General features: G+C 41.6%; 2 protein-coding genes and 1 long non-coding RNA gene across 10 annotated transcripts in view; all 3 read left to right on the forward strand.

Annotated features, from left to right (window-relative positions):
• The first annotated feature begins 702 nt into the window (after positions 1–702).
• LOC124619881 lies at positions 703–39,230 on the forward strand. Its single transcript, XR_006980156.1, has 3 exons — positions 703–1,313; positions 24,500–24,815; positions 39,168–39,230. It is a non-coding gene; the product is annotated as an uncharacterized LOC124619881 (long non-coding RNA).
• Positions 39,231–39,239: 9 nt separating this feature from the next.
• Positions 39,240–107,004, forward strand: LOC124619882. Of its 6 annotated transcripts, XR_006980157.1 has the most exons (7): positions 39,240–39,369; positions 52,113–52,432; positions 61,692–61,877; positions 67,296–67,475; positions 71,588–71,827; positions 89,884–90,017; positions 91,156–91,290. XR_006980157.1 is itself a non-coding variant. In XM_047146509.1 (6 exons), the coding sequence occupies exons 1-6, from the start codon at positions 39,268–39,270 to the stop codon at positions 106,437–106,439; spliced, it is 1,035 nt and encodes a 344-aa protein (XP_047002465.1). In that variant the 5' UTR covers positions 39,240–39,267; the 3' UTR covers positions 106,440–107,004. The 6 variants fall into 6 exon arrangements, 5 of the variants coding, with proteins under 5 accessions (XP_047002465.1, XP_047002462.1, XP_047002464.1 ...); XM_047146509.1 differs by lacking the exons at positions 89,884–90,017; positions 91,156–91,290 and adding an exon at positions 106,433–107,004; XM_047146506.1 differs by lacking the exon at positions 89,884–90,017 and having other exon boundaries at positions 91,156–91,723.
• An 18,287-nt stretch (positions 107,005–125,291) lies between these two features.
• The window catches only part of LOC124619269, a 250,941-nt gene continuing 232,053 nt past the window's right edge, over positions 125,292–144,179 (forward strand). For all 3 annotated transcript variants that reach the window (XM_047145537.1, XM_047145538.1, XM_047145539.1), the window contains exon 1: positions 125,292–125,399. In XM_047145537.1, the coding sequence (XP_047001493.1) occupies positions 125,385–125,399 (15 nt within the window). In that variant the 5' untranslated portion in view covers positions 125,292–125,384. The remainder of the gene's footprint in view (positions 125,400–144,179) is intronic.

Here is a 144,179-nt window from a genome sequence, read left to right on the forward strand (position 1 = left end):
ACTGTGTGCCGGACCGAGACTCGAACTCGGGACCTTTGCCTTTCGCGGGCAAGTGCTTGGGTAGTTCAGTTGGTAGAGCGCTTGCCCGCGGAAGGCAAAGGTCCCGCGTTGGAGTCTCGCTCCGGCACACAGTTTTAATCTGCCAGGAAGTTTCAACTACTTACGACTTTCATTCATCTGACGTAATACAGGTACGTTAAATCTTTAGCGTTATGCACTTCCGATACAAAACAAATGCTATACACTATTTTTGTTTTGTTTACGTTACTTTTATTGCAATATGTCTAGTAAACGAACTTTAAAGGAGATAAATGCAAGTAACGAATAATTTTTACAGTCACTGTATCAAATTTTCCTGTGCTGTACGTAGTAGGCTACTATGAGTATATTATAGCTGTAAAGAAAGGCATTTCACGAATGATTTCGCCATATTGTCTTGTGCTTTTGATTCGGTGAGTTTGTACTCCACTACTGGCCATTCAAAAGTTCCGCCCGGAGTTTGGCAGAAAAATGGCCGCCGTATCGTCCGGTTGGCCACTCTCTCCCTGTACAGGCTCTCTAGCAACAGGTGGCAGCTAGCGCCATCTCGTAGCGATGACGTCACCCGATCACTCGCCGCATGCCGCGCGCCCTGCTGCCGGCCGGTGGAACTATATGGGCAGGCACATTCCGCGCACGTGATTCGAGTTGCATTGCATTGCTGCGCAGAAGCACGCAGTGCCAATCCACGCGAAGCTTCTTGCGTTCATGAAATGCATAAAACGCGGCAGAATTAGTCCTTTATATGTCACTACACACTGTAGCGTCCTGGGAAAAAGGTTCGGATAAGCACGTGTTGTGTTGTGTGATAAGTATCCCTCTAGCATGAATGTAAATTGTCACTGTTTATTCACTAGAGCGTTAACAGTTCACACGACTGAAGCTTGTCATACTGTTTTAAAATCGTTCCCGGTTTGAATAACCACAACAAAAGTGTCTCAACAGTGTTTCTTATTTAGTGCGTTTATACGCTTATTTTTAAGCATGCATTTATTAAACGTCTCTGCTAACACATTTTATTCATCGCACCGTAAAGTCTCATCGTGTGTGATTGCATTGTTTATGTGTTGTCGATAACACATCGTCCCAGCACTGTGTCTTTAGCGAAATTAGTGACAGTTTGTGCCTGAAAAGTAGCATGTCACTATGGTGCACTACACTATATTGCTTTCTGTGCGTGTGTGAATGTTTTATCACTCATTGGATTAGGCCACAAGAAGAGGCTGAAGACGTTGGTTCCTCTCCCGTCGGCTGCTACACATCGTCAACAAACGGTGAGTTGGACCTAGCCATTGTTTATAATCTCTTTCTCCTAATTATATGTAAACACTTCGAAGTCCACATTTCGCACTCTCTTGAGTGTCCTATGTTCTGTTGATAGTCCACTTATCCTTGTGGCTCTATTTGCGACACATGTAAACAGTCGCTTTTGCAAATTTACAATTGAGTCCCTGCTACCTGAATACCAGAAAGCGACGTACTAAATACCTAACTATTTACATAATACATAAATATTAAACTTGTTTACATTGAAACCATGCCTGCATAGAAATATGATGCTGCTATATACTACAGCAGTCTGGTTTAACATTCCTACTGAGTGGCTCATATGTGCAAGATTACTGTCAACACACATGAGACCACGACCGTTCCATGTTGCACAGTACATGTGAAATTCCTAGTCGCAACAAAGGGAAAACGACCGCAGAGAACAAAGCACGAGAGATCCCCCCCCCCCCTCCAAAAAAAAAAGAGAAAGCCAAAACCCCGAAATTCGTGGTCGCGAAATTAAACCTTCCTCAAAAACCATGTGTGTCAAGCCTGTGTCTCGCCAAGCATAATCGGTTCATCTCATGGTCTTATAAAACTGTGCTTACAACCAGGCATATAAATGAGTCTTAATACTACTTTACTACAGTGTTATCTGTGTCATAAATTGTGTTCACATAAAAATGCATATAGATATATACAATAAACAAACATCAGTAAAAATGTAAATGCATAGATGCTTACTAACTTTGAGTCAAAACCTTACAGATATTATTTACATAGATCTGTGGATGTTATTATTTCTGTAGCACATTTCTGGTGGGAAATATGAGAACATGGTATTCATGGACGAAAATTGTCAATAAGAAGTTTCCTAATCAAACATTCTTTAAATGACTCAGTCAGAGGTTCTTCAGAATCAGAATGTTTATTATCCCGTAACATACAAAGTCAAATCACAGATCTGATGTACTGGGGACTCGTCAACATTACATTTACATTACAATTACAATTTGTATATACAGTATTACTAAAACAATATATCAACACTCCAGTTTACATGAATTACAAAGTAATATATAACAACAGTGTTTGCATAGTGGACATATTTTTACAATCATTTATTTGACACAAAACTGCTAAGCTTAATTTACAGGTGATGTTTCCTTGCTCAGACTTCCACATCATCGTTCATAAATTCTTCTACAGAGTAATAAAATTTTTTCCGCTAATAACTTGTGCAGCTTTGATTTAAATTGCTCTAGCTCCATGCTATTTATTTGTTTCTTTTTTAGCATGTTGTAGATTTTCATGCCTATTATTGTGGGGTTTGTGCATATGACTTTAACCTGTGAGTAGGAAGCATTGTCTTATTCCTAGTGCTGTATTGATGCTTAATATTGTTGTCTACGAATAACATACGGTTACTGTATACAAAAATAATCAGTTCAGAGATGTGCAAACAGAGGGCACTTAATACCACTAGATTTCTTAACAGTGGGCGACAAGATTTTTTTGGTCTTGCATTACACATATTTCTAACAATTGATTTTTGTAATTTTAATATTCTAATGATTTTGCTTGTATTACCCCAAAAGATAATGCCATACCTTATAACAGCTTCAAAATAGCTGTGATAAACTACTTTTCTTATCTCCATGCTAGTTGAATATGACAAAATCTTCATAGCAAAGGTCAGGCTGTTTATCTTATTTGCTTTCTATATATGAAGACCAGGATAAATTTTGATTCCTAAAAATTTAACACAATCTGATTCTTTCAGTACTTGGTTACTGCAGGTAATATGAATTTCATTTATCTTAGAGTTTATAGTTTTGAACTGTAGTAAATGTTTTTTTCCAATATGCGATTTTAACACATTTAGTCAGAACCAGTTTTCTACACTGTCTAATAGATTTGTGGCTGTTGAGGGAATTTGTTGTGAGTGATTGGTTTTGATGAGGGCAGCCGTATCATCAGTGAATAAAACTGAGTGTGAATTTATGTTTAGTGGCAAGTCATTTATGTACAGTAAGAATAAAATTGGAACCAAAAGTCAGCCTTGTGGAACACCTTGTGAAATAATCATCCATTCAGAGAAGAAATTTCCCTTGCTTGATGATATAACTACTCTGTGTTTCTTCTTTGTGAGGTATAACCTGAACCACTCTAAAACATGACCTCCAGTTCCGTATTTTTCCATTTTATACAGGAGCCATTGATGGTTTACACAATCAAATGCTTTTATGAGGTCACAGAACAATCCTGCAACTTTGCTAGACTTGTCTAAGGCAGAACAAATTTTTTTCACAGACTCATAATAATAATAATAGTATTTATTCAACATCGAATAATCAGATACAATCCGTAGAAATCATACAGTGTCAGGACATCATACAGATTATTTTCTGAATACGTCAGTTTATAAATTACAAACTAAAGATTTGTTTGTATTAACAAATTTTATGTTTTGATGCATTTTACATTTGGTAGTATACAATCACAATATTACAAATATTGTTGTTATCAACATTATATTAGTTGTAGGTTAGTTAAAACTATGAGCTTGACATACTTATGAAGCAATTTTCATACAGGTATAATACTTGTCTAGGGAATGAAAAGGGTTTTCAATTAGAATTCTTTTTAGCTGATCTTTTGTTAGTGGGAAGGGTTGTGAGACTTTTTGGTTGGGCATTGGATAGCTTCAGCCCAGCATGAAGTACATTTTTTTCATATAAAGCTGTTCTGTGGCTATTTACATGGTATCTGAACTTTAGCCTTGAATCGTACTGGTGCAGGTCACAGTTGAAATTTGGATTTATTGTTTCCACAAGCAGTATAACTTTCAATATGTATACACCTATAATGGTAAGCACACCTAACTTTGGGAACAGATTCCGACACGATTCTCGAGGTTTGGCACCACAAATAATTCTGATAGCTTTATTCTGTAGTATTAATAATGTGCTTAGGTTGGCTTGAGTTGTTGCACCCCATATTTCTACAGCATGGTTTAAATTTGATGAGAATAGGGCATGATAGGCAGTTTTTAGTACACACATGCCGTTACAATATTTGCTAATCATATTTATAGGAAACACATTCTTCGACAGCTTACATGCTAAGGAATCGATATGCATGTCCCGTTTGAGGCTGTCCTGGATTGTAATTCCGAAGAACTTTGTCCATTTTTCCTTATTTACAATATCATTTTCTATGTATAATTTCATGTCAAATTCTATTTGTTTCCGTATGTTAAATTCCATCATTGCAGTCTTTGAAGCACTTACACCTGCCTAATATCGTGTGGGGCCCCCGCGAGGACGCAGAAGTGCCGCGGCACGACGTGGGATGCACTCGACTAACTGGAGGGAGTGGACACCACGAACCGTGCACGGCTGTCCATGAATCCGTAGGAGTGCGACGAGATGGATTCTCTTCTGACAGCACGTTGCCAGACATCCCGGATATGCTCAATAATGTTCATGTCTGGGGAGTTTGGTGGGCGGCGGTAGTGTTTAAACTCAGAAGAGTGTTCCTGGAGCCACTCTGTAGCAATTCTGGACGTGTGGGGTGTCGCATTGACCCGCTGGAATTGCCCACGTCCATGGATGCAGGTGATCAGACAGGATGCTTACGTACTTGTCACCTGCGAGAACTGTATCTAGGCGTATCAGGGATCCCATATCACTCCAAGAGCTACACGCCCCTCACCACTACAGAGTCTCCAGCAGCTTGAACAGTCCCCTGCTGGCGTGCAGGGTCGTTGGATTCATGAGGTTGTTTCCATACCCGTACACATCTGTCCGATCGATACAATTTGAAAAGAGACTCGTCCCAGCAGGCAACACGTTTCCGGTCATCAACAGTCCAATGTCGGCGTTGAGGGGCCCAGGCGACGCATAAAGCTTTGTGTCGTGCAGTCATCGAGGGTACACGAGTGGGACTTCTGCTCCGAAAGCGCATATCGATGATGTTTCGTCGAACGGTTCGCACGCTGCCACTTGTTCGTGGCCCAGCACTGAAACCTGCAGCAATTTTCGGAAGGGTCGCACTTATGTCAGGTTGGGCGATTCTCTTCAGTCGTCGTTGGTCCCGTTCTTGTAGGATCTTTTTCTGGCCACAGCGATGTCGGGAGACCTGATGTTTTGCCGGATACCTGATATTCACGGTATACTCGTGAAATGGTCGTAAGGGAAGATCCCCACTTCATCGCTACGTCGGAGATCCTGTGTCCCATCTCTCATGCGGGGACTATAATTCCACGTTCAAACTCACGTAAATCTCGATAACCTGCCATTGTAGCAGCAGTAAACGATCCAACAGCTGCGCCAGACAGTCGTTGTCTTCCATAGGCGTTGCCGACCGCAGCGCCGTATTCTGGTTGTCTGTGTGTCCCTTTGAATGCGCACGCCTGTGTCAGTTTGTTTGCCGCTTCGGTGTATGTCAGGCCCGTAGTATGGGATCGGTACCACGACGCCTCTGTCCTCGGAGACGACCGCTGCACTGCCGTTTGCTATTAAAAAGACGCCGAATGCATGTCACGAAAAAGGACTTTGGCGGGTAACGTAACTCTGTCTTCAGTTATTAAAATTACCAATCAAAATTTGCGAATATGAGATGAAGGGAAGGACGTCATGCCAGAAAAGTTAAAAACGCTGTAACTTTGTGGCACCACTTTACTTCTCTCACAACCAATTAGCGTCAGAAGCAACCACCACCTTATACGCATGTATTACGAAAATTTGCACGGCATGTGTCACGAGAGACGCCCGGGGGCGCCGCCGTCGTACCCCCCCCTCCCCTCCCCCCCTTCACGGACACCACCCGAGTTTAAGTTGCACGAACAACGTGGCCATCTGATCAACCGACCCGGATCAGGAGAGCCACCGCAGCACATTTCAGTTACCACTGTCTATACTTTTACAAATAAATTCGTAATACTTTGTCAGCATGAACAGGAAGGAATCACGATTCACACTCGTAGCAGTGCAAGTTCAAAAACATAACAAAGTAACTTCTTTTTACATGTAAACTAAGAAAAAAATATTGAATTTAATTGATGAAAGGAGACAATATAAAAATGCAGTAAATGAAGCAGGCAAAAGGGAATACAAACGTCTCAGAAATGAGATCCAAAGGAAGTGCAAAATGGTTAAGCAGGGATGGCTAGAGCACAAATGTAGAGGCTTATTTCACTAGCGGTAAGATAGATACTGCCTACAGGAAAATTAAACAGACCTTTGGAGAAAAGAGAACCACTTGTACAAATATCAAGAGCTCATATGACCCAGTTCTAAACAAAGAAGGGAAAGCAGAAAGGTGGAAGGGGTATATAGAGGGTCTATACAAGGTTGATGTACTTGAGGACAATATTATGGAAATAGAAGAGGATGTAGATGAAGATGAAATAGGAGATACGATACTGCATGAAGAGTTTGACAGAGCACTGAAAGACCCGAGTCGAAACAAGGCCGTGGGAGTAGACAGCATTCCATTAGAACTACTAGCGGCCTTGGGACAGACAGTCCTGACAAAACTCTACCATCTGGTGAGCAACATGTATGAGACCAGCGAAATACCCTCAGGCTTCAAGAAGAATATAATAATTCCAATCCCAAAGAAAGCAGGTGTTGACAGATGTCAAAATTACAGAACTATGAGTTTAATAAGTCACAGCTGCAAAATACTAACGCGAATTCTTTACAGACCTCGGCGAAGATGAGTTTGGATTCCGCAGAAATGTTGGAACACGTGAGGCAATACTGACCCCACGACTTATCTTAGATATTTCGCTGCGCCAAGTCACAACCAGACTGTTGTATTCCAACTGTACGTAGACCTCTGGCTACACGCTACAGATCAGTCTGTCACCAAAGCCAGATTTTTGCTGCCGATTCAAGCTGTGATCATATGCCCCGGCTTAACAATAGTACAGGAAATCGCGAGATGCCATAGGACGTGCTACTGGGTATTTGAGGTACCGGTGTGTACAGCAATGTAGACGACCACCTCTCCAAGGTCTCGCTGTATGGTGGTACAACACGCAATGTGTGTTCTTCATGAGCAGTAAAAAGGGCGGAAATGCTGTTTATGTTGATCTCTGTTCCAATTTTCTGTACAGGTCCAAAACTCTCGGTACTTAGGTGATGCAAAACTGTTTTTGATGCGTATATTTCGCCGTGTTCGGTGAAGCTTGGCATGTTTGTCAAGCTTAGATCGTGCTTAACGTGTGTGCGGAAAATTTGACAAGATGGCGGACGTTGGTTGTGTCGATGATACGCAGCGCATGTTTAGTGAAAATTGCTTTATTACGATTTATCACACTGTATTGTGAGTTTCCACAACTGTGGAATATACGATCGAGGACAAAAACAAAATAGCACTGACAATTATCAAAATGATAGAGGTATCACATCTTTCCCAGCCATATACTAGGTAGCAAGGGTTTATGAACAAAACCGATGTTTTACGTATAACATACAAGAGTGAGTGCCATGACATAAAATAAATCGAAGTCCTTCGGTTCTTCCGCGTCAGAGGACAAAGTAGAAGAGAATAATTTTGCGCGTACAATACTTGGCGCTTTTTTTTTCTTTTTTTCAGTGTGAGGACGAAGTTACTAACGGGTCACTGTCGTTTACGGCTTTTCGTGTGTGTGTATTTCTCTCTCATTTTTAACCATTCCCTGTACCAGGGTCTCGTTCTTTAAACATTGTTCCAGAGTCCTGTTACAAATACTGTATCTGCACTTTCAGCCATTCCCGCAAGTGCCAAAATGCAGAATACACAAAAAAGCGTCTGCTTCAAAACTAAGGTTAAATTGACAAACTTTCTTGGCACGTGTATAGGCTTGTTTGACACGTGCGTGGCTAGATAAGAGCGAATGTGACGCACGAATTTCCTCTTTTACGCTGCGCGTAACGCGTTTTTGAGAGTTTTATTGCCCATTCGAAGAAAGCTGATTTCGTCATCGGGTTCTGATAATAATAGGCCCGTTTAGCTGATTTTGATGTGTAAATCTCTCATTTTAAGCCATTTCCTGGACCAGTGACATTCTTCTTCTTTCTTTCTTTCTCCTTCTTCTTCTTCTTCTTCTTCTTTTTCTTCAAACATAGCACCAACGTCAATACCAGGATGGCTTTGTCTGCATTTATCGCTATTCTCATTACTGTCAAAATGGCAGAATTTTATACGAGGGCTGTTCAAAAATTAAGGTGACTTTTCAAATTGCGCGGACAACGTACATCCGGTTATCGATCTTTTTGTTTTGTTATGTTGGTACACACGTCCCGAACATACGTTCACAGTTTCAAGTTTGTTTTTGACAGATAGAAAGGTTAGACGTGTTTTAGTGTGCTCGACTATTTCCGATTATTACAAAAAATGGAGCAGAGAATTTGTATAATCAATTTTTTTATGAAAAATGGAATCAAGTGGTCTAAAAAACTTCAGATGTTGACAGTGGCATACGGTGAGTCTGCTCTAAGTGAAAAAAAAAGTTTACAAGTGGTACAAGCTTTTCCAAGATGGCCGAGATGCCACTGACGAACCTCGCTCTGGCCACCTCAGCACATCAACAACAGATGATAACGTCGAAGCTGTGAAGAAAATTGTTTTGGAAGATAGTCGAATTACCGTAAGACAAGCTGCTGAGGATGTTGGCATATCGGTCGGCTCGTGTCATGCAGTTGTTTTTTGGATATTTTGGGCATGAGACAAGTGTTAACGAAGTTTGTTTCGAAACTTCTCAATTTTGTTCAGAAAAACCGTCGTTTGAGCATCGTTCAGGAGCTCTTGACTTGCGATAATGATGATCCTGATTTGCTGAAATGGGTCGTACCTGGTGACGAAACATGGGTTTACTGTTGTGACGTCGAAACCAAAGCCAAGTCGTCCCAATGGAAAAGCATCCAGGAGAGGCAAGGCCGAACAAAGCACGCCAAATCCGGTCAAATGTCAAAGTTCTGCTGCTCACTGTTTTTTTTTTTCCAATCACAGTGGCGTAGTGCATCGTGAATTTTTGCCTCAAGGTCGCACGGTCAATGGGTATTACCTTGACGTCCGGAACTGACGAAAAACAATTCACCGCTTTTGCACCACGATAGTGCACCTGTTCATTCATCGTTGCTTCTGGGAGATTTTTTGGCCAAAAACAACACGACAGTCATTCCTCAGCCACGATATTCACCGGATTTGGTTCCCTGCGACCTTTTTCCTGTTCCCAAAACTGAAGAGACCTATAAAAGGACGAAGATTTTCAACGATTGAGGAAATAAAAATTGCACTGCTGGAAGTACTCAAGGCTGTACCACAAAGTTCTTATGAGAAGTGCTTCGAGGATTGGAAGAAGCGCTGCCACAAGTGTATTGTATCAAAGGGGATTACTCTGAAGGGGACAGCATGAATACTGATGAATAAATAAGTGTTTTTTCATAAAAATATAACGTCGCCTTACTTTTTGAACACACCTCGTCTGTCGGTATCGCACTTTCAGGCACTGTAGCTCAACAAACCTAGAAAAACAGGACTATCTTGGATAGATCTATAACGCACTGTAGCACCGAAACCGCATATTTGCGTGATAAGCATGTATAAATACGAAATCCACCAAATACAGCACTACCTATCTGGTCTATGCGGGACTATAACTTCGGAAAATGTGAAAGTGAGATTGCGCTGTACGGTGTGCTTTTGTTCTACAGTCTGGGCAGAGGACACGTCATAGCTTCAACCAATCAGAACATAGAATGAGAGTACATTACACGTTATGTAATCAGCCAATCATATCATCTCATTCTCAACGCGCGTACACACAATCGACGAAAAAAATTGTTAAAACTGAAACACAAATAAAGTGGATAGTCCAGTGTACTGTACAAAACGTACAGTACCTAGCAAAATGCTGCTGTAACATACCTGTAATGTCGAGGAAACTGAAGGCGTCGGTTTCCCCAAAAAGGCAGTGAGTTGTAGTCGCGACTTGTGCTTGCAACATTCTTCAAAAGACTTCCTGTTTCTTAATTCCGCTGGAAGGGTAAATTGTACCCGCTTCAACAAAAAAGTGATGTAATATTTATTTTTGGTTATGTACTCGACAGAACATACCCTCAGCTAGGTAACCCTGGAAATATTTGGTCTCTCTGTCGTTTTGTGGAATGGCACCTCTGGAGTCCCACTTCATTCTCTCCACGTTCTGTGTGTGGACGGAACGCTCTTACGTATCTGTAAGGTTCAGACTATGGTTCACTCTGACCTGCTGAAAACCTACAGTGCCGACTAGAGTGTTGTATTAACTGAAGCAGTCACTAACGATCGTCGTTCCAGAGAGGATCTTTCCTTTTATTATTCTGAACCACTCTTACTTCATCAGAAATTCAGTGGGCTCAAGGAAGCGTTTTTTAGCTCGGCCCTCCCTGAATTCCACCGACAGTTTCCTGAGATTTGACGGCCATTGGTGAGTCCTTTTTCGAAATTTCGCTGCGCCAAGTCACAACCAGACTGTTGTATTCCAACTGTACGTAGACCTCTGGCTACACGCTACAGATCAGTCTGTCACCAAAGCCAGATTTTTGCTGCCGATTCAAGCTGTGATCATATGCCCCGGCTTAACAATAGTACAGGAAATCGCGAGAAATTCGGAAAATACAGCCAAAAAGAGCTTAATCGCGCCCCTGCAAATCGCGACCTATTCGTAGAACAGCCAAGTACGTGTAACAACAAAAAATACAAAAGTCACAGCTTCACTGCCAGTAATGTAACCCAAGATCACTGAACCCTCCTAGAATTGACGATTGCAGTTGGCACCAACGTGGTTCCCGTCAACACTCTTAGCAGTATGATCGTCAGTATACGGTGTAAAACAGGACATTTTGTATGTAGCAAACCGATGGAGACCTTATAATTGTAATTAATTAGTGCGTAAACTATAAATTATGAGTTCCTTCGAATAAAATAAGAATAGTAAAATTTAAGATGGTTAGTAGTAATGTCCGTCGAGCAGTCTAAGGCGCTACAGTCATGGACTGTTCGGCTGGTCCCGGCGGAGGTCCGAGTCCTCCCTCGGGCATGGGTGTGTGTGTGTTTGTCCTTAGGATAATTTAGGTTAAGCAGTGTGTAAGCTTAGGGACTGATGACCTTAGCAGTTAAGCCCCATAAGATTTCACACACATTTGAACGTTTTAGTAATGTCAGTGTCATGTGTCCCACCCACCCCCCCCCCCTCGTCACCGTCCCCCTTTAATGTTCTAGGATTAAGTTCTGTTATTATGTCCAAGCCGTGACACACCCTCGGGAATCGCGAAATCAAAATCATTATACAGGGTGCGTCAAAAAACTGTATACACACTTTGAAGCGTCATAGAAAATTTATTTCCCGGCCTACAATGTTAAATTTCTGAAAACTTAAAGTCCAATTGGAAAAATAAATGTACTTTTGCAAATGTGATTAATGTTCAAACTAGTGGCCTTCAGCATCAATACATTTCTGAGTACGAGTCACCACTGACTCTGTACATTGTACCAAAGTGTCCAAAGAGATTTCTGCGCACACCGCTTGAATCTCATTCCAAAGTGTGTCCAGGTTACTTGGTTTACGTTTGTACACCTCATCTTTTACTGTGTCCCGTAAGAAGGAATCCAGCGGCGTGAGGTGTGGAGAGCGTGCAGGAAACTGGATTGGTCCCCTGCGTCCTATCCACTGGCCTGGCACATCGTGATCCAGGTATGCTCGTACGTCCCTATGATAGTGCGGCGGGGCGCCATCTTGTTGGAAATAAAACTCATCATTACCGTATAATGCACGAATGGCAGGGAACATGGAGTCAGCAAGCATTGTTAGGTACGTTTCTCCAGTAACAGTACCTTCAAAGTGGAAAGGCCCAATGAGTCCCCTTGCAGACAAACCACACCACACATTTACACCAGGCAAATTCACAGCCTTTTCAACTGTAATGTGAGGATTATCTTCAGCCCAGTACACACAACTGTGGCTATTGACAGCTCCATTGAGTTTGTATTGGACTTCATCCGACCAAATTATGCTACCCATAAATCCCGGTTCACGTCTCACCATCTCCTGAACCCATCACAAAATTCTAACCTTCTATCTGGATCGTCGTCACTTAGCTGTTGCAGCAGCCTCGGAATGTACACACGAAACTTGCCTTTCTTCAGAATGCGTTGCACATTACCAGCACTTACATTACTCTCACGTGCCGCTTGCCTCGAAGATTTTTGAGGTGAACGCTGAAACAGTTGCGAGACCGCAGTTGTGGGGAATCATCACTTGTAGCTGTACGAGGTCGCCCTGATCGACCTTTATGCACATCACACACTGTTCCACGAATTTCGAATTTCTCTTGTAGACGTGTAATTGTTAACCTTGGAGGTGGTTCTGTACCATAGTCACTTCTCCACTGTCTTCGAACCGCAGCTACATTCTCAAACTTCCAGTACCACTTAATTATCTGCTTCCGCGCTTCGAAGCTCAAACGCACGTCCGCCATGTTGCAGGTAGTTCCTTGCCACTGCTGCCACCTGTTGAAGAAACATAACATTACTTTCTCAAATATATTAAACCTTGTAGAACGGGAAATAAATTCACTATAACAGTTCAAAGTGTGTATACATTTTGTTGACGCACCCTGTATATTCGGGATGGGAAAGATTTCTACATACAAGAGTAGCAATGTGATTGCTTCATTGGTGACCGTTTCACATGTCGTCTTATACATTTTTTTGACGCACCCTGTATATTCGGGATGAAAAAGATTTCTACATACAAGAGTAGCAATGTGATTGCTTCGTTGGTGACCGTTTAACATGTCTTCTTACGTCCCAGGCTAATCACATGACGGAAAAAAGCGGAACCAAAATTATATAAGAAGCCACAGCTCTAGTTATTTCTGTAGCTGCTGTATGTGTATTAATTTGTGTGTGCGGGCGAGACGAAACAGTCACTTTGCCATTGCCTGGTCGGTTCACGTCTTCTGTGCTCGCTGTAATTGGCCAACTGGATCACGTGTCCTGTGCTCAGATTGCGTCAACAAAGCCAGGCAATCTAGACGCCACGCTTTGCGATGCTGTTGTGCCGTACTGATGGATTTACTTGCTCATCGCGCAAATGTGCGGTTTCAGCGCTGCAGCGCATTGAAGGCCAATCCGAGAGACGTCATTGTCTTTTCGGCGTGTTGTGCTACAATGCCTCAAAATCCGATACGGGCTTGCTTGGCAAATCCGTAGTCAGATAACGATTTTGTCAAACACATTTGATCGTTTGCGGGGGCCTTAGCCGCGACATTCTGGTCTTGCACTCGACTGAAAAAACCGACCGAAAGAAAAAATCGACGGGTAAAATATTCAAATGTGTGTGAAATCTTATGGGACTCAACTGCTAAGGTCATCAGTCCCCAAGCTTACACACTACTTAAGCTACATTATCCTAAGGACAAACACACACACACCCATGCCCGAGGGAGGACCCGAATCTCCACCGGGACCAGCTGCACAGTCCATGACTGCAGCGCCTTCGACCGATCGGCTAATCCAGCGCGGCCGACTGGCAAAGTGGTGGTTAAAACCAGTAGATTGTCCCATCACGAATTCCATAATGTTTGAAGTGAAGTGCGGTGTCATACCTTACGTAAATGGTGCCTAGGGTGTTTTGTTTGTATGTTTCAATTCTAGTTGTTGTTTATAATATGTTGTCACCGATATTTCCTGGCAGATCTAAACTGTGGATCAAGTCGTGACTGCAACCTGGGACCTCCACTTTCTTCGAGCAGGTGTTGTGCTTGCTGAGCTATCCGAGCGTGACTCGCGACTTGCCTTCACAGCTTCAGTTCCGATAGTAGCTCTTTACCTGTGTACCTCGTGTTGTTCATTTCGTGTGGGTGGTGGCTCAGATTAGTACGTTTGCTGTGGTAGAGTCACCAAAGTATCCCCAATAGCTGACAGCGCTGTTGGCAGCTTTCAGTTGTAGAGTGCCAACAGGTGCAGGTGAGACAATAATCGACTACAGAGGTGTGGCGTCGTTGGCGGGGAGAGGTAGCCTATAGGGAACGCGTTAAGTGACTGCTCGAAGTACCGGGTGATCAAAAAGTCGGTATAAATTTGAAACTTAATCAACCACGGAATAATGTAGATAGAGAGGTAAAAATTGACACACATGCTTGGAATGACATGGGGTTTCATTAGAACAAAAAAAAAACGAAGTTCACAAAATGTCCGACAGATGGCGCTGGACAGCGAAACGTCAGTGACTGCGCATGACAATCGTGTATAAAAGGAGCTGTAATGAGAGTCTGAGAATCAGATGCGCCAGCAGTAGCAGCGTGTTGCCGTTACCTGAAAAGGCGCTTTTAGTGAAGCTGTATTATCAGAACGGGGAATGTGCTAGTTCAGCGTTACGATCCTATCGCCATAGGAAGGGGATTCGAACGGGCACCTGTTACCTGGCGAAGCGGAGGGCATTTGCGGTGTGGGCGTTTCAAAAGATGCCGGAAGATGACGATTGGTTGAGTTACTAAAATGTAGACTTTCACGGCCGGAAATATCATGTCCAGTATAATTATTCGTTTAGAGGAGACGCAAGTACTAGCGGCCACAAGCGGGTATTACGAAAGGCTCTACAGGGAGGCAATCGAAATCGCTAAACACCCAAATAATTTCAACCGAAAGGAGGAGGGCGTGAAATTAAACGGTATATGGATGCCGGTGTTGAGGAAGATGTGTACCACCCGTCCACTACTGGGTGATGGCAACGGCGACGGACAGCGGCCAATTGCACTGACGTTTCCAAAACACGTGACGTCACGCCGCGGCGCGGGAGCGCGCGGACACTGAATTTAGCGGCAGTCAGTAGCGAGCCAGCGGGTGTGTTGGACCTTCCATCGAGCTATGGACCAAAAATGGTTCAGATGGCTCTGAGCACTGTGGGACTTAACATCTGTGGTCATCAGTCCCCTAGAACTTAGAACTACTTAAACCTAACTAACCTAAGGACATCACACACATCCAAGCCCGAGGCAGGATTCGAACCTGCGACCGTAGCGGTCACGGGGTTCCAGACTGAAGCGCCTAGAACCGCACGGCCACACCGGCCGGCCAGCTACGGACCCCCTTGAAGATGTCTCCCGCAGTCGGAGACGAAACGTTGGGAATCGACACAGAATTCATCAACCGACCACGGCATAACATCCCGGATAATTATAATGGACATGATTGGTTGAGTAACGTGTTGTGGACCGACGAAGCTCATTTCACGCTCCGAGGGTCTGTCAATGCCCACAACTGCAGAATTTGGGCTACCGAAAATCCTAGAACTGTCGTGGAAACTCCACTGCACGACGAGAAAGTCACGGTATGGGTTGGATTTACCACATCTAACATTATCGGGCCTTTTTTCTTCGAGGATATGCGTGATTCTGGTTTTGAAACTGCTACCGTGACGGGTGAGAGGTACGCCGATATGTTACAGAATCGCAACATCCCCAGCCTGGCTGATAAACACCTGAAGAACGTACGATGTTTATACAGGATGGCGCTCCACCCCATATTGCTAGACGCGTGAAAGATCTCTTGCGCGCGTGGTTTGGTGATGATCGTGTGCTCAGCCGCCACTTTCGTCATGCTTGGCCTCCCAGGTCCCCAGACCTCAGTCCGTGCGATTATTGGCTTTGGGGTTACCCGAAGTCGCAAGTGTGTCGTGGTCGACCGACATCTCTAGGGATGCTGAAAGACAACATCTGACGCCAATGCCTCACCATAAATCCAGACATGCTTTACAGTGCTGTTCACAACTTTATTGCCGGCCGAAGTGGCCGTGCGGTTAAAGGCGCTGCAGTCTGGAACCGCAAGACCGCTACGGTCGCAGGTTCGAATCCTGCCTCGGGCATGGATGTTTGTGATGTCCTTAGGTTAGTTAGGTTTAACTAGTTCTAAGTTCTAGGGGACTAATGACCTCAGCAGTTGAGTCCCATAGTGCTCAGAGCCATTTTTTGAACAACTTTATTCCTCGACTACAGCTATTGTTGAGGAATGATGGTGAACATATTGACCATTTCCTATAAAGAACATTATCTTTGCTTTGTCTTATTTTGTTATGCTAATTATTGCTATTCTGATCAGATGAAGCGCCATCTGTCGGAAATTTTTTGAACTTTTGTATTTTTTTGGTTCTAATAAAACCCCATGGCATTCCAAGCATGTGTGTCAATTTGTACCTCCCTATCTACATTATTCCGTGATTTATTCAGTTTCAAATTTATTATAGACTTTTTGATCACCCGGTAGATGCGCGAAGCAGCTGAGGCGAGCTCTTAGCAGCTGTAGAGCCAAAACATTATGACCACCTGCTTTGTCTGTCTGTGGAATGCAGTACATCACTGATTCTGCGTGCCAGGGTCCGACAGCTTATTGGTAGGTTTGTGGCTGTAGATGTTCATGCACAGGTCACGTGATTCGCACAAATAATGGGCTGCAGATTTGTGCCGGCCGAAGTGGCCGTGCGGTTAAAGGCGCTGCAGTCTGGAACCGCAAGACCGCTACGGTCGCAGGTTCGAATCCTGCCTCGGGCATGGATGTTTGTGATGTCTTTAGGTTAGTTAGGTTTAACTAGTTCTAAGTTCTAGGGGACTAATGACCTCAGCAGTTGAGTCCCATAGTGCTCAGAGCCATTTTTTTGCAGATTTGTGTGCGCGGTGGTGGTGCCTAATAGTGACAAAAACACGTAGGATTTCCATCACGCGAATTTGGTCAGCGAGACATTAATGTGAGCTATAATGCTCCTCAAATTCCTGTTCCACGGTTCTGGCTCCGAGATGCGGACAACTATACTGCAGAAAGATAACACCGCCATTGGGGAAGACATCTAGCGTGAAGGGATGCAGGTGGTTTGCATTTGTCAGAGTGCCTTTGATTACTGCCACAGGTGCTGAGCAAATGCGGGAGAATGTCTCCCAGAGCATAACGCTGGTCCTACCAGCCCGCGTCCGTGGTGCGCTGCACATTCTGAGCCGCCGTTCACCTCGATGGCGGCATTTGTGGACATGACCGTTGTTTACCAAAAATGTGATTCACCCGAAGAGCTGACACGTTTCATCGATCGTCAGTCGAACCCCGACGGTCCCGCGGCCACTGCACATGTGCACTACTGACCATTAAAATAGCTACACCACGAAGATGACGTGCTACAGACGCGAAATTTAACCGACAGGAAGAAGATGCTGTGATATGCAAATGATGAGCTTTGCAGAGCATTCACACAAGGTTGGCGCCGGTGGCGACACCTACAACGAGCTGGCATGAAGAAAGTTTCCAACCAATTTCTCATACACAAACAGCAGTTGACCGGCGTTGCCTGGTGAAACGTTGTTGTGATGCCTCGAGTAAGGAGGAGAAATGCGTACCATCACGTTTCCGACTTTGATAAAGGTCGGATTGTAGCCTATCGCGATTGTGGTTTATCGTATCACGACATTGCTGCTCGCATTGGTCGAGATCCGATCACTGTTAGCAGAATAAGGAATCGGTGGGTTCAGGAGGGTAATACAGAACGCCGTGATAGATCCCAACGGCCTCGTATCACTAGCAGTCGAGATGACAGGCATCTTATCCGCATGGCTGTAACGGATCATGCAGCCACGTCTCGATCCCTGAGTCAACAGTTGGGGAAGTTTGGAAGACAACAACCATATGCACGAACAGTTCCACGACGTTTGCAGCAGGATGGACTATCAGCTCGGAGACCGTGGCTGCAGTTACCCTTGACGTTGCATCACAGACAGGAGCGCCTGCGATGGTGTACTCGACGACGAACCTGGGTGCACGAATGGCAAAACGTCATTTTTTCGGATGGATCCAGGTTCTGTTTACAGCATCATGATGGTCGCATCCGTGTTTGGCGACATTGCGGTGAACGCACATTGGAAGCGTGTATTCGTCATCGCCATACTGGTGTATCACCCGGCGTGATGGTATGGGGTGCCATTGGTTACACGTCTCGGTCACCTCTTGTTCGGATTGACGGCACTTTGAACAGTGGGCGTTACATTTCAGATGTGTTACGACCCGTGGCTCTACCCTCCATTCGATCCCTGCGAAACCCTACATTTCAGCAGGATAATGCACGACCGAATGTAGCAGGTCCTGTATGGGCCTTTCTGGATACAAAAAATGTTCAACTGCTGCCCTGGCCTGCACATTCTCCAGATCTCTCACCTATTGAAAACGTGTGGTCAATGGTGGCCGAGCAAGTGGCTCATCACAATATGCCAGTCACTACTCTTAATGAACTGAACTGTATCGTGTTGAAGCTGCATGGGCACCTGTACCTGTACACGCTATTCCAGCTGTGTTTCACTCAATGCCCAGGCGTATCAAGGTCGTTATTACGGCCAGAAGTGGTTCTTCTGGGTATTGATTTCTCAGGATCTATGCACCGAAATTGCGTGAAAATGTAATCACATCTCAGTTCTAGTATAATATATTTGTCCAATGAATACCAGTTTATCATATGTATTTCTTCTTGGTGTAGCAATTTTAATGGCCAGAAGTGTAATTGACAATGTTGTCGGGTTAAAGTGCGAACACGTACGGATGGTCTGCTGCGTAACATCGTGATCGATAATGCACGATGAAACACTCGTGTGTGCACCGACATTGTGCTCGTTTGGCCGAGACGCCACAGCTCACCACCTATCCTGCCCACGTTCTCTGATGAGTAGTGGATGTCCAACCGTTTAGTGCCTAGTGCTAGTTTCACTGTCCTTCTACCTCTTTCTGTAGATGCTCGAGACAGTGGCGTGTAAACATTTGATCAGCTTATCCATTTTCGAGATACTCTTTCACAGGCACTGCGTAGTAGTAATCTACCCTTTATCAGAGTCACTTATCTGAATGGCTTTCCCCATTTGCAACCCGTATCTTCTCTACGTGTCTGCCCCACTTGTATACTTTTGTTACCACATCGTATGCCCACAACGCCACCAGGCAGCAACGGATGTCGCGGTGGTCAGTGGTCGTAATCGTTTGACTCGTAAGTGTTGTAGGAACAGTGGAGGTGACAATCCGTTGGCAGCAATGATCTCATGGACGGGGTTGCCGTGACGAACTGTGCTGTAATGTAGCGGAGGTCTGGGTTATGTCGGAAGCCGATTGTTCGTCCGAGTTAGCGAACCTGTCGAATGTCTCGCCAGAAAATTCTGTTTCTGTTAAGTAATATAATAATAATAATAATATCACATCACAGCCAAGGCAGATTAAGCGTGGAATATATCAAGCAAACGCATTAAGTCCTTTCTGGTTCTGCCTTGCTCTGAACCCACTATCCAACATGCTAAATAATACAAATTATGGATATAATATTACTAGAACATACCAACACAAAATCATACATTTGCTATACATGGATGATCTAAAACTACTGGCAGCAACAAATCAACAACTCAACCAATTACTAAAGATAACAGAAGTATTCAGCAATGATATAAATATGGCTTTCGGAACAGATAAATGTAAGAAAAATAGCATAGTCAAAGGAAAACACACTAAACAAGAAGATTACTTATTGGATAACCACAGTGACTGCATAGAAGTGAGGGAAAAAACAGATGCCTATAAATATCTAAGATACAGGCAAAAAATAGGAATAGATAATACAAATATTAAAGAAGAACTAAAAGAAAAATATAGACAAAGACTAACAAAAATACTGAAAACAGAATTGACAGCAAGAAACAAGACAAAAGCTATAAATACTTATGCTATACCAATATCTACCTACTCATTTGCAGTAGTGAAATGGAGTAACACAGACCTAGAAGCACTCAATACACTTACACGATCACAATGCCACAAATATAGAATACATCACATACATTCAGCAACAGAAAGATTCACATTAAGCAGAACGAAAGGAGGAAGGGGATTTATCGACATAATAAACCTACATTATGGACAGGTAGACAATTTAAGAAAATTCTTTATAGAACGAGCAGAAACTAGAAACATACACAAAGCAATCACTCATATAAATACATCAGCTACACCTTTGCAATTTCATAACCACTTCTACAATCCTTTAGATCACATAACATCAACAGATACAAAGAAAGTAAATTGGAAAAAGAAAACACTATATGGCAAGCACCTGTATCATCTAACACAGCCACACATTGATCAAGACGCATCCAACACTTGACTAAGAAAAGGCAATATATACAGTGAGATGGAAGGATTCATGATTGCAATACAGGGTCAAACAATAAACACCAGATATTACAGCAAGCATATATTAAAGATCCCAATACCACAACAGATAAATGCAGACTTTGCAAACAACAAATAGAAACAGTAGATCACATCACAAGTGGATGTACAATGCTAGCAAATACAGAATACCCTAGAAGACATGACAATGTAGCAAAAATAATACATCAACAGCTTGCCTTACAACATAAACTTATAAAACAACACGTTCCCACATACAAGTATGCACCACAAAATGTACTGGAGAATGATGAATACAAATTATACTGGAACAGAACCATTATAACAGATAAAACAACACCACACGACAAACCTGACATCATACTCACCAATAAAAAGAAGAAATTAACACAACTAATCGAAATATCCATACCCAATACAACAAATATACAGAAGAAAACAGGAGAAAAAATTGAAAATTAGATCCAACTGGCTGAGGAAGTCAAGGACATGTGGCATCAGGATAAAGTTGACATTATACCAATTATACATCAACTACAGGAGTCATACCACACAATATCCACTAGTACATCAACGCAATACAGCTGCATCCAAACTTATATATAGAACTACAGAAATCTGTAATTATTGATGTTCAATTACCCGAACGTTCCTAAATGCAATGTAACATATACCGTACAGTTAAAAGGAAGTCACGCTTGATCGAGGTCCGTGTCACTTTCCATTTTTAACCATATATAACATCTGAGAAAGGAAAGAAATAATAATAGCTTTATTCAACATCGAATGGTACACTGCACACGTACAAAGAAACAGTAATGATTGAAGTATTTGTACAATACACAAGACACATTCTTCTGAATACGTCATTAATTTACAACAAAATTACAATAAGATGTTTACTGATTTCTATTCACATAATTTCGCGAAGCATTTGTTGTTCTTCGTGTAAGTAAGTATGGTACTCTTCTAATGTGTAGAAAGGGTGTTTTACTAAAAGTTTCTTAAGCTGGTGTTTCAATTTAACTGTAGGAAGAGCCACGACTGCACTAGGCAGTGCATTAGCCAATTTTATACCTGCGTACTGAGGCCCCTTTTCGTAAAGTGCTGTTCTGTGGGTGCCAATGTAAAAACTTTATTTCTAGTATTGTACTGGTCAAAATCTGAATAAGTGTTCGGGTGCAGTCTTTTCAGAAGCAATATGGCTTTTAGAATGTATGTGTTTACAACACTTAACACCTCAGTTTTTGGAAACAAGTTGCGACAAGATTTCCTATATTTTGCTCCACAGATTATTCTCACACCCCTTTTTTGAAGAATGAGTTTGGTTGTTGCCCCCCAAATTTCAATACTGTAGTTCAAGTGAGAGGAGAAAAGAGCACAGTATGCAGTCCATAGGACTACAGTGTCTCTACAGAACTTGTTAATAGTACTGATTGCAAATATATTTTTTGACAACTTAGTTGTTAGGGAGTCAATATGTGTGTCCCATTTCAGGTTGCTTTGGATTGTTACGCCAAGGAATTTTGCACTAGACTCTTTCTTTACCAATTCGTTGACAATGTATAATTTAATTTCATTATTCAAACTACTTTTGTTAAACTCCATCAAACATGTTTTACTGGTGCTTACATTTAAGTGGCTTTCATTAAAAAACTGAACAATTTCTTTTGTCACATTATTACACTTGGCCTCTAGTTCATACACAACTCCTTTTTACACACAATGGACGTGTCATCGGCATACAAAACAATTTTTGAATTTATAGTACAGTATTTAATATCATTTACATAGATAAAGAACAGAAGGGGGCCCAACACCAAGCCCTGGGGCACGCCATATTTTATGCAAGCGATCTCTGACTTGTAGACACCACTTTCCGTTTTAAGCAGAACAAACTGTTTTCTAATGCTCACATAACACTTTATTAGGTCATAAGCAGCGCCTCTAATGCCCATGTTCCGTAGCTTGTCTAATAGGATGTCAACATTCACACAATCAAAGACTTTTTCTAGGTCTAGGTATGAAATTTGTAGTGACAGACTGACCAGTAGTGTAACGTGAGCCCTAAGTTAGATTGGAAGATGATAGTCTGATTGTGCGTTGGCAAAGCCAATGAATGTGATGGCTTTCTCTTTGTATAGGCTACTGTATTGTGTATTCCAGAGTTAAATTTATGTCGCTGGTGAAGACACTATTTTCTTACAGTGGCTATATTTTCAGATTTTCAGTACATCTACATCTACACCCATACTCCGCAAGCCACCTGACGGTGTGTGGCGGAGGGTACCTTGAGCACCTCTATGGGTTCTCCCTTCTATTCCAGTCCCGTATTCGCGGAAAGAAAGATTGTCGGTATGCCTCTGTGTGGGCTCTAATCTCTCTCATTTTCTCCTCACGGTCTCTTCGCGAGATATACGTTGGGGGGAGCAATGTACTGCTTGACTCCTCGATGAAGGTATGTTCTCGAAACTTCGACAAAAACCCGTACCGAGCTACTGAGCGTCTCTCTTGCAGAGTCTTCCACTGGAGTTTATCCATCATCTCCGTAACGTTTCCGCAATCACTAAATGATCCTGTAACGAGGTGTGCTGCTTTCTGTTGGATCTTCTCTCTCTCTTCTATCAACCCTATCTGGTTCGGATCCCACAATGTTGAGCAATATTCAAGCAGTGGACAAACAAGTTTACTGTAACCTACTTCCTTTGTTTTCGGACTGCATTTCCTTAGAATTCTTCATGTGAATGTCAGTCTGGCATCTGCTTTACCAACGATCAATTTTATATGATCATTCCATTTTAGATCACTGCTAATGCCTATTCCCAGAAAATTTATGGAATTAACTGCTTCCATTTGCCGACCTGCTATATTGTATCTAAATGATAAAGGATATTTCTTCCTATGTATTCGCAGCACATTACACTTGTCTACGTTGAGATTCAGTTGCCATTCCCTGCACCATGTGTCAATTCATTGCAGATCCTCCTGCATTTCAGTACAATTTTCCTTTGTTACAACCTCTCGATACACCACAGCATCATCCGCAAAAAGCCTCAGTGAACTTCCGATGTCATCCACAAGGTCATTTATGTATGTTGTGAATAGCAACGGTGCTACGACACTCCCCTGCGGCACACCTGAAATCACTCTTACTTCGGAAGACTTCTCACCATTGAGAATGACATGCTGCGTTCTGTTATCTAGGAACTCTTCAATCCAATCAGACAATTGGTCTGATAGTCCATATGCCCTTACTTTGACTGTGGGGAACTGTATCGAACGCCTTGAGGAAGTCAAGAAACACGGCATCTACCTGTGAACCCGTGTCTATGGCCCTCTGAGTCTCGTGGAGAAAAGCGCGAGCTGGGTTTCACACAATCGTCTTTTTTGAAACGCGTGCTGATTCCTACAGAGTAGATTTCTAGTCTCCAGAAAAGTCATTATACTCGAACATAATACCTGTTCCAAAATTCTACAACTGATGGATGTTAGAGATATAGGTCTATAGTTCTGCACATCTGTTCGACGTCCCTTCTTGAAAACGGGGATGACCTGTGCCCTTTTCCAATCTTTTGGAACGCTACGCTTTTCTGCAGACCTACGGTACACCTACATCGGATGGCATTAAAAAGAACAGCATTCCTGACTCTCAGTGCCAATGGAGATCCTGTGACATCATCGGAATTTATATTGCAGTGTTTCTGTTTTTTATTATGTCAGCTGTCAGTTATTCCTTAAGGCACATATCTCTATCACATCAATGATGTGAGTGGTCTGTTGGCTCAATATCACACTATTAACTTGTCCTGAAATAGTTTCAGCCATAAGAAATGATTTCAGCGACAGTTGTCAAATAATGTTGGCATGTCGTTGCTGTTATTTGTTCCATTAACACAGTGGGAAGTAGCTGAAATCCGTGTGAGTGCGGGTTTGTAATGCTGTTTATGTTTTTTTGCAGTGTCTGCAAGCATATCTGACAGACGTCCACTCGACAGCTCGTCACCTCCCCTGGCGCCTTCCACCTCACCGTAGTCCGACTGCAGGCTCAACAGTGAAATGGCTTCAGTGTCTGAGCACAGTGGACTGTGCCACGCGGGAGAAGGCGCTGCAGTGTGGCGTACGAGCATTGACGACTTGCCTGAGGAGATACTGATAAAGATCTTCTCTCACTTGTCTTTCACTGAGCTAGTGGACGTGGTATGGAAAGTGTGCCGTCGTTGGAGAAAGCTGTCGCGAGATTTGAGGTTGTGGGCTGACAAGGAATACCATGTCGGGTAAGTAACCTGCTGGCTGTAACATTGTAAAACTGACGTGGGAACTTTGGATGTGAGCACACTGTCGGCACAACTTAGATCATTCTGCTTTTGTATTCAAAATGAGTTCCACTTTTAGAATCCTGTAAAGGAGCTAAGACCTATTTGGTTTTGGTATATTTGTTAGATTGAGTGTGTTAGCTAAATTGGATAGTGTCATTTGGTGCACAGGTGCTAGTAATAAACTGTCTTCTTTTACTTCTTCGTTAGTCTTGTACCCTGTTCTGTTTGTGAACCAGGGTATACGCCATATTTTTACCTTTCTTTTCTACCCCTTGCGAGAATGTACCCATTCATTTTTTTCTTGCGCTCATTTTTCCCTGACGGAGTTTCAAAAGATTCCAAAGATCAGTGACTCTCTCTGCCGATTAAATATCTTTCTGCCCACCACCAGTTCCTATTGTGCTCTGGCGTAAAAGTCTACGATAGGGCCAGTGGTGTACTTACATGTTTAATGCAAGAAACATTTCTGTATGTTTTCCCCACATTACATTTTCATCTATCCGTACTCCTAAAAATTTAGTGACACGGGTTTTCTTTATCTTACACTGCCCAAGTTCTGTTTTTATGTGGCTCCTAGTTTGTTTTATGTCTGAAGTCTACCGAAACTCTTTCTTTGTCATTCACAATTAAAATGTTATCCATAAACAATACATTTCATCTTTCTGCGCTACTGTGACTGTCTTCTGAAGGCCAGCATCATTCATAGCTTTAACAGACAGATTGGTGTCACCAGCAAACAATATTGTACCTGCTGCTGATACATGGCTTGGCATGCCATTTATAAATATTAAGAACAGCAGTGGTGCCAGCAGGGAGTCTTGTGGCGCCCCGTATCCGACTCTTTGGTATTCTGATGAGTAAACTTTCCCTGTATCTTTACCATTTGGTGCCTGTTACAAAGATAAGATTTGAACCATTCATATGAATCCCACAACATAGCAATATAGCTCTCTCTCTCTCTCTCTCTCTCTCTCTCTCTCTCTCTCCCCATCTCTCTCTTTCTTTCTTTTAAAAAAAATACATAAGACATGTTGAAGACACCTCCCTATCCCCCCCCCCCCCCTGGTCATGATTGATTATATAATGAACTTTTCTCTGATCAGGAACTCTTTCAGGCTCTTGACGCATCAAACAGTGTGGCCTCAGGCCCTGGTTCAGTTCATCATCCAACATGTGAATGTTACTCAAACCTGGCCAGAAAGTATTTTTGCTTTTCAGGGTCAAGATAGTATCCCTATCCTTAAACCAGGCAAAATCCAGACATCCATTGACAGCTACTGACCGATTAGCCTCATCAGTGTGCTCTGAAAACTGCTCGAAAAGATGGTGGCCCGACGGTTGTTCTGGTTTCTCGAATCACTGGGCCTTTTGTCCCCCAGTTTCCAGGAGGAACAATCCTCAATTAACCGTGTGGTTAGGTTGGAAACAGCAATCTGATGGGGTGTTTCTAAATGGTGAAATCTCATTGAAGCCTTTTTTATCTCCATGAGGCATACAACACTGCCCAGCATGATCACATTTTACTTAACCTAAATGACAGGGGCTTTCAAGACGCCCTACTGATTTTTGTCGGCTTTTACTCCACTGATTTTTTCGTGTTACAGTCGGTACACCACTCAGAGTGCACGGGTCCAAAAAAATGGCAGGGCTCCATGCATTTCACAACCTGTCGTACCTCTCGTCACACTCACATTGTTTCAACTTTTGCATTTGTAACAGCTCCCAGTCTGTAGCCTTCACCAAACAACAATTTCAAGGTGTATCCACGGAGCCTCCACTTGGACCCTTTCCCGCGACCTCCAATTCTCTTCGACAAAAATGTGAGACACGCATTTGTGTCGTCCTACCGCAGTCCGTCTGGACCCAGAACTCGACTTGTGTACTTAGTGCCGGGATGTTGTTGCACAGTCTCAATTTTTGGGATTCCTCTTTGATAAAAGGCTGACACAGCTGTCCCATACTTGTTAACTAAAGAGTCGCCCGCACGCGTAAGCTTAAACCTCTCCACTTCCTCGCCCACACCTCTCGGGGAGCGAATCATCCTATTCGGCCTAACTCCGTACGTACCGGGCCACAGTTTTGACCTAACTGGATGGTGGTCACCAGGTTTATGCTTCAGGGGTACCTTCAAATTTGAAATGACTGCACCGAGTCTGTCATCGTGGAATAAGTCGAGTCACTGGCAGCAGTCCACAGCTCGTCGTATAGTGGCTGCCTCTGGGCTCCAGTGTCCCGGGTTCGATGCCCGGACCGGTTGGGGATTTTCTCTGCCCGGGGTTGGGTGTTTGTGTTGTCCTCATCATTTCTTCTTCATCATCATCATCATCCATCATCATCATCATTTGTGATTGTGGCTAGATTGGGTTGTGTAAAAATTGGGACTTCGTGCGGGTGCTGATGACCACGCAGTTGAGTGCCCCACACACCAATCATCATCATCATCATCATCATCATCATCAGACCACTTCATTGAGACCACTTCATTGAGACCACTTCATTGAGACCACTTCATTGAGACCACTTCATTGAGACCACTTCATTGAGACTACTTCCTTTGACACTCTGTGATATAGCATGGTTCTCCTCTCCCATCTGCTAAGTTTTGAATATCTGCTGATAGCAAATTTTTTTTCTTTCCTATAATTTTCTACCATGTTTCCAGTACTGTTTTGTAAGTCATATATGGCACATGTATTGCTTTTGCAGAGGTGTAACTGGGCTTTCTCCATTTAGCTTTGTCGTTTAGTTTTTCTTCTCACTACGCTGATTGCATTGGTGGCATCAGTTTGGCTGTGGAAGGTGTTGATTAAGTATTACAATCGATTGGGGTTAACACCATAGTTCGATACGTGTGAAACTTGGTGAGCTAATCGACACAATTTAATTTAATGACTCATACCAACAGAATGCTGAGCATTCTGACTTTTATGGAAAGTACTTTAAATTACCAGTGACAAGACAGTTGACATTCAAATACATCAGCAGCCCCGTCTTCCATTACAAATTTCATCATAGCTACTGTTAGATTATGACTTTTGACTACTTATTTTTGTGTATAAAATGATATGCAGTATTGATTAATTGATTTAATAATTAATAATTTCATATAATTTACCCTAATTTGCAGTAGGGCACTGATGCATGTAAATAAGGGATCTACATTGTGTGAAAGTAATAGCACCCAAGTATTTTTCTGAATTTCTGACCAGCAACATTTTCTGTGAGCCAAAATCATATTAGTTCTTGTAATATAAGAAAATCAGAAAAATCCAACCTAGCCATTTTTAAACCACAATGTAGCCTCCAAAATAGCAGTTTGTTCTTGTGCCAGTCTACAAAGAGTCAGACTTCACCCAGAATTGGCAGTCGGTCGTTTGAAAGCTCACGAGTAAGACCTATGTCGGGAGCACTCCCAGTGTCAATTTGTGCCACTACTACATGTGTTCGGCGAGCAAAAATATGTCCACTGACAACAGCAAAGCTCAAGACTTGGATGCTTAATAATTTTTGAGTGATTTCTGTAGCCTAAATTAATGAACATCTTTACTAAACTGTGTTGTGATTGAAAAATGGTAGGAAATGTTACGGTCATCAAAACTACCGATTGTTGAATACTGAAGCTCGTTATGGACTGGATTGAACTACCGAAGTGAAATCATTTCTGTAATAAATTACTACAGGGTAGTGTTAAAAAGGAACTGTGACTTTTTTGTGTAAATACTGACTGTATTTTGTACCACAGTCAAACAATTAACTTCACCACTGTTATTGTAGATGTCGATCTGGTTTTGTGGGCTAGTAAGTTTTTGTAATTGATAAACGGGTCACTGTTCTTAACAGTTGAACTTAGTGAAGAATGCATATATGTGTGTTAATGCAATCTAGATTGTATGTACATTTTTGAGTAAACACCATCCCTCACTCATTTGGACTTTCAACTTCACTGATAAAAGAGTGATGATGCTACTGAGGAAAGAACTACAATAAGCAGGTCAGTTCTGCTTAAAGTCTTTGCTGAAGCAGAGAACTTACCTCTCCGTTTCTCACAGTACCAACTCCAGCTCACTTACGCAATCGCACTCGAATGTTTTCCTAATTGTCCAACTTATCGGATTCTTCTCGGATAAGGGGCACCGATCCACCCACCCTCGGGGGTGATTAACAGTCGGAATGCACCTGGAGGTCCCCCACGTAACTTGCTCAGAATGTGCACACTGTGTTCTGCCCCCTCCGTTAGCACCCAGACCACGAATTGAGACCAACCTGCATCATCCCTGTTATCTTTCAATGTCTGTTTTTGTCAGTTCATCAGGAGTATCAGGATGGTAGTAGCTCTGAAACCCCGAGTAAGGCAGGATATGCTTTACGCCTCCTGCTAACCCTTTTTTTTTAAAAAGAAAATTGCTACCAGGAACATCTAGTGTTTTTACTGCAGAGCTGATAGTCATTAACAGAGCTTTAAGTTTTATAAAACAGACTTCTGTTGATGAGATCTTAATTTGTAGTGACCCAGTGAGCAGTCTCCGTGCTATTGACCGATGTTACTTTCGTCACCTACTGTTTACGATCTTTTCCGTGACCTCAGTTGCAGTGCCTGCTCAGTTGTCTGTCTCCGGGTCCCGAGTCCAGGGAATGAACCGGCTGCCTGTTTGGCTGGAGAAGCGATTACCCACCCGACATTCACGTAGACAGTAGTGTGTGGAGATCTGCAGACCTCTGTTCACTCAGAAACAGAACATCTGGTGAGCTACTGTCCCTTTTAACAAACTCTACACTATCGAGGAGACTGCTGCTGTACCGCTGTAATGAATCTCCTATCCTACGTAGCACAGTCTTCCGGATTGTTCACCTCTAATGTTGGTGGACAGCGTATGGTGGTTTTGAAGTGCTTTTGGGATGGTGTGGGATGGTTTGACTGGTTCTGTGGGATTGTCAACACCACCATCTCTATCAGCTGCCACGGTCATACCTCTCCTACTCTGTTTTAATCACTTTCAGGTGTGGTTTGCCCTTTTTTCTGCCATACCCTATTTTGTGTTTTAGGGGCAACACTCCATTGTAGCCGAGACCTTCATTATTTCTTACCCTCCGTACTAGCTGTTGACAGAGTATCTGCTTAATAGGGTTTCACGCTTCCCCCAAGATAGTGGGTGCTGTTCCCCTCTTTAAGACTTCGACTCTCCGGAGAGGGGCAGCTGAGGGAGGGAAGACTCCCGCCACACGCCGAGCCCCGAGCGACACTCGCCCGCGCCCACCCACCTCTTGACGTCACTGTTACTCTCACCTTATTTTCTTGTCGCCAGCCCATCTGATGTTCATTACGTTTATAGATTTATGGCTTTTGCTATTTTGAATGTCCTGGCTAGGTCATCTTCTTCCTCTGTAACTTGGTGAGCCCATTATGTGGTCGGTGGGGATCGGATAGGAGTGAAGTTTCTGCCTCCACAAATGGGTGTGGGGAGAGTCCTTGTATGCTCTTATAATTTTGTATCTGCCCAACCCGTAGACATTTACCTCTCTTTAAATTAATTCTCAGCTGTGACAGAATGTCTGCAAGGTCGCCACAGGCTCTGGAAATTGGGGAATATCGGGGAATTTTAAACACGTCAAGGAAATTGGGGAAATTTGAAAAAACACTAGAAATACTCATTTTTGTCTCGGTATGTGAAATGGTTTGTTTACTGATGTGTCGTGCACCGTCGCTGAGCACGTGTGCCTCTTCCCTACTCCCTCATTGCTGCTGCTTCTCTTCTCCCCTTCCTACCGTTCCCATCAGTTCGCAGTCGGTGCTGCCGACACTTCTTGCCGCCAGCCTAGCAGCTGCCGACGAGAGGCGTGGAGGTGTGGGGAGTGGTTTGTTCGGATCTGATTCTGAGATACTGTAGACGCAGTGGCCAGAGCTGGCAACCCTGCGTACGTGAGTTGCGTCTTAGTGATTGTGTGAATGCGTGTGTGCTCTTGTTTGGCTGTGGCTGAAAATTTAGTTGTGAGAGTGTGATTGTCTTTTCTACGTGCCCGTTCTGGTTCAGCGATCGTCTTTACGGTGACTCGCTACCTATCCTCATTATTATCGATTCTCGGAGTATTCGTACGGATCGAGCACCGTGGCCTCATTTCGTCGACGCGCTGTCTGTGACTCTGAATAGCTGGCCACACGAGTGGATTTCCGTGACGACCTAAAACTGCAGGCCGTTTCTGCGAGTATCTGTAATGTGTCTGGCCTGCTGTTCAGTTTCCACTAATGTGCAGGCCCTGCCTGTCTGATCTAGTCCCACTGATCTGCCTGCAGGCCGGATCTGCTTGTGTGTGGTGCGATGCAGCAGATTTTCACGGTTTATCCTCGGACCCAGGTCTGCGGTGCTCCTCAGCAGACCAGAGGCCGTGGGCAATGGATTTCAGGAATTGTGACTGTCTCACCACAAGTACGTTGCACAGTGCGGCATTTTATAGACATTTTATTTGTTCTAGTACATTTTGGCACTTCAAAAGTAGTTTATATATCAGAAAAATTGTGTTGGTTGCTGGCAGCTTGTGCACTATGTACTCATGTATTTGTCAAAAGAAAAGTCACATAATACTCACTAGACATGGCCTGCACCTCAACAGGTATGGGAAGGGGAGGTTGGCAAAGCTTATACGTGACAGCATAGGTGGGGTTGGTGGGATCACTCGTGGGAAAATTCCTGCAGTAGTGGGTGTTAGAGCTGCACTTTTTTTAGATTGAAGTCAGCTGATAGGTATTCCTGCTTAAGGGAAGTTTCTCTAACAAGGGAATCACTTTTGACAAAGCTTAGGTATCCGAGTAATAAGGGAATTAGTATATTTCATCAAAATATACAAGGTATTAGAGATAAAGTTAGTGAACTGCTTATAGATGTTGACTCTGAAATTATTGGTATATCTGAACACTTCTTAAATAAGGAGATAATTCAGAGGCTTCCTTTACCAGGATACAGGTTGGCTGGCTGCTTTTCGAGGAGCTCTTTGCAGTGTGGGGGAGTAGCCATGTATGTGAAAAACGGCATCCCATTTGAGTCAATTGATGTGTCAAAGTACTGCACTGAAAATGTGTTTGAATGTTGTGCAGGTGTGGTTAAATTTAATGGAGCTAAACTTGTAACTGTTGTTATTTATAGATCCTCAGACTCCGATTTCACAACATTTTTGCTAAAGCTAGAAGAGGTTCTTGGTTCACTTTATAGGAAATACAAAAAGTTAGTTATATGTGGTGACTTCAATATTAATTGTATAAGTGATTGTGCAAGGAAGAGGATGTTGGTAGACCTCTTTAATTCATATAATGTTATGCAAACCGTATTCTTTCCAACGAGAGTGCAAGGGAACAGTAGAACAACCATAGACAACATTTTTGTTCATTCCTCATTACTAGAAGGGCATTCTGTTAGCAAAAAGGTGAATGGCCTTTCAGATCATGATGCGCAAATTTTAACTTTAAAAGATTTTTATGCTGCAACATGTGTTAAATATAGTCATCAGCTGTTCAGGAAAGCTGATCCAGTTGCTGTAGAGACCTTTGTAAACCTTATAAAGGAACAAGAGTGGCAAGATGTTTATAGTGCTGATACAGTAGACGATAAATATAATGCTCCTCTCAAGACTTTTCTCATGCTCTTTGAAAGTTGCTTTCTGTTAGAACGTTTAAAACAGGGTACTAGCACAAACAGGCAGCCTGGGTGGCTGACTAGAGGGATAAGAATATCTTGTAGAACAAAGTGGCAATTACATCAAAACGTTAGAAACAGTCAAAATCTAAATGCAGCAGCCCATTACAAACAGTATTGTAAGGTGCTTAAAAATGTTATTAGGAAGGCAAAAAGTATGTGGTATGCAGATAGAATAGCTAAGTCTCAGGATAAAATTAAAACCATATGGTCAGTCGTAAAGGAAGTTGCTGGTCTGCAGAGACAGGTCGAGGATATAGAATCAGTGCGTAGTGGGAATGTCCGTGTTACTGATAAGTCGCATATATGTACAGTATTTAATAATCACTTTCTGAATATAGCAGGTGAACTAAATAGAAACCTAGTCCCAACAGGGAATCATATAGCGCTCTTAGAAAAAAGTGTTCCGAGACTGTTACCTGAAATGCTCCTCCATGATACTGACAAGAGGGAGATTGAGTTAATAATTAAATCACTAAAGACCAAGAACTCTCATGGATATGACGGGGTATCTAGCAGAATACTGAAGTATTGTTCTATGTATGTTAGCCCAGTTCTCAGCCATATCTGTAACTTTTCCTTTAGGAGTGGTCGGTTTCCTGACCGATTAAAGTACTCGGTAGTGAAGCCACTTTATAAAAAGGGAGACATTGATAATGTTGACAATTTTAGACCTATTTCTATGCCATCGGTGTTTGCTAAAGTTATCGAGAAGGTTGTATATACAAGGTTACTGGAGCATTTAAATTCACATAATTTGCTGTCAAATGTTCAGTTTGGTTTTAGAAATGGTTTAACAACAGAAAATGCTATATTCTCTTTTCTCTGTGAGGTTTTGGATGGATTAAATAAAAGGTTGCGAACGATAGGTGTTCTCTTTGATTTAATGAAGGCTTTTGACTGTGTTGACCACAAAATATTACTGCAGAAGTTGGACCATTATGGAGTAAGGGGAGTAGCTTACAATTGGTTCGCCTCTTACTTTAAGAACAGAATGGAGAAGGTAATTCTCCGCAATATTGAGAGTGGCAGTGATGTTCAGTCCCAATGGGACACTGTTAAGTGGGGCGTTCCCCAAGGGTCGGTGCTGGGGCCACAGCTATTTATATAAATGATATGCCTTCTAGTATTACAGGTGATTCAAAAATATTTCTGTTTGCTGATGACACCAGCTTGATAGTGAAGGATCTTGTGTGTAATATTGAAACAGTAACAAATAATGTAGTTCATGAAATAAGTTCGTGGCTTGTGGAAAATAATTTGATGCTGAATCACAGTAAGACTCAGTTTTTACAGTTTCTAACTCACAATTCAACAAGAACCGATATTTTGATCAGACAGAATGGGCATATTATAAGCGAGACGGAACAGTTCAAATTCCTAGGCGTTCGGATAGATAGTAAGCTGTTGTGGAAAGCCCATGTCCAGGATCTTGTTCAGAAGCTAAATGCTGCTTTATTTACCATTAGAACAGTATCTGAAATAAGTGACAGTTCAGCACGAAAAGTAGTCTACTTAGCATATTTTCATATGCTTATGTCGTATGGTATTATTTTTTGGGGTAATTCTTCTGATTCAAAAAGGGTATTTTTGGCTCAAAAACGGGCTGTTCGAGCTATGTGTGGTGTAAGTTCGAGAACCTCTTGTCGACCCCTATTCAGAAATCTGGGAATTCTGATATTGCCCTCACAGTATATATTTTCTTTAATGTCGTTTGTTGTTAGCAATATTAGCCTATTCCCAAGAGTTAGCAGCTTTCACTCAGTTAATACTAGGCAGAAATCAAATCTGCATGTAGAATGCACTTTTCCTTGACTCTTGTGCAGAAAGGAGTGCAGTATTCTGCTGCATCCATTTTCAATAAGCTACCACAAGAACTCAAAAATCTTAGCAGTAGCCCAGACTCTTTTAAGTCTAAACTGAAGAGTTTCCTCATGGCTCACTCCTTCTATTCTGTCGAGGAGCTCCTGGAAGAGCTAAAAAATTAAGCAAATTCCAGTGTTACATTGTTGATTTTCTTCATTTAAACTTACGACTTGTCACCTGAATATGTTTTTCTTTATATTTCATTTTATCTGTTTCTAATATCGTGTTATAATTTTATGTATTGACTCGTTCCATGACCATGGAGACTTCTCCTTAATTTGGTCCCACAGAACAATAAATAAATAAATAAATAAATAAAATAATAGATGTAACACAATATCAAACATAGTAGAACCAACCTTTTATTGGCAGCCACCGACAGAGCTGGTTTACACAGTTCATCCCCATCTTACACACTTCTTTCAAGAGGCCTACTTTTTTCTGAGGTTATTTATGAAATTGGTGAAGGTATTTTGAATCTCTTTTAACTCCAAGGAAATGCGTATTTTTGTCACCAAAAATGTTTCATTTATTTGAAATAAATTAATATCAGTGGTTTTAATGAAACACGCATACCGTGTGGCTTGCTTTCTCCATCTAAAAACAGTTCATTACAAAAGATGTTGAGGTTAGTACTAAAGATTTTTGCTCACATCAGGAAATGCCATCTGCTTGCAAGGTTTTTTTAAAGATATTTCCTAGTTTACACTATTGTTTCTTGTACCATAGCTACAAAGACAGATTGTCAACTTACGTCTTAATTTTCACCCTTGAAATCTCAAAATTTGTCAGGGAAAATGCTAAAACTTGTCTGGAAATCAGGGAATTTCACTCAGGGAAACTTGTGGCAACCCCAGTCTGATACATCGCCATGAGTCCCTCGATCCTTACCGACCAACCGACACATTTCTTTGCGTTGTCCTGCTTCTGTAATTGTAACCTCTTCACATTTTCAACTGTGCGAATCCGAGCAAAGGAGATTGCAAAAAAGGTGACAGTTGCTAGGATATTAGGTATAAAACCTAACATCCGACAAGAAATACGTAGTCTTAGAATCTATAAATTTCGGTACCACTTTGCGCAGTGGACAGTGACACCGTATAGCATTAATTGTCAATTCACGAGCCTAAGTTCGAATATTCGTGCGAGTTGCTCTTTCCGTGTAGCAGAATTAGTGTAACTCCGTTTTTCTGCGCAAATCTGTTTCCAATCAGTTGCATGTCGAACAGCACCCACTCGGCAGCAGTAGTATCTGAAAAACAGCATTCGGTGAAATCAAAAAAGTGTATGAGCACTTTGCAAAGTGTCAGTTGCACCCAAATAGTACTACTTTTACTGCAACAACAAAAGTATAGAACATTAACAGTTTGTGTTACAATCGCCCGGTAATGACGACGGTCCTGTACTGTGATCTTGACAGACCTCTTAGCCACTTGTATGCATCGTGACTAAAATGCTTGTAATGTAGTTGAGAATTCAGTTTTTTATACAGATAACCTCCTCAATTCTCATATTTACTATTGTAACTCAAAGCATTAAACTTACTAAGTATATTGTTCACTCTCAAAATTATATACAAATCAACTCGAATCAGTCTGTAGTTTGCAGTTGTAGTGTACAGAATGTAATTATAATACTACTGCGACTCCCTGTTAAGTTACAGCTGTGTGCTGGAGTGGTACATTACCTTTCACGGGCAAGTGTTCTGCCTACTGAACAATCCAAGCACGACTCACGACCTGTGCTCACAACTTTACTTCTACCAGTTCCTCATCTCCTACCTTCGAAACTTTACACAAGTTCTGTCACATTCCTCGCAGTCTCGACACTCCCTAAAGAAATGATCGTACCCAGAAATGGCTCAGCTGTTGCCTAAAACGTAGTTTCTGCAATGAATTTTGATTCTACTGTGGAGTGTACACTGATAAGCAACTTCCTGGCAGGTTCGAGTCTTGGTCAGCCACACACTTTTAATCTGCCATTAGATTTCAAATTGGTGCACACTGTGCTTGAGGTTGAAAATTCATTCAGAGCAACAAAACCACACAAACTGAAAAAAGAAAAAATAACAAATGACAATAAATTAAAAGCACATTTTGGTCTTGCTGAAACTTTCTCGGCAGCAACAGTACTTAAATACCAAATTACATAAAACTGCAATAACAGTCCAACACGTTTTCATTAAACAGTCTCAGAATAATTAATTATGTTGAAAGGCTCATCTCTACTTACTTTTTAAAGAAAAATTCATTTATGTATTGTTAATAAGAAACAGTGATACACGTTAACTCTAAGAACAATAATGCGAAAGAGAGATCGTGTTTTATTATAGTTTACTTGACCTGTCTCATATATGAAATTTTTCAACATAAGAAAAAGCAGATACATATGGCTAAATTGACAGTGAAATTAGTCTATTCTTAGTACACATATACAGAAACAATTATTGCTACACATGATCTTTGTCTTGTCATGACAACTGTATCACCACTGGAATTAGTTCACAGTGGACAACTGGCAGATTCTGCATCTGATATACCCATGACACGCATAATCACAGGTGATTGTCAATAAAAACAAATAAGATAGTTAGAATTTTGTTTAAAAACAAAAGTATAAAATTTGTAGCTGATGTTGTTGTTTGTGCCTGTTACTTATAATTGACTTTGTAGAAGGTTCTTGTAAAATAAGTACAAAAATGAAAGAAAAAACTTTAGTAGACAGTCTCCAAAAATTTGTGCTATGCACAAAGGAAAATAAAAACTGTATTTGAATTTCAGCTCCATCTCTAGTGGCCTCATTGTCGACAGTAGGTTAAATGCTAATCTCCCTTGCTTCTTTTGTTTGACTACTACTACTACTACTACTAGTAGTAGTAGTAGTGTTCCAGCAGTAATCGTTCCTATTCATTAAAATGCTTATCATTATACAGTCTAATTTTGGAAGTCTATGTATCTCAAGTGCTATCAACATTTAATATGGTTTAGCGTTCCTTTACCTTTTATTCTTGACAGTTGTGCCTTTATGTGCTTGTTGGACTTCTGATCCATCTGTTTTAGCATTGCTATTAAGAACTGTTACACCACATTTTTAATCTGTACCAGATAACTTGTGAGATATCAATTGCATTAATGTGTATTTTCTTCACAAAACTTACGTAGACTTGTTAAGTCAAACCTACTCATTTCAATAAGCCGTGTCCAAAATGGCTCGGAAAGAATGATGGAGATTATAATGTCTCCTTGTCTAACAACCTTCAGTCATTTCAACCTACGCTTTGGTTTTCAGCACTTTTATTCTCACATTGCAGCCCCCCCCCCACACACACACACACATGCACAGGAGTTGTGTCGCGTCACTGGCTGCCTCCAAAGGCACAACAGTTGCCGATGCGCGTGGTTCTGATGCAGAATCGTGTCTTTCTCAACTCACAATGAAGTATTGACAAATCTATATTTGTTCATGATAGGAGGTCACATGTTATGACAGGTCGGTGTAGCAAGCACGTTATTATAAATGTTTTCATAGAAATAAAGTGGTGATGGCTAATAACTTGTAGTTCGCATATTTCTGTACTTCGTGGACCCGATGCACACAATAATCCTGACAAATACCCAGGGAGACCCTCAGCCAAGATACAGACCTCATAAATGCCTTGTTGTTGTTGTTGTGGTCTTCAGTCGTGAGACTGGTTTGATGCAGCTCTCCATGCTACTCTATCCTGTGCAAGCTGCTTCATCTCCCAGTACCTACTGCAGCCTACATCCTTCTGAATCTGCTTAGTGTATTCATCTCTTGGTCTCCCTCTACGATTTTTACCCTCCACACTGCCCTCCAATACTAAATTGGTGATCCCTCGATGTCTCAGAACATGTCCTACCAACCGATCCCTTCTTCTAGTCAAGTTGTGACATAAGCTCCTCTTCTCCCCAATTCTATTCAATACCTCCTCATTAGTTATGTCATCTACCCATCTAATCTTCAGCATTCTTCTGTAGCACCACATTTCGAAAGCTTCTATTCTCTTCTTGTCCAAACTATTTGTTGTCCATGTTTCACTTCTATACATGGCTGCACTCCATACAAATACTTTCAGAAACGACTTCCTGACACTTAAATCTACACTCGATGTTAACAAATTTTTTCTTCTTCAGAAACGCTTTCGTTGCCATTGCCAGTCTACATTTTATATCCTCTCTACTTCGACCATCATCAGTTATTTTGCTCCCCAAATAGTAAAACTCCTTCACTAATTTAAGTGTCTTATTTCCTGATCTAATTCTCTCAGCATCACCCAACTTATTTCGACTACATTCCATTATCCTCATTTTGCTTTTGTTGATGTTCATCTTATACTATCCTTTCAAGACACTGTCCATTCTGTTCAACTGCTCTCCCAAGTCCTTTGCTGTCTCTGACAGAATTACAATGTCATCAGGAACCTCAAAGTTTTTATTTCTTCCCCATGGATGCCTTATAAAGGTGAAATTACTACTATTAATGATCCTTCCTTCCCATCAACATCAGAACCACTGGTTTTGAAAGTTAACATTTGTGCTGATATGCCCCCCTACCCCCCCTATTTTTGTGCTTGTGTTTGTTATTGTTTGGTTTTCCTATCTGTTAATTTCTGGTTTCGCACGGGACAGCACTTCGATTGTGGGTGCTAAAATAGACTGCCACAGTGTGTTGACAAATTCTCTGTCCTGCCAGTCGGAGATACTATTCAGGAGTGAACTGTCGACATATTGCTATTCCACAGGGTCTCGAGGCACTGCAACTCGGAGAACTGTAAGAGCGGCAGGACCGAGCGGGAGGCGATGCATATCTTCCGCAGTGCCCGAAACCTGCGTAAAGTACACATGTGGTGCGCCGTCAGCCCCCACGTCATCGACGTGCTCTGCGACAAATGCCGGAGACTCGCAGATCTCCGCCTGCACGCCGCCCAGAAGCTTGGCTATTCGGTAAGTGTTACATTCTTTTTATTAAAAGATGGGAAATCCGGGATTGAGTAATGACAAGATTGCTATTGATAGATTGCTATTCACCGTATAACGGAGATGCTGAGTCTCAGATAAAACAAAAAGTGCTGAACAAGTAAACTTACAGCTGAAAGGCCTCCTTCTGGATTACACACACACACACACACACACACACACACACACACACCACACATGCACGCATGCAAATAGAACTCACATACATGCCCACTGTCTCAGGCTGCCGAGGCCAGATTGTGAGCAACTGCATGTAATGTGAGAAACAATCTGGGTAGAGGGGGTGAGGATGAGACTGGATGGGAGGGATAGCACGTAGAGGTGGGGGACACTAAAGTGCTGCTTGTGGGAACATACAGGAATGAGGAGGGGAGATGGTAGGGCAGCTAGGTGCAGCCGGGGTGTTAGACAGAGAGCGGGGAGTTGGGGAGAGGGGGGTGCGGGAAAGGAGAGAAGTAAAAGGACTGTGGGTGCATTGGTGGAATCGAAGGCTGTGTAGTGCTGGAGTGGGGACAGAGAATAGGATAGGTGGGTTAAAGACAATTATCGACAGAGGTTGTGGCGAGGAGAGTTACGAGAACATAGGATATATTGCGAGAGTTCCCAGCTGTGCAGTTCAGAAAAAGCTGGTGGTGGTAGGAAGGAACCAAGTGGCACAGGCTGTGAAGCAGTCATTAAAATGAAGAATGTCGTGTCAGACAGCACGCTCGGCAACTCTGTACCACCTCTACAAAAGCCTCCGAACCTCCCACACGTCGCCTCATAGCTGATAAACCCTGCCTTGCTAATGTTGTACTTTTACCCCACCCTCAAAAACTCCCTTCCACCACCGTCCGGAATTCAGAACCTAAATAGACCCGAAACACAGTCGTGATCTTTCCTCCGAAAGACTTAGCCCCAGAAAGTCCTTTCTGAAGGACTTACCTCTTGCCTGGTTCCAAAGTTCAGTCCTGCTGGACTTTTTAAGGAACTTCTCTCCTTCTCCTGGTCTCTGCAGTGGAAAAAATTGTTTGCTACCGACCCTACCCACCAGACTCGACCAAAGACTAATGTCGGACCTGGCCGACTCAGTTCCCTCCCATTGCCCCCAACTCACCCCCTGTTAACTTCCCAGAATTTCTTAAGCTCAGACCTCGCCTCACCGTCATTCCCCAAATCCCTCGACGTGTAAACTAACTTTCCATCTGGAGAAAGAACTCAATCCACCATGTAAAAACTGATCCTGACCTTGCAAGCCTACCTGCTGACAAAGGCTCCACCACTGTGGCTTTGAACTGCAAGGATTACGTGGCAGAAGGGCTCCACCAGCTGTCTGATTTGTCCATCCACAAACCGTGCCACATTGACCCTGTTCTAGAAATCTAGCAGGGTCTCCAGACTCTCCTAAAATCTTGCACAACCTCTCCCCAGAGTCTCAGTCTCTCTCTCTCTCTCTCTCTCTCTCTCTCTCTCTCTCTCCCCCCCTCCCCCTCCCTCCCTCCCTCCCTTCCTCCCTCCCTCCCTCCCTCCCTCCCTCCCTCCCTCCTCCTACTCCTCCTCCTCCCTCCTCCTCCTCCTCCTCCTCCTCCGACGACCCCCCCCCCCCCCCCACCACTCCCCCACTCACTGCACTCCTACTTTCTATATGCTCCACGAACTGAACCACCCACCGTTACTGTGCCCCCACTGAGAGAATCTCTGCTGTTGTAGACCAACACCCTCAGCCTATTACTTACAACCTACACTCCTATCTTAAAGACACCGACCATTTTCTCCTCAGACTCTCCATAGTTCCTTTACTGCACGGTGCCTGCTCGTCACTATTGGTGCCCCCTCCCATTACACTAACATTCCCGATGCCCACAGCGTAGCCAATACTGAATGCTACACCTGAAAAATTCCAGATCTACAACCTCCTTCCTGTCACCCTGACCGACTTTCATCTGGTACTCCTCAACCCGACAAGCCACCTTCCTCAATATTGTCCTCCACCTCGAGCGCTGCTACTTCGGCACCTCTGTCCACACGGAACTTACCGTCCACGAGCAGTACCTCCACTTAGGCACAGCTGACACCCGTTCCGTACAGAGAAACCCCTGTCCCCTTTGAACAGCCCAGCCACTCCCGGCCGTCGCATCTGTAGTGACGAGCAGTGCCTCCCGCTGACGCCTTCACGGACCGACCTCGTGCAGAAACAGATATCCCGTGCCTTATTTCTCCGGTCAGCCGCCACCTTCCGGAGTCCCACTGTCCGACCGCAGAGGACCGTTCTTCTTGTGACTCGGTGCTGCCCACGACCGGAGCAACTGAATCGCATTCTCTGCCGGGGTTTCGGCTACCTCTCGCCGTGCCCCGAGCTGAGGAACATCTTGCCCACTATCCCTCCCAAGCTGGTATTCCGCTGTCCACCGAACGTATGCGATATCCTCGTCCGTCCCTAGACGGCCTCTGCTCCCTACCCTACGCCTCTAGCTCGTATCTGTGTAAAAAAAAACCGAGATGTGAGACCTGTTCCGTATTTTCTTCCATCACCATCTACGTACTGAGATGGTGGCGCCGCGTATAGACGTACTACTCGACAGATCCGCGGAAAATTAGAGTTTTTAAATCCTGTGTGTGTAAAATGTAGTAAGAAGGTGAGAAATGGTGTTAAATTATGCCCACGGTCCCAAAAATGGATCCGTCGACAATGTTTAAATACTTTAGAAGAAAGAAATGCGACTTGCGACTGTGGGAATGTGCACTGTAGTTATCGTGATTTATTGTTTTTGCGAAAGGAATATCGAGAAGGCTGTGTGACTGCTTCATTAAAATACGATCTTGTCAGCCAAACTGTATGTACAAAGCTTGAAAAAGTGATAGGAGTCAATTCAGAGTGTAGTGACACTTTTGTAAATGGGCCAAATGATAACTTCATATGGCCTAAAAAGTTCCCTCGTGTTAACCGTAACGAGAAAAACTTCAGTCTCCCAGTGGCAAAAAACCTGTGACGAGTCTAAAAGATGTGAAAATAGCGAAAGAAACAAAGTACTTTCACCAAATGCAGAGTTTAAAAACCAGTCGAGTACAAAGTCTTGTAATAACGAGCGAGGAAGTACCGGTACTATAATTTTCAGTGAACATACGTATTGTGAGAACGTGACGAACACAAGTAAGAAGAACAAAGAAGATATTTACATGCTCTCAGACAGTCATGGAGAGGGCTTAGCTGGTATCATGTGTAACACGCAAACTGTGTTTAAAGTTAGTGGAATGACAAAACCAGGGGCTCCCTTGAGTGAAATTCTAAAACACTGTGAGCATTTTTTGGAGCCCAGAAGAAACTGTTTAATAATTGGGGGTGCTAATGACGTTTATAGGAATGAGGGTAAACTTCCCACAAGAGCACTAAGAAGCACTCTACAGAAAATTACAAATGTGAACTTCTATACTGCAAGTATACCACAAAGATACAATCTGATGTAAAAATCTTGTGTCAACAAAGAAATCGCTGTTACTAATAGAAAATTTGAAAAAATATGCCGAAGCTTCCCGAATGCCACACATGTGAATGTACCGTCTTCAGAAAGAAGTCATTTTACCAGCTACACAGAAATAAACTTGGAAAAGCATTCATTAGTCGAGAAATACTTAATGCAGTGTTAGCAGTTGAAGACAAGAATATCTGTACCATACCACTACCACCACCCATCACAGCAACTGAAATTCTCTAACATAAAAATGAAACTAATTCACCGGCAACAGATCCAGCACTAGAATCTTCACTTGCCACAAAAGTAGCTGAGGCAAATAAAGCCTCCACAACAGCTCCAACAGTATCAGAAACAGCTACAGACTATACAGCAGCATCACTAGCAAGAAATGTGCTTACGGCCAGCGAGTCGCATCAAAGTTGCGACACATACAGAAGAAAGAAAGACGAGATGCACGAAACCTCTGTCCCTAAAGGATTTTTGGTACCCAGCCTCAATATGAAGAAACCGTTGACACTGGACAATACAAGGAAGAGGTCCTCTCAACCAAGTTGCAACATCTTAAAATTACTTAGCCTTAATATACAATGTCTCAAAAATAAAATTCTAGATCTCGAGATTGAGGCCAGTGAATATTGTGTTGATTGCATTTGTAATCAAGAGCACTGGTGCAAAAATTATGAATTAGAATACATTAATATTTCCCCATATACCTTGGTTGATCATTTTTATAGGAAGGAAGCCAAGAATGGGGGTGTCTGCATTTATGTAAAATCAGATATTAAAGTGAAAAACAGACCCAAAGCTGAACTGCTGAGCATAGAAAAACATTTTGAGGCAACAGCAGTGCAAATGAGTGTAAAAAATAGGAAAATAACAGTCATGTCAGTGTATAGATCACCATGTGATGACCCAGAAATTTTTTAAGTAGACTCAAGAACTGCTGAGCTTCTTACATGATGAGAAGACATCAGTAATTGTATGTGGGGACTTTAATGTCAATATGTTGGTAGGTAGTTCATTTAAAATTAAATTCCTCAATATTTCACATAGTTTCAACCTATATTCTAACATAAACAGTCCTGCAAGGGTAACAAACACTTCAAAAAAGTTTCATAGATAATATAATTTCAAATATAGAAAGCCCAGATACAGAAGTTTTGAATATTGACCTAGGAATATCTGATCATAATGCACTTATTATTAAAGTGCTCACAGTTCCAATACATACAAAAACAGTACATCACATGTATAAGAGAATTTTCTCTCCCGAAAACTGCAACCAGTTTGGTATCACACTGACTAACCAATCTAGGGCAGAAGTATTGTCACAAACTGATACAGATGCTCTCTCTCTTTTCATGACAGATTTTGAGATGTGCTTTTCAAAAAGATTAGTTAAAATCAACTCATCTAGCCATACACACACAAATTCTTGGTTCACGTCTGGCATTAAAAACTCTTCCAAGACTATGAAAAGACTAAACACTGAAATGAAAACCAATACCGACATTACTTTTAAAAAAATATGTTAGTAACTACAAAAAGGCATATAGAAGGATAATTAATCTAGCAAAAGTATTAAGTAATGATAGACTAATAAGGAAGTCAGACAATAAATCAAGGACCACATGGGAAATTGTTAAAAGAGAAATAGGAAAAAGCTCTAAAGACCAGGATATTGTACTTAAATCTAGTGATAACATTGAAATAAAGAAGGAAGTCTTGCCCAATTACATTAACAACTACTTTCTAAGTGTACCTGACAAATTAAGCAAGAGCCTTACCAAACAACAGCACCAAAAGTAGTCAGTAGCATGATAAGAAGTCCCACTAATACATATGAAATATTGAAAGTAATTAACAGTATGAAATCTAAAATGTCTGCAGGACTGGATGAAGTGTCAGTGACAATAATAGAAAAAGTCGGCTCACAAATCTTGGAACCACTGGTAGATATTGTCAATTTATCATTCAGTGAAGGTGAGTTCCCCAAAAGGCTGAAAATTTCTAAGGTTAAACCATTATTCAAAAATGAGGATACGCATAAGATAGTGGCCCCCTATTATTCCTAATCTATATAAATGACATTGAAAGGCCGAACAGATCATCAAAAATTATGTTATTTGCAGATGATACAAGCATAATTATAAGTGATGACAGCAAATCCTTATTCAGTACAGCTGAAAAAGTTGTGAAGAGGGTGCAACAGTGGTTTTATGTAATAAGACAGACAGAAAGTCTGCTGTACAAAATTTTTGGGCATGTACATTGATCAACACTTGAGCTGGAAAGCCCGTGTCACATACATATCCAAACAAATTCAGTTCAGCGTGTTTTGCACTGAGAATAATTTCCAGAGTTTGCAGTGCAGAGTGTACAAGATTAGTGTATATGGCGTATTTCGATTCTATTATATCCTATGGAATAACATTGTGGGTGCAACTAAATGTCACTTGAGAGAGGTTTTTAAATTACAGAAAAGGGCCATTAGAATTATTACACACAGCTCTCCACAAACACACTGCAATCCCTTGTTCATGCCGCTAAACATACTTACAGTACCATCTTTGCACATATTAAAAAGCATACTGCATACAAGAACACACTCGAGTAGTTTACGTGTAAATTCAGATCTTCATGACTACAATACACATATTTGTAAGAATCTGCATGTAGAAGGAACAAGGAAAACAAAAACTCAAAAACATGTGAGCCACTGTGGATTAAATTACGGTGAGGCAAGGTTCGAGCTTAAGAAATTCTGGGAAGTTAACAGGGGGTGCTCTATAATGCTCTGCCACACTGCATCAGGGGAACAGAAGATGAAGGAAAATTTAAGTCGGAATTAAAAAGTATCTGCTAAATAAATGTTTTTATAGCATAGAGGAATATTTTGAATCCTTAAGTCACTAACTGATAGTTGTATTGTCAATATCATGTTGTTCTCATGGTCAATTCTATGTCTCCTTTATACTCTTTTAACTCTAAATTATGTGCAATATGTTTTCGAAAATGTACTAAATATATATAAATTCATCACATACGGTACATGTTAAAGGAGCATGTTTTAATTTTCAACATATTATACAATGTTAATTTTATGTGTTTGATAGAAATTTGTAATATTCTGCTGTGCATATCCTGGACAGTATTATGACATTTCCTATATCATGTAAATGATGCAAAGGATGATAATAAATGAAATTCCGGTCACAAGCATTACCTAATCCCATCGAAGGCAGGGCTACCTGTGAAACCGATCGTGTGATTTATGAGCTAAGTCGCAACCACTGTGCTGCTTTCTAAGTAGGCACGACAACTGTCAGGCTGTCTGTGTGCACGAACCACTAGCGGCAAACTGTGGCCGAGAAACGGCTGGACCCCACAGTTGCTGAGTAGGCTGCTCTTCAGGACATTCTCCATTTTAATTACTGCTTCACTGCTTGTGCCGTCTGGATCCTTCCTAACATGTGTCCTTCCTAACAGTACCAGTTTCTCTGAATTTTGCAGGTGGTAACTCTCCCTGCAATACATCCCGAGTACCAATAACCCTCCCAGGCTGAAGCTTCATTAGTTATTGTCCATTGTCCTTCACCCGCCTGTCCCCTTCCTCATTACCCCTCAGCACTGCACTTCTTCCTTTTCCACTCTCCTTTCCCACCCCGTGCCCCTTCTCTAATCTGCCGACTGCACCTAGTTGCCCTCCCCTCTCCCCACTCTAGTACCTCCCGCTGTGGAAGTCGAACACGCACCAGAACAAATGGACGTGGTCAGCCCGTAGATGGCTCCATGTCCGCGGCGGCTATTCCGCGCAGCGGCTCTCGCGCAGCAAGGGTACCACCGCAGACAGCGGCCAATAGCCGCTCTCTCTGGTTTCGTATACAGGTACCCGCTCTGCCCTAGTCCGGCCAGTCTGGTACTCGCTCTGGATTTCGTTTCTCTCTCGGCAGTACTGCGTTCTGGTCATTGTTCGTTGTTGACATTTGCCTGGCTCTGGTTCTGAGTGGATTTACTGTCGGTGTTTGGTGTTGTGGTTTCTACAAGCCCCCATTGTTTATCTCTTCCTCGTTGTGTCGGTCATAGTCGGTCGTGGTCGGTTGTTGTCGGTTGTCATTGATCTGTCGTCCGACTCGTCCTCGTGTTTACCCGGTGTTGCGTGCTCCACCGCCGGCGGCTTCCCCACCTGGCGGCTCCGATCTGCAGCCGAAGGCGTTCCCGCAGTTGGTTTTGGTTACTACACCCAGCCTGTCCCTTATGCTCCCACAAGCAGGACTCTACCGTCCCCCACTTCTATCCTGCCATCCCTTACCATTCCTGCCCCCAGCTTACTCCCACCACCCAGATTTTCTCCCATCTTGCACAGCAGTAGCTTGCACCCTGGCCCAAGCAGCTCGAGACGGCGGTCGCGTGCGAGTGAGTTGCGTGCGGGTGCGTGGGATGGATGAGTGTGGGAGTTGTGGGTGTACTTCAGAAGGGGTCAGTGAACTGGCAGCCACCAAGTCTTGTTTGCTCAGACTGTTAGCTTTCTCTTCACCTTTCCATCACTTTTCCTGTGCTTACAAATACTCACATTGGGTATTAGGAGCCGAAATAACCAGCTTGGCATTGCTTCTGTATAAATAGGTTGCAGTGTTGTTTTGTGGATGAAACAGTTTCTGGTTGGCTTATTAGAGATATCTGTGGCATTTTTTTTTTGCTTGCTTTAATTGAAACTGCTGAAATCCGTATCACTAAATGGCTGACACGATAATGGTCCCCATTGCAGATTGGCTGCGTAATAGCCTACAGGGGCAACAAACAATTGATTTTCGGTACTTCATATAATTACTGTCTGACCTTAAAAGAAAATGCTGTCATAATATACCCATTGAGAGGTATAATCCTAAGTCAAAGATTTAATGTAATAAAACAAGTATTACAGTTCAAAATTGTGCACATCTTGAGGCTGCATAACACACAGCACACAAATTACCCAGACTATATACTTACACACACACACACACACACACACACACGCACACGCACACAAAATAATGAAAGGAAAAAATTTCATCACTTATCACATTTTCACTGTTCATGCAGTGAAACATCCACATCAGGCATTACTCTATTACTTCTTCACTACTAACTCTATTTTCAACATGTTTTGCAGACAGTATCCACACATAGCACAGATAGATTAGGAGATATGGTTGTTGATGTCTTCAGTCTGAAGATTGGTTTGATGCAGCTCTTCACACTACAGTTATTCTGTCCTGTGCAGGCTCCGTCATTTCGAAATAACTGCAATATACAGGGTGTACATAAAGCCCAAAAACACTTCAAATAATTTATTGCACAAGAACTAAACATTGTACAGGTATCATACATATGTAATTTTGAAGAGAAAACCTGAAAGTTTTTTTCACATATACCGCCACAGCATAGTTGGGTAATTTGCCGATAGTTGGCACTAGTCGCAAATGTGGTGAGTTCAGGTGCAGAGTGAGCTTTCTTTGTGTCGGAGTTCGACAAAAACGAGTGTGCTACAGCTGTTTGACAGATGTTTAGAACCGAGTACAGTAAGAAGCCACCGACAAGGAAGGCTATTTACCGCTGGCACAGCAAATTCATTAAGATGGATTTCTCGTGCCCGGCAAGATGAGCGGATGTCCCAGTGTGGGTGAAGTGAATGTGGAGCACATACGAGGGACATTCGTAAGCAGTCCAAAGAAATTGGTAGGTCACGCATCCCGTGAACTCGAAATGGCTCCGATGACTGCGGAAAGTCCTGCGACAGAAGCTGTCTGTGAAACCGTTCAAATTGGAGTTAGTGCAGAAGCTCAATGGCGACAACAAAGATGAGCATTTTGAGTTTTGTTCACAGTTGCAACAACTGAATGAGAATGCGGATGGCATTGTTGATCGCTAAATTTTTAGCGGTGAAGCTACTTTTCACACTGATGGGAAAGTGAACAGGCGTAACTGTCGAATCTGGGCTACAAAGCATCCACACAAATGCATTGAATTTGAGCGTGATTCCCCAAAGGTAAGTGTTTTTTTGTGCCTCGTCATGTCGAAAACTGTACAGGTGATTCTTCTGGTCGAGAGCACTGTCACTGGACATTCCTACCCGGACATGTTGCAGCGATGGCTGATGCCTCGAATGCAATCGCACTTTCCGTTCATCTTTCAGCAGGATGGGGCTCCACCCCATTTTCGTCGTGAAGTTCGTGGGTACCCGAACACGGAGCTATCGCATCGATGGATCGGCCGTGCTACAGAAGGGGACAGCTGTTTCACGAAATGGCCTCCCTGATCGCCAGATCTCACTCCGTGTGACTTTTTTGTGTGGGGACCATTAAAGACCTGGTGTATGTACCTCCTTTATCACGTGATGTAGCAGAGCTCTGGGAGAGAATACGGGAAGCGACTGCCACAGTCGACTATGCCGTGCTGGGACAGGTACGGCAAGAATTTGATAACCACTCGTGGTTTGCACATCGAATTTTTGTACAAAAAACTTTCATAGTTTCTCTTCAAAATGCAATATGTATGACATCTGTACAATGTTTAGTTCTTGCACAATAAATAATTGAAAGTATTCCTGGACTTTATGTACACTCTGTATGTCCCTTTGACATCTACACGATTACTCTGCAATTCACAATTAAGTGCCTGGCAGAGAGTTCATAGATCCACACTTAGGCTACCACTCTACCGTTCCACTCTTGAAGAGCGTGCAGGAGTAACAAACCTAAATCTTTCTGTGTGAACTCTGCTTTCTCTTATTTTATTATGATTTTACCCCCAGTAGTTCCCTCCAGTAATAAACTGGTAATTGCTTGATTTTTCAGAATGTGTCCTGTCAACCATTGAGCTCTTTTAGTCAAGTTATGCCACAGATTTCTTGTTTCCCCAGTTCTGTTCAGTACCTTTTCATTAATTATATGATCTATCCGTCTAATCTTTGGCAATCTTCTGTAGCACCACATTTCAACTTCCTGACACTTATATCCATGTTTCATGTCAACAAATTTCTCTTCTTAAAAAACTCTGTTCCTGCTATTACCAGTCTACAGTTTATATCCTTTCTACTTAAGCCCTCATCAGCAAAACTCATCTATTACTTTTAGTGTCTCGTTTCTGAATCTAATTCCCTCGGCATCCCCTGATTTAATTTGACTACATTCCATTACCTTTGTTTTACTTTGTATCCTATCTTCCCTTTATAAGACACTACCCACTCGGTTCAACTGCTCTTCCAAGTTCTTTGTTGCCTGACAGAATTACAATGTCGTCGGCAAGCCTCAAAGTTTTTATTTCTTCTCTCTGAACTTTAATTCCTACTCCAATTTTTTCTGTAGTTTTGTTTACTGATCATTCAGTGTAGAGACTGAATAACATCGGGGATAGGCTAAAACCCTGTCTCACTCCCTTCCTTTTCGTGCCCCTCAACTCGTAACTGCCACCTGGTGTCTGTACAAGTTGTATACAACCTTTTGGTCCTGACACGTTACATGTGCTACCTTCGGAACTAAAGAATGTATCCCGCTTAACATTGTCAAAAGCTGTCTGCAACCCTACAAAATCTATAAGAGTAAGCTTGCCTTTCCTTAATCTATCTTCTAAGGTAAGTCATAGGGTCAGTATTGCCTCGGGTGTCCCTACATTTCTCTGAAATCCAAAAATATGTTCCCCGAGGTTGAGTGCTACCAGTTTTTTGATTCACCTGAAAAGAATTTGTGCTATTATTTTGGAACCAGAACTTATGAAACTGTTAGTTTGGTAATATTCAGACCTGTCAGCATTTGATTTCTTTGGAATAGGAATTATGATATTCGTCTTCAAGTCTGAGGGTACTTTACCTGTCTCATATATCTTACATACCAGGATATCATTAGTTCAGAGGGAATGTTGTCTATTCTAGGGGCCTCGTTTCGACTCTCGCAGTATCGTATCGTATCTCCCATCTCGTCTTCATCTGTATCCTCTTACTTTACCATAATATTGCCTTCAAGTTCATTTCCCTTGTGTACACCTTTTGCATACTCCCTCCACCAGTCACCTTTCCCTTCTTGCTTAGGACTGGTTTTCCATCTGGCCTCTTGTTATTTGTACAGATGCTTTCCTTTTCTGAAAATGTCTCTCTAACTTTCCTTCAGGTGGTATCTATCTTTCACTGGGTTATATATACTTCTGTATCCTATGTCTTCAAACCACTCCTGCTTAGCCATTTTGGATTTTTTGTTAATCTCATTTTTTAGATGTGTGTACTTCCCTTCAACTGCTTCATTTGCTGGATTTTTATATTTTCTCCTTTCGTCAACTGAATTAAACATATCTTGTGATATCCAGGGAGATATTTAATCGTAAGCACTGAGACGTTTGAAAGACTGCATTTTGCTTAAAACAGAAAAAAGTTATCCGAATAATACTCCTCCAGTGTTTGATGAATAGGATGGCCATTGACTTTCAGCACACTTCAAACATAATTTCAAACCTTTACTAAACCTTTTCTTGTTCACATGCTGAACATTAACACATTAACTCATATGTAATCACACATTTAATGCCGTTTTTGTATGTGATAGTTTGTTTTATAAAATAATGTTGGTCAAGTGTTGCATTGGTATCGTATTACAGCTTAAAACAACTCAAAAAAAAAAAAAAAAAAAAAAAAAAAAAACATTAAATAAACCATAATGGACCTAAATGAACCTTTTGGGTAGTAAGCATTTTTTACTGAAAAACTCCTTCTGAACTGAGGAAACTCCACTAATGTATTTCCATTCTGATCCATTGAGCTTTTGCCCAGTAACTACTTTGTCTCAATGTATATATGATTACTGGGGTGGCACATAGTCAATTAACAACAAGGAAGAAGAGTAGAGTTCAGTTGTTCTGAAATGTAGGCCATTCAGAGTGTTTCCTGGGATCAAAAAAGACACACGGTGGTGCGAGCAGCTGTGACATCGACAATACGAACTGACTCGGGAGTCATCAGAAGGGAGGACACCTGTTAGCTGATAGGAAGTCAGTTTGGTGAGCGTGGACGGTGCGGGTGCTTTCCTCTCGTTCACCGCAGTTACTGACTTCCTCTGTGGCCGTCTGTTTAGCTGCTGTGCAACTTCTGTTGCTGGAAATTGGTCAGGTGCTTCAGAAGAGGCAGAAAGCATCTGTTTGAACGACCATTAATAGTGCTTCTTTTGTTTCAGTGTATCCCACTCCTTAGCTCAGAAGTGTTACTGTACTACAGGAAGTGTGCGGTTGCAGACGGTGAAGAACTCGGTCGAGCAGTGCTCCGGGATACACGTGCTGACGGCACCCGATGAGCTACTGAAGACCGAGAAATTTTCAGAGGCGGTGTCGCGTCTGCAGCACCTCCGTGTGCTGTGTCTGCAAGAGAGATACGTGGGGACGACTTGCGTCCTGCGTCCTTGTGTGCTGAGACCTTTGGGTGACGGGTGCCCCCGACTGGTCGAGATTGACTTCGGACGTATGTCTGTCGATACGGATGATCTGAAGTACTTTCTGAATGCCAAGAAGAACACCCTAAAGTGCTTACGAATAAAGTGGTCGGTGGGTGGAACGAGGTGAGTACTATTATCTCTCCTCGTACGAATGTCTAACTTTTACTCGAGCCAACTTTTGCTCGACGAATACTGTTCTCGTATGTTCGGTATTTTTCACACTGTGTAAAAGACATTTGGCATATTTCACCGTTATGTATACATAGGGACATGAGATACAAAATGTTAAGGAGACATCTAATTATTGTTACAGTGCTTTTAAGCTAGGTCTAGTTCAGTAAACATATCTATGTCTTCAAACATCTTCTGTCACGTTTATTACGTAATTACTTTCACTCGTAGCTAATAGTGCCGCTGTATTTAACAGTTGTGCCCAGTTCAGTTCTGTGTGATTCGGTAGTACCCGGCAGACCTGTCTCAATTGCACATTTTGGGTTTCTCAGTTTTTTTCACATTAGTCTGTAGATGGGGCTTCGTAGTGAAATTAATGGGTAGACTGTGTCATTTCAGAATGGGGACTTATAATTTAACATATGCCACTGTCGATTGATTGCGTATGCACAGCCTGTGGAAGAGGAAGTTTTTGAAATGTTTATCCCTCAGGGCACAATTCTGGGCCCATTACTTTCCCATTTACATCAGCAATATTCTGTCATCTTTTACTTCTCTTCTACTTTTTGCTGCGCAGTAGCAACAGTATGAGAAACTTGGCAACTCGTATGTGAGGGGACTGTGCATGCTACTGTGCAAGCTTGTAGTGGAACATATGTTTTGGTACTATGTAATTTTATTGTGAAACGTTTGGCAAAAATGGCTTTCTACTGCAGCTCGCATATGAAAGTGTGACCGTGTGAATGTCATGCTAAACTCCCAAAAATAAATACAGTAAACCACTGTGTTTACATTCTCACATTTTACATTTTCTTGCTTTTTATATTCATTTTTGTCATTACAATCAGGAGTCACATTCTCTGAATTCAGTACTTTCCTGTCGTCACTGATTCCGTGTTACGACATTTCCCGCACCTTTAAGTTTTCTTTGACATTATCACAACATTTGACTTTGTTTTTTGTGCAGATATCTGCAAAAAGTGCATTGTATTCCTACTCAAAGTCAACCTCGGAACAAAGCAGAAAATGGAGACTATACACAAAGTTAATAATCGTGTCAGACAGCGTTAGCATAGTAAGTGAGATTTTCATTGTCAGCATGTTTGGCCACAGCCACCTGTTTATAGGTACGCAGTGTTTGGAAGGGTGGGAAAGCACGCTGAGGCACTTCCCGAATGATGATCGTGACCTGACAGTATTGACTGTAGTAGCAGCCTTCCTTCTGCTCATTGTCTTGTATTACCACAGCTTTGATTTAATTTCAGTCATTTATACAAACAAGACATCACTCTATAACGAGCTTTCACGAATTATTGTTACTTCAGTGTAAAATACATGAATCCGTACGAGGCACGCAGTCTTATGTCGGTACGACTTAGTGTCAGATGTAAATATTCCTCCTCGAGATGCTCCATAATGTTGCAATTTCCGTCCTCTTCCTCGCCCAGGATGTTCCTGAACCGTGTGATCTGCTTGTCGACAACAAGCTGTATGATTTTGTGTCTGTTGTTCTCCATTTATTAAAGACTCCCAACATTAATGTTTCAACCAATATTGTGTTACAAGTTTTATTTACCATAGGTTTATAATGATTACCGGTAATAAGTTTGACAGTAGAATTAAAATGCTCTTTTAATGTGGTTTAACAAAAGAATACAACAAATTGCTGTTAGAAAGAAGCAAAAACAATTATTTCAGTTTTTTTAAATAGGCAAAATTTAGATTGTTATAATTTCTGATTTTGAACAATATAAAGAGAATGACAGTAAGATAAATTTATTCATTTTTTACTTGGTTTGTTTCCAATGCTTTCCTGTATTTTGCAATTTCCTGCAACTTACACTTTGTGTGTGTGTGTGTGTGTGTGTGTGTGTGTGTGTGTGTCATTCCACTGAAAAGTGTAAGCAGGGGTTTAACTGTATGTCAAGAGCTGGTCCCAGCACTTGGATGTAAAAATTCAGTATACTACAGTTCAGTTACACACTTCAGAGTCCCTTTACCTGTGATACATTAACTGTTGTCCACAATTAACCATTATCAGGAACCACTGTGGCCTGGACTGTCATTGTTTCATTGTTATGCACACACAAAAATAACTCCCTGTGGAATATGCACTCAAAATTTAAAAAAAATACAGTATAGAATTTTCTGTAGATAGTGTTCAGTGAGCACATGTATTTGCAGTGATGGTTGATAACGCTGACACATGGGGCAACAGTATCTGAACAAAGTAAACCTCACACTTAGGCGAGAGAGAGAGAGAGAGAGGGGGGGGGGGGGGGGGGAAGAGAAGAAAACCATAAACACCTTTTGTTCATGCATTCATGTCAGCACAAGTGCATATTTCATATCTTGTAATGATACATTGAACTCACAAAAATGTAATTAAATTATGTAGATAAATACCGATACACGATGATGGTTGTGATATAACTGTATAATAATAGTGGTAGTAGTAGTAGTAGTAGTAGTAGTAGTAGTAGTAGAAGCAGCAGCAGCAGCAGAAGCAATGACGCTTGGTATTGGTTATTATCCTGTAGTGAGGAACAGATTTGAGGCAGAGATACGAGCTTCACACTGAAACACAAAGTTCACTGCAAATGCTGCATTCTCAGATTAAGATTTGTAAAGTTGCATAGTGGTGAACTCACAAACTGATCAGGGCCTAACTGAACTACAAAAATCAGTTGGGTCGGCGCTTTACGTGCCTAGGTTATCCTCTCGGTATCGCCTGTCCGCGAGTGCCCGGCATTCGATCGCGCACCTACTCGTATTCGGAGCTAGTGCGGCGCATCTCTTCCACTGTGGCTTGTCAGTCTGTGCCTCATACACGACAGTCATTTTAAAGGACTACACTTGCCAAAATACAGGGTTATTCAAAGAGGAGTGGCATATTTCTGGGATTAATCTTTTACATACTATAAAGGATAGAAATGCAACTCCAGACAGAGAAAAGTGGAAACTTTTGAGCAGTTGACATAGAAGTTCAATTAAAGGTGCAGTGATGCTGTTGCTCATTCGTGAGAAAATGGACACACCACGGAGGCATTTGTTTTCTGTGCTGCAATTAGCAAAATCGGAGTCCACTGTTAGTGTGAAATGTGTATTTTGATAACAATTTGACAGAGAGCTGCCTGCCAGTAAACAAATGTACGAGTGCCACTGAAAATCACAGAAAATTGGTGCATCTGCAAATGGAAAAGTGAGTGTCATCCTTGCACATAGAGTGAAGATGTCAAAGGTATCTGTGCAACTTACAAAAGGCGCCCTAGAAAATCCGTGACACGAGTGAACAATAAACTTAAAACCTTTCAACTCGAGATATGGTGAGTTCGGAAACTGACTGCATCAGAAATCATACACACTGGAATTGTTGCAAGCATTGCATCTGATGACCACACCAAAAGGTAAGAATTTTGCACAGGAATTCTAGAAGAAATGGAGGTGCACATTTTTTCTGAGCTATTATATTTTTTGTATGAACCCACTTTTCATCTTTCTGGTACAGTTAATTGGCATAGAGCTAGATTTAGATTTTGGGAGAGCAAAACTCCTATGGTAGTAGCTCAGCACAAATGAGACATTCTTTCGTCTTTCCCTCTCCTTCCCTCTTTCCTGACGAAGCAACCGTTGGTTGCGAAAGCTTGAATTTAGTGTGTATGTTTGTGTTTGTTTGTGTGTCTATCGACGTGCTAGCGCTTTCGTTTGGTAAGTCTCGTCATCTTTGTTTTTAGATATATTTTTCCCACGTGGAATGTTTCCCTCTATTTTATATATATATATAAAAACAAAGATGATGAGACTTACCAAATGAAAGTGCTGGCGGGTCGACACACACACAAACATACACACAAAATTCAAGCTTTTGCAACAAACTGTTGCCTCATCAGGAAAGAGGGAAGGAGAGGGAAAGACGAAAGGATGTGGGTTTTAAGGGAGAGGGTAAGGAGTCATTCCAATCCTGGGAGCGGAAAGACTTACCTTAGGGGGAAAAAAGGACAGGTATACACTCGCGCGCACAAACACACATATCCATCCGCATATACACAGACACAAGCAGACATTTGTAAAGGCAAAGAGTTTGGGCAGAGATGTCAGTCGAGGCGGAAGTACAGAGGCAAAGACATTGTTGAAAGACAGGTGAGGTATGAGCGGCGGCAAATTGAAATTAGAAATTAGCGGAGATTGAGGCCTGGCGGATAGTGAGAAGAGAGGATATGCTGAAGGGCAAGTTCCCATATCCGGAGTTCTGACAGGTTGGTGTTAGTGGGAAGTATCCAGATAACCCAGGCGGTGTAACACTGTGCCAAGATGTGCTGGCCGTGCACCAAGGCATGTTTAGCCACAGGATGATCCTCATTACCAACAAACACTGTCTGCCTGTGTCCATTCATGCGAATGGACAGTTTGTTGCGGGTCATTCCCACATAGAAGGCTTCACAGTGTAGGCAGGTCAGTTGGTAAATCACGTGGGTGCTTTCACACGTGGTGCTGCCTTTGATCGTGTACACCTTCCGGATTACAGGACTGGAGTAGGTGGTGGTGGGAGGGTGCATGGGACAGGTTTTACACCGGGGGCGGTTACAAGGGTAGGAGCCAGAGGGTAGGGAAGGTGGTTTGGGGATTTCATAGGGATGAACTAAGAGGTTACGAAGGTTAGGTGGACGGCAGAAAGACACTCTTGGTGGAGTGGGGAGGATTTCATGAAGGATGGATCTCATTTCAGGGCAGGATTTGAGGAAGTCGTATCCCTGCTGGAGAGCCACATTCAGAATCTGATCCAGTCCCGGAAAGTATCCTGTCACAAGTGGGGCACTTTTGTGGTTCTTCTGTGGGAGGTTCTGGGTTTGAGGAGATGAGGAAGTGGCTCTGGTTATTTGCTTCTGTACCAGGTTGGGAGGGTAGTTACGGGATGCGAAAGCTGTTTTCAGGTTGTTGGTGTAATGGTTCACGGATTCCGTACTGGAGCAGATTTGTTTGCCATGAAGACCTAGGCTGTAGGGAAGGGACCGCCTGATGTGGAATGGGTGGCAGCTGTCATAATGGAGGTACTGTTGCTTGTTGGTGGGTTTGATGTGGACAGACATGTGAAGCTGGCCATTGGACAGGTGGAGGTCAACGTCAAGGAAAGTGCCATGGGATTTAGAGTAGGACCAGGTGAATCTGATGGAACCAAAGGAGTTGAGGTTAAAGAGGAAATTCTGGATTTCTTCTTCACTGTGAGTCCAGATCATGAAAACTTTGGGTTGGCAGGCCTGGGTAACCAAGAAGGCTTCCTCTAAGCGACCCATGAATAGGTTGGCGTACGAGGGGGCCATCCTGGTACCCATGGCTGTTCCACAAACATGCCTTCGCCCTAGCCAGATTACACTCCCATATTTTATTTTCTCAGGCTTGTCTGACATTTGGCATCACCCCCAAAGGCCTCACACTTAAAGTTCCCATCTCTGGCTGCAACCCTTCTTTCCATCAGTCCCTATACCAGTTCCAAACTGAACAATCCATTGCCCTCACCCACCTAATCCTTCAGCTACACACCCACTCAGCCAATCAACACACCCGTCAACTCCTATCCTTAATAAAAGTCCTCAATCCTTCCTCTCCCACATCCACACCGGCTGTTCAGAGCATCCTCCTACAGGCCAACCGCAAATTGGAACAGCATGCCACCCTCCACCTTAAAAAACTATCCAATCTCCTGGTTTCCCACCTCCGGAAAGGCAACTCACTCACCCTTCACAACCTTTCCAGCAAACCTCAACTTCCTCTCATTGCACACAAACCCAGTCTCTCCCATCTACTCAATCTCCCACTTCCAGCTCCACTCCCTCCAAAACCTCAAAATTTCAATCAACACAATCTGGAACCACAACACCCCAATTCAGTAGTTAACCTTTCCTCCAAACCTCTCTCCCAATCTGAAACCCCTGTCCTATCCAAAGGCCTCACCTTCAGCCCCACTCCCAGATTCAACCAAACAGCCCTCGTCAAAGATTTACTGTCCTACACCTGTACTCTCTGCTGGAAATATCACTTTGCCACGAAGAAAAATGATCCTAATCCTACTCCTAATGATCCAACTCCCCAAGACACTATCCAAATTGAACCCTGCCTGGAACAGTTCCGTCCTCCGTCACAGCGGGACCCACCTCCTCTTCCTCAAAATCACCCTCTCCAAACCTTCCAGGAATTTCTGACTTCCAGCCTTGCCTCTCAATCCTTCTTAAAAAACCTTAATCCTACTCCCAACATCACCACTGCTGAAGCCCAGGCTATCTGTGATCTGAAGGCTGACCGATCCATCGCCATTCTTCCGGCGGACAAGGGTTCCACGACTGAGGTACTTGATCGTCGGGAGTATGTGGCTGAGGGACTACGTCAGCTTTCAGACAACACTACTTACAAAGTTTGCCAAGGTAATCCCATTCCTGATGTCCAGGCGGAGCTTCAACGAATCCTCAGAACCTTAGGCCCCCTACAAAACCTTTCACCTGACTCCATCAACCACCTGACCCCACCAACACCCCGCACCCCTACCTTCTACCTTCTTCCTAAAATTCACAAACCCAATCATCCCGGCCGTCCCATTGTAGCTGGTTACCAAGCCCCTACGTAGATCAACACCTTCAACCCATTACATGCAGTCTCCCATCCTTCATCAAAGACACCAACCACTTTCTCGAATGCCTGGAATCCCTACCCAATCTGTTACCCCCGGAAACCATCCTTGTAACCACTGATGCCACTTCCTTATACACAAATATTCCGCATGTCCAGGGCCTCGCTGCGATGGAGCACTTCCTTTCACGCCGATCACCTGCCACCCTACCTAAAACCTCTTTCCTCATTACCTTAGCCAGCTTCATCCTGACCCACAACTTCTTCACTTTCGAAGGCCAGACATACCAACAATTAAAGGGAACAGCCATGGGTACCAGGATGGCCCCCTCGTACGCCAACCTATTCATGGGTCGCTTAGAGGAAGCCTTCTTGGTTACCCAGGCCTGCCAACCCAAAGTTTGGTACAGATTTATTGATGACATTTTTATGATCTGGACTCACAGTGAAGAAGAACTCCAGAATTTCCTCTTTAACCTCAACTCCTTTGGTTCCATCAGATTCACCTGGTCCTACTCTAAATCCCATGCCACTTTCCTTGACGTTGACCTCCACCTGTCCAATGGCCAGCTTCACACGTCCGTCCACATCAAACCCACCAACAAGCAACAGTACCTCCATTATGACAGCTGCCACCCATTCCACATCAAGCGGTCCCTTCCCTACAGCCTAGGTCTTCATGGCAAACAAATCTGCTCCAGTCCGGAATCCGAAAACCATTACACCAACAACCTGAAAACAGCATTCGCATCCCGCAACTACCCTCCCAACCTGGTACAGAAGCAAATAACCAGAGCCACTTCCTCATCCTCTCAAACCCAGAATCTCCCACAGAAGAACCCCAAAAGTGCCCCACTTGTGACAGGACTGGATCAGACTCTGAATGTGGCTCTCCAGCAGGGATACGACTTCCTCAAATCCTGCCCTGAAATGAGATCCATCCTTCATGAAATCCTCCCCACTCCACCAAGAGTGTCTTTCTGCCGTCCACCTAACCTTCGTAACCTCTTAGTTCATCCCTATGAAATCCCCAAACCACCTTCCCTACCCTCTGGCTCCTACCCTTGTAACCGCCCCCGGTGTAAAACCTGTCCCATGCACCCTCCCACCACCACCTACTCCAGTCCTGTAATCCAGAAGGTGTACACGATCAAAGGCAGCGCCACGTGTGAAAGCACCCACGTGATTTACCAACTGACCTGCCTACACTGTGAAGCCTTCTATGTGGGAATGACCAGCAACAAACTGTCCATTCGCATGAATGGACACAGGCAGACAGTGTTTGTTGGTAATGAGGATCACCCTGTGGCTAAACATGCCTTGGTGCACGGCCAGCACATCTTGGCACAGTGTTACACCGTCCGGGTTATCTGGATACTTCCCACTAACACCAACCTGTCAGAACTCCGGAGATGGAAACTTGCCCTTCAGCATATCCTCTCTTCTCACTATCCGCCAGTCCTCAATCTCCGCTAATTTCTAATTTCAATTTGCCGCTGCTCATACCTGACCTGTCTTTCAACAACATCTTTGCCTCTGTATTTCCGCCTCGACTGACATCTATGCCCAAACTCTTTGCCTTTACAAATGTCTGCTTGTGTCTGTGTATATGCGGATGGATATGTGTGTGTGTGTGTGCGAGTGTATACCTGTCCTTTTTTCCCCCTAAGGTAAGTCTTTCTGCTCCTGGGATTATAATGACTCCTTACCCTCTCCCTTAAAACCCACATCCTTTCGTCTTTTCCTCTCCTTCCCTCTTTCCTGACGAAGCAACCGTTGGTTGCGAAAGCTTGAATTTAGTGTATATGTTTGTGTTTGTTTGTGTGTCTATCGACCTGCCAGCACTTTTGTTTGGTAAGTCACATCATCTTTGTTTTTAGATATATTTTTCCCACGTGGAATGATGAGACTTACCAAACAAAAGCACTGACACACAAAAAAACAAACACACACACAAAATTCAAACTTTCGCAACAAACTGTTGCCTCATCAGGAAAGGGGGATGGAGAGGGAAAGAAAAATATATCTAAAAACAAAGATGTGTGACTTACCGAACGAAAGCGCTGGCAGATCGATAGGCACCTATATATATAAAAACAAAGATGATGTGACTTACCAAACGAAAGCGCTGGCATGTCGATAGACACACAAACATAAACACAAAATTCTAGCTTTCGCAACCAACGGTTGCCTCGTCAGGAAAGAGGGAAGGAGAGGGAAAGACGAAAGGATTTGGGTTTTAAGGGAGAGGGTAAGGAGTCATTCCAATCCCGGGAGCGGAAAGACTATTTTGTACCCAACAGAAGGCCTAGTACCCAGTGCCCTGACACTCACCACGATGTCTGATGTATACCCACGCAATCTGTCCCTCACAGGTATACTTTCGATGCAAATTAATGTGGTGGTAATAGTAATGATGTCGTATTTCAGTGGCAAGTGATGTAAAGGTGACAGTCGAACACAGAAATGTTACAAATGCAGAATAAGAACCCTTAATTTGGAATTGGAATATAGTGTATGCCGTTTGTGTGGTCTCCTCAAATGTGACAGAAGACGAATAATTTTCACGAGCCCCATTTCTGTTGTTAGAAAGGCACGTCATACCGTTGCTGCCGGTATATGCCGACAGCTTGGAACGTCTGGAACTTTATGAGTACGACATAGTCCGCAACTCGGCCAGAGAGGCGTTCACTACCGTCGGAAGCTTGAAGCACTTGCGGGAACTCAGGATGTCCGTCCCCGATCGAATACCGCCCGGAACAGCTGCTCTGGCTTTTACGTAAGTGACCCATCAAGTAGGTAACTGCTGTATTTACCTGATTATAAGATGAGGTTTTTTTTCCAAATTTGCCATTCAGAAAATATGAGATCGAGTAATATTGGCAGATTAAACTATTGCTGCTGAGATTAACATTTTAACATTGTTTAATAGAGTATATAGAGGGTATCCTACATTTACAGATGAAGCTTTGCTAGCTGAGGTCACGTGCAGGTTTATTTTGAAGAATTCAGAAGGGCAGGGCCGGGCAAACGATATTTGCATCGAAAGAGTCTCGAGGTTTCCCGATAGAAACATTAATACTAATTTTTAAGTAAACATAACATTCAAAAGCGAAAATGTTGTCCTTCAAAAAACATTACTCGATTCTGACCCCAGATCAATATTTTATTTGATTATGAGAGACTGGAAGGATTTATCAAGTGCATTGCAAGTGAGAAATTCAGTTGCTGTTCGTGTATTAGAACAATGGGTGAAACATTACCAACTTTTAATCAGCTTTAGAACTTGGTGACATTCAGATGAGAAGAGAGGAAAATTAATCCAGAATTAGATTTCTAATTAACAAAATAAATCGTATTAGGTTGACTGTAAATTATAGTGGCGAGACTCATCAGGAGATAGTACTGACAGACGTCAGTAGATCGTGGGGTAAGCAATAGTTAAAGAATTGGACCGAATCATGATTGTGAACTTTATTTATGTATCGGTTGTGGTTGTCATTGTTGTTACATCTGACTTGCACTCTGAAGATATTGTAGTACACGTTCCACAGTCTCGAGCAGCACTATACGAGGCTCGGTGGGGGAACAGCTTGGCAGGGAACTAGGATGAGTGTGGGGAGGGGAATAGAACAGAAGAGAATCTTTTGTGGTGTCACCACCAGACACCACACTTGCTAGGTGGTAGCCTTTAAATCGGCTGCGGTCCGTTAGTATACGTCGGACCTGCTTCAGCTACGTCATTTGCTATGACCTAGCAAGGTGCCATATTCAGTTACTATAATCTGAACAGATAATATTGTGAATCATGTACCGTCAAGAGCAATGTTCATCATTAATGGATTAAAGTTAAGTATCAAACTAATTATGTCCGCTTTTTGAATTCTAATTCCTTGTCATGTTCCAGATCTCACGTCAATATAGTTCTTCCCTCCTTATGCCAGCCTGCGTGAGCTAAAATGCGTGCCTTTTGGCCTCCTCTCGTAACACGGTGTTGACTCTTCAGCCAACACAACATCTTTATTGTCACATGACATGTTATATACAGTCGTTTGATTGAAATATTGGTCACTCATCAATGAATAATTCTGTGCCTACCTAAGGATACCTAAAACAAGATACATTAAAATAATGCATATGGAAGTATTTTTCATGTTTGTTTCTGTAGTTTATAAATATGGACATACCTCAAGGACCACATATTTCCATAAATGTAATATATGTGTTTACATCTACATATTTAGATACATAGTTCTCATGATAGTTTACAAGTATCGACACATTTAAAAAGAACATATACCTCCAGTAAAAGGGAACATAAGCATACACATAGAACGTAATGTAGAAAAAACAGGAAAACAAAACAGATATGTTATCTCCTACTTGTCTCTGTTTATAAAATCATCCACACTGTAGTAGCAGTTGGCTTTTTAAATATTTTCAATGTTTGCACAGGTAGATTCTAGCTTACAGTCCTTCATCTTTGAATGGATTTTATTTGCTAAGCTTCAAAGCCATGTAATATGCAGTATTTTCAGATAATGGTTGTCTATGGCAATGTAACATGTAATCTTGTTTGTGTTTTGTTGGATAAGTATGTGTAAATGAATTTCCCTCAAAAAGATGTGGGTTTCTTAACTCAGAGAAGTGTTTCATATATAAACATGGAAGGAATGGTCAGAAAGTCAAGGCTTGCAAATAAAGGTTTGTTCCAGTCATAGCTCTGATAATTTTTTTTTCTGTAGCTTGAACACTCTTGGGTGGCTTCCTTTTCAACTCCCCAAAAAATTATGCCATACCTTACAACTGATATAAAATATGTATGATACACAATTTTCCTAACAGCTAAGTCAGTTACTTTATTCGGAACCCTCATTGCATAAACAAAACTATTTAACTGCTTCAGTAAGCAATCCACATGATCAGTCTGTTTTGTTTTCTGTGCTAATTCTTCAGTGTTTTTACAGCAGACTACTGCTGTTGAGTCATCTGCATACAGAATCGTATCTGAAGTTACCTTACCTGGTGTGTCATTTATATAGTAATGGGCCTTGTATGGACCCCTGGGGTACACCTGCATGTATTTCCTTCCAACTAGAGCAAGCTTTCTTGCCCTTATGTTGTATAACTACCCTCTGTTTCCTATTTTTGAGATATGACTTGAACTAATTTAAAGATTTTTCATGGACACCATAAGAAGCTAATTTGAGGGGCAGCTGCGTATGGTTCACCATAGCAAATGCCTTACTGAGGTCACATAAGATACCTGATATGCCAACAGTGGTAATCTGTACCACATACTCTGTCTCTTTTTGTACATCTTCCATGTTTAAACTGCAGTTTGCCTGAATGCACATGTATTCAGAACTGAATTGACTTTAAAACTGGACAAACACACAATAGTAGTATTAACTTCTGCAGCAGACAGTTAGTCTACATAGGGGCCAGTGGCGTAGTTGTGTGTTTCCCGCTGTAGTGTTATCGATGTTCACTGTGATGTATGACGGGTGTGAAAGGATATGTGTCAGCTGTCAGTTCTATGTAGCTAATGAGAGAGCAGTGAGCAGATTATGTGTTTGGAAGTGAGAGACACCGCAAAATTGTCACACCTGTACAAAAGCAAAATCCTACACGTATTTGGATGAAAACAGCCATATTCTGAGGTCATCACATCAGAACAACTCACAGTTAATTCAATTAAAATGGCATAAATTTAGAACAGGTATAATGTTAACTCTTTAGGCAAATACTTTGTCAATAAAACAGTTTGTAATTTTGATTGGTCAAGAATATGTTAAAAATTAATTTTTCTTAAGAAGCCAGTCAAATAAAAGGGGGCTCGTCTTAAAATTGGGGTCATCTTACCCTTGCATATGTACAGTATGGTGTGCTGTTTGTTACTGAAAACATGTACTGAGCCAGCAGGGGTTAGGTCTCTCAGCTGTCAGGGTTACTCACAAATTTGGTGGCTTCAAATCAACCAGCCAAAGATCTGGCAGTTCTAATGTAAATATTATGAAGTAAAGGAAGCCTCTCACTGCACTAGATAGCAGAAGTGTAGAGTTTTTCAGAAGAAACCCTTTGGCAAGTTAGAGGGGACACACACACACACACACACACACACACACACACACACACACACACACAGAGAGAGAGACACAGAGACACACACACAGAGAGAGAGAGAGAGAGAGAGAGAGAGAGAGAGAGAGAGTGTGTGTGTGTGTGTGTGTGTGTGTGTGTGACAATTTTTGTTTTTCATATTCACGTTTCCAAAAAACGCTTAAAGAAAGATTTTCACAATTCCTGTTGCAGGTTCCTAAGGGTTGTGCAGGTGACTTGGCAGAACAAATCTGATGAGGAACCCATGTCTGCAAATTTACCATTTGGATGTAAAATAAGTTTGAAGGTTGGATCACTTTCATATCTTCCACTTCACTGTGTGCAGACACGCACACAGTGGAGGTAATGAGCTCCGACTCGCGTGCTGTAGGAGCACACGATACAGTCAGTGTTTAGAATATTCGTCTTAGTGTTCCATTCTACGTGGTGAAGGACATTCTCTTCAAAGTAGAGAGTTTGGCCGGTCTGTGAAACACCACAGATCGCTGCAGTTGTGAACGTACTGACCAGTGAACGTACTTGCAGCCATTGTTGGAGTCAGAGGAAAATAGTACGTGATGTCATAATTACAACAGCGTGTGAGAACGGCACATTCCTCTCAATAGGTGCGCGCACTGGGAAGTGGTGGATTCAAAAGTGTTCTAATCTTCAAACTTATTTTACATCTCAAGAGGTGCGGGTTCATTATTAAAAACTTGTATACTAAGTCCCCTCTCCAAGTCCTAGAAGACAGCAATAGGAATTGTAAAACACTTTGTTGCCAATAAAAAACAGAAAGCGTACAGAAAGCAGAATCTGGACTGAGGATCAAAGTAAACAAATAATATGAACACAGGTCTCGTACCAGTCAGCCACAGTCAGTGAGGCCTTTATCTCGAGGCACATCTGTGGTAACGGGTGAAACTTTGGCGTGACACATACCACAGCTGTACATATTTTAAGAAACTTTTATTTTCACAGACTCAGTTGTATGACATAAATGACTGAGTTGTTTGGTCATATGAAAGACAGAGAACAACAACCAGACTGATCGATTCAGACCACAGAAGAGGACACAGAATTGACAAACATTTTCTGAATAACTGTAGGTCATAACTGCACCGTTGTGGAGCTACAGCTGATCGGTGACGAGAGCACGGAAAAGTGTGTGCTCTGAGCACAGTTACTACTTAAATTAGCTGCAGATGATAGTATCAGCTGGTCTGTCAAACTTGGTAAAACTTTAAATACATATCCACGGCTAGTTACCTGACACACGAATTTTCTGTTATGTTTACTGTTTAATGGTAGACTGTTAAATCCAATTATGCTAATAGTACTGTAATGTCAATAATAAGATACTAATTGGTACTGGAGAAACAGGACTGCATGTAGATAGTTGACATGAGGTACTGTAAGATCCAGTGTTGTTAATACTGAAATGTATAGGCTACATGTTTGTTTTTTTGTCATGTAGAGATAACCTGAATTAACTTATATTCTAACAACTTCAGTAGCACCGATTCTGACAAAATTACACAACTAGACACATCCTCGCAGCTGACCGGCTGCTGTTCTACAGCGGGAGCTTCCCGACGGTGCATTTCTGACCCGTGGTTCTCTATTGCTCAAATCGAGGTTGCCAATGTTGCTCTACTCTCGTGTTATGGCCAGTTTTATTTTCCCATACTATATAATGATCACCTCGATATCCGCGAGTCCCCACTGTCCGTGATCAGTCGAACATATATGAAACAAATTTAAATTAGAATTTTGATACCTGGAAAATTAATATAGTTACAATTTCCCTATTTTTTAGTGTTCTAAAATTGTACTTGGTGCAAATCAGATAGCGCCTCGGTTCATTTGATGTGGATGTTTCCAAAAAATGTAGTGTTGTGACCCTATCCTTTCGTGAGAGTTACTTTGCTGTGGCAACTGATCAGCGTCCTGAAGTTATCAAAATTGGTGAGCAGGGTGTGTTCTGTCATTGTAAGCAGAATGTGTCAGGTTGCTGTTTCTGATTTTTTCCCCCCATTATAAAGACAAAATAATGTGACACAACATAAACTATGTACTCGATTGTATTTTTAAGGAATAGAGGACTGCCACAACTGAAAGTGCTGGATCTACCACACGGATACGGTGTGGAAGATAACACAGTAATTGCCATCAGCCACGGATGTCCCGGTTTGCGGCAGCTCTCCGTCACTCACGCTACGAAGCTGTCGCCTGCTGCCTTCTCGGAGATCGACCGTCTAGAACATCTTGAAATGTAAGTGATGTTGCTGGCTTTGCAGTGTAGTGCAGACAGAGTATTTTGCTGAATAATGAAAACGTAACTGGTGAAGTAGTACAGAATCGTGTGAGTTACTCATAAATGTTGTGACTGAAATTGTGTTGAAAAAGAATTGTAAGTCAAGACAATAAATAAAATATGCAGCTGGCCATTAAAACTGCAATATGACTGAGGTAGAGTGCAACAATTGTCAAACACGCATGAAGTTTACTACTGTTTTTACCCAAGTATAAGACGATCCGAAAGGCTTCTTTAGAAACATTTATTTTAACATACCCTGACGAATCAGAGTAACAAACTGTTTTATTGACATTATGTATCTGCCTAAAATTCCAGTTTTGACTGTCTACATTTTGATAATACAAGGAGAATTAACCCCTTAATATATATTTTTTTTTTTCAAATTATGTTCCAAAAATGATATTTTTTATTAATGAAAAACATTATATACTGAAAGACATTACATACTGAAATATAAAGATGGGTTTTAGAGCTCAAAATTATAAGTTGCAAAATTTTGAAAATCACCAATAGTAAAATCCTGAGCATACTGGTGCACTAGACTTCGATTGAAATATCTGAAACTTGGAGTCATTTTTAGGTTTCTGTGCAGCTGTCAATTCTAAGTGTGGATTTTACAACGGTTTCCTGTGAACAGAAATCTCGTAGAAGCTGGCCAGAGCACAGTGGACGTATTTATCTCGTACCACCGGCAAGTACTTGTCGCTCGACTGGCAAACTGTCGTCACTTTCGGTCTCGAATGAAATAACGCCACATTCTTCTTCACTTTCTAAGGTGCAGTAAATGAAGCAGGGAAAAATGAATACAAACGTCTCAAAAATGAGATCGACAGGAAGTGCAAAATGGCTAAGCAGGGATGGCTACAGGACAAATGTAAGGATGTAGAGGCTTATCTTGCTAGGGGTAAGATAGATACTGCCTACAGGAAAATTAAAGAGACCTTTGGAGAAAAGAGAACCACTTGTATGAATATCAAGAGCTCAGACAGAAACCCAGTTCTAAGGAAAGAAGGGAAAGCAGAAAGGTGGAAGGAGTATATAGAGGGTCTATACAAGGGTGATGTACTTGAGGACAATATTATAGAAATAGAAGAGAATGTAGATGAAGATGAAATGGGAGATATGATACTGCATGAAGAGTTTGACAGAGCACTGAAAGACCCGAGTCGAAACAGGGCCCCAGGAGTAGACAACATTCCATTAGAACTACCGACAGCCTTGGGAGAGCCAGTCCTGACAAAACTCTACCATCTGGTGAGCAAGATGTATGAGACAGGCGAAATACCCTCAGACTTGAAGAAGAATATAATAATTCCAATCCCAAAGAAAGCAGGTGTTGACAGATGTGAAAATTACTGAACTATCACGTTAATAAGTCATGGCTGCAAAATACTAATGTGAATTCTTTACAGACGAATGGAAAAACTGGTAGAAGCGGACCTTGGGGAAGATCAGTTTGGATTCGGTAGAAATGTTGGAACACATGACGCAATACTGACCCTACGACTTATCTTAGAAGAAATATTAAGGTAAGGCAAACCTACATTTCTAGCATTTGTAGACTTAGAGAAAGCTTTTGACAATGTTGACTGGAATACTGTCTTTCAAATTCAGCAGGTGGCAGGGGTAAAATACAGGGAGCGAAAGGCTATTTACAATTTGTACAGAAAGCAGATGGCTGTTATAAGAGTCGAGGGGTATGAAAGGGAAGCAGTGGTTGGGAAGGGAGTGAGACAGGGTTGTAGCCTCCTCCGATGTTATTCAATCTGTATATTGAGCAAGCAGTAAAGGAAACAAAAGAAAAGTTCGGAGTAGGTATTAAAATCCATGGAGAAGAAATAAAAACTTTGAGGTTCACCGATGGCATTGTAATTCTGTCAGAGACAGCAAAGGACTTGGAGGAGCAGTTGAACGGAATGGACAATGTCTTGAAAGGAGGATCTAAGATGAACATCAACAAAAGCAAAATGAGGCTAATGGAATGTAGTTGAATTAAGTCGGGTGATGCTGAAGGAATTAGATTTGGAAATGAGACACTTAAAGTAGTAAAGGAGTTTTGCTGTTTGGGGAGCAAAATAACTGAAGATGGTCGAAGTAGAGAGAATGTAAAATGTAGACTGGCAATGGCAAGGAAAGTGTTTCAGAAGAAGAGAAATTTGTTAACGTCGAGTATTGATTTAAGTGTTAGCCATGTATGGAAGTGAAACATGGACGATAAATAGTTTAGACAAGAAGAGAATAGAAGCTTTTGAAATGTGGTGCTACAGAAGAATGCTGAAGATTAGATGGGTAGATCACATAACCAATGAGGTGGTACTGAATAGGATTGGGGAGAAGAGGAGTTTGTGGCACAACTTGACTAGAAGAAGGGACCGGTTGGTAGGACATGTTCTGAGGCATCAAGGGATCACCAATTTAGTGTTGGAGGGCAGCGTGGGGGGTAAAAATCGTAGAGGGAGACCAAGAGATGAATACACCAAGCAGATTCAGAAGGATGTAGGCTGCAGTAGGTACTGGGAGATGAAGAAGCTTGCACAGGATAGAGTAGCATGGAGAGCTGCATCAAACCAGTCTCAGGGCTGAAGACCACAACAACAACAACATGCTTAAATTCAATGTCAGACTTAGGATCACTGTAGTAAACCTAAACAACAATACAGGAGAAAGGCTGGAATGCACGTGTTTAATTGTCGAGCATCTAAAGCTGCACACAGTAAAGATGGTACCGAGTGGCAACCACCACGACAGCCAGGTGCAAACGCAGTACCAGATGCTCTATAGTGGCTGAACACTTAACTATCAGTGCTGAAACAGGTATAAATGGAGTTCTACTTTTTCACAGGTCTATTTATAAGCTGGCCAAGTACACTATGGATTTTTAGTATCTGTCAGAATAATAAAACTGAGGTAACTCAGGGTTTTATGATAAGGAGTTAAAATAAAGGAAAAGATATGGTTTTCATTAATATTTGGACTGTTTTCTTTTCTACCTATTTTGCTTCTAACCCAGTTTTTTTGTGGTACCACTGTTTTTAATCATTATCCTGACAGTACAGCTGTGAAATTTATATCTTTGCTGTCACAATTATTTGCCTGTTTATTCAGAATACATTGCAATTTCAAAGGTTTTGGTGGGACCTGAGAAGGCATCTGTCATCCCTCCCTCCACCCTTTCCCTGCCCTTCCAAATTCTTCAGAATTGACCTGCATGTGACCTCAGAGTCAAAGCTTCATCTCTAAATGTATTATGACCTCTATATGCTCTACAAAACAATGTGAAAATGTTGACTGTGAATACGAGATGAAATGATCCTTCAGTTTAGGAATGATGAGTTTGGGAAAAGCCTCATCTTATAATCGGGTAAATGCGGTAAACATTTGTATATGCAAAGAATCGGCATTTCAGTGCAATCGTGCAAAATTCTTAGCGAAACCTCTACCTACATTCTTTATGTAAGGAAATATTACAATGGTGGTTTCTCTGCACTGGAGCATAAAAGCCTTTACAGTTCCCAGGACTGATAATTTTATAGCTCAATGGAAAAGTATATTGTCTCTTAACATGGAAAAAATGTACTTTCACCCAAGGGATAGTGTATTTTCTCTAGGCAAAAAGTGTGTTTTTGTTAAAGAAATAAAGAAAATTTTTTCTTCTCAATGCATAACCCTGAAGTTTCTCATTGTGAGATAGTGGCTAATGTAGCATTTTGCTCTTTTCCATTGTGTTAACAATGGCTTGCTGATTATAAAGCCTGATGTTCAGGCTATCTCAAGGAGTAGGGTATCGTCATCAATGTTGCAAATCTTTGCTTCAGATCTTGTGTAAGGTGTTGTTTTTGTGACTTTTCCTTTATGACAGTCATGCCACTTTGTAGGTGTATTTGTCATCACCCTCACCTTAGACTTAAGTTTAATTTTGGAACAATTTTACTTGAAGATGTACAATAATTTTGATTTACATGAAAAATGCTCTGTCTCAAAGGTGACAGCTAGGAGTAAAATTCATCATATTTATTTCTGCCAACTTGTTCCCGTGTAAACGATAGTGCACTTGTGGTTTGTTCCAGACTAGATGTGACAGGTTGTAGCAGACTCGGCGGAGGCCTATTCCCCTGCCTCGTCGGGCTACCGCGACTTCACACGTTGCGAATGGGTACCATGTATTTCGGTACCACGTATTTTACAGAGTTGCAGCCAGGTGTGAGCAGCATCCTCAAATTGTCAGGTTTGCGCTGTCTGACATTCGATTATTCGGATGTTACTGGAGTGCCTTTTGATAAGTTTCCGGAGAATCTCATCAGTCTCAGGTAAGGAAAGATCTGTGTCTACATAATTACTTTGCAGGTTCAAGCTTTGGAAACTGCAGGTTGGAATAAGAATAATATAAGGAAAAGGATAGATTCTTACTCACAACAAAGGTGACCTGTCGAGAAGCAGAAATGCACGACAGAAAGACTGTTACACAGTATAGCTTTCCACGAGAGAGAGAGAGAGAGAAAGAGAGAGAGAGAGAAGCACACCTCATGCACACATGTCCACTCCCACCAGCAGGTCTGACTGGAACGCAACTGTCACATTAATAGCAATCTGAACCATGGACCTTGCCGTTGGTGGGGAGGCTTGCGTGCCTCAGCGATACAGATAGCCGTACCGTAGGTGCAACCACAACGGAGGGGTATCTGTTGAGAGGCCAGACAAACGTGTGGTTCCTGAAGAGGGGCAGCAGCCTTTTCAGTAGTTGCAAGGGCAACAGTCTGGATGATTGACTGATCTGGCCTTGTAACAATAACCAAAACGGCCTTGCTGTGCTGGTGCTGCGAACGGCTGAAAGCAAGGGGAAACTACAGCCGTAACTTTTCCCGAGGGCATGCAGCTTTGCTGTATGGTTAAATGATGATGGCGTCCTCTTGGGTAAAATATTCCGGAGGTAAAATAGTCCCCCATTCGGATCTCCGGGCAGGGACTACTCAGGAGGACGTCGTTATCAGGAGAAATAAAACTGGCGTTCTACGGATCGGAGCGTGGAATGTCAGATCCCTTAATCGGGCAGGTAGGTTAGAAAATTTAAAAAGGGAAATGGATAGGTTAATGTTAGATATAGTGGGGATTAGTGAAGTTCGGTGACAAGAGGGACAAGAGTTTAGATCAAGTGAATACAGGGTTATAAATACAAAATCAAATAGGGGTAACGCAGGAGTAGGTTTAATAATGAATAAAAAAATAGGAGTGCAGGTAAGCTATTACAAACAGCATAGTGAACGCATTATTGTGGCCAAGATAGATACGAAGCCCACGCCTACTACAGTAGTACAAGTTTATATGCCAACTAGCTCTGCAGATGACGAAGAAATTGAAGAAATGTATGATGAAATAAAAGAAATTATTCAGATTGTGAAGGGAGACGAAAATTTAATAGTCATGGGTGACTGGAATTCGAGAGTAGGAAAAGGGAGAGAAGGAAACATAGTAGGTGAATATGGATTGGGGGTAAGGAATGAAAGAGAAAGCCGTCTGGTAGAATTTTGCACAGAGCATAACTTAATCAAAATTAACACTTGGTTCAAGAATCATGAAAGAAGGTTGTATACATGGAAGAATCCTGGAGATACTAAAAGGTATCGGATAGATTATATAATGGTAAGACAGATTTAGGAACCAGGTTTTAAATTACAAGACATTTCCAGGGGCAGATGTGGACTCTCACCACAATCTGTTGGTTATGAACTATAGATTAAAACTGAAGAAAGTGCAGAAAGGTGGTAATTTAAGGAAATGGGACCTGGATAAACTGACTAAACCAGAGGTTGTACAGAGTTTCAGGGAGAGCATAAGGGAACAATTGACAGGAATTGGGGAAAGAAATACAGTAGAAGAAGAATGGGTAGCTCTGAGGGATGAAGTAGTGAAGGCAGCAGAGTACCAAGTAGGTAAAAAGACAACGGCTAGTAGAAATCCTTGGGTAACAGAAGAAATATTGAATTTAATTGATGAAAGGAGAAAATATAAAACTGCAGTAAATGAAGCAGGCAAAAAGGAATACAAACGTCTCAAAAATGAGATCGACAGGAAGTGCAAAATGGCTAAGCAGGGATGGCTACAGGACAAATGTAAGGATGTAGAGGCTTATCTTGCTAGGGGTAAGATAGATACTGCCTACAGGAAAATTAAAGAGACCTTTGGAGAAAAGAGAACCACTTGTATGAATATCAAGAGCTCAGACAGAAACCCAGTTCTAAGGAAAGAAGGGAAAGCAGAAAGGTGGAAGGAGTATATAGAGGGTCTATACAAGGGTGATGTACTTGAGGACAATATTATAGAAATAGAAGAGAATGTAGATGAAGATGAAATGGGAGATATGATACTGCATGAAGAGTTTGACAGAGCACTGAAAGACCCGAGTCGAAACAGGGCCCCAGGAGTAGACAGCATTCCATTAGAACTACTGATGGCCTTGGCAGAGCCAGTCCTGACAAAACTCTACCATCTGGTGAGCAAAGCGTATGAGACAGGCGTAAGAAATACCCTTAGGTTTCAAGAAGAATATAATAATTACAAACCCAAAGAAAGCAGGTGTTGGCAGATGTGAAAATTACCGATCTATCCTGTGAATTTTAACTTATTTTATGTTTAATCAAGAATATTTTGAACAGACTGACGGTGTCGCCATGGGTAGCCCCCTGTCTCCTTTGGTGGCCAACCTTTTTATGAAGGATTTTGAAGAGAGAGCGCTTGAATCAGCTGCCCTGAAGCCAACTGTTTTTTGGCGGTATGTGGATGACACTTTCATAGTGTTGCCTCATGGAGAAGATAAATTAATGGAGTTTCTACATCACCTCAACTCCATTCATAGCAACATCCTGTTCACCATGGAAATAGAGGAAGATGGTTGTTTGCCTTTCTCGGATGTCCTGGTCGAAGGAAGAATGATGGTTCTCTAGGGCATTCAGTTTACCGGAAACACACTTGTACTGATTTGTACCTGCAAGCATCAAGTTGCCATCACCCATCACAAACCATGAATTTGCTTAAAACACTTGTTCATAGAGCTCATACTGTCCCAGATCTAGATAGCTTACCTCAAGAATTCGCCCATCTAAAGACAGTACTCAGCGAAAATGGGTATTCCATCCGGCAGATTAACAGGGCACTAACAATTAAAACTAAGAAGCAGGAAGAGAATAAAGAGGAGAACATGCCAGAACCATCTTTAGCTTTTCTTCCTTTTGTTGGTAACACTTCGTTTAAAATAGCAAGAATCCTCTGCTGAACATGGTATTTCTACTGGACATTCAATGGAGTATGAGAAAACAATGATTTTGTCTACAGCAACGTCTTTCTGGGACTCCATTATTGAAGAATCCGTAGAAATACGACTGGCGGAAAATCTGTTAAACTGTGACAGCGGCTACCAGCTGGACAGTGCATGGAATCCTGTCATCTCCACGATTTGCTCAAATCGAAGACGACTGAGTGCATCGACGGCCGTGGCAAACAGCAACGCAGAGGGCGACTGAGTTCCACTATTCACCAGCGAGGGCGCGGCCGGCGGGCAGTGTGGTTCAACTATCAAGCTTTCGATGCATGCGCAGAATAGTTACAGTACGCTATATATTGTGGAATGGAGGACGTTTTCGCGTCTGCGACAGCTCAGCTGAAGGTGACTGGCAGGTGCCCAGTTGACATATCGTGCGAAGTATTGAACGACGACCGGCTGCAAGCTCGAAATTTGTTTGAACTACCGACCTATCCATTTAATATGCCACAGCTGCAAACTACTAACACGAATTCTTTACAGACGAATGGAAAAACTAGTAGAAGCCGACCTCAGGGAAGATCAGTTTGGATTCCGTAGGAATGTTGGAACACGTGAGGCCATACTGACCCTACGACTTATCTTAGAAGAAAGATTAAAGAAAGGCAAACCTACATTTCTAGCATTTGTAGACTTAGAGAAAGCTTTTGAAAATGTTGACTGGAATACTCTCTTTCAAATTCTAAAGGTGGCAGGGGTAAAATACAGGGAGCGAAAGGCTATTTACAATTTGTACAGGAACCAGATGGCAGTTATAAGAGTCGAGGGGCTTGAAAGGGAAGCAGTGGTTGGGAAGGGAGTGAGACAGGGTTGTAGCCTCTCCCCGATGTTATTCAGTCTGTATATTAAGGAAGCAGTAAAGGAAACAAAAGAAAAGTTCGGAGTAGGTATTAAAATCCATGGAGAAGAAATAAAAACTTTGAGGTTTGCCGATGGCATTGTAATTCTGTCAGAGACAGCAAAGGACTTGGAAGAGCAGTTGAACGGAATGGACAGTGTCTTGAATGGAGGATATAAGATGAACATCAACAAAGCAAAACGAGGATAATGGAATGTAGTCGAATTAAGTCTGGTGATGCTGAGGGAATTAGATTAGGAAATGAGACACTTAAAGTAGTAAATGAGTTTTGCTATTTGGGAAGCGAAATAACTGATGATGGTCGAAGTAGAGAGGATATAAAATGTAGACTGGCAGTGGCAAGGAAAGTTTTTATGAAGAAGAGAAATTTGTTAAAATCGAGTATAGATTTGTGAGGAAGTTGTTTCTGAAAGTATTTGTATCGAGTGTGGCCATGTATGGAAGTGAAACATGGACGATAAATAGTTTGGACAAGAAGAGAATAGAAGCTTTCAAAATGTGGTGCTACAGAAGAATGCTGAAGATTAGATTGGTAGATCACATAACTAATGAGGAGTTACTGAATAGAATTGGGGAGAAGAGGAGTTTGTGGCACAACTTGACTAGAAGAAGGGATCGGTTGGTAGGACATGTTCTGAGGCATCAAGGGATCACCAATTTAGCATTGGAGGGCAGCGTGGAGGGTAAAAATGGTAGAGGGAGACCAAGAGATGAATACACTAAGCAGATTGAGAGGGATGTAGGTTGCAGTAGGTACTGGGAGATGAAGAAGCTTGCACAGGATAGAGTCGCATGGAGAGCTGCATCAAACAAGTCTCAGGACTGAAGACCACAACAACAGGTGGAGAGCTGCATCAAACAAGTCTCAGGACTGAAGACCACAACAACAGGTGGGGGGAGAGAAGAAGACGGGCGGGGCATGCAGGGACTAGATGAGGGTACAGCAATACTGGCAGGTGCAGTGTTCTGAGGTGGAGGGAGGGGGAAGATTGAAAAAGAGGAGAAGAGGAGGGGAAAGGATGGTCAGGTGCATTGGCAGAGGGAGGCACACAGCGAGGGTGAGAGGACACGAAAATGGAGGAGGTGGAAGGACAGAGGGGATGGAAACAGTAGCGACAGTAGGTTACTGTATGTTCAGGCAACTATAATTTCGGGAGGGAGTGGAGAATGTCTTGTAAGGATAATGCTCATTTTTGCAGTTCGGAAAAGCTGGTGTTGGAGGGTAGGATCCACACGGCTCGAGTAGTGAAGCAGCCGTCAAAATCCAGCACATTATGTTCACCTGCAAGTTGTACCACGTGGTGCTACTTCGCTCTCGCCCCCCAGGTTGGCGGTGCCCGTTTGTCTCGTACCGATATAGAAAGCTGTGCAGTGATTGCAGAGCTGGTAGATGACGTGGCTGCTTTCTCGGACGGCCTGGCCTCTGGTGGGCTAGGACGAGGCTGTGACGGATCTGGAATTGGAAGTGCTGGGAGGTGGATTGGGCTGGTCCTGCACCAGGGTCTCCACAGTGATACGATCCCTGTAGCTGTGGCCCAGGACGGGGAGTGGCATAGGGATGGACTGAGATGTTAGCGTGTCATATTTATGGTGAATAGTAATCTATCCTTTTCCTGCAGTTTACGTTTGATTGGCAAAGGGTTCAAAAATATAGAAGCACTCGGGCTTTCTCTGTGTTCTGTCTCAGATAGCATGTGGGGAAAATAAATAACTTCTCTTGCAGTTCTGTATCAGTGTTAAATAAGGATAAATGTAGAATAATGACTCTGTGTGTGTGTGTGTGTGTGTGTGTGTGTGTGTGTGTGTGTGTGTGTGTGTGAGAGAGAGAGAGAGAGAGAGAGAGAGAGAGAGAGAGCTAGCTGTGTAGTATCTGCTTATAAGATTAGTAGCAAACGTCTTGAGTGTATCACATTGTATATGCATTAATGGGTAATAGTAAGAAATTATATGAAATATGGTGATCAGGCAAAACATTACTAGGAAAGGTGCACAGAAAGCTTAGATTTGTTGAAAGGGTGCTGTGATTTATGTCTGAATAGGAAATTGCACATGACGCACCAGTGCAACCATTTATGTCACTGTAGATGTTTGTAGATACGGTACCGTCCCAAAGTTTGGCAAGTGTTGATGATGTACTCCTCCAGTCCGTGCACACACAGTGATCATTTGAAGAAATGTCAGTCAGAATCACTGCTACTTCTCTGAATTACAACAGCTGCTGTTCTCCTATTTGGTATCACAGTTGCGTGGCAGTCTGTATTCTGTGGAGTTATGTGCTCGTTCTCACGGCCAGGAAATCTAGAAAAAATGGGGGAACTTTTTCATCCGGGAAAAGTCCAGCAATTTGTTATAATTTTGGGAATTTTTCATTGTTTTAATTTTCAGATCAATTTTTGTAGTTTTGACTGATAAAAACTGATATTCTAACAAATAATTTTACTGTAGCCCACTGCTGCAGAATAATACTGCAGCAGTAAAACATAAACCAGAGAATAACACCAAAGCAAAAGTTAAGACTGTGAAAACTTTGTAAGAACAAATTGCTTTCGATGAGAGTGACATCACAGGTGTTTACATTTCTAACAAGCTGTGGGAAAATATTGTGAATGGTTATTTGAGAAGCACTGCTTTCAAAGTAAATTTCCTTTTACACAAGACATGTGAAAATATGTGATGAATTAATTAAATTGTGAAGTGTTTCACTGTCATTCGAAACTTAAACCTTTTGAGAGCCAGCCACTTTAAAAACGACCAGCCATTTATGCCATTATTTAAAATTTTAATGGTGCGTTTGTGTTTAACACATGCTAAAAAGAGACCAAGCTTCAAGGTTAGTTTTTCATATTTATTTCAGTTCTTTTGTAGATTACAGATTATGCAAAAACAATGGCAGAAGTATGATTATCCTTTAGAAAACGAAAAAAAAAAAAAATTGAAGGATGAGTTCAGCAATTTCACACGTAATTGGATTTCCAATGAAAGGGTCAAAGTTTTCTCACATGTAGGGGGATATGTCGCAGTCGTAGCAATACTTGTTTGCTTCTTTCCTGCTCATTTTACAAGTAAATTGTCTCATCTTCTCCGTACCGTGCTCCGAATATCTGCTGTCGTCGGCTGTCTAGGTTGTGTGACACAAGCTATAATTGGTTAACGAAGTGCATTGTGCAGCACAGTCTAAATTTCACTGCTCCAAAAGCTACTGTGCTGTACGTGCTGGAATTCGTATTTATACTTTTGAAATACCAGTATATACAATGTTTATGTTGCCCCACGGCAAAGAGCTTTCCAGAACACATTGTTTTCTTGCTGGATTTTGTTTCCTAAAATGCTGGAAGTTCTGTGCTGGTGTATAAAACGTTTACCAGTCAAAGAATTGAAAAGTTTTACAGCTTCGAAGGAAAATATACTGGCACTTAACAAGGAAAAATGTACTTTCTCTCAGGGTATAGTACATTTTCACCCAGAAAAAGTGTATTTTTAACAGGGGAAAATCTACGTGGTTTTTTTCTTATTTATTTATTTATTCCCCCCCCCCCCCCCCCCCCCAAATTGTCCGCATGTACACCCTGTCGTAAAGAATTTAAATCCAGAAGCTCATTGAAATAATGGTCCTGATGCATCTCCATAGTGCTTTGAGTCATGAAGCAAGTGATGTTCAGTGTGTGTGCGCTGCATCCTGTCACTGCAGTTATAGTATTGAATAACATTACGCAACTGCTCTGCACGTGTCGCCCACAACGTAGCTGATGTTAATCAGTTCCTGTCCTCAATGTAGATAATAAAGTTCGTGTTAAAGTACAGTCTGTCTGCAAAGGAATGTTCCGTTTCAGTGGTATATTATAACAGTTTTTTATACAAATATTCAGTTCGACCTAAAATACAATTCTTCCCACACTTTGGGTAATAAGTCCAGAGCAATGGAAGCAACAACAGCCCCTTCAGTTCTGTGTCTCAACTCTGGCAGATCATTAGATAGTGGCACAAAGCAGACAAGATCTTTTACAAAGCCCAAAGGAAAAAAATCACAGGGGTCAAGGCCAGCAGAACAGTGTCCTCGTCATATCAGTTATTAGCACCAGTCCAGCGGTCAAAGGCTTCGATGTTCGACTGTGCTCGTACAAAAACGTGCCGACGGATAGGGGCCCGATGTTGTTGCCGAGTAAAGTTTTCGGGGTCACCTTTTAACTGATGAAAGAGCCGTTCTGGTAACATATCCAGGTAAGCTACCCCTGCTATGGTAGCTTCAGCAGAACAAAATAGTCTGAACACTTGACATTGGGACACACCACAGAAAAAGTTTAATTTTGGGATTTCGCATGTACTTCCATTGCGTAGTTCTGTACATCTTAATTGTCACATCGGATAGGTCATCTGCAATCACTTTGTACGGTCCACGGAATTGTGCAGCTAGGTTCTTAGAATGACACCTTCTTACGGTCTCATCAAACAAAAGAAGCATCCTAAATATTCTTCGATTCTCCAACTCTTCGTGTGAGCTTTACTGGTTTCCTTCATTTCTTTTATCCTTTCTCGTGCTACTGGATGTACTGCTTGCAGCATTCTAGTTGGCTGATATGCATAACAGTTCATTCCTCTGTCTTTATGACTCCTGGAATGTGTACTTGTCTCCCATAAATTTATGCCAACAATGTATAGCCATTGCTACTGTGAAAATATAAGTAATTGGATAGATTAGTTTTCCACATCTTTCATTTTCTAACCTTCTATTTTTTGCAATTCCCATCCCACCTGTACCACATACAGTGCACTTAGCTTTCCGCATTTATTAGCTCGTGCACGATGTTACAGCAGTATTCTCTGTTTCTCGTATTACTGTATCTACCGTGTTTAAGCTCTCAGATTTTTGAATCTTGTCCACTGCAGTCTATAACGGTCAGTCTTTCCGTCTCCTCCTGTCCGGTAAGTCTTCCTCCGACCAGAGGTTCTGCGTGACTCCTCCAAACTCTACTCCTTTTCCTAAACCTTACCAGTCCTCCTCTTTCACCGCTCTCCCTTCCCCTTCGACCCTTCTGCTAGGAGAAGGATCCTTCACTGCTCTCCCTCCCCCTTCGACCCTTCTGTTAGGAGAAGGAGCAAGTGGCTCCAAAAGCTTGCAAACTGTAATACCTTTTTCATGTGTGTTCTCCTGCCACCACATGATGAATAAATTTTTTTTCTATCCAGTTACTTGTTTGTTTCAAAAACTGATTATTTTTGTTGATACTTTGCTACTGTGAGGCATATTAAATACAGAAACAGTATACTGTTCCCATATATTCCAAGTACAGTGGTCCTCTCTAACGAAGTGTCATAAATATTCCACCAGTGTCCTACGAGTTCTCTAGAGCACCCCGTTTGTCAGTGAAATGCTGTCGTCACAGTTTTCTGGATCCTTAATAACTTATGTACCCTCTTCTCTGTGTGAACTTATTTCTTTGAGATTTGTAATAGTTCCTAATGTGTTCCTCTTTTCATGTCTTTCCACTAATTATAGTTTTCTATTTGGCCTAAGTTTCTGTGCATCCTCTGATGACTGCCTAACACTAGTTCAACCTTTTCCTCTGTGTCTAGTTCATTTTCTTCACACGTTCTTAATTTTCCCTAACCACTCTGTGTCTCGTTCTTTCGTGCCCTCTACATCGTCTGACCACATTCGGCTCAATGCATCACAGTGAGGACGCATGTTATTGTTGCAATGTTGCCCAGCTCCCAGTAATTTTACACGTCATATGTCCACTTTTCTTGTAATTATTTGGTTTAGGAAGCCTAATATGTGCTGTAATAGATGTTACAATATACAGTCTTCGGTTACCTGACATCTTGTCACCTCGATAACAGACGTGAAAATGCTGCAAGGCTCGAAGCAAACTCGGAGTTTTCTCTCTTACTCCAACTCTGTGCAGACAGTGCACACCACCGTACTCGGAGCGGGTACGAGTCGAGTCGACGCCCGTCCGTGGCAACAGGTGGCTCATGTGCCAGTGACGTCGGAGAGTAATGCAGTCGGCACGCAAATTCCCTGACTCGAGACAGTTCCTAATGTCCCGTCAGAAGGCGCCACTCTATGGACGACGTGTCTGCCAGCTTTCTTTCATTCATTTGTCATCGAGGCCACTAGAGTGTGCCATTCCACCATCCACAAAGTTAAGAGTACCGATCTTTTAACATCGGTTGTGATAGTTTTGTTTTTTTGACAAATTAGTTTTGAAGGTAGAAATTCGGAGAAATTTTTTTCTCATCAGCATAACTGGAGTTTATAGTTTTTCAGTTGTAAATTGAGCGCAGATTTAATGTAGTGGCATTTGGAAAAATGGCTGGAATATTGCAATTGTAGCTGTTACTGAAGTCCTAATGTTTTTATTTATCACATTTAGAAATATTATCTCCGAGAACCTCGTGTGTATACGTTGTGGCGTTTCGAGGTGATCGAATGTATCGGTTCTCGATACTGCATTTTTCTGTGCACTGTTGCATATAATACGTTCTGTACAGTGAGAAATAGCTCGTCACACAGTTCCTAGTTTGCAAAGTGTAACCAGTTTTAAACACCGTGCAAAATATTAATACTGGAAATTGACAGTTTAGGACAGCGTTTAAAATGAATATTTGTAAAAATAGTGATTGGTTGTGTGGCTGTCAATTTAAAAATGCATTATTTTGCTTCCCATGCCTGTATGATGTTGAACCCTTGTGGACAAAAGTGAGGGTTACAGACGTAAACCATCTGAGTACCAAAGTGTAAAAGCACGAATCTTCAGCTGCTCAAATACAACCGAGTAGTGCATCGAGAAGGAAAATTGCTGAGAATGACGTGTCCGAAAGAACAGACGTCACACATTTGTATAACCGATCTGCCATGATGGGCACTGAAATCACAACCTTCAGTGCAGATGCACATTTACATTCAATCTCCAGCAGGAATCTAAATGTAGTGAGTGTGGACGACACGGGTGGGGGCTGTGGATAGGTACTAGGTGGGAGTGCAGGTCAGCTGAGATAGTCTGTGCATTTGTGATAAACGGTCTGTCCGGGTCACACAGTGGTTAATGCGACTACCTAGTAAGCGGGAGATCCCAGGTTTGAGTCCCAGTTGCGTGCACATTATCCCTCGTCACCACTTATTTTGCACAAAGTCCTGATACGACTGATATCTTAGTACCATCCCCGTATGTTTTTCTCCTCCCTCCACTGTCAGTTTGCGTAGTAGAAGAAGTTGGGTGTAATAGGTCTGGGCTAAATATATTTCTGTGGTTCCTTCGAATTGGCCTTAAGGGATCATGATAAAACTGAATTGTTATCAAACCCTGACTAATTTTACTTCTGGATTGAATGCAGCATTGAAAGATAATTTGGGTAAGGCAACTGTTTTCAAAGGAACCTTCAAAACTATTCAAAGTGAACTTTTCCAAATTATGTTGGATGTATACCAAGAAGAAATTTCAAAGCAAATAAGGAATCATAATTTTTAGCTGTTATAGCAGATAAAACAAACAGATCAAACATATTTCAGATGGCTGTTGTATACTGTTACGTATTGAGACCCAGAGGTTCTAGAGTTTCCTATCTCCTTGTGAACACGGTGCACAGATGTTCGCTGCGACTTTGCTAGAAGAATTGAATAGGCAAAAAGACTCACCAAAAATTACTTGCACAGACCTGTGATGAGGCATCTGTTATGGCTGTTTCCTCGGGTGGAGTACAAACTGTTGTGTAAAAATTGTCCTAATGCAGAATGTGTACATTGCTATGCTGATGAAGTTAATCTTATAATGAGCAAAGCGGTATCAATCAATTGCAGTATGATTTATTTATTTATTTAGAGTTTTCAGAGAATATGTCCATTCTTTTCATAGAGTGCGCAGTGGACCACTATCCTCGGTGACTTAGTGAGAAAGCATTTCCCTCGATCTTGTCCAGTGGATTTTTCGATCTCAATTCGTAAACGCAGTTCATTACTCCAACAATGTATAAATCACATACTGGAAGGTGATTCTATAAGAAGTGAAACTACAATTTGCCAGGCTCTTCGCCATAAAAATGTTCGTTTCAATCATATCTTAAATTATCAGTGAGCACAGACATTTGCCTGCAGGGGAACAGCAACTGTTATAAATTAAAATTGTAGAGCCGGCACAAGTTGCATGTAATTTTTTATTTATTTTACATGTTTCATTTGTCCAATGCGAGCACTCTCAGAACTTATGTAGCGGGGGCCACACGGTACCCGTTTCAGTTATTGGTTGGAATTTTCTAGTTAAGGTATGCCATTTGTCAGAGTTCTGTTTGGTCAGTTACGGTACGGAGAATCAATGCGTGCTGGCCCATAAGATCATTTCGACATTTAAAATAAATGTTATCGAGATTTGAGAAGTAATTGGTATCACCAGTGGCATTGAATCTGTTGATTACTAATGAATCTACTGATTTATCAGTGAAGAGAATGAAGTTGGAATAGCCTGATGTGAGTAGAAAAGAAAGGCAAAGGTGCTGTGCAACGTGATTGATGTTATAGATCATTGTATTTTTTCACATCATCTTGTAGCTGCTTCATTGTTTTTTCGTGTTAAGTTCCCCTTGTATCTTTTTAAGATATCCTGAAGATACCTTAAAGGAAATGTGTTCATTGTCATCATTTTTGGATAAGCTGAAACTATATTGTTAACTATCTTTTATCTACCTAGCACAAGAATGTAGATCATTATCTGGTGCAGTTAGTCTAGTAGAGTCTGACAACTAACAGCCCAGGGAAGATGTTCACTAAGTAGTCTAAACTGTTGAAGGTGACATCGGTCGAACCGAAAGGCTGCTTTTCAACTTTGAAAATAATAAAATTATTCTTACATAACTCCGAGTGAGGAAAGGTTGACGGCCTCGGCGATGCTTTCCACCGAAAGAGGTCTCGCGATGCAGATTACAGACTGCAATTGGTGTGTGACTGAAGAGTTTGTCAGTGAAAAATGGAATGGCAAAGTTTCAATACAAGTAAGACAAGTTCGTTAAATGATGAGTGTGTTTCAGTTCTACTAGGAATGTAGCTCATTCAATAGTTTTTCTAGATAGTTGATAAATCATAGCATGCTCTTTGCTACAGATATTTTTCTGTCAGATATATTTCTCACTTTTTTCAGGATCATAACTTGGATTTAAAAAATTGAATTTTCTGGCATTCATACACACGAATTGTCAGGATGTTTAAATCGTAACAAATGTCGGGAAGCGAGGCACCGATAAAAGAATTTTCTTCCTTGTAACCATCTCGTATAAAAATGTAACATTGAAACTTTGGTGCAACACCCAGCTTCAGATACCACTGGCTACCACTGATGTATCAGCATTTGCATTAAGATTTCTGGGTTTATACAAAGTGTAAAAAAAATATTCCTCTAGTTCCAACCACCATTTCAGTAATCTCAGCAACAGACCTTCGACACCAAAAGTCCGTGTCAGTGGCTCGTGATCTGTTACTATGGTAAAATCTTCCTAAATGTGTGGTCTGCACTGTTTTGTGGCCATACAATTGCTAAGCACTCTACCTTAGTTTCAGCCTTATCCAACAACCGTGGGGCACAGTTGACTGGCAAATCTGAATCTATCTCCCTTCGTGACAGAACTGCTCTGAACAGTTCTGCACTGGTATCTGCAGCACCAGTGTTATGGTTTCTTGAAATCAGGGTAGCTCAGTATGGGAGGATTTACTAATCTCTCAGTTCCTCAAATGCTGCTTGTGGCAGAGATCCCAGTTCAGCGATTATACAATGGATTCACAGTATTAATATTCAGCCACCCCTAAATATCCTTTAAATCCTGTAATGGATTTCAGAACTGTTCTCCACCTCTTCACATTATGCTCACCTGGCTCCACATCTTTCTTTGTTATTTTGTGTCCTAAGAATATTACCTCTTTCTCAGAAATTCACACAATCTGGTGTAACTTTAACCTAGGTGCCCTTAAACCATCCAATATTTTCCTGCAACTTCTCATCACATTCCTTTACTGAACTACCTTAGCAAGTTACGTCATCCGAGTACATTGAAACACTTTGTCCCATGCAATCTTGCCAAAGCAACATTCACTAGTCTTTGAAATATACTTGATGCATTCTTTGCCCCATTGGCATCCTTTTGGACTCTTAGTGCTGATAATTTGCAGTGAATGCTGTGTTTTCCTCTATCTGCTGAATCTATTAAAATAGTGGAGAAATACTTGGCTTTCCCCAGTTTGTCCAGTATCTCACTTATGTTGGGGATGGGGAAAGTTTCCCCCACTGAGATTTCATTCTATATTTCCCTATCCCACAGGTGTCCGTGGGTACTTTTCAGGTTCTCTGAACAATTATATCCCCATTAACCATTTTCTCAATTTGCTCCTGTAATACCACCTTTTGTGCTTCCAGTATTCTATAGGGATGTACCTTTCCTTTGTTGTTTTGGCAATATAGGGAATGCATGCCTTACCATTTATGTGAATGCCAAATTGTCACCTTTTAGATAAAATACCTCACCATATGCCATACAATTCATATCAGTCTTCTTTATCCAACTGACCATTCAGATCATTTCTCTAACTTGTGCAGTGAGATTTCCTTTTGTGCTCATGCCGTTAATTGCTCCCTGTGTGGCTCATGTTGGTGTCACTTTGTCTTATCAGTTCACCTAAAACTTTCACTGTACTCAGATTCCACTTGGCCTCACTTGTAATTAGTACACTGAAAATATATTTCCCTTGCTCTAATAGAACCATAAATTTGGCTGTATGCACACTTGGCATTTCTTCTTGTTTGGGAATAATCTTTTCTTTTTTTTTTCATTACTGGGATTCAACCCTGTTTCTACACACGTTCTTATGTTTTTCTTTGCTGTGAGCTACTTTCACATCACTTTCTGATGCCCCACTAGTTTGCCTTATAGGTAACTCATAACATGTCGTCTCACAACTTGCCTTTAATTTGCATTTTTAACTTTTCCTTCACCATTCTGTGATTTACACTTTTTCATCTTATGTCTGTCATGTGGAGCTTACCGTCGTATTCATAGATCCTTTTTGCCATCTACTTTTCCTGATTTGCGATTATTGATGAAAGCTGGATCCATCATTACACACCAGAGTCGAAATGGCAGACAAAACAATTGACAAAAGGCTGGTAACAGTCCACTGAAGAATGCAAAGACCATTTTGTCAGATGGTGAGGTGATGGTCACTGTTTCTTGGGATTCCCAAGGATTACTTGTAAAAAGGCACAGCCGTAGCTGGACCTGTTTATGCTTCATTGTTGCATCATCTGAAACTTGTGTTGGTGGAGAAAAGACCCAAGTTTAACCACAAAAAAGGGTCCTTTCACCAGGATAGTGCACCATCCCACCCATCAGCGATAACAATGGTGAAAATGCATGAATTGGACTTTGAATTGGTTCCTCATCCACCCTATTCACCATACTTAGTCCCAAGTGACTTCACCTTGTTCCCTTACTTGACACTTTGGCTTGCTGGGAAGAAATTTTCATCAAATGAGGAAGTGATAGTTGCAATCAACAAGTATTTTGCAGTGGGATGAAAAAGTTGGTGGATCCCTGGACCAAGTTTATATCCTTCCAAGCAGAATATGTTGAGAAATAAGTTGAGTTATTTACGAAACAAACATTTTTCTCGCTTATTTTAAATGACTTATCAAACCGACTTCATATGTGCCCTTGATATCTATTGATAACTGTAACTGACTTCCTAATTTGTAGCAATATTCCACTGCAATTTTGTTTCTTGCTTCAAAATCTGTGACTCTTAACATTTGGGCATTTTGTCACAGTAAGATGTGTATTCCTCGTGTAACACACTCTTAGTTTTCCATTTCACTTGTGGGCACAGCCCCTAATTTCTCATTGAATTGGGGTCTAGCCTTTCACATTTTTCACAAATGGTTATCTTTTTAAGTCTGCATTTGTGTGACCTGGTTTGTCACAGTGGTAACAATATTTCTGAGAGCCTTTTGCTTCTTCTGCCTTCACCGTCTACCCTCGTGTTCCTCTTTGACTTTCCACAGTCTCTAGCCATGTGACCCATCTGCACTCAGTGTCATCATCTTCCCTCTGTTACTTAGAGTTTAGACTTCCTTCACTCTCAGGAATAGATCCTTTTTCTTTCACGGAGAGTAGGGCACTTTCCTCTCACAACACCTCTTCTGCTGTGGTGCCTAACCTAATTTAATCGGCGTGTCTTCGTACAGCTGCCCGAATCCTATCACTCGCCAGGCCCTGCACGGAGCGATCCTGTCCCAGTATCCGCACCAGTCTCGATGCACCTCACGGTTGTGCTGCCCGTGTCACTGGTGACGGCCTCTCTGAATGATTTTTAAACTTCATCTATCCGATGAACCGATGATGCAATTGCTTTCCCTGTGTGTTGTCTGGCCTGACAGGCCTACAAGCATAATAGCCTATGCTGCACTTATCTGTATAATTTTCTTCCCCGATTATATTCACTCGATTCCAGTTATAATTATCCCGGACAGTTAATTTTGCTGTAGCTTTTGCCATAATTTTAGACTTATATTGTGAAGTAGCAATGGTTTGTCATCTGATTGGACTACTTGAAATCCTGCATTCACATTGTCTGTGAAATCCCTAAGTTTGGAGCTCCACTAAATGACTTATTTAGTAATACAAGAAGATCCTTCGCACTGATGCCTTTAACATCTGAATTAGTAGCTGAAGCCAGCTTACATTGATACGGTGTTATACGTACAGTCTTAAAACTCTTATGTCATTGCTTCCCTGAAGTGTGCCGATGCTGTAGTTCTGCTGATTTCTTTTGCAGTTCCTTCAAGTATTTCTTCCTCTGATGGTCCCTCCTGCGACTTGCCTGGCCCGGACAAAACCACCGAGAAGTCAGTGTTGGGCTCTGGGGATGGCATCTGCTTCGTTTTACCTGTTCCACATTCCCCATCACCAATCTTCTTACCGTACACAGTGTGAAGGACCGATTCCGATAGTCTTTTGGAGGTGTGGCCCGTGTGGTGCAATCGGGCTGTCGATGACAGTGTGGACTGAAGCCTACTGAGTTATCTGTAATGGAGGAGAGGAAGAAAGTCTTGAGGATGCTTAGAACAGGTGATTCTGGAGTGGAGAGGAGAAGTTGTTGGCTTTGTAGGAAGTGAATAAGGGTGCAAACACTAAAGAGGTCGTATGGATAAAAAAGAGAACATTCTTTGGAGAAGATTTTCTGAGTGAAAGAACGTGCTCTGAGGAAGTTCTTTATATCGTATGAACAAAATGTTCAGAGCATATTTTCTGATGAGGGAGTTCATTCTCACTATCTCGCCACCTGCTCGAATCTGTTCTCCGCGTTGTGTTGTCTGCACCGGGCACAGAACGTACTCTTTATCTTGCATTTCGTTCAGCTTGCTGAAATATGCAAACTATTCAGTGTACAAATATGGAACTGTAGCATCACTGTGTTTGGGAAGAGTTGCATAAAATTTCATTTTGTTTTCACTTTTTTGTGCGGCAACAGATTATTAAGAACATTACGGATGGTTTATGAAAATACATTTTCTGATAATCTTGACAAATTTTCGACATGCAGGGAACTTTTTTTTATTGATGTTAGGTGAACGCATTATGCGAATGAAATTTTAACAATACGTCACATTATCGTCTACTCCGGATTGTAAAACGAGTGTGTTCTGACACGTGGTAATCTCGATTAAATGGCACATAATACTCTGTTGGCACGTCAAGTACTTAAGTGGTCATCTTGTGGTTTTGTTATGAGAAACAGTTCACTAGGTTTGTAATAAACCTGTTTTTAATTTTTATGATTTGCCTACTTATTTCTAGCATAGCAAAATGGAACATCTGTGCTGTGCGAAAATATGATGAACATCTGAAAAGGTCAGTGACATATTTGTCTGGTTTGTACCTGGTCTTCCCATACACCACTCGGGAAAACTTGGGTCTCATAAATAGCACAAAAATGTTTTCATTTTTTCTTCATGATATTTGGGAAATAAGTTCACCACCCTAATAATGTTTTTACTGTTAAACCCATATAAACTTACACAGTTACTCTACTCAATATGTCTTCGGGTTACGTATATCTTTCTTTTTCCATCTGAGCAACATAGATTTATTAAATTTACTAAAAAAACTTGGTAAGACTTAATGTCTGCAGAATTTAATCAGCCTGATTTATGTTACAGAGCTCATATCAAAAAGGGGTGAATTTTCTCTGCTCGTGAGAAACTTCGCTGTGTTTATTCGTATGAAATCGGAGAATGTTCTTCATGTTGAGCAAGGTTACCCACTCATTTACTCAAGCTGAGAACACAGTCAGGTGAAGTACATACTCACTTTGTTTTATTTGTGTGAACTTGAGAATGTTCTCCAAAATTTATAGAATTGAGTACTTTCCCCATGTTATTTATACAATCCAAGGATTGTGAAATTAAGAACAACAAATTCCAGTAGCTTTATATCTTTGCAAATCATTGCGGCCGCACCTCTCTACCCCCCCCCCCCCCCCCCCCCCCCCCACCATGCCATCAATTTCCCCAATTTCTCTCCTACGCCACCACTGTCCCTGCCCATCCCACCATGCTGGCAACCCCCCCCCCCCTCCCCCTCTCCGTGCACAGTCGCTCCTGCCACACCTCCTTTTTCACTTACCTAAAGATTTTTTTTCTCTGAGTAAATATAAATTTCCATGTACGTTATTAGAATTTTGTAACAATCTCTCTCTCTCTCTCTCTCTCTCTCTCTCTCTCTCTCTCTCTCTCTCTTTCTATTTCTATTTGTCTAGACAGTTCCAATTCTCTGTGATCACATGAACCAAAGCATGCCAATTTCTTTTGTCCTGCACTTTCTCCTGTAGGCTTTCCAGGTTGGAGCAGATCACTTCTGTGATGCGATTGATTCATTTCACCTTCTGACGTCCTCTTCTTCTAGTGCCTTTCCTCACCATTAGAGTTTTTTGCAGTGAAACATATCTTCTCATGATGTCTCCAAAGTAGGTCAGGTTTTGTTTTAGCATCAGACCTTCCAGGGAGTGCTCTGGTTTTATTTGCTCTAATGTTAACCTATTCATTCTCTTTGAAGTCCACGGGGCTCTAAGGAGTTTCCTCCAACATCACAACTCAAAGCAGTTTATTCTTCACCATTCGTTCCACATTTGTAATGGTCCAGGTCTCACATCTGTATATAACAACTGGAAAGACTGTAGCCCTTACAATATGGATCTTTGTTGCTAAAATTATATCTCTACACCTTAAAACCTCGTCAAGGTCTTACTTTTTATCAAGCAGCGAGCATCTCTCGATATTGTGGAGACGCTTGCTGCTTGGTAAAAAGGCAGTGTCAAAACTTGATGAGGTTTTAAGAAGTGGAGATATACTTAATACTGTTGTACAAACATTCACAGTACAGAAGGATCTCAGTTTGTCACAGTAACAGCAGTGCTCCCGTTCCTGTCACAGGGAGCTGAGTGTCGAAGGGTGCCCAGGTGACCCCAGAGCCACAGACGGGCTGACCGAGCAGATGCCCAATCTCGTAATCCGCGGCACGGTCCACGCTGAGCTACAGCCTTTCTACTTCGAGGCACTCGAGGACGTAGGGCCCGGCGAAGCAGACGAAGCGGTGGACGACCGTTCGGAGAGTGACGAAGACGGCGACAGTGATAGTAGCGTCGGCGGCAGTGACAGTGAGAGAGGTTGAGAGCACTATATCTGTATGTATAAAAATAATGTGAAATTTATAGGAAAGTACAATTCTCAGTACTTGTCAACATAAGCGGAAACTGTTTTGAAGGAATATAACAAATAATTTTAGAAATGTGTAGAAGAAACAGTAATGTTGTTTGAATACCTGCTGTAATAATCTGCAATAATGTTTGATTCTTGTTGTAACAACAATGGATTCACAATGAAACAAATTTTTTAAATGATAAAATGGCTACACAGATCAGCAGTTACTTCTGTAAAATATCTGGGAGTGTGCGTACGGAACGATTTGAAGTGGAATGATCATATAAAATTAATTGTTGGTAAGGCGGGTTCCAGGTTGAGATTCATTGGGAGAGTGCTTAGAAAATGTAGTCCATCAACAAAGGAGGTGGCTTACAAAACACTCGTTCGACCTATACTTGAGTATTGCTCATCAGTGTGGGATCCGTACCAGGTCGGGTTGACGGAGGAGATAGAGAAGATCCAAAGAAGAGCGGCGCGTTTCGTCACCGGGTTATTTGGTAACCGTGATAGCGTTACGGAGATGTTTAATAAACTCAAGTGGCAGACTCTGCAAGAGAGGCGCTCTGCATCGCGGTGTAGCTTGCTCGCCAGGTTTCGAGAGGGTGCGTTTCTGGAAGAGGTATTGAATATATTGCTTCCCCCTACTTATACCTCCCGAGGAGATCACGAATGTAAAATTAGAGAGATTAGAGCGCGCACGGAGGCTTTCAGACAGTCGTTCTTCCCGCGAACCATACGCGACTGGAACAGGAAAGGGAGGTAATGACAGTGGCACGTAAAGTGCCCTCCGCCACACACCGTTGGGTGGCTTGCGGAGTATCAATGTAGACGTAGATGTAGATGTAGATCAGGTAGCAATTCATAAATAGCACTGACAATGTTTTTTTGCAGTAAGTCGAATTTAAAAACTTCTTTGTTTTTATAAACCTGTGAAACAATAATAAATGAGGACTGCTACCTTGTTATTTTAAGTGTTAATTATATTTATCAGGATACTGCTAGATACCATTTTTAAATATTAAATTTCATTTGGAGGAACCACTTTGTGATTAAAATACACGACAGACTCTTTTACGAATGAACCACACATCACTAGTGTAATACTGTACAGCATTTATTATTTGTTACACAAACCAGTTTTTGGCTGATAAGTCACTGTCGGGTATGAAGATAAGTAAGTGGTAAAGTGAAATTGGTTGGATCAAAGATTTTAAAGTAGTGCATCTTTAGATGCACTACTTTACTACTTTACTACTAGATGTTTCCAGAGGTGAAAAAAAATTAATGTTACAAGAAGGAACAAATAAAGGATTATTTCAGTGTAAATGTGGTGTAAGATTATTTAACTTAAATAAAATATGTGAAGCATTATCTGGTGAACTATAGACCATTAAAGTAAAATTTACTTTGTATAACCACAGCTGCGTAATATGAGTATTATATCTTGTCTGTTTGTAATTTAGGATGGATTAAAGACAAGATTATTTTCTTCAGCTGCATGTTTGGACTATGTCACTAAAGAGTAATGTTAAATTATTTTCTTCTACGTACAACCGTTGTAATTTGTGTAACGGCATCCCGTGCACGGGAGAGCAGTTCCCCAGTGTCCCAGGCGGCAGACGCAGCTGAGAAGGGGTCACGTGTGCTCGTGCTCGGTGCACAGGGTGATCCTAACTTGTGGCAGTCAGATGTCAGATTTGCCACAGGTTCTGGAAATCGGGGAAATTCCAAACACATCAGGGGAATCTGAACAAACAAAACACTGGAAAAATCTCGTTTTCGTCTCAGTAGATGAAATGGTTTGTTTGCTGAGGTGTCACGCATCGTCGATGGCCAGATGTGGCTGAGTATGTGTGTGCACTTCTTCCCCACTCCCCCCCCTCCCCTTCCTACCACTCCCCTCAGCTCGCAGTCAGTGCTGCCACTACTTTTTGTCGCCAGCCTAGGAGCTCCCGACAGGAGGCGTGAGGAGTGGTTTGTTCGGATCTGATTCTCAGAGACTGTAGACGCAGTGGCCTTAGACAGTGGTCGTGTGTCGAAACAAGGCCCCGGGAGTAGGCAACATTCCATTAGAACTACTGACAGCCTTGGGAGAGCCAGTCCTGACAAAACTCTACCATCTGGTGAGCAAGATGTATGAGACAGGCGGAATTCCCTCAGACTTCAAGAAGAATATAATAATTCCAATCCCAAAGAAAGCAGGTGTTGACAGATGTGAAAATTACCGAATTAATAAGTCACAGCTGCAAAATACTAACACCAATTATTTACAGACGAATGCAAAAACTGGTAGAAGCCGACCTCGTAAAAGATCAGTTTGGATATTGGAACACATGAGGCAATACTGACCCTACGGCTTATCTTAGAAGAAAGATTAAGAAAAGGCAAACCTACGTTTCTAGCATTTGTAGACTTAGAGAAAACTTTTAACAATGTTGACTGGAATACTCTCTTTTAAATTCTGAAGGTGGCAGGGGTAAAATACAGGGAGCGAAAGACTATTTACAATTTGTACAGAAACCAGATGGCAGTTATAAGAGTCGAGGGGCATGAAAGAGAAGCAGTGGTTGGGAAGGGAGTGAGACAGGATTGTAGCCTCTCCCCGATGTTATTCAATCTGTATATTGAGCAAGCAGTAAAGGAAACAAAAGAAATGTTCAGAGTAGGTATTAAAATCCATGGAGAAGAAATAAAAACTTTGAGGTTCCCTGATGACATTGTAATTCTGTCAGAGACAGCAAAGGACTTGGAAGAGCAGTTGAACGGAATGGACAGTGTCTTGAAAGGAGGGTATAAGATGAACATCAACAAAAGCAAAACGAGGATAATGGAATGTAGTCGAATTAAGTCGGGTGATGCTGAGGAGTCGTGTGAAGTTAGCACCCCTTTTTCGAGAAATATACATTTTTTTCAGAGTTCTTGATAGATATGGCATAGTTCTAGAGTTCTTTGTACAAAATTTCAATAGTTCTGCAGAATTTAGCGAAGAAAACAACAATATTCGAAAAAATTTTCGTATCGAAAACGTTCTTTGGCAATTTCCGCAAAATGTAAATAAGTACAAGAGTTCTGAGCACAGTTCTGAATAGAGCTCCAAGAGTTCTTTCGAAAATCCAAGTAACATTTTTTTGTGCAGCTAATAGTTTACGAGATAATTGCATTTTAATGAGAAAATCTTTTTACTTACTGTGAAGTTGGCACCCTTTTTTTCAGAAAGATATATTTTTTTCAGAGTTCTTGATATATATGGCATAGTTCTAGAGTTCTTTGTACAAAATTTCAATAGTTCTGCAGAATTAGCGAAGAAAACAACAAAATTCGAAAAAATTTTCGTATCGAAAACATTTTTTGTCAATTTTCGTAAAAATTAAACTTGTACAACAGTTCTGAGGACAGTTCTGAACAGAACCCCAAGAGCTCTATCGAAAATCCCAACAACATTTTTCTCTGGCGATAATGGTTTGAGATAAATTGATTTAATATGGGGGACACTTTCTTTACGGAAAATATAAATATATTCGTACAACAGTTCTGATGACAGTTCTGGACACCACGTGAAGAGTTCTATCGAAAATCCTAGTGAAATTTTTTTGTGCAGGTAATAGTTTAAGAGGTAATTGCAACTTAATTAAGAATTCCATAAGAGCTCCTACTGTGAAGCTGGCACCCTTTTTTTCAGAAATGTATACTTTTTTCAGAATTCTTGATAGATATGCCATAGTTCTAGAGTTCTTTGTACAAAATTTCAATAGTTCTGCAGAATTTAGCGACGGAAACAATATTCGAAAAAATTTTCGTATCGAAAATATTCTTCGTAAATTTTCGCAAATTGTAAATAAGTACAACAGTTCTGAGCACAGTTCTGAACAGAACTCCAAGAGTTCTATCGAAAACCCAAGTAACATTTTTTTGCGCAGCTAATAGTTTACGAGATCATTGCAATTTAAGGAGAAAATCTTTTCACTTACTGTGAAGTTGGCACCCTTTTTTTCACAAATGTATACTTTTTTCAGATTTCTTGATAGATATGCCATAGTTCTAGAGTTCTTTGTACAAAATTTCAATAGTTCTACAGAATTTAGCGACGAAAACAATATTCGAAAAAATTTTCGTATCGAAAACATTCTTCGTCAATTTTCGCAAATTGTAAATAAGTACAACAGTTCTGAGCACAGTTCTGAACAGAACTCCAAGAGTTCTATCGAAAAGCCAAGTAACATTTTTTTGTGCAGCTAATAGTTTACGAGATAATTGCATTTTAATGAGAAAATCTTTTCACTTACTGTGAAGTTGGCACCCTTTTTTTTAGAAATATATATTTTTTTCAGAGTTCTTGATAGATATGGCATAGTTCTAGAGTTCTTTGTACAAAATTTCAATAGTTCTGCAGAATTTAACGAAGAAAACAACAATACTCGAAAAAAATTTCTTATAGCAAACATTCGTTATTAATTTTCACAAAAAGTAAATTCGGACAACAGTTCTGAGGGCAGTTCTGAACAGAACCCCAATAGTTCTATAGAATATCCTAATTACAATTTTTTGTGCAGCTAACACGTTACGATATAATTGCAATTTAATTAGGGAACCTCTTCACTTACTGTGAAGTTGGAATCCTTTTCTTCAGAAATATATATATATTTTCAGAGTTCTTGATAGAAATGTCATAGTTCTAGAGTTATTTGTACAAAATTTGAATAGTCCTGCATAATTTAGCGAAAAAAACAACAATACTCGAAAAATTTTTCGTATCGAATGCATTCTTTGTCAATTTTCGCAAAAAGTAAATTCCTACAACAGTTCTGAACAGAACACCAAGAGCTCTATCGAAAATCCTAATAACATCTTTTTGTGGCGATGATAGTTTATACGGTAACTGCTTTGATGTTAGACCCACTTTCTCCACAGAAAAAGTAAATTCGTTCAACAGTTTTGATGAACAGTTCTGGTTAACACGTCAAGACTTCTATCTATAATCATAATAACATTTTTTGTGGTTGTAATAGTTTGTATGGTAATTGATTAATTGTGGGGCACTCTTACTCAAAAAAAAAAAAAATTATGTCTGTTCGTATGCTCTGATGCCAGCTCTGGATAGCATTGTAAGAGTTCTATCGAGAAAACTAGTAACATATTCTGTGCAGGTAATTGTTTACGTAGTAACTGCCATTATTAAGGAATGCTTATGAGCATTTCCCGTGAAGTTTGAACCCCTTTTACGATAAATATAAATTTTTTTCACAGTTCTTGATATATATGCAATAGTTCTAGATTTCCCTGCTCAAAACACGAATAGTTCTACAGAATTTCGGGAAGAAAACAATAACACGGCAAAATTTTGGTATGGTAAAAAATTATTTGTCAGTTTGGAAAAAATAAATTTGTATAACAGTTCTGTTGGCAGTTCTGGATAGCACCGGAAGAGTTGCAATGAAAATGATAAGAACATTTTTGTGGCGATAATAGTTTATACAATAATTGTTTTAATCTGATACTCACTTTATCTAATATAGCAAAATTCGTAGAATAGTTCTGATGACAGTTCTGAATATCACCCACAGAGTTCTACCAAAAACTATAATAACATTATTTGTGACGATGACATTATATGAGATAATTAATGTGGGACTCACTTTTGTCATGTAAAAGTAATAAATTCGTACAAAAGATCTGACGGCATTTCTTAATACGACCCCAGGAGTTCTACCGACAACTGTAATAACATTTTTTGTGGGGATAACAGTTAATGAGATAATAGCATTTTCGAGAGACCCACTTGGTCTACATTATAATAAATTGGCACAACCCTTTTGCTACCAGTTCTGGATAGCACCGAAAGAGTTCTTTTAAAAATCCTCATAACATTTTTATTGTGCCAGTAGATTATGAAATAGATTGTGTGTTCACTCTGCAGTGGGTGTGCGCCGATGTGAAACTTACTGGCAGATAAAAACTGTGTGGCGGACCGGGTCTCTAACCCGAGGCTGTGACCAAAGAATATCGTCACAATATCCTTTCGTCCAGGAGTGCTTCTTCTGCAATTTTCGTAGGACAACTTCTACGAAATTGGGAACGCAGGAGATGAAGTACTGCTGGAAGTACAGCTATGAGTACGATCGTAAATTCTCACTTTTTATTTTGGAAAACCGAAAATCGAAAACCGGATGTATATTCTACTAAATACAAAAAGTCTAAATGTTCAGCACTATACAAATGCCAGTACACCTTCTTAAGACTGACTGTAGTAACTGTAGGTGGAAGCGTGGGATGTGCACGCTTAGATGATTCAAGGAGAGAAGGCTCGTCAGTGCAAAACAAACAGATGGCTGAGAGAGCAGATACATTCACACGCGCCACTAACCAGATGGTGTCACACCTGTCGAGAATCGCACCAGAGGTACAATGAGCTGTGGTGGAGTGCTGTTGGCGTGGTTACTATGCAACTTACTTGATGGGCATCAATACACCGTTATATTAATGTACCATACTTGAGAAACAATGTCATTCACACACTCCGAGTTCCTTATCAAACAGTACTAGACTAAATTACCGGCCTGGTGATAAGCAGCCTATGTACCTCACCGACTACACATCTTCGTGTTATAAGAAAAAAAAGAGAAAAATACCAAGGGACACAAAATATGAATCCGGATAAACCGGAAATCCGGATTATTGAGGACCAAATAAACGAGGTTCTTATTTACAAATTTCGAACTTCTTATTAACTTTAATACTGTATCCCCTCAACATTATAACACCTCTATTAGTCATGTATTGAATTAGGATTTAAACATACTACTTAGTTCGTTTGTACGATATATTCAGTAAATATACTTACATTTCTATACATTGTAAAGACTTTTAACTCTCGCTGTAGTGTAACTCATCAAACTTCCACACTTCCTTTCTAACTAGAACAAATGTTTGCAACAATATTAACGACATCAATTTCAAATTTATTCGTTACACACAGCACATGTTTTATGTATCCTAGGGGCTGGTGATGTTGCAATATAACTTTCATCCATGAGGGTCCTGGGCATATTTTTAGCTGTTAGTGGGTCCTGGATGTCATGAGAGTTCAAAACAATTACTGTTTTACGTGATAAAATTCATCTGGTTCTTCCTGATTCTAAAAATATACACTTCATGTGTGCCTTTCATTGTTGTATGTACGATTCAGTATCGACGCTAATGCTCTCTTGATGAGATATGAGCCGATTGCTCGTTTTTATCCACTGTGCCCTTTCGTATTTCATTTCAGCGATTAGTTTATTTGTTTATCAACGTAGTAAGTAGTACAAAGCTAATCCAGAATGTAAACTGCACTTAAATTCTGTTTGAACTGTTTAATAGTCAGTGTCCGCTGTCTGAACGTCAAATATCAGATTAATACACTGCGCCTGGTTGCGTTATTTTATAGGAATTTTATTATTTTAAGTGGGAAGTACTAGATAATGTTGAAGAAATTCGAAGCATATTGTTCGAAGAGCATAATATTATTCGAAATTTACCTGTACCAATAGGTGCAGCCAAAGCAGCATTTGTGATGCTGTAATTACCTCATAGATGACGATATTTGTCTATTGTAGTTTTGTATTCCAATCAGAATTTTGAGAGCATCAAAGCCTCATTTCAGCGTGAGAGAGGGGTAAAATCAATAGATGATATTGAATTGAAAGCCTTCATCAGTCTCTTGTTTTTAATTGTTGTTAACAAAAGTAACAGATAAAGCCTGGAAGATCTGTGTGGAACTGATGGTGATGGCATTGAAAAATTTCACCTCGCAAACGAACATAAAACGTTTCAAATTTATTCTGGAGAGCCTTAGATTTTACAGTCGCGCTATTCGTGATGAAAGGAGACAATTAGACAAGCTAACAGCTATTCGGGAAATATTTACTGTGTTTGTACGCAACTACCACAAATCTTACACCCTTGGAGAAAATGTTACAGTAGGCAAGAAGCTGGAAGGATTCTGTGGAAGGTACAGTTTTCGCCAATATGTATCAATCAAAACAAACGAGTATGGATTCTTAAGTGTGGATTGTTAAGTATTGTACCTGTACAATTTGGAAATATACGCTGTGTTGCAACCAGAAGGATTTACCAACTGAGCAATAAACAATTTGATGTTGTTCTGTGACTGTGTAAACCTATATATCAGTCAGGTCGAAATGTGAAAGCGGACAACTGGTTTACTAGTACTGGAATGATAATAGAGCTATGAAGGGAGAGTTTTTCTTTTGTTGGCATGATGAAGAAAAACAAGTGTGGAGATTTCTCTAGAGTTTGCTATCAGTAAAAGAAGGGCTGCCCACATTTCCTTTTTTGACTTCCACAAGACTGAACTCTAGTTTCCTCCGTACCTAAAAGGGGAAGTGAGTGATCCAGGCATCACGTTTGCATGAAGATAATTCGATAGATGCTGACATTGTAGATAAACGGAAGCCATCCACCGTAAATTTTAAAATAGCGTTAAGTGTGATATTTTCACAGCGGATAAGCCGAATGCTTTGTACAACGCTGCAAGAAATGTGCGCCGCTGGTCAATGGTTGTATTTTTGTAATGATCAGTACAGTTGGAATCTATGCACAAGTGATTTATTGTGGCAACAGGAAGAATTGTATCAAAAGGAAAGGGTTCCTGAATCAGCTTTGTTATACAATGTTGTTTTCTTCGCTAAATTCTGCATAACTATTGAAATTTTGTACCGAGAACTCAATAACTATGACTTATCTATCAAGAACTCTGAAAAAAATATATATTTCTGAAAAAAAGGGTGCCAGCTTCACAGTAGGAGCTCTTATGGGGTTCTTAATTAAGTTGCGATTACCTCTTAAACTATTACCTGCACTAAAAAATTCTACTAGGAATTTCGATAGAACTCTTCACGTGGTGTCCAGAACTGTCATCAGAACTGTTGTACGAATATATTTATATTTTCTGTAGAGAAAGTGTGTCCCACATTAAATCAATTTATCACAAACTATTATCGCCATAGACAAATGTTATTAGGATTTTCGATAGAGTTCTTGGGGTTCTGTTCAGAACTGTCCTCAGAACTGTTGTACCAGTTTAATTTTTGCGAAAATTGACAAAAAATGATTTCGATAGAAAATTTTTTTCGAGTATTGTTGTTTTCTTCCCTAAATTCTGCAGAACTATTGAAATTTTGTACAAAGAACTCTAGAACTATGGCATACCTGTCAAGAACTGTGAAAGAAATATACATTTCTGAAGAAAAGGGTGCCAACTTCACAGTAAATGAAAAGATTTTCTCCTTAAATTGCAATTATTTCGTAAACTATTAGCTGCACAAAAAAATGTTAATAGGGTTTTCGATAGAACTCTTGGAGTTCTGTTCAGAACTGTGCTCAGAACTGTTGTACTTATTTACAATTTGCGAAAATTGACGAAGAATGTCTTCGATACGAAAATATTTTCGAATATTGTTTTCGTCGCTAAATTTTGCAGAACTATTGAAATTTTGTACAAAGAACTCTAGAACTATGGCATATCTACCAAGAAATCTGAAAAAAGTATACATTTCTGAAAAAAAGGGTGCCAACTTCACAGTAAGTGAAAAGATTTTCTCCTTAAATTGCAATTATCTCGTAAACTATTAGCTGCACAAAAAAATGTTAATAGGGTTTTCGATAGAACTCTTGGAGTTCTGTTCAGAACTGTGCTCAGAACTGTTGTACTTATTTACAATTTGCGAAAATTGACGAAGAATGTCTTCGATACGAAAATTTTTTCGAATATTGTTTTCGTCGCTAAATTTTGCAGAACTATTGAAATTTTGTACAAAGAACTCTAGAACTATGGCATATCTATCAAGAAATCTGAAAAAAGTATACATTTGTGAAAAAAAGGGTGCCAACTTCACAGTAAGTGAAAAGATTTTCTCATTAAAATGCAATTATCTCGTAAACTATTAGCTGCACAAAAAAATGTTACTTGGATTTTCGAAAGAACTCTTGGAGCTCTGTTCAGAATTGTGTTCTGAACTCTTGTACTTATTTACATTTTGCGGAAATTGCCAAAGAACGTTTTCGATACGAAAATTTTTTCGAGTATTGTTGTTTTCTTCCCTAAATTCTGCAGAACTATTGAAATTTTGTACAAAGAACTCTAGAACTATGCCATATCTATCAAGAACTCTAAAAAAAATATATCTTTCTGAAAAAAAGGGTGCCAACTTCACAGTAAGTGAAAAGATTTTCTCATTAAAATGCAATTATCTCGTAAACTATTAGCTGCACAAAAAAACGTTACTTGGATTTTCGAAAGAACTCTTGGAGCTCTGTTCAGAACTGTGCTCAGAACTCTTGTACTTATTTACATTTTGCGGAAATTTCCAAAGAACGTTTTCGATACGAAATTTTTTTCGAATATTGTTGTTTTCTTCGCTAAATTCTGCAGAACTATTGAAATTTTGTACAAAGAACTCTAGAACTATGCCATATCTATCAAGAACTCTGAAAAAAATGTATATTTCTCGAAAAAGGGGTGCTAACTTCACACGACTATGCTGAGGGAATTAGATTAGAAAATGAGACGCTTAAAGTAGTAAATGAGTTTTGCTATTTGGGGAGCAGAATAACTAATGATAGTCGAAGTAGAGAGGATATAAAATGTAGACTGGCAATGGCAATGTAAGCGTTTCTGAAGCAGAGAAATTTGTTAACATCGAGTATAGATTTAAGTGTCAGGAAGTCGTTTCTGAAAGTATTCGTATGGATTGTAGCCATGTATGGAAGTGAAACGTGGACGATAAGTAGTTTAGACAAAAAGAGAATAGAAGCTTTTCAAATGTGGTGCTACAGAAGAATGCTGAAGATTAGATGGGTAGATCACATAACCAATGAGGAGGTATTGAATAGGATTGGGGAGAAGAGGAGCATGTGGCACAACTTGACTAGAAGAAGGGACCGGTTGGTAGGACATGTTCTGAGGCATCAAGGGATCACAAATTTAGCATTGGAGGGCAGCGTGGAGGGTAAAAATGGTAGAGGGAGACCAAGAGATGAATACACTAAGCAGATTCAGAAGGATGTAGGTTGCAGTAGGTACTGGAAGATGAAGAAGCTTGCACAGGATAGAGTAGCATGGAGAGCTGCATCAAACCAGTCTCACGACTGAAGACCACAACAACAACATGTGTGCACTTGTTGTGTCTGTGTGATTGTTTGAATGCGTGTGTGTATATGTGCGCTCTTGTTTTCTGACAAAAGCTATGGCTGAAAATTTAGTTGTGAGAGGACAATTGTCTTTTATACGTCCTGTCGGTGCCTCGGCAATCATCTTTACAGTGAGTTGCTACCTATCCTCATCATTATCGATTCTCAGAGTAATCGAACAAATTACCTGTCGTGCGGACCGATCGCCCCAGTCTCATTTCGTCGACACGCTGTCTGCGGCTCGTGAATAGCTGGATTTGTGTGGGTACCTGTAACGGGTGAGGCTCGCCGACCTGAAGCCGCTCGGTCCCCCCTGGTGTGCGAGCCCTGCTCGTCAGATCTACTCCCACCGACCCGCCCGCAGGCCGGTCAACTCCTGTGCGTGGTTTAAACGCAGCAAATTTTCACGGTTTATCCGTGGACCGGGACTGCGGTGCTCCTCGGCGGGCCAGAGGCCACGGGCGATGGATTTCAGGAACTGCAACTGTCTCACCACAAGCACATTGTACAGTGTCGCGTTTTATAGACTTTTATTTATTCTAGTACATTTTGGCACTTCAAAAGTAGGTAACATATTAGAAAGTACGGACAATGAGAAGAAGAAAATTGTGTCAGTTGCTGGTAGTTTGTATGCCACTTACTCGTGTATTTTTCGAAATACCTGTAAAATAATAGATATAACGCAGTGGCTAATAATTGACAATAACGAACGTAGTAGAACCGACATTGTATTGGTGGTCACCTACAGTGCTGATTTACACAATTCTTCCCCTTCTTATACACTTCTTTTGAGAGGCCTACTTTTTTCTGAGGTTATTTCCAAAGTCAGTGAACCTATTTTAAATCTGTCTTGTGACTCTGAGGAAATGCGTACTTTTGTCACCGAATGTGTTTCATTTCATTGAAATGAAATAATATTGTGGTCTTAATGAGACACACGTACCGTGTGGCTTGCTTTCTCCATCTAAAAACAGTTCATTACAAAATATATTAATGTTAGTACTTAAGATTTTTGCTCACATTGGGAAACGCCATCTGCTTGCAAGCTTTTTTAGATATTTCCTCGTTTACACTATTATTTCTTGTACCATTGTGGCAATGACGGGTTGTCGACTTAAGTTTTAACTTACCCTCGATACCTCAAAATTTGTCAGGGAAAAATGCTAAAACTTGTGTGGAAATCGGGGAAATATCAGGGAATTTCACTTGGGGAAACTTGTGGCAACCCTGGTTGTGGTTGGCCAGAAACTAGACTAGTATGTCTGCCCTCACGTTCCCACGCACTCGGACATCGGGCCACTGTCACACGTGACTGACCGGCAAATCTCTGTACTGCACGACTCGACTAGCCGGCCGGCAGTTTCTTTCAAACTTTGTCACGTGCTGATAGCGCTGTCTCACAGGATCTGTGTCCTCCTCAGAGATTACTCGACTTCTGACACTGTTTATGCCCCTTATATATCCTTCCGGGCCGATAACAACGTGAAGCACGAACGAGATTAACACTCTCTGGTGGCCATTCTGTGTGTCACAAAGAATCGCGACTCTAACACACACGCACCACTGGCCGTCACGTAAATAATTAGTGTTACACTGTCATCCGGCCACGTCTTCTGGACACTTCACTTCAGTCATCGGGCAGCGTATTTCAGGTCGAGATGCAGCATACGATTTAGAGGTGGTGTCTTACTATAGTTCAATTTACAACAGATTTGATGATGGAAAAACTGTTAATGAAGGTGAATTTGTTAGTAATTGAATTTAGTTTGTGTTCTGAAACTGGTTCGGAGATGTGCAGAAATCATCTGACACCCTCTTCATTGATTGTAGCAATATTATGAAGAAGATAGTCACTCTTCACCATGTAGCAGAGATACTGAGTTGCAGGTGGGCACAGCCAAAAGGCTTTCAGAAAATGAGCTTTCAGTTAACAAGGACGTTGTTGGAGGTAGAACACACACACACACACACACACACACACACACACACACACACACACACACACACACACACAATTGCAGCTCACTTGCACCTGAGGCCACAGCCAGAGACTGCAGTCACGTTCATATGTTTATCAGCTGTGTGTTTTCTATCTCTGACAAAGGCCTTGTTGGCCCATAGCTCACTTTCTAATATTCTTTTTGCTGTGCCTATCTGCTCCTCAGCATCTTTGCTATGTGGTGAGTAGCAACTATCATTGTCATAATATTGATACATTCCATTCTGGATTCTCTTTATTGATTGATCTCTTGAAATTTGCCAGTAAGATAGTTTAATTTTAGATGGAAAGACATAAGACAGTTTCATGTGAGATGGAAAGTCATAATGTTGTCAATGTACTGGGAAGTTTATCTAGGAAGAGGTCCAAGATATTACTTGTTAGTATGATACTTGATGTACGAGGGGGGACCCAAAAGAAACCGGACTCCGAGTTCGCTGTCACTCGTAGACGTAAAGGTTCTCACACTAGATGGCGTTAGTACAGACCTCCATGAAACAGCTGTGCAGACGGCGCCAGTGTAGAGCTGAACGTGCAAGTCTGGTATTGTGTTTCCCTCACTGTTGGCGGGTTACCTCTGCAAAGTCATTATGGCAACTTTAAAAGAACAAAGAGTGTGTGTGAAATTTTGTTTCCTGCTTAAAAAAGCTGCAATGGAGACACACCAAATGCTTCAGGAAGCTTTCCAGGACGACGCTATGAGCCGCACACAGGTTTACGGGTGGTTTGGGCGCTTTAAACATGGTGAGATGTGTGTCGAAGACCGAGTTCATTCTGGACGCCCTTCAACATTGCGAAATGAGGAGAACATTGAAAAGGTCCGCCAAAAGATCAACGAGGATCGTCGCCAAACGATCGACCAAATTTCAGCTGAGACAGGAATCAGTTGGAGCTCGTTCCAGTGGATTTTGAGTGAGGATTTGCACATGAGACGCATTGCTGCTAAATTTATTCCGTGCCTTATCACACAGGAGCAAAAAACCATCTGCATGAATGTGTGTCAGGACTTGAAAACAGAGACTGCACGTGGTCCAGACTTCTTGAACATAGTCATTACAGGGGATGAGAGTTGGTGTTACAGGTATGACCCAGAAACCGAGCAAGCGTCAAGCCAGTGGAGGACTCCCAACTCTCCCAGACCAAAAAAAGCGAGGCGAGTGAGGTCAAATGTGGAGATGCTGATCACTGTCTTTTTTGGTGTTCGTGGAATTGTGCGCCGGGAATTCGTACCCCCTGGCCAGACTGTTAACCAGCACTTTTACTTGGATGTTTTAAGGCGTCTGCGAGAGGATGTGCAGAGGAAATGCCCAGAACTTTGGCGATCAGGTGACTGGTTTCTGCATCACCACAATGCTCCAGTACACACGGCCTTACGAATGACCCACTATTTGGCATCTCAGAGGTGGTCTGTCATTCCTCACACTCCGTATTCGCCGGACCTAGCCCCGTGCGATTTTTTCCTATTTCCACAAAGTAAAAACAGCTTCGCAAAGGGCACTGGACAATATCACAGTTGAAGAGTTCCAAACATGCTTCCAACAGCGGGAAAAGAGACTTGACAAGTGCATCGCATGTAATGAAGAGTATTTTGAAGGTGACTGAAGTAATTTTGTAAAAAGGTTCATCAATAAATTTTTTATGACAACAATCCGGTTTCTTCTGGGACCCCCCTTGTACACTGATAACTGCTCTGTGGAAATCAAAGTATCTTATTTACTGATTGTATATATATTTTTTGTTTGTTTTCATTATTTGACTAGGTGACAAGCTTGGTGTTGCCCACATACATATTTTTTACTAATCAGACTTTTTTGTATACAGTGTTTGAAGCAGTGTGATTGGGGACATGCACAAAGAGACTGTTTGCTTCACTAACACAGGAGAGAGCCATATAAAGCTGCCCGTGCAAAAAGCGACTGACGCCAAGGTCCACACCCGCATCACGCAGCATCTGGTGTTGTGTTTTGTTTGTGGTCTGGCATAACCGTGAATTGCACACATTTAAAGGGAAGTGATAAACTGATAAGAATAAGTGGGATTTTTGGTGTAAGAAGTCCCTCGTCTGTGCCGATTCCCGTCAAATTTTCTGTTTGTACGATGTTACATTGGGGACGAGTAACTTAAAGCCTGTGTGAGTGAAGAGGTCAGAGGTGCGAGATAATGCACAACACTCCCGATCGGAGTTATGTTTCTTGAAAGGAACTTCCAAAGAGCTAGTCAAAGCCTGATGTTCTCAACCCGAAGTGAGTCTCGTGTCATGATCTTTATTGGGTTCTTCAGATGGCGTAGACCTGTCTATTAGCCATTCTGGTGTAATCAGAAAGACTTGACTGTTTCCTAGGCATTTTTATTTGTAAACAAAATGAAATTGAAATGTAGTGAGTAGGAATCCAAATAAAAATGCAGATTTAACAAACTCATTTTTTCCTAGCAAAGAGTATAAATAAAACCTATCCAATGAAGTGCACCAATGTTGTTTTACAATACACAAAGCAAAATCTGTAAATCTGGATATCCTAGCCAAGCAATTTCGCAGTTAGTCTGTATTCCTAAAGACGAGATTGCTGTGCTTAATTCTGTCACTGAGGTAAACTTCCTCTCGCACATCTGTAGTGGAGTTAACAAAAACTAAATCGATTCTCTGGCGTACTACACTGTAATGATTAACACCTGGACTACTAAGCTGCACTGACAATTTTAGATAAAAGTTTGTTACAAAATATATATAGCGTGTTTAAAAAAGTTTCAGATACTTCGACACGTGGTAGTAATCATCAAAAAAAGAAACAATAAACACTGGTCTGCAAACGATATTTTCTGAGATAGACGTGTTTATAGGAATGGCTGCGCGATGCTCAGTTGTGGTTATTAGCACTGTCATCGCATTGGTGCCCTGTCAAATGTGTCGGCATGGTATTATGTTGTCTTACCGTTAAGTGATCCGCAGCCAGTTGTGTGGTTAGAGTTGTGTTGTAGGCTGCATTAGTTTTCATAATGTTCGAGTGCTTATTGTCATTACAGTCAACCCTGGGTATGTATCACGGTGTTTTATCTTCTTCCAAATGCGGATTCACTTATGTATTTACTGTTATTGCACTGTTTGTATGTGCAAATGGTATAGTACATTTACATTTTCTCACTTCCACCACTTGTTAGCAACGGTAGTCTGCTACTCGACAAGTCAACTGGCCGATACAATATTCTGCTACTGTGTAGCAAATGGAGATAGCCTGTCAGCTCCTGCCCTCTATGCTGAAATGCATCTGAAGTGCAAAATGGCTTCCGATAAGCTGTTAGACAGACTTTTCCGGCGCCTGAGGGACACAGGTATCCTTGCGCCTCAGAAGACTGACAGTGGAAGGCCCCACAGAGTCTGAATACCTGACAAGGAGGAGCTTGTACTATGTTTGGTGGAAGAAACCCCTGGGACTAGTTGCCATGATTAGCTGCAGCAGAAGGCATGTCTCATTCTCTTATCTGGGGAGTACTTCATGAACAGTTACTTTACCCATATCGTCTACAGCACATTCAGGCCCTAAGGCCACAGGATCATCACGACAGATGGTGGTTCTGTCAGTGGCTGTTGCAGAAGTGCGCCGCAGATCTACTGTTCACATCAGAGATTTTATTTACCGATGAGGCATGGTTCACTTGAGATGGTGTTGTGAATTCCCATAACCAGCATGTATAGGCAGGTGTGAATCCTCAAGCGCCAGCCGGAGTGGTCGAGCGGTTCTCGGTGCTACAGTCTGGAGCCGCGTGACTGCTACGGTTGCAGGTTTGAATCCTGCCTCGGGTATGGATGTGTGTGATGTCCTTCAGTTAGTTAGGTTTAAGTAGTTCTAGGGGACTGATGACCTCAGAAGTTGAGTCCCGTAGTGCTCAAAGCCATTTGAACCATTTTTTGAATCCTCAAGCAATTCAGGAAAGAGGGCATCAGCACCAATTCTCAATCAAGTTATGGGCAGGTGTGCTTGGCATTAGATTAATAGGGTCATAAGTGCTACCACAAAGGTTAACTGGAGTGTATCATCTGGACTTTCTCATTAATGTATCGCCTACCTTGCTGGAGCCTGTGCCATTGCATCAACGAATACAAATGTGATTTATGCATGATCTCCCCCCCCTCTCCCCCCCACACGCGCACGCATGGGGCTTGCTGCTCTTTGGTGAGTTCATGCTTGGCTACCATGTGGCCCCAGCCTTTGCAACATCTTCTCCCTTCCGTGCTGGACAAAGTGACGTTTTCCCCTCCCTTAGGGAACATGCCTGGATTTTCTTTGGTAGTTCTTTTAACAGTTCTACTCCCTCTTCGGTTGTGTGGGCCAACCTCCAATGGCTCTCTGGGACCAAGGGTTTGCAAGGTGACAGAATGTAAGATTCCTGTCCGGCTGGTACGGTGGCTCGAGTCTCGCAATTTACTAACCACTGCACTGTGTGGCTTTCGAGCGCACCATTCTGTAGTTGACCATCTCATCACTTTGTCCACCAGTGTCGTGAATAGTTTTCTGTGGAAATCCCAGACTGTGGCCGTGTTTTTCGATTTGGAGAAAGCCTACCACACCTGCTGGAGGACTGATATTCTCCACACTCTCTACATGTGGGGTTTCCGTAATTACATGCCCCACTTGCTTCAGGAATTTTTAAAAGTTTGAGTTTTCAAAGTAAGTGTGGGTTCTGCCTTGTCGGACGACTTTATCGAGGAAAACGGTGTGCCTCAGGGTTCCGTCTGGAGCGTCGTCCTCTTTGCTATCACCATATACCCTACAATGGCCTGTCTACTGCCCTGCACCTCTGGCTCCCTACTTGTTGACGATTTTGCCATCTATTGCAGTTCTCCACGGACTCGCCTACTCGAGCGGCACCTTCTGTGATATCTCGATTGTTTTTACTCGTGGAGCATCAACAGTGGCTTTCGTTTCTCACTGACACAACAGTTTGTATGAATTTCTGCCGGTGCAATTGGTTTCTTCTATCGTCTTCACACCTCAGACCTGTTTCTCTTCATTTTGTCGAAACTACGAAATTCCTGGCACTCGTGCTCAATAGGAAACTTTCTTGTTCGTTTCTCGTGTCTTTCCTGGCTGCCCACTGCAGTCTCTCAATGTCCTACGTGTCCTCTGTGGTACTTCCCGGGGAGCAGATCGGAACACCTCCGTGTGTACCGGTACCTCGTCCATTAGAAACTAGACTGTGGGTGTCTCGTTTATGCATACCCTTCACCACTTTGGTTTCGTGCGGCAGTCAATGTTCACCTCGGCCTTCGTTTGCCTCGTAAGGACACTACTCCGGCCTCGCCCTATTGCATTCGGTATCGTGACCTTTGCACAGAACTTCGAATTAGTACCTCAGTGTACACTGACTGCTCTTAGAGTGACCGTGGTGTCAGGTGTGCCTTCCTCATTAGCACCAACATTTTTCGGTTTCAGCTTCTGCAACACAGCTCAGTATTTACAGCACAGCTCTCCTCCCCGTATGAGACAACGCAGTACATCTGGCGACAGAGGCTTTCCGATTGCGTCATCTGCTCAGAGTCTCTCAGTGCCCTTCATAGCCTCTGTGTGCTGCAGACTGTCCATCCTTTAGTGCGACGGGTCCACGAAAGCTGTCACTCGCTCACTCCTGATGGAGCCACCGTCACGTATACGTGGGTTCCCGGTCTCGTCGGTCTGACAGGAAACGAGGCCGCTGACGCTGCTGCCGAGGCTGCAGTCCTCGTACCTCGGCCCGCCAGTTCTTCTGTTCCCCTCGTCTCCGCATTGCAGTCTCTGCGCAGGTGGTTTCACTACGGCTTCACCACCGGCCCTCCCTTCACAGCAATAAGCTGCGGGTTATTAAGCCCGGTTGTCCGAACATCGTCGTCTTCCTTGTTGTGTTTCTTTGTACGGTCTCCTAATTTTTTACTTTTTTTTGTACTGTACCGGTGCCAAAGGGGAAAATTCTAGTCAGCCGTAAGTATACACGTCATACCCCACGTAAGCACAAAACAGAGGAGAGAACCCTATTATTGGCAATGTTTTAAGTGAATGAAATGAAAACTTCTATTGTAATGGAAAAAATGCATGTAAGTAATAACATACACAACAGATACAGATATTGTGCACACACGAATGCAGAATTGGCCAGTATTATTTTGGAAGTACCAGCACACATGAGAGGTGAGACAGTTACACATATTTCCCACTGACACCTGAACAGTTCAGTCACAGTTCTAGTGGTGACGTAATGGCATTCGCGAAAATGTGTTTAGAATAGTGCACATTGTTATGCTGTAGACCGCGTCACACTGCAACACGTATGACCTGAGCAAATTCTTGTCACCAGTGTTCAATACTTGATGATGATTCGGTGTCGTCAAATAAGAGTGCATCATACTAAGACTGTAAACTGAAGATGGTAACCCAGAATTACACTGAATTTTTCTGGATATCCAAACTCGTACAGCCATTGCTCGTGACTTTTTTGTATTTTGGTTGGTATTTTGCTCAGTGAATATATAACACATTTTTGGAAATATGGCACCAGTTTTACTGTTACAGTCCTGTCAGTTAAAAGAAAAGAGAAAAGCCTTTATAGTGAGCCCCATGTATTTTGTTGCCACAGTGGTTTTTCTTTCTTTTGTGCAGTGATTTATTTGTAATATTGATTTTTCTCCTTACTTTGATTTTATACTGCATGTGCTTCTGTCCATTCCAGTATCATTTGGTGCACTGGAAGAACAATTGTTTAAACGCCTGTGTGCACACACTGTAATTAGTCTCTCGTACCTACAAGTCCAATGACACAGCGATACATAGGGGGTTGTGGTGTATTCCTAGAGCTGTCACTTAAAGCTCAATTTTGAAACTTTGTTAGTTGGCTTTCTCGGGGAACTTTATGTCTATCTACATGCACCTGCCAGTACAGTTCTTTCGACGTCCCACGGGTCAAACTGACTCACCTCGGTCAGAGTAACAGTCAGACATCGTCTGTACAATCACCCACTGGAAACACACGGTTACGGGTTGTTGAGCCACAACTTGCCACACGCAGTGACCGATAACCTCTGGCACAGAGATGCAACAGCAGGGAGCTGTCATCCAGTCATCTGAGCTCACGAAGGACTGCGCCTACTCGTCACCACTGATTTCGTCCAGATTTATGGCACGTGCTCCTCGGTATTGCCAAAAATGAGAGTGATCCAAGCGGGAGATCCAGGTGGCCAACCATTTAGGGAAAAATATATGGATGGCTGGATTTTGTGTGAGTAGGACTTGGGCACTGAGAGCTCTGTAAAAAAATTGACAGTTTTTGCCCGTTATCAATACTGATACTGACATATACTGTTCCTGAGAACTCCAACACTTTTAAGAATGATTTTGTGTTATATTTTAAAATTTTTTGTAATTTTGCATTTGCTATTTTAATGTCTCATTTATTTTATTAATTTTCGAGTTATTTTAATATGCCGTGCCAACGCAATTGCACGTGCACTGACTTCATCTGCTGTTGTCCCTATTGTGATTAGTGGTAAGATCTGATGGAAGTCCCTGAAGAAGAAAATGGTACAGCTGGCTATAGGACTATATTTTTTACACAAACATTGAATTGTTCTCTGAATATTATATGAGGTACTGGAACTCGTCTGAAACAACTGAAGTGCATTCCTGCATCAATTACCAGTACTACTTTACTTTGAAATGCTACGGAGACTGTACGTGTCGTAGGCGTAGACTGTCAGCGCAGTAGTCGGGTGGCTCTACGCCTGTTGTGGCGATGGTATTAATTTCACAGTGGCGAGGGAATTCGTTTCGTCTTAGCTCAGGCAATTACACAAAATATTTGTGAGTGATACACGCAAACTTTTCTTGCCAGTCATTTTACCTATTGCTGGAAATGAGATCAAAATGCCTTCAGTACTTCCCTGAGATGTTTTACAGATTATGACTTATATGTAAGTTTGTAATGGCAGAAAGAAAATATTTTTGGTGATATATACTGATGGAAAAAAAATTGCAACACCAAAAAGTAATCGATGTAGAGTAATATAATTTCGGGAATACATTTGTCTAGGTAACATATTTAAGTGATTAACACTGGTAGATCACAGGTTAATGTAAGCCTGAGATAAGCCATTGAAAATGTGAAGCACTGGTACATTAATAACCTCTGTAACCACCATAATGGAAACCTGCATGCATTATGTTGTAAGGGCACCAGATACAAATACAAAATACATGTGTTTTATTCCACCTCTGAAAATGTTTACGTGCAATTGGTGCCTTCAGTGTTAACATAATAACAATAGTAATAATAATAATAATATAAATTTGGACAAATGTCATCAACTACAATATAATAATCCAAGATGGATACAACACATATTTATGCAAATGTCAATAACAACAAAAAGTTTCGTAACAGATCAGTTACAAGATAAATGAACTACAGGGGTCACTCCAAAAGAAATGCACACTATTTCTGTAAAAATACAGTTTTCATTCTGCATGTGTGAAAGTTTTACAGTGTGTAGATACAAACCTTCCCACTTGTTTTCAAACTTAGTTCAATCTGTTCCTGTGAGTGGCGCTGTCACAGCATGTCTTCAAGATGGCTGCTACACTTGACGTTCGTCAGAAGCAATGTGCTGTCATAGAATTCCTGTGCTGTGGAAACGAGGCAGTGGGAAACATCCACAAGAGATTGAAAAAGGTGTACGGAGATGCTGCTGTCAATCGCAGTACAGTTAGTCGGTGGCCAAGCAGGTTACGTGACGAAAGCGGGCACGGCAATATTGAGGACTGTCCTCGCAGCGGCAGGCCTCGTACTGCACACACTCCAGACAATGTGCAGAGAGTTAACGAATTGGTGACTGCTGACAGACGCATCACAGTGAACGAATTGTTGCGCTACATTGGGATAGGGAAGGAAGTGTTTGCAGAATACTGAAGTTGTTGGCGTTAAAAAAGGTTTGTGCCAGGTGGGTTCCCGGCACCTGGCGGGCCTCACGCCCAAAAATTTTAACTGCTAACACAGCCAATACAAGGAGCTTATAAAATAAATAAAATAAAATAAAATTAAATATTAATTATTTTTATCTGTCTGATTGGCTCTCCTATGAGTCGTCAGGTTTTGATTATTCGGTATCAGACGCTTGACAATGGCTTTTTCGTAAAGGCAATGTTACTCGTAGTTGACCGTGAAATAAAACTGAAATAATCGGACTTCGTAATTAAATCGTTTCCAAAGACTGCTGCGGTAGGTGCGGACTCATAATCTAAATCTCAATATTACAATAATTTGCCAGCCATGCCAAAACGTCGTACAGAGGTGATTGTCTACTAAACAAAAAATTACACAGTTAGTTAAATCAGATATATTCAATGAATAAGCCTACAGTTCATAATCCTACTTACTTTTATAAATATAAATTCTTTACAGAATCGAGTGCCTAGTATGGTTGCAACTCGCAGTAATTTTCTATATCATGAAATATGGCGGTGTGCCAGACAATAAACTAAAATACGTGCTTCTCGCACCACTTCAACGAGAGCTCCTTTTTTTTTTTTAATCAAACATACGACTAACGAAAATGTACTTTTGTTTTATCAGCGACACAGTGCTGCAGTTGTGTGCCATAGGCTTTATTTATTTGTCACTGATTATTTATTTAATTAATATCTCGCGTTTCCGAGGAAACTCACGCTCGGCATGCAAATGTGCCTTTATATTGCCCCCTGAATTGCGAGGCGAAAGGACACACCTGCAGGCGAGCAATTCACCTAAAGGCACAAGAAAATCTAAGTTATCTACAACTATTTACATGACTTACATTATACTGTATATTATACACAAAATTTGAATGACGCGCGTGCGCCGAAAAAGTTCTTATGTTGGCAAAACAGAGTGCGCGCATGCGCAGAAGCGTCTGTGTAACTACGGCACTGCCGTTATTTCGTAAATTTAGATCACGCGGCACAGTATTGCAGTTCATATTGTTCGTGTGCGCGCGCATTTCTTAGTCGTTGCACAAAGAAAATATTCCACCAAGATTACATATGAAGACTACATTCTATGACAGGTAACTTAGTTTTAAAATTACAATATTTGTTATAATACAATACAACTTTAGATTGTTGAATGTTCTTAGTTACATAGCATTGCAATGAAATGCTTCAAAGAAAAATGTCCGTATTTTTCAGGTGCGTTGACCTATACACATGGTGTCGTTATCACAGTTCATATTCATCTGCTGCACAATAATTTTTTACAGGTTAGTATCGTCGTGGTAAAGTTTTTTGATCACAGTAACATCGTTGTATAACAACGTGATTGATACATAAGCATGTCCATTTCCTATTTCCATTATAGTCGTTGTGATGCAGTTCGTTGTGACAAAAAGCATTGTTTATTACAGATCAGACGTGACCCGTCGAGTAATTAGTCCATATGCAGTTCGTTTTCGATATTCCGTGGAAGCTTGGTTGCAGAACCTCGGACGGCACATAGCTGGCGTCGATCCTTGGACAGTCCAGGTAAGAGTGTCCGTCACATTCGAGAGCATTTCATTCCCTGAAGTTCCAACCAAAATTCTTCCACCCGTCGTGTTGTTTTCTGGACAGGCACTTTGTGTCCATTTAATCCAGTTAACATTTTGAAGTTGGGTACTGTAGTAATGTCACTAGACGATGCACGAATTATGCACTTCACATATTCAGCTTTTTTTTTTTTTTTTAAATATAGCTCACCTAAATGTTCGTAGTTACTCATCGCGTTTACAAAGGTACGATGCATCATGAATGTCATTAACAGTTTCTTTCACATAGGTTTCTGCGTAGTTGCAGACTTAGTAATGTACGTTAATGTCCGTGAACAGTGGTTCACTACGCATTTTTTTTTTTTTTTTAAAAAGTTTTTCACATTTTGGCACTCGTTATCGTTCAAATTTTCACACAGTAACAGTTACATTATACATCAGTTTAAAAAAACATAAGTAATAATACATACACACGTCACATATTTTCTTAGCATAAACATAATACAGTTGCACATAAACATGTTTACATCATCATTACATAGCTATAGGTTATTACATTGTGTCATATTTGATTACATGAATTGCAGATATTTACATCCTCTTTAGCGGTTTTGCTGGGATATTATCGATGTTTTTTGTGATGTCATCTGAAATTAAGATAGGTTAGACACAACATTCATTACATCAGTAGGCAAGACCAGGCGTTTTCGCTACTCAATAAATATTCAAAATAGTAAGAGAGAGAAAATGTTCGATTCCTCGCGTTTTGTGCGTGTGTGTAGAGTGTCTGTGTGGCCTTGACTACTGATAGATGCTTTTCGTGTTGAGAGATGTGCGTCTAATCTATTTCTCAAAGTAAAAGATCGCTTCACAGATGACGTCTGTCAGTTCGTCAGGTGTCATACCAAGTCAGTGGTACCTACAGTCACAAATGTTCCGTGAAAAATTTATATATCATTCACTGCTACGTAATCATAAATTTTACTTTAATATTCAGTCTTCTCGGTGGTGCCGCGGCGTTGAAAGAAAAGTTCTTCTGTCTTCAACTGCGTCACTGGAACCGCTGAAATGAAAATTTCTATACTACTTATAATCTATGTTGTAATTTGTTTTAGTTCTTGCCACACAGCAGGTCGTTGAGATAACGGTACGTTATATGTCTTATGGTAGAAGATCTTGTGAGGCTTAACTTCAATCTTGTACACATACGTGTTGATAACACCTAATCGTTTGGTAAAAACTTGTAAATATTTGGATAACACTTCCTGTAGTTTTATACGTTCATGTACACTGAGAGCTGTAGCTTCACTTATCTTATGATCAAGCAATGTTTTCAAGTCCATTAGCTCTCTGTCAGATGAGTGTGTTTGCATGTCTTGAATGTCTTTGTCAAGTACTAACTGTACCTTGTACCCTGTACAGTGTTTGTCATGCTTTAGAGTTCTCCTGTCCAAATCAATAATAATTACACTGCCTTTATCATTTAAAATACATTTACCTTTGGAGAAGTCTATAATGCAGTCCTTCTCGCTCATAATATCTATTCCTAATATGCAATTTGTCACAAGGTTTTGTACAACCAGGAATGGCCATTGTACGGTTCCATTACCTATTTTAACGTTTACAAAAACTTGCTTCGTAACCCTACATGACTTATTACCTAGTGCAGTAGTTATTTTACAGTTTTGGGCAGGAAACTCAGGCACAGGTTCCAATTCACACATCTTTTTATAAAAATTAAAAGATAAAACGCTCACAGCTGCACCTGTATCTAGGATAATAGTAGTTGGAATCCCACCTACTACACCAGTAGTGGATGCTAAAACAATTTCATTTGTGTTTAAACGACATTGTGTACTGTCTTGTAAAAGTTCATCTGATATATTGTTATTGTGGTTGTATCTTATAAATAAAACAGGTAGTTTTTGTTTAGAATTACTCGGCATATCATTATTCTGTTGTTCAAGTGTGGTGTCAAATAACTGATTAACATTGAAGCCGCCCCCCAAGGATTCTTCAGCCACGACCTGGGGCAAAGTAGTGACTGTTTCTAGTTTGTTGGATTATCATTTGTACTAGGTACTGACACAGATTGAGGTTGTGCATCAGGTGTCATTTCTATTATATTCACATTCGGATATTGCCTATTATGATCTCCAAACTTTTGCGGTTGTTGTTGCTGTTGCGCATTATAACTTACCTGTCGGTCGTAAGGTATGCTCCAATTTTGACCTGGTGGCTGCTGTGGTAAAGCAGAGTTTGAATGAAAGTACTGATCGTTACGAGTCCAACCTTGATGCTGTCTTGGCTCGTAGTTATTATTATTTCTATTTCTGTTTGTGTTTTTGTTATTACCTTTGTATCCGTTGTTACCGTTGCAGTTATTACCGCGGTGCCTTTTGTATGGATTGCCGCATGAAATGTTATTACTGTTGTAACTATTGTTCGTATTGGAATACGCGTGTTGATTTTGATTTCCGTACTGAGACGGCATGTGAGTTTGCTGTTTTTGTTGTACCGCGTATCCAACTGTGGACGCGCCAGAATTGTGTTGGCAAGCCTGCATGTTTCGCATACCACTAGTGTAAACATTGTGGCTGCTGTTTTGCCGCGCGAAGCGCTGATCTTCAAGTAACATGTCAACCGAATCTAAAGCTGTTAAAAAATAATCTGAATCGTCATCCGGGATATGTAGAAGTTTTTCCTTAATGTTGAAAGACAATTTGGCCTTCAACGCTCGGAGTATATCACGTGTTGCGACTGGTTCGTCTAAAAAATGTCCCATGTTCAAGTATTTTTCAAAATATCTGCGTAAGTTACCATTTTTACTGTTAAAAGTTTCAGGTTCTAAAATCTGTCTCCTGAGTCGCTCCTGGACGGATTGCGACCAGAATTTGTTCAGAAAGGCACGCTCAAACTCACTGTACGTGGTACATACGTCAGCTTGACTGTATGCCCAGACAGCTGCATCGCCTTGGATGTAACCGACAATATATGAAATCTTTTTCCGGTCACTCCAAGTGCGTGGAAATGCGTTACTAAAAGATTTGAGAAAAATCACCGGATGAATGGTTCGTTTTTCTGGGATAAAAATCTGAAATTGCCTGTGTTTTATTAAGCTTTCGTCTTCCTTTGCATTATGATATGGATTTGTTCCACTGTAATTACTGCAATGCTCAGCTGGCGAGTAATTACGATAATGTTGCTGTGGTTTACCATGATAATAGCTTGTGTTTGTGGTTGCACGTCGTGGTATGTGTTGTAGTCGTGGTGTGTTTTGTTCTTGTGTGTTTGTGGTGTGCGGTATGTGTGCGTCATACTCGAATGTATATTGGTTTCTGAACTGTACATTTTGACTGATATTTTCGTTACATTCAGACTGTGGTTGATCGGTGAATTGTCTCATGGGTGCAGTGACGGATTGTACTGCGTCACTAATCAGCTGTTTGTTATTAGTGATGTATTCCGCTACGGAGTCGTGCACAATTGTTGGTAAATTTTCACGTATGCATCTATCAAAATGTTTGTCTTTGTTCTCTACCCAATCATGAAATTCTTTATTAATATTTTGAAAATGAGCTGTGGCATCAGATTGTAAGATGTCAGTCAGGTGTTGTTCAACATCGTCAAATTTATTCTGCACGTCAGTAATTCGTTTTTCAAGGTTGTCGTGTACTGAAGGATATGTTTGAATTTGTTCAGTAAGAGCTTCACACGTGACATTAAGGTTTTTTAATTGTTTCTGTAAAAGTGCTACGTCATTTGTAGTCTTTTCTTGTCTCGTATTAAGCTTGGAAAATTTCGTACTGAGTTCAGTCATCTGTTCGGTCAGTGTGGCGTCTATAAGTTCCACACGTTTACACAAAGTGTCATTACATGCCTTGATTGCTATGAGATCAGATTTAATTTCGTCATTTTGTGTCTTTAACTGTTCATTTTGTGTCTTTAAGGTTGCCATGTTTTCCGCGTTCTGCATCCTTAAGGTTGCCATATTTTCGGCGTTTTGTTTCATTAGCATTTGTAACATGTTGGCAATGTTTACTGTTTGCAAGGTCTCTGCCCCCGCCGCGTCATTAGACGTGACGTCATGTATTAACATGGGCTCTGACTGAGACTTTGAAATTTTTGTGGTGGACGGCCTATTGTCAAAATTTCCGTTGACACTTGCGTCAATATTTGATGTATCGTCACTACCGGTTGCTGTCGTAAAGTCATTTTCTAACATTTGTCTCTCGTCCGAGTCGGATTGCGTCTGAATAGTACGTCTTTGCTGTTCCATTTTTGCGTATTGTTTTCTAGTTATTACCATGCCACACGTGCTATATATTTCAAGAAATTAATGTTTGACACTGGTTTTAAAATAAAATGCAGTTGAGCATGAATCGGTCGTAGCAACAATGGCTGTCTGTTAATTTAAAAATATAAACTGAATTTGAGATTATTGGTAATGGCTGCTGGCCATGTTACATGATATCGTACAGAAGTCGGCCATATTGTACACTCGTGTATTGGTATTGTTGCATACGTTATTGTTTAAGGAAAAATACTGAGAATGGAATTTATCACTGAAACTGTTATGCGGAAAAGAAACACTACAGAATTTTACTGAAAAGCTAATACACTGAATTATACGTCTGGTCAAGCCTGCTAATGCAAAGATGCTGCGTCTTACCTTATTTTGCTGGAAGCTTCTTTGCGTCTTCCCGCAAAATTTTATAATTGGCAAATATCTTCTGATTTTTTTTTTATTTCTCATATAGTCAAGTCCAGGACCAGAAGGTTGATTTTTCACATGAAACAAAGAGAACAATGTAACAAATGACAAAATAACAAGTCCGACACGCAGTCGCCAATATAAAATAAATAAAATAAAATAAAATTAAATATTAATTATTTTTATCTGTCTGATTGGCTCTCCTATGAGTCGTCAGGTTTTGATTATTCGGTATCAGACGCTTGACAATGGCTTTTTCGTAAAGGCAATGTTACTCGTAGTTGACCGTGAAATAAAACTGAAATAATCGGACTTCGTAATTAAATCGTTTCCAAAGACTGCTGCGGTAGGTGCGGACTCATAATCTAAATCTCAATATTACAATAATTTGCCAGCCATGCCAAAACGTCGTACAGAGGTGATTGTCTACTAAACAAAAAATTACACAGTTAGTTAAATCAGATATATTCAATGAATAAGCCTACAGTTCATAATCCTACTTACTTTTATAAATATAAATTCTTTACAGAATCGAGTGCCTAGTATGGTTGCAACTCGCAGTAATTTTCTATATCATGAAATATGGCGGTGTGCCAGACAATAAACTAAAATACGTGCTTCTCGCACCACTTCAACGAGAGCTCCTTTTTTTTTTTTAATCAAACATACGACTAACGAAAATGTACTTTTGTTTTATCAGCGACACAGTGCTGCAGTTGTGTGCCATAGGCTTTATTTATTTGTCACTGATTATTTATTTAATTAATATCTCGCGTTTCCGAGGAAACTCACGCTCGGCATGCAAATGTGCCTTTATAAGCTGCAAATCAAAATGATGGATATTTCGTCGCCCAGCCAGGCATTCCCCAGCAAGCTCTACAACAAATACAGGAACACTTTAATGAAGCTTCAGAAGACAACTCTCAATATACAGTTTAATAAAAATTGCCTAGCTAATAATGTAATTCCATATTATATCAAAAACTCTGTGAATAGCATGTCATCTGCACCAAAGAAAGTGTAACAGAAAGTGGAGATTTTGTGGCTAAAGCATGAAATTAGGGAATTATATGCTAAAAAGTAGTTGCTTAGCACTAAACTTTACCAAACACATTTAGATTTGGCCAACAAATTTACAATACCAGCTCACTTTGAGGAAATAACAGAGAGAGAAAAGGCATATATTCAGAAAGTAATGCAAGAAAAACGAGAGAAACAAAACAGAAAACTCAACAGAATAATCAACAGCACAAACACACCCACTAAAAACAATCTCAACCAACAATATAAGTTCCATGATGGAATTGTTAACCTACCTGACATAAATCTTACCGAACAAGAAAAGAACCTACTAGAAAAAGGGCCAAAACACAACATTAACACTAACATATCACACAAAACAATAGAAAACCTAATAACGGAATCAGGAGACATTTTACAGGAACAAGAAAGACTCAGCACCCCAGAGTTTAATGCAAACTAGACAAGAGAATTAGTAGCTGCAGAAATATCACAGATAATCAGAACACACAAATCCACAATTATTTCTAATCATAAAACATCAGAGGAAATCACAGCCAGCAAACTTAAAATAAATTAAAACAGAACAATGCCATAGTAACAAGAGCAGACAAAGGGAATATTACTGTAATTATGAATGAAAAGGAAAACACAGAGAAAACACTAGATTTTCTCAAAGACAACAACATCACAAAACTGATCGGAAAAAAAACATTCAACAGACACTGTAAAACATCAATAATACATTCTCAAAAAGCCAGGTAAAGAGAATGACACAGGAAAATGCAAAAGCACCCACCCTAAATGCCCTACCAAAGGTTCACAAGGATAATATCCCATTAAGACCCGTAATTAACTTCCAAAATGCTCCATCCTACTACATAGCCCATCAAACACACGCACTACTTAAAAAGCTGTACACGTTTGATAACAACAGGAATCTGGAGTTAATAGACAGAATCAAGAACATACACATACCGGACACAGCAACCCTCATATCATTCGACGTCACATCAATGTACTCTTGCCTTCCAATAAATGAAACAATCATCGTCATCACACGAATATTAAAACAACAAGGAAACATACCAGACACACAAATCAATGAAATAACCAACATACTCAAGACCATTACATCACAAAATAATTTTGTATTCAATAAATAATTTTATTCTCAACACGAAGGACTGCCAATGGGATCACAACCTGGACAATCTTCAGACCCATAATAAAACCAAAGAACTACAGGTTATATACTGGTACTGTTATGTCAATGCCTGATTGATGAACCACATACACGCATAGAACAGCTACACAATGAAATAAGCAACTTACACCAAAAATTAACTTCACATTAGAAACAGAAACTAACAACACACTACACACTACACTTTCTAGATCTCACCATACAAAAAACAAACAACACACACAACTTCACAATATTCAGGAAACTGACAACCACAAGCACCACCATTCACAACCTATCAAACCACCCATTGACACATAAGCATGCAAACTTCTGTTTCTTCATGGGTGTTCTGTTTAATCTGTGGAGCATGAATCTGAACTACACACAAGAACTAAACAAAATAAAACAAATAGCAGCAGAAAATGGTTGTACCCTCATATGGTAGACAAGTTAAATCAAACAATATGCAAATAGTACAAAAATGAACACAGAACACACCACACACACACACACATCCTCACCCAGCACAGAACAACACAAAACACAACAGAGCAACAACACACACATGAAACGAAATGGCACATACTCACCTGCAATAAGAGCAAAAGCATGTGGCAACTTATTAATATGAATACTAATAGAGGAAAACAACTACAAAGTGATATTACCTTAAAAATAGAAGGAAAATTAGTCTCCAGTGGGAAAGAAACAGCAGAGGAATTCAATAACTACTTTACAGAAACAATAGAAAACCTGGCTGACCATCTTGAAAATAGCTGTCCCTTGCAACTAGAACCAAACTTATGCTCTGAGACACTATTTTTAAGGCCTACATCTGAAATTGAAATAGAAAAGACACTTCATAGCAAAATTTTAAAAAAATCATCTGCTGGACAAGATCAAATTCCATGCTTCCTCCTCCATAATTGCAGTAACTATCAGTAAACCCCTAGCCCACATAATAAACTTCTCATTCCTGAATGGTGCATTTCCTGGTATGCTCAAAATTGCAAAAATTATACCTGTCCACAAAAAAGGAAGCAAAGAGGATCCCAGTAATTATCGACCCATTGCACTGCTTTCAACTTTTAGTAAAGTATTTGAATATATAATGGCCACCAGAATCATGTTCTTTCTAGACAAAGAAAATATCCTGTCACCTGCTCAGTTCGGCTTCCAAAGTAAGAAAGCTACAACTGATGCAATACAAGAATTTCTAGATCATGCACTGGAGCTTGTGGACAAAAACCTCCCAGCCATAGGTATCTTCCTAGATCTAACAAAGGCCTTCGACATGGTTAATCATAGTATACTTTTGCAAAAGATGAATTCCTATGGAATAAGAGGAAATGCCTATGACTGGTTTAAAAGCTATCTGGAAGATCAACAGCAGTATGTCGAATTAAATGAACCTAAGCTCTCGGGTACAGCTAGCACTGTACATTCCTCCATACATACCATAAAGCAAGGCGTTCCCCAAGGCTCCGTCCTGGGCCCCTTGCTGTTCTTACTTTACATAAATGACCTTCCTCACAGCCTACCAGACACAAAAACCCTTTGTTTGCTGATGACACCTCTGTACTCATATCTGCGCCCGAACAAATTCTCCAGTCTAATGTAGATAGGACCACAGATCAAATAAGTTGATGGCTTCAAAGTAACAGCCTGCTTCTTAATGCAAAAAAGACAATTGGAATAACCTTCCACACTGGCCAAAACAGAAATCCATTATTACCAACTATATCACTGGACAAAATAATGTTAAACTTGAAAATGAAATAAAATTTTTGGAGGTCACTATTACTGATACGCTCACATGGAAAAGGCGCATTGACATTACCAGCACAAAACTTAATAAAGTATGCTTCATGATTAAATCAATAAGGAACGTCACTAACACAAGTACCCAAACCGCTATGTACCATGCAATCTTTCACTCTGTACTTAACTACGGAATCTTCTTCTTCTGGGGCAAAAATTCTGAATCAATTAAGATATTCAAACTGCAAAAGAAGATAGTCAGAACAATTATGTTCAAAAACCAAAGAGACACTTGTAAACCATTATTTAAGAAACTAAATATTTTGCCCCTCCCATGCCAATACATACTATAATTATTATTCTTTACCAAAAAAAGTATCAACAAAATTAGCAAAAATATGGATTACATCGATTATGACACAAGATCAAAAACCTCTCTAAGAATACTTCCCCACTCAACAAAATTATACAGTGATGGTGTCAATTGCATGGGAATAAAATTATATAACCATCTTCCAACTTTTATACAAGAAATAAATAAATTCAAACAGATGGTGAAATCTCTTTTAATAAAAGACTGCTTTTATACCATCCAGGAATATTATGAATCAAAATTGCCTTAGTGCACGATAATGTATCAAAGCTGAATGTTATTAAGTCACTTTTGTCACATCATGTAAAAATTCTCCGTGAAGCTGTAACTTTAAGTAACATAATTTGTAGGTAATGTAATATAATCATTCTTCTGTGTTCTTGTTTACTGTTTTAGACTACTGTAAACTGTATATTTGTATTGACTTATCCCATATCAGTTGTACAAGCCATTGTACTGATTTGACCTATGGGACAAATAAATAATAAATAAACAATAACAAGATCGTTCACAGAATAGGCAACATATTAAAGAAACAGGGACTCCAAATAGGATACAGGACAGAGAACACAACACAGAAAAAGATAAGAACACAAGAAACACCCATGGATAAATTTAACAGATCAGGAATATATGAACTCACATGCAACACTTGCCAGTCAGTATACGTAGGACAAACATGCAGAAACTACAAAACAAGATATTCGGAACATCTCAGAGCTTGTAAAAGCAACAGCTCCCATAGCACATTTGCTGACCACCTTATAGTCAACAATCACCACCCAACCATAATAGAAACAGACTTAAGAATACTAAAAACCCAGCCACAGCCTATACAGCAAACTGACTATTGAGGAAAACTTAATACACAGAAGGCAATAGCAGAAGGAAATAAGATCTTAAACAGATACACTACACTCTCCAATGGCACACTATTTAACACATTAAAGGAACTTTACAAATAAAAACTGCACAACAGATAAAGTCTACACACACACAAAATGCAAACAAAATTCAAATTTGGCGCCGAACTCTCTGGTAAACAAATGAACACGCTCTGGGCTGAGACACACAACAAACCACAATCACACTGTGTTCTGGTGTAGTGAAAAAGTGTTTTACTACGTTATTTGTGGAAAATACTTGTAATAGTTACGTATGCATGACAACATCTCAGCGTGATGCGGAGAATGCAAGTGCATGCCACATGAAAACGTAAGTAAATACGAAAATAGGCGCGAAAAACTAAATTACATTCTAAAAGATAGGTTAACTCCCAGCAAAAAACTTTCCCCATTAACATCGTTTGGTTGCAGATGACAAGCAACCTGTAGCAATTAACACAAAAGTGGTACATAAAATTCATACACACCAAATGTAAAGGTATTTACAAAAAAAGAAACGATCTGTTGTTTGAACTAGAAATACACATAATTTTATAATCATTTACCAAAAATGTTCACATTGCAGAATAAATAAAAACGAAAACCCACTGATGGTGCCGAAACATGTTTGAGTACTGAGAAAAACGGTGTTTTGCGTAACGCGGACCTCACATCCAAAAATTTTAACATATGTACAGTTTGCAGTTAATTTATTCTTTCTTATAAGGAAAGTGGGTAATTTTTCACATACTCGAGGAACTCTTGAGCAGCGTAAATTAATTTACTTTTGATCCACCTTATTTACTGGCGCTGTGTAGGCATTTTTAGGTAATTTGTTGAAGCGGACAGGACCAAGATTTTTGTACCTGTTGTGTGTCTTTGCAAGCCTAACACATGGCAAATCAATTGTATGTCCACTTATGTTATGGTCATGAAATGTCCTCCTTAAGTCAAATTTACTCAAATTCTCATTAACGAAGACGAGGGAGTTGTGAATATACAGGCCAGACACTGTAATTATATTTAGTTTCTTAAAATAATCTCTTCGTGATTTGTATGGTTTAAGCCCTGCTATGCACCGTATGGCTTTCTTTTGCCATTTAAACACTACAAAAAGCGATTCGGATAGCTGGAGTAGGAGGTTTTTGTTAATCCTGCGTTGTTTTAACATACTCTTGGAAAATGACATCTCCTAACACAAATTTCTAATAGCTAAATGAAATACCAATTTTCCTAGATTTGGCTTTAAAAATGTTTTGATGTAACGAAATATTTTCATAGAAACTTTCTTCCCCCATTTCCAAACTTAGGAGTTGAATCTCTAAAATTGCTGAAACAAGTATTTTTTTTTATCTCCAACCAAAAAGCTAAATACAGTTTCATAGACGTAGCTTTAAAATGTTTTACCAGTTCTTTAATTATTTAGTTTTTTTAAAAAATTCACCCACTATTTCACCCTTTTGGGAGTTGAATTTCGAAAAATGTTGAAACATCATCTTTTTTTTTCTGGCCGAGAAACCAAATAGGCCTACCAATTTTCGTAGTTCTAGCTTCAAAATTGCGTTAATAGCGATATGTTGTCAGGAAGCGTTCCATCCCCTATTTCGCCCCCACATGGGTGGAATTCCGAAAAATCCCTTCTTAAACGATGTCTTCCGTATAAGATCAACACCTCCAAAGTTTGGCGGTTTGGGCTGGTTGATGATGAGTCACCATTCAGTCGGGGGATTTCCTTTCGTATTTATAGAAATTTGGAAATTTGTGGTAAGTTCCTATGGGAACAAATCACATCGGATGAGAAAAATCGGTTTTTAGCTGTTCTGAGGCCAAAAACCGCATAAAACGCATCAATCAAAATCAAATCGGATTATTAGTTTCCGTGTGACTGGCGCAAAACATATTCAATTTGCTGCCTACAGTTTTCTGCAACAAGTTGAAGTCGAGAAACAGCATGTTTCCTGGGTCACGTTCAGAATGTGTTGCGCAATGCGTGCCTTCAGTACAGCTGGTAAGTTTGCAGTCGGAACAGTGAGCACAACATCTGTCAGACAGCCCCCACAGCCAGAAGTCACACGGATTAAGACCAGGTGATCGGGGCGGCCAGGCTGTAGGGAAATGGCGGCCGATAATTCTAGCTTTTCAGAAATGGCGCTTCAGCAGCCGCTTAACTAGATTTGCGATCTGCGGAAGTGCGCCATCTTGCATAAAAATGATCACATCCACGCTGTTGGAGAGCTGGAATGACGTGGTTGCGCACAAGACAGTCGTAGTTCTTACCAGTGACGGCACAGGTAACAGGACCGGAAGCACCTGTCTCTTCGATAAAATATCGCCCTGTGATAAATGATGCCGTAAACCCACATCACACAGTGACCTTCACAGGATGATTGATGTGCGTGTTGGATTTCTCGTTGCCCCTATTGGACAATTCTGTGTATTGACAAATCCTGTCAGAAGGGAGAGGGCTTCGTCTGTCCTCAAAATCTTCCACGCCGATCGTTGTCCACTTCCATGCGAGCAAGAAATTCAAAAGCAAAAGTCTCCCTTATTGACAAGTCAACAGGAAGCAGCTCGTGCTCATGGGTAATTTTGAATGGATAGCAAAGAAGGATGTTTCGTAGGATTTTAAGCATCGTGCTCACGGGTATGTCCCATGTTCGGGCAATTCTCTGTGCACTACACGTTTGCACACTCGCCTTCTCCTGCACTGCTGTGGCCACTGCTTCCACTGACGTCGAATCAATTCGTTTCCTCCCTCTACCAGGTTCCACACCAAAAGAAGCCGTCTTTTCGAATTTCAGAATCATTTTCTCCAGACCCACGGCAGTCATCCGATCAACGCCTTCTTTCAAACCCTTCAATGCCTTGACTTATGCAGAGCGACGTGGGCAGCAAATTGATCATGATTCTTGTAATGCAGCTGTACTAGCAGATCGCGATCCTGCTTTGATTTATTTATGGCGAACGTCGCAGACCCGAGAGGAGGAAAAGCCGTGTACCCGGCGTGTTCACACCAACTTCACCACTGTTCATTTTCTTATGCCATACTTTTTCCCCCTTCTCCGATAATATTCCGTTGCAATTTGACGTCATTCTGACAGTGGTGTTATTTCTAAAGCGTTTTGAAAGTTTAACTTTAATTATAATCACCCTGTATATGTGCGAGATTATAAGGCACATTATTTGGTACCGAGATGCAGCGCCACACCCCTTTGCACACCATTCTTATGTCATACGTAAGTGTATTTCGCTCTGTAGAATTCGATTGTTTATATTTGCGCCAGAGATTGTCATACGTGAAAGAAAAGACTATTGATATCGATACTTTCTCTGGAGAAATGTCTTTGTGGCGGTACCCAAAACCCAAATGAAAGTTCTAACAAATGTGTATGGGAAAAGATTGCCAAAAACTATTTTTGTGGGAAGAAATGCACTTGCCATTGGTGTTTATAATGCAGTTTCATGTTTCAATGATGGTGTGCAAAGCAGGAAATATGTTTTAGAGAAAATGGGAGGTTCGAGTCCTCCCTCGGGCATGGGTGTGTGTGTTTGTCCTTAGGATAATTTAGGTTAAGCAGTGTGTTAGCTTAGGGACTGCTGACCTTAGCAGTTTTCACACACATTTAAACATTTGAAGAAAATGGGAATGAAGGCCAAAGCTTTGTATGCCATAGACAGAGAGCGGGTAGTGAAAGCAGATAAATCATTTTTGGAGGTAATAAAATCAGGAAGAGTGCATCATAAGAGTGTGAAAAGGAAGGAAACTTATTTAGAAAATGGAAAAGAACCTGCTTATGATACTGGACAGTTCTAAAAGAATGCCAAATACAAGCAGAAACTTTAACGACCATTTTCCGCAATACACAAATTTCTGTACTTAGGTACATGTAACATCCAAAATAAATATCCTAGTGCTTTCAAACTTGGTATGCTCATTAAACACAAACTACTTAATTCAAAACACTAGAATTTTCCAAATCTATTAAAAACTAGCTATAAAATTTAAGTTTTTTTCCAAACACGAAGTTTAAAATGTAACAACTCATTCATTTTTTCATAAATTGAATAAATTCTAGAGTTTCATACATCTGTAAGCGTGGTTTGTATGCTGTGCAAAATTCGTTCAAAAATCTCTCTTACTTATGACGGAAAGGGTACCTATAGCAACAAATGCAGTCAATAGTAAGTAAAAAAAGATGAAGTTTCACATGTAAAAAAACGTATTTTTTATGTTTTTGAACTTTCACTGCTACGAGTATGAATCCTGAATGCTTCCTGGTCGTGTTGACAAAGTTTTGTGAATTTATTTGTAAAAGTATAGTCAGTGGAAATTAAAATGTCCTGTGGTGCCTCTCCTGCTCCAAGTCGTCCCGTTTGACGCCCTACTCCCCTTAAGTCCAAAGACTGGTCTAATGCAACTCTCCGTGCCTGTCTCTACAGTGGCTGTGAGGCTGTGCGTAATATAAGCCCAAGTTCCGCTTTCTGGCCCTGACTGGTCACTCTGGCCCGACCGTGCGCCGTGCCATCAGACGCGGCGTGCAGGGCGTCTGGTGAGCACACCGCTCCCCCGGCCCTCGTCGCCTTTCGTGACTCCGGAGCCGCTGCTACAGACTCGACTACCTCCCCAGTCGGAATTGCGAGGTGTAACACCCTCCGTTCCAGTCCCCCCACCGGGGGGAAACCGCCCAGGTATTACCGGAAATCGGGCCCTGGTCCCCCGTATGACAGTCAAGTGGCTCTGAGCACTATGGGACTTAACTTCTGAGGTCTTCAGCCCCCTAAAACTTAGAACTACTTAAACCTATCTAACCTAAGGACATCACACACATCCATGCCCGAGGCAGGATTCGAACCTGCCACCGCAGCGGTCCCGCGGTTCCAGACTGTAGCGTCTAGAACCACTCGGCCACTCCGGCCGGCCTGCGCTCAGAAGAAAGCGTGGATGGACAGACAAATATTCTCTTGGTGGTTCCATGAAACTTTTGTACCAGCAGTGAGAAAAGAGCTAAAGAGGGAAAAGCTTCCACTGAAAGCTATCCTTATAATTGACAATGCTCCCAGTCGTCCTTCAGTCCGATGGTATGGCGTGTAAGGGTGAGAAACGCCATCCTCACCTGCTGTAAATTGACGAGACTCTGGTGACCGAGTGACTCCCGGGATAAGGAGTCGCCCTCTTCCATGCCAACGTCCTCCTTGCAGGGCGGATGAGCGGTTAGAGATAAGGGCATTAAGACATCCTATGTTCTTGGGTTGAGAAATCGTCCCTAAAGGCGGAAGATCCAAAGATGGGCAACGACAAAGGACACCAAGGGTAGGCAATTCACCTATGAGAAAGCAGCTGTGATCACAGACTGGGTGGCTCAGAACCGTGTCTGATGTACAAGCACTCTTTCTCCCACCCGATGTGACAGCCTAATTCAGCCCACGGACCAGAGACCAGGGAATTTTGGAATTACCTCTTTTCTCACTGCTGGTACAAACGTTTCATGGAACCAACAAGAGAATGTTTGTCTGTCCATCCACGTTTTCTTCTGAGCGCAGGCCGGCCGGAGTGGCCGAGCCTTTCTAGGCGCTACAGTCTGGTACCGAGCGACCGCTACGGTCGCAAGTTCGAATCCTGCCTCGGGCATGGGTGTGTGTGATGTCCTTAGGTTAGTTAGGTTTAAGTAGTTCTAAGTTCTAGGGGACTGATGACCTCAGATGTTAAGTCCCATAGTGCTCAGAGCCATTTGAACCATTTTTGAACCGCGGCGGCCTATGACAGTCAGCCCCACTCGCTACTCAGCTACGGAGGTGGACGTAATTAATCTTCGTAACTGCTTCAAGAGATACCTGCAAGATGTACGTGTGTGAGACCCACACATATTTCTGATTACTTTCTTTTGAGAAATGAACGCTTTTGGGCTGAGTGAGGAGTTACTGCAGAATGCAGGGTGAGTCGAAAAGGACATTACAACTCTGGAATTATATAGGAATGTATTGACGTAACTTACAGAATCGGTAGAGGTGTCATTTAGTAGCAAATAACCTCGCCATTTGAGATGCGTCACCCACACCAGTAATAAATTTCTTTCCACACTCATTGCAAAAAATCGGATGTAATACACTAGACTCTCGCTAATCCCACCATTCCTGGCACGTATGGGTGCCGGATTACCGGAAGTGTCTGAAATTTATTTTATTCATTTATTTGTTTCTTATTTATTTTGAAAACATAGGGGATATAGTATACTGTACATAGAGGATATGCTTTAAATCCAAAAATACATTAATTTTCAGTGAAAACTTAGTCCTCGAGTGTATACTGTACGTAATTATACAGTCGTGTCACTCACTACGAAACATGTCCCTAATTTTTAACTGTCGCGATTACGATACGCAACGGTGGCATGCTTTATCACGCAACCGCTTTACAAGCATTACATCGGTGGTGCTTGTTGCATAATGTACTCCAGGAAGACCTCGGCAGCTCAGCACCAGCAATGCGAGAAATCTTCATGCTCTCTCCTCCTGTGTCCTCTTCTTCATTACTTTCATCATTACTTTCTTCCATACTTTTGATTATTTCTTCATCTGTTAAAGTTTGGTCCATATTACAATTTTCCTCATTCAGTCACTTAGTAGCATCTTCATCATCAATTTCTTCTCCTCCTGGAAGGTTGTAGAACATGTCAATGTACAAAGTAACTGATAATTCCGAATTGACTGGCTCATCGCTGTCACTCACTACTGGATCTAACTCTGCATCAACGGATGGCCACAATTTTCTCCAGCTCTGCATTATGGTAGCGCTCTCCTCTTTATCCCATGCTTTGGCTGCTTGGAAAACTATATCAAGTATGTTAATCGCTTTCCACGCCTTCAGCATAGTCTCAATAGAGTCGTTTTCACTTTCGTTCATCAAGGAGACGAGAAGTGAATTTCGATAATGACGTTTAATTAATTCCAAAATTCCCTGGTCTCTGGTCCGTGGGCTGAATTAGGCTGTCACATCGGGTGGGAGAAAGAGTGCTTGTACATCGGACACGGTTCTGAGCCACCCAGTCTGTGATCACAGCTGCTTTCTCATAGGTGAATTGCCTACCCTTGGTGTCCTTTGTCGTTGCCCATCTTTGGATCTTCCGCCTTTAGGGATGATTTCTCAACCCAAGAACATAGGATGTCTTAATGCCCTAATCTCTAACCGCTCATCCGCCCTGCAAGGAGGACGTTGGCATGGAAGAGGGCGACTCCTTATCCCGGGAGTCACTCGGTCACCAGAGTCTCGTCAATTTACAGCAGGTGAGGATGGCGTTTCTCACCCTTACACGCCATACCATCGGACTGAAGGACGACTGGGAGCATTGTCAATTATAAGGATAGCTTTCAGTGGAAGCTTTTCCCTCTTTAGCTCTTTTCTCACTGCTGGTACAAAAGTTTCATGGAACTACCAAGAGAATATTTGTCTGTCCATCCACGCTTTCTTCTGAGCGCTATACTGCACTGGTAGAGTATTTATGTCAGTGTGTTGAAAACAACGTGGATGTTGACATTTTCCAATCACCATAAGCGGTAGTTTATGACTCCCATTTGCATTACAACACACCATTAATGTTACACACTGTTTCTGTTGCTCGTAACCACGGGTTTCCTCTCCTTATTGGCAGGTAACGTTTTTGAATGAAGTATCTTGTAAAAGAGTCCTATTTCATCAGCAGTTAAATCTTGTTCCTCTATTATCTTCTGTATCTTGCCTTAATGGCCGAGCGGTTCTAGATGCTTCGGTCTGGAACTGTGCAAACGCTACGGTCGTAGGTTCGAATCCTGCCTCGGGCATGGATGTGTGTGATGTCCTTAGGTTAGATAGGTTTAAGTAGTTCTAAGTGCTAGGGGACTGATGACCTCAGATGTTAAGTCCCATAGTGCTCAGAGCTATTTGAATTTACAAACTAATCAACATCCTTATCATTAGCTGAGCGAATTTCCACGGTGACTGTTAGCTGCCGAATGCTGTGTCGTTTTTTCCAGTTTGACAGCCAACCATCGCTCACTGAAGGACATCACACACATCCATGCCCGAGGTACGATTCGAACCTGCGACCGTAGCGGTCGCGCGGTTCCAGACTGAAGCGCCTAGAACCGCTCGGCCACTCTGGCCGGCTACTACCGTCAAGTCGTTTGTTAAATGCAGCTGCTCTTTCCTTTATAATCAGGCCACTGACTGGAATTCCTTTACTGCATTGTTGTACGAACAGTCTATAAACAGCTAGCAACATCCAGTTCTTCATGCTCACTCTTTTGCATAACCTTCCGATTTCCCAACTCACTATCGATTTGTGTCGAGTACTGTCGAATAATATCTTCTTTCTTTTTGATGTCACGAATAGTTGCTCGTCCAACATTGAACTCAGCAGCAATGGCTTTCTGCGAAGAACCTCGATTTAACTTGTCTAAAATTTCTAGTTTTTGCTTGAGGTCTAGCATAACGTGTTTCCTTTTAGAAGACATTATTTCGAACTGTAAGGAAAGCTACAATTTCAAATACAGTATATAAAGCATTGTTGCGCACGATAATTCACCGTGCCCGTGTTTTTGGATGTGCGCCAGGTTACTGAGAGGCCGGATTAGCGAGAGACTAGTGTATGTGCTACGTCAACGTGGATTCGACGAAATTGTATGCCCAAGTCTGCTTAGAGGTTGTTTAGCGTATTCAGTGCGAAATTGACGCTGGACAGTTGTTGCACACTTTGTTTCACGAAACCAGAACACTCCGAGAGCATGCTCCACACCAGTGAAAGAAGCCACTTTAATTGTGCAATGCGTTGGCGCTCTTGGTGGCGGAAGGGGGTACTGATGCACTACGTGAGGTTGTTTGCTACAAAACGACACGTCTACCGATTGTGAAAGTTACCACAATAAAATTCTATACCATTCAACATTTGTAAAGTCTTCATTTTTTTTCTGTTTTCCGTCTTTCCCTTCATTGCTATAAATACACTAACTGAAGGCATAAATACTTGTTTTGTAAATGGAACTTCCTTTTCCTGCTGCCACTTAATTTATTTTCCCCAGTTGCGTTTCGCCTTTTTCGTATTCTAAAGCATCCTCAGTGGGATGGTTTGTGTTCCCTCTCAACAGGTCTGGAGGTCGCACTACCACTTTATTTCCGACTTACTTGTTAACCACGGTTAGCGAGTGGTTGAAACATGGCGAACAGTGTGAAAAATGTCGAAACTCAAAATTGTGCCTACATGTCGGTAAAAAGTGGTAGTGCGACCACCAGACCAGTTGAGAGAAAACACAGATCAGAGCAAATGAGCGCACTGATGATGCTTTTAAACATGAAAAAGGCGAAACGCGTCTGGGAAAAATAAATTAAGTGGCAGCAGGAAAAGGCGGTTTCATTTACAAAACAAATATTTCTGTACTTCCAGCGGAGGAGGGCCACGCAAACAAACTGAAGGCTGTTTGTTTATTGCCATACGCATTTTTCTTCTTTTATTTGGGATGCATCTTCAGTGGCCTGTAATGTATGTTTCTTTTTATACATACAATAAACTTATTATGTGGTAGATCAGGGCTTCCCAACGTGTGGTCTGCGGACCCCTTAGGGGTCCACCGGCTCTTTCTAGGGGGTCCGCGGCCACCTTTCACCCAATCGTGTAAAATAATGAGTAAATTTATTGAATAAAAATGTGAAAATCAAATTCATCACTTTTTTCGTGCGAAGAACGTGTACTTTTTTTACTTCATGTCGTATTCCTAAGCAGCCTTTGCGGTTCCTAAGTGAGACCGCATACACAGTTTAGTGCCGGAGAACGCGGCTTCTCTGATCGACTGTTTCGCAACAATTGTTGTTGTTGTTGTGGTCTTCAGTCCTGAGACTGGTTTGATGCAGCTCTCCATGCTACTCTATCCTGTGCAAGCTTTTTCATCTCCCAGTACCTACTGCAGCCTACATCCTTCTGAATCTGCTTAGTGTATTCATCTCTTGGTCTCCCTCTTCGATTTTTACCCTCCACGCTCCCCTCCAATACTAAATTGGTGATCCCTTGATGCCTCAGAACATGTCCTACCAACCGATCCCTTCTTCTGGTCAAGTTGTGCCACAAACTTCTCTTCTCCCCAATCCTATTCAATACTTCCTCATTAGTTATGTGATCTACCCATCTAATCTTCAGCATTCTTCTGTAGCACCACATTTCGAAAGCTTCTATTCTCTTCTTGTCCAAACTAGTTATCGTCCATGTTTCACTTCCATACATGGCTACACTCCATACGAATACTTTCAGAAATGACTTCCTGACACTTAAATCAATACTGGATGTTAACAAATTTCTTTTCTTCAGAAACGCTTTCCTTGCCATTGCCAGCCTACATTTTATATCCTCTCTACTTCGACCATCATCAGTTATTTTGCTCCCCAAATAGCAAAACTCCTTTACTACTTTAAGTGCCTCATTTCCTAATCTAATTCCCTCAGCATCACCCGACTTAATTAGACTACATTCCATTATCCTTGTTTTGCTTTTGTTGATGTTCATCTTATATCCTCCTTTCAAGACACTGTCCATTCCATTCAACTGCTCTTCCAAGTCCTTTGCTGTCTCTGACAGAATTACAATGTCATCGGCGAACCTCAAAGTTTTTATTTCTGTTCCATGAATTTTAATACCTACTCCAAATTTTTCTTTTGTTTCCTTTACTGCTTGCTCAATATACAGATTGAACAACATCGGGGAGAGGCTACAACCCTGTCTTACTCCCTTCCCAACCACTGCTTCCCTTTCATGTCCCTCGACTCTTATAACTGCCATCTGGTTTCTGTACAAATTGTAAATAGCCTTTCGCTCCCTGTAATTTACCCCTGCCACCTTTAGAATTTGAAAGAGAGTATTCCAGTCAACATTGTCAAAAGCTTTCTCTAAGTCTACAAATGCTAGAAACGTAGGTTTGCCTTTCCTTAATCTTTCTTCTAAGATAAGTCGTAAGGTCAGTATTGCCTCACGTGTTCCAGTGTTTCTACGGAATCCAAACTGATCTTCCCCGAGGTTGGCTTCTACTAGTTTTTCCATTCGTCTGTAAAGAATTCGTGTTAGTATTTTGCAGCTGTGACTTATTAAGCTGATAGTTCGGTAATTTTCACATCTGTCAACACGGGGGCCGTTTGTGAGCCAGGCCACGGCGCTAGACGCGCTGAAACCTTATGCGCATGCGCAGAACGAGCTTTCTCCACCAATCACAGCGCTAGCTGGCACGTATGCGGCCCCTGGCATCGTTAAATGTTAAACTTGCTTTGTCAGTGCACTGCCTACTTCATGACTCGATTTTTGACCTTCAAGTTGTTTTCATTCATCTCTAAACCAAAGACTATTGATACTTTCGGGTGGGGAGGGGGGGGGGGGGGGTCATTGCGAACATGACACTTGCACTAAGAAGCTTTCAGTTCCCATGGCTTTCGCTCTGAAATTTAAAGTTACTGTGCTCTTGACTGACTAGGGGTCCGCCATGGATTTTCGACTGAAGTAAGGGTCCGCCAGCTGAAAATGTTGGGAAGCCCTGTGGTAGATTGTAACAATACGTTTATTGTATGTATAAAGAGAAACATGTATTACAGGCCACTGAAGATTGAAGATGCTTCGCAGATAAAAGAAGGGAAACGCGCATGGCACATGGGACTTCAATTAGTTGCACAGACGGACCATAACCACCACGAATTGTAAAAGTCCTTTTTGATTGACCCTGTAATATACCATAACGTACCAGTGAGCAAAAATATGCAAAGTTAACTTACCGACTTTGACGAGGCAACTCGAAACCGTAAGTTACCGAGCGAGGTGGCGTACTGGTCAGCACACTTGATTCGCTTTCTTAAGGAGAACGGTTTAAACCTGCCTTCGGCCATTTTGATTTAGGTTTTCGAGATTCCCCTAAATCGCGCCAGGAAAATGCCGGGACGGTTCCTTTGAAAGGGCACAGCCGATTTCATTCCGCATCTTTCCGTAATCTGACGGGACCGATATCAATCAATGAAACAGTAAGTTAAACATGTTGTTGAATGTTAACAAGGGGATTGCGCCTGCTCGTCATCACTGATTTGGTCCAGACTCATCGTGTATGCAGGGCTTGGCGAGATATGAGAGTGACAGAACTGAGGGCCACAGGTGATCAACAGTTTAGGGGGAGGGCAAAAAAAGTTGGGCTCGACTCAGCCACTTTAGGTGGCAGGAGCAGCTGCTGCAGCCGGAAGGGTCACGGAATCACGTGCCTGTGTGCACACTTCCGAATTTTAATTTTTTCGTTACTTATGTTGCAAATAAACCGAAATGATTGTTAATTTACATTATTTATTACTACACTACTGGCCATTAAAATTGCTACACCAAGAAGAAATGCAGATGATAAACGGGTATTCATTGGACAAATGTACTACACTAGAACTGACATGTGATTACATTTATAACACATTTTGGGTGCATAGATCCTGAGAAATCAATACCCAGAACGACAACCCCTGGCCCTAATAACGGCCTTGATACGCCTGGGCATTGAGTCGAACAGAGCTTGGATGGCGTGTACAGGTACAGCTGCCCATGCAGCTTCAACACGATACCACAGTTCATCAAGAGGAGAGACTGGAGTGTATGACGAGCCAGTTGCTCGGCCACCATTGACCAGACGTTTTCATTTGGTGAGAGATCTGGAGAATGTGCTGGCCAGGGCAGCAGCCGAACATTTTCTGTATCCAAAAAGGCCCGTACAGGACCTGCAACATGCGGTCGTGCATTATCCTGCTGGAATGTAGGGTTTCGCAGGGATCGAATTAAGGATAGAGCCACGGGTCGTAACACATCTGAAATGTGACGTCCCCTGTTCAAAGTGCAGTCAATGCGAACAAGAGGCGATCGAGACGTAACCAATGGCACCTCATACCATCACGTCGGGTGATACGCCAGTATGGCGATGACGAATACACGATTCCAATGTGCGTTCAGAGCGATGTCGCCAAACACGGATGCGACCATCATGATGCTGTAAACAGGACCTGGATTCATCCCCTATTCGTGCAGCCAGGTTCGTCGTTGAGTACACCGTCGCAGGGGCTCCTGTCTGTGATGCGGCGTCAAGGGTAACCGCAGCCGTGGTCTCCGAGCTGATAGTCCATGCTGCTGCAAACATCGTCGAACTGTTCGTGCAGATGGTGGTTGTCTTGCAAACGTCCCCATCTCTTGACGCAGGGATCGAGACGTGGCTGCACGATCTGTTACAGCCGTGTGGATAACATGCCTGTCATGTGCACTGCTAGTGATACGGGGCCGTTGGGATCCAGCACGGCGTTCCGCATTACCCTCCTGAGCCCACCGATTCCATATTCTGCTAACAGTCATTGGATCTCGACCAACGCGAAAAGCAATGTCGCGATACGATAAACCGCAATGGCGATAGGCTACAATTCGACCTTTACCAGTGTCGGAAACGTGATGGTACGCATTTCTCCTCCTTACCCGAGGCATCACAACAACGCTTCACCAGGCAACGCCGGTCAATTGCTGCTTGTGTGTGAGAAATCGGTTGGAAACTTTCCTCGTGTCAGCACGTTGTAGGTGTCGCCACCGGCGCCAGCCTTGTGTGAATGCTCTGAAAAGCTAATCTTTTTCATATCACAGCATCTTCTTCCTGTCGGTTAAATTTCGCGTCTTTAGCACGTCATCTTCGTGGTGTAGCAATTTTAATGGCCAGTAGTGTATATTCATAAAACACATGAAGAAACAAAGAAGAAAATTTGGAACTGGAAACAAGTTCCACGGAGGGACTCTGTGTGCAGTGTTGGACTCTAGAAATAACACTTTAGGAAGGGACTGTAATTAATGGATACAGGACTTCCTATTCCGTTTGTTTCATTTTGACCTGCGAGCAGTCCTCGGCTGCCGTATGCGAGCAATAGTTTCTCCACGGAGATAAAATCGGCCGCTGGGGAGGCCAGTGACTAGTTACGGCTGCGGGGCTCGTCCGCTTGCACGCTCTTCTTTCGGTTCATTCGCAGTGTAAGTAACGCAAAAATTAAAAATAAACAAGTATTCTGCAGAAGGACCGGTCCCCACGATCTCGGGATCACAGTTCCGCCACCGCCTGGGCCCGCACTAACGTAACGGCTCGCGTTTCGCCCGACCCACGCCAAAAATGCTGTCTTTCCCTCAGCAATTGGCCATTTGGAGCTGACATTTCTCTCGATTTCTGCGTATACCACAAATTCGGACGAAATCGGCGATGACGAGTTGGCGCGGTCCCATTGTAAGACCGCTGTGCAACGAGAGTGGCGGCACGTTGTGGGGAGAAGGGTCGAGGTTACAGCTTTCCTGCACACACAGTTCTGCCGCGGTACAAGAAACAGCAGGTGCTCCCCGGTGGACGAGCGAAGTCGCGCGACAGCTGGAAGCGTACTCCGGTGCAGTGCGATTCTGGCGGGCAAAACGTCTGCAGAGCACGCGGATTCCAGCCGTGGTGGAACTGTGCCAGCGATTCGGCTGCAGACGACAATGTGCGAACAATCGGCGGCCGATTGGCAGCAGTCGCAGATTTTCTGTCAGTGACGACGTTCGCACAAAGGGTGACCAGAGGTCCGGATTAATCCGGACATGTCCTCCTTTTTAGATCTTTGTCCGGGGTCCGGGCGGATTTTTACAGTGTCCGGCTTTTTCGCAAAGTTCAGCGTAATACAGTTAAATCTACAACTCGTCCCGTTCTATTGCTCTTTTCTTAAATACTTTAACTCTTGGCACAGCCTTCGTGATAAACACGCACCAAGGCGGTGTTAGTAGGTGGCACCAGGATCGTCGATGTTATCGTTGCTCGACCTATAAGCGAATGCAAATATCGATTATTTAAAATTTTCGTTTCGCATCTTCGCTTGGCTTCCTGTGGTGCACGTGTGATTTGTGAGTGTAATTTTTAACCGACTGAGTTACGTAAAATATTTGGCTACGCCTAAACGAAAGTGTACATTTTCTGATTGCCTTTCCTGCAAATATCCTGCTTTCAAAAAAGGGAGAAATGAATTTGAAGCGGAATGTAAGATATGTGGAGCTGGAACGTACGACTCAGTGGCCAATAAAGGTAAGAAATAACTCGACACATTAACTGTCACGGTTTTATTTCATGCATAATTTAGGACTTTATCTTGTAGTAAAAAAACGGGCAAAGATTTTTTTTTGTGAAAGTAAGTCAGATGAGTGTCACTCAGAGTTGCTGAATACTTTTTAAGTATTTCAGGACATAATTCCAAAAGAATATTTTCTCTAATTACCACATTGTGGACTGATGAGTGGAATAGATTAAACCTTGATGGTCCAATATAATTTCAAAGAATCTTTGTGTGTGTCGTCTTACAATTATCTGTTAAGTAAGCCTAAACTTCTGCAAAAAATTGGTTCCCTCGAGAAGTATCAATAATTGTTACGGAATGTATGTATGTAATGTCTATAAATAATAAACTCATTTATTAAAATTGAACGTATGTTTGATGGGGAGTACTGCAGATGAGAATACCACCCGTCAGCTTTGGCCAAGTCACATGTAAGTAGCCAATCAGGAGTGGCGTTTAGGCAGCCGACTTTGTTAAATCTTAAGACTACGCGTATATATAAAAACAATTGATACCACACTGACACCACAACCAATTTTTTAATTTAAAATAAAGAAAAATATTCCTCTGGGAATCACCACCTGACCACCAGTAACAATTAACGACTAGTTATACTGGTAATTCCCGGCAGTCACGTGACTTGCCCAAAGCTGACGGTGGTATCCTTATCTGCAGTTGACCCGTTCGATTGGTTGGTTGTTTGGGGAAGGAGACCAGACAGCGTGCTCATCGGTCTCATCGGATTAGGGAAGGATGTCGGCCGTGCCCTTTCAGAGGAACCATCCCGGCATTCGCCTGGAGTGATTTAGGGAAATCACGACCCGTTCGATGTGTCCTCTTTTTTCTTCCTTTGTCCTCCGTTTTGAAGCTGTTTGTCCTCCTTTTTAAACAACTGTATCTGGTCACGCTATTCGCACAGTGGTTGTGGAATGGCTCCGTGACCGAAGAGCTCGGTGCTGACCGATTGGTAGAACGTTCCGATTGGTGTTGGCAAAGACTTAGGAGACCGTGTTGGAAAATAGTGTCACGTATCTGTATCAATATGAAGTGAAGGGAAGCATTCAGTAAAAACTAGAAGGTTGCTCCACAAGAAAGTTGAGTTTTTCTGTACGTTTAGTAAACGCAACTTATACACATAATAGAGACTTTACTCATCAATAATATATTCCCCTTCAACGCTGGGGAAACTTCTCGATTCCGAACTGTAGAAATCGCGTCCTGTATAGTGTTTTCTGTCGGGCGGGCGTTACTGTGGAGCAGCATCTCTTAACGCAATCTTCCTGGTCTCGTTCTCGGATCTCTCGGCTGTTGACAGTAAATGTCAGCGGCGATGGCCACTTTCCGGGGAAGCAGTGCGTAGTACACCACACAACTGCTCTTCCACCAGATGCATTACATTATCTCTTGTGGATGGCTCAAATGGCTCTGAGCACTATGGGACTTAACTTCTGAGGTCATCAGTCCTTTAGAACTACTTAAACCTAACTAACCTAAGGACATCACACACATCCATGCCCGAGGCAGGATTCGAACCTGCGACCGTCTACGAATGCTAGAAACATAGGTTTGCCTTTCCTTAATCTTTCTTCTAAGATAAGTCGTAGGGTCAGTATTGCCTCACGTGTACCAACATTTCTACGGAATCCAAACTGATCTTCCCCGAGGTCGGCTTCTACCAGTTTTTCCATTCGTCTGTAAAGAATTCGCGTGAGTATTTTGCAGCTGTGACTTATAAACTGTTAGTTCGGACCGGCCCGTGTGGCCGTGCGGTTGTAGGCGCTTCAGTCTGGAACCGCGAGACCACTACGGTCGCAGGTTCGAATCCTGCCTCGGGCATGGATGTGTGTGATATTCTTAGGTTAGTTAGGTTAAGTAGTTCTAAGTTCTAGGGGACTGATGACCTCAGATGTTAAGTCGCATAGTGCTCAGAGCCATTTGAACCATTTGATAGTTCGGTAATTTTCATATCTGTCAACACCTGCTTTCTTTTGGAGCAACCCGAATACCAAAATGCAAAACAATAACGCTACAAACTTACACACAACCTAATATTTGGGCAAGCAAGAAACCTGTAACCTGCTTTTTGAATACACCCCATTTATCCCGACAGTTGGAAATTACTCTTATGGCGCAAGCAGCCGAACCTAACCGTCTTACCACATCTTCTGTAAGATTTTTTCCACTTTACGTGTTGTCCAATATGCGACTCCCTGGGACAAGTAGTAGTAGATGTTGAGCGGAAAGTCGCTCGTGTGAAACGGGACACGGGCACCCACCCCCGCCCAGTGTTCTCGTGAGTGGGAGGGGGGGGGGGCGGCGGCGGCACGCAGAAGACAGACGGAATGACTGAGAGAGAGGGGGGGGGGCGCAATTTGCGGAGCGCTCCATAAGAGCTGTCTGTGTTCCGCAGGGGAACTGCCTGGCAAATGGTGGGTCGCAGGAGGCCCGCCTAACACTGACTCCGCATAGTGGCGTCACAGACTCACAAGGGGGGCCGCGACCTTTGGAACGCGGATTTACTGCAGACTTCGTACAATATACTCCATGAGGACAACAAAATGTGTAAGCAGTAGCGCGTACTTCTCAAGCGTAAGCGTTACTCAGAAAATCCCCCCCATGAACCATGGACCTTGCCGTTGGTGGGGAGGCTTGCGTGCCTCAGCGATACAGATAGCCGTACCGTAGGTGCAACCACAACGGAGGGGTATCTGTTGAGAGGCCAGACAAACGTGTGGTTCCTGAAGAGGGGCAGCAGCCTTTTTAGTAGTTGCAAGGGCAACAGTCTGGATGATTGACTGATCTGGCCTTGTAACAATAACCAAAACGGCCTTGCTGTGCTGGTACTGCGAAGGGCTGAAAGCAAGGGGAAACTACAGCCGTAATTTTTCCCGGGGGCATGCAGCTTTACTGTATGATTACATGATGATGGCGTCCTGTTGGGTAAAATATTCCGGAGGTAAAATAGTCCCCCATTCGGATCTCCGGGCGGGGACTACTCAAGAGGATGTCGTTATCAGGAGAAAGAAAACTGGCGTTCTACGGATCGGAGCGTGGAATGTCAGATCCCTTAATCGGGCAGGTAGGTTAGAAAATTTAAAAAGGGAAATGGATAGGTTAAAGTTACATATAGTGGGAATTAGTGAAGTTCGGTGGCAGGAGGAACAAGACTTCTGGTCAGGTGACTACAGGGTTATAAACACAAAATCAAATAGGGGTAATGCAGGAGTAGGTTTAATAATGAATAGGAAAATAGGAATGCGGGTAAGCTACTACAAACAGCATAGTGAACGCATTATTGTGGCCAAGATAGATACGAAGCCCACGCATACTACAGAAGTACAAGTTTATATGCCAACTAGCTCTGCAGATGACGAAGAAATTGAAGAAATGTATGATGAAATAAAAGAAATTATTCAGATTGTGAAGGGAGACGAATTCCAGTCACCCATGACTATTAAATTTTCGAGTGTAGGAAAAGGGAGAGAAGGAAACATAGTAGGTGAATATGGATTGGGGGACAGAAATGAAAGAGGAAGCCGCCTGGTCGAATTTTGCACAGAGCACAACATAATCATAACTAACACTTGGTTTAAGAATCAAGAAAGAAGGTTGTATACATGGAAGAACCCTGGAGATACTAAAAGGTATCAGATAGATTATATAATGGTAAGACAGAGATTTAGGAACCAGGTTTTAAATTGTAAGACATTTCCAGGGGCAGATGTGGACTCTGACCACAGTCTATTGGTTATGACCTGTAGATTAAAACTGAAGAAACTGCAAAAAGGTGGGAATTTAAGGAGATGGGACCTGGATAAACTAAAAGAACCAGAGGTTGTACAGAGATTCAGGGAGAGCATAAGGGAGCAATTGACAGGAATGGGGGAAATAAATACAGTAGAAGAAGAATGGGTAGCTTTGAGGGATGAAGTAGCGAAGGCAGCAGAGGATCAAGTAGGTAAAAAGACGAGGGCTAGTAGAAATCCTTGG

This window comes from Schistocerca americana, chromosome 6 (assembly GCF_021461395.2).
Source record: "Schistocerca americana isolate TAMUIC-IGC-003095 chromosome 6, iqSchAmer2.1, whole genome shotgun sequence".
NCBI classification, from domain to species: domain Eukaryota; kingdom Metazoa; phylum Arthropoda; class Insecta; order Orthoptera; family Acrididae; genus Schistocerca; species Schistocerca americana.

Coding starts and splice junctions, on each gene's coding strand:
- LOC124619882 (XM_047146506.1), top strand. CDS start 39,268: ATGTGGTGCGCCGTCAGCCCCCACGTCATCGACGTGCTCTGCGACAAA. Junction 52,433..61,691: donor TGGTCGGTGGGTGGAACGAG/GTGAGTACTATT, acceptor GTTGTTAGAAAG/GCACGTCATACCGTTGCTGC. Junction 71,828..91,155: donor GAGAATCTCATCAGTCTCAG/GTAAGGAAAGAT, acceptor TTCCTGTCACAG/GGAGCTGAGTGTCGAAGGGT.